General features: G+C 38.1%; 1 protein-coding gene across 3 annotated transcripts; it reads left to right on the top strand.

Annotated features, from left to right (window-relative positions):
- Positions 1–32,745: 32,745 nt before the first annotated feature.
- Positions 32,746–129,304, top strand: KHDRBS3 (KH RNA binding domain containing, signal transduction associated 3). Of its 3 annotated transcripts, XR_004359435.1 has the most exons (12): positions 32,746–33,243; positions 60,264–60,382; positions 70,929–71,045; positions 74,422–74,568; positions 80,804–80,943; positions 92,530–92,640; positions 93,955–94,147; positions 105,388–105,470; positions 121,627–121,685; positions 124,960–125,109; positions 126,481–126,537; positions 128,554–129,304. XR_004359435.1 is itself a non-coding variant. In XM_032701015.1 (10 exons), exons 1-10 carry the CDS (start codon positions 33,156–33,158, stop codon positions 125,049–125,051), a joined length of 1,149 nt encoding a protein of 382 aa, XP_032556906.1. In that variant the 5' UTR covers positions 32,746–33,155; the 3' UTR covers positions 125,052–125,571. The 3 variants fall into 3 exon arrangements, 2 of the variants coding, with proteins under 2 accessions (XP_032556906.1, XP_032556917.1); XM_032701015.1 differs by lacking the exons at positions 126,481–126,537; positions 128,554–129,304 and having other exon boundaries at positions 124,960–125,571; XM_032701026.1 differs by lacking the exons at positions 92,530–92,640; positions 126,481–126,537; positions 128,554–129,304 and having other exon boundaries at positions 32,748–33,243; positions 124,960–125,571.
- The last annotated feature ends 14,875 nt before the right edge of the window (positions 129,305–144,179 follow it).

Here is a 144,179-nt window from a genome sequence, read left to right as displayed (position 1 = left end):
TTCTGATGAAGAAAAAATAAGTTTAATTTCTTCTGTTTTAAGAGAAGAAAGATGAGGAAAGATGAAGGAAAATGTCCTTCCTGCTGGACTGTTTGGAACAGAATTGATTGTCTTACTGTGACTGCATAAGGCTTAGGCAGCAGAGAGTTTGACTCATGGAAATACTTTTCTCCTGTATATGCTCCTATACTGTAGTTTGCAGGAAAGTGGGAAAGAGACTGGTGAACAGGTGAGTTAAGTGAGTGGAACAAAGACTTAAAAACATCTTTGCCACTTTTTCCTTGTACTGATAGAACATCAAACCATAGTACTGACTAACTCAGTTGGAATGTGACTTTTTCCGTTGAAGGCAGAATGTGTTACACTACAAAAGGTAATGAATTGTCCAGCTTTTGCATGGAATAGGAAAAGCATAGGGAGTAAAAAATGCCAAAACTTCTTTGTCATGAATTGACAAGTATGATATTAAAGCTATTTATTCTCCAAATATGCCTCCAGAAGTAAGCTGTCATCCTGTCATCTGAAAGGACTGCAGAGGCCAAGAAGTAGGGACACCTGACCACTAGAAAAAGGGCTGAGATCACTGCACTCACTTTCAACCACAGGTCACAGGATAAAAGGTCTCACATCCCATAATTCATCAGGCTTATAAAGTCAGAAATATGGTACATCTGTGGTCCTATTTACTGAATATACTTGAGTGTTTAAGTACCAATAAATCAACTTTGAGGTAAAATCTGCAAGGGAAATATTTCAGATTTGTCCTTAATATTTCAGAGCTTGAAGAGGGTAATTGGCCCCTTACCTCTCACTTCTCAGAGGGCTGAGAGTTTGAAAGACATGTCTAAATCCCCTCCTTCTCATATGAACTGTACCACATTATTGTCTCTAAATAACCTGTATTTTGGACCAGGTATATCAAATGATTTTTGATAATTAAGTAGAAAGATTTTGACTTTGGACAATGGAGCAAATGAGGGTACCAGGGAGAGCAACAGCTTGTTAAATGACAGGTGTCGGAGAAATTCAAGCCAGATCAGAGTGGAGAGGGGGAAAGGTGTTGCCAAGTGAAACAGAAGTGGAAGGAGTAAATGGTGCTCAGCTCAGCTGGTACTTATCACTGAGGCACCTAAAGTAAAGCAGGTTTCTCCTCCTGGCTCTGAACTCACTGTGCACGCCCAGAGTTGCCCTGGTTAATCAGACAGGTTCCTAACACTTGCTTTCCACCTGGGCCATGACAGGGTAAAAAGAGTAAATAAAGCAGGTCCACAGTGTCTTGATGAGCCCATCTGGTCTGTTCAGAGTCACATGAATCAGCATACCAACCACTGTCTGGAAGCTGCAGATTATGTTTATGTTTTCAGAGATATCTGATGGCACTACCACCATCTTTATACAGCATATCACTTGGTAAATTCCTCTTAGGCAGCAGACTGCACTAGCTGGGTTAGAGGATTTCTGTCCCTATTGATGGCAGGGATGGTGTTTGAACAGAGAAGAGCAGCTTCTTTGAAACCATCATGGCCGAGAAAGACCTTGGAGCAGGGTCTCATTTTGTGGGTAAGAGCTTCTAACCACTTCTCTTGAAGGCAAAGCAGTGACACTGCCACTACTTTTCTTGCCTCTTTAAAAAGACAAGAGTGAATCATCATCACATGAGTTCTTTGAGAGAACGATTGTGGGGGCTTTCCCTAAAGAGAGGACTTTGGGCTCTGGCTTCCAAACAGCTATTTGAAACCCTCTGAAAGACCTTTGTTGAGACTTCTCATCTCTGGAAGATAGCCAAAGTTGAAAATGCCTAGCAGATTCAACAGACTGCACAGACAGAGACCAACCCGAGCTCTGAAATGATCGAGCTACTAAGAGCTCATGGCCATTAGGAGGGACCTACCTATGGCTATATACTCCCATTGCATCTTACATCCATGGGAGACCTTGCACCTCACTAATTCAGGAGAAAACTGTTCAGTTGTCCTTCTTAGAGCAGTTTTCTTTTAGCATAAGAGAGGGAACAAAGAGAGAGGAGGAGGAGGAGGAGGAGGAAGAAAAGTGTACCTCTGGCCCAGTTCAGTTTTTTCATGAAATCTCATTCTCTGAGTGCACAATCTTAACTTGCTTTCTCTGCCTAAACCTTTCTTTACATCACAAGAAGAGTCAAACCTCTGAGATCTGGATGCAACCCCAGGCATCAGGAAACTCCACTTGTAAGTACTTAAGTTGTACACTGAACTAATTCAGCAAGAGTCAAAAGGCTACTGTGCAAAAAGTCTCAATGCCCAATAACCACAGGTCAAGCCACAGTGAACAGATCTGAGCTCTGCTGCGCTTTCCTAATGACCCTATGGCTGAGTTAAATTTTCTTCTTCAGTGCTCGGAGATGGTGAGTAACACAGGGAAAGTGATATAACTTGGCATGGGGAAAACACTTTGGGAATGCCCCAAGAAATGGGTATTTTGTTGCATAAGTGAAAATTGTTCCCATCATCATTTTAAAAATAGGCCTTTGTGTAAATCTGCAAAAAACAAATTGGTGACTGACCTCACGAAAATAGATGTTATAAATAGATAATTTAACACTTTAGTAACTTATTTATAATTTTTTGTCATGTTATTAATAATGTTTCAACCACTGTTAATTCATCATCTTACCTTTTTTGTGCCATTAGGATTAAGTCAGACTGGAATTCCATTTTTAAAAAATATATTAAATGGTTGTTGCTGGTCTCAGGCAATTCCTAATGGAAAAGAAGTGATTGTCTGTGCCCTCACAAGTACCCAAGCTAATGGAATGATTGGAGAGCTGAATGGGAAAAAGAAGTAGTAAGTGAAAATGGAAGAGAGGATTTTGAAAACAACATATTATTTCAGCATTAGTCATAAATATGCATAATTTAGAGCTAATCAATAGCGGTAATTACAACCCCTTACTGATCTATCCATTATCAGATAGCAAGATTATATAAATATCCATATTATTGGAATGGATTACCATTATTATTCACAGCCATAATAGTTTCTATAGTGACATAGCAGTCAAAATCCTTTTCATCCATGTGTGGCATATTAAAATTTTAGTTTTGGTACAACGAGATCCATCCATCTTAGCATAATTCAGATCCTGCTGAATTTTTTGATTGCTTACTCCTTAAGAATTATTGCTGCTAAACTGCCATTTTCTCTCCTCTAGTCACAATCTACATTCAGAATAGCAGGACAAGCACTGGGAGGTACCAAGCATTTATAATTTGCCTTCAGTGAAAGTTACAGATGCTTGATACTTTTCAGGTCATGAACCACCGCCTGTTTCTTCAGCTCCTGAAACACTGATGCTGTCCATTGTAATTTGAGCTCACTTTTAAATCATGGACTTGATTGTCAATTGCTGGAGTTAATGGCTGTCTTGCCATTCATCCCACATGGGCAAGAGAGAGCTACATGCAAAGAATAACAGAGACTTATTTCTCATGATTGCATAGAATATTCTGTGAGGGAACTAAGCTGGGTTTATAGAACAGATTTTATGCCCAAGTCATAAAAGTAATATGCAAGTAGCATGGGGCTATGCTTCATGTCCAGCTCCTAGTGCCTCAGAGAAACTCTTGTGGTAAGATTTATTAGATTTTGCTCCAAGTTCAAGGCTTCAGGTAATCAATAAAGTATTTTTATCAATAAAAAAGAAGAAAACAATTCTGTAAATAATTGTCACAGCACCAAGCCTGAGAGAGTTCAAGAAGCATTTGGAGGATACTCTCAGGCACATGGTGTGACACTTGAGGATGATCCTGTGCAGGTCCAGGAGTTTAACTCAATGATCCTTGTGGATCATATTCTGTGATTCTGTGATTTAGTTTAATTTTTCAGTAAATCTGGCCATAAAAAATATCAAATTTGGCATTTATAATTGATACTTAAGTGATAAAGTTTTAGTAAGAACTGGCATACAAATCAGATTAAAATCTGAAAAGAGATAAATACATAAAGAAATTTTTCCAATGTTCACATATAGCAATGCGTTTCTGTACCTAGAGATTAAATGTGTTTTGGAGAGGGTCGCATGAATTTCATATATTCGCCTCTGGGATCTATAGTATTTCCGAGAAGTATTTTCTAGGCATAAATGCAGAGTTGCACTGACATTTCAGCAAGTGTAAGACCTGCTGCACCAATGTTTTCCAGCTAATCTATGTTTGCACAATAATTCTGAAATTTCCCAAACGGGCTAACCATCCAAAGAGTGGAGACTGTGAGTCCTCTTCTGACTGAAGGGGCACTGAAGGCATTGCAGTTGCATAGAATTGCACAAAATCTTCTAACTCCACTTAAACTGAAGTTGCAGGCAGAAAAAAGATGTAACTGAGAAAACATTGACATATGGCAGCCATAAACCACTGGTCTCTGCAAAGCAGAGATACAAAGCAGAAGAAAGCTAAATTAAATGTCTTGCAAGATGTTACAAATGAAAAATAGTTCCATTAAAAGTTGAACATTAAAGAAATCTCAGCACTGGGGTGACAATGACAGTGTACCACTGTCAAGACCACTACAAGTTCACAGCTCTCTATTTATTGTATTTTTGGAAGGATTTTGATCTTGAGAGATCTTCATCACTTATAAATGAACCAGTCATTAGTAGTCTTTTATGTATCTCCAGAGAGCTATCACAGCTCTCATTAACTGCTATATCTAAACAACTGAAATCTCCTGTTGCAGTGGCATGTGTTTTCAAGTTTGAATCCTTACCCATGTCCTATCTCACAGAAGCAGAAAAAATTAGGGTAAACCAAAAATCTTTCAGCACTGCCTCAGTTAGTATACAAGATATATTGAACTTAAGCATTCAGTTTCAAAGATGTCTTCAAGAAAATAAGGCAAAAGTAAAGGACTGCCAGAAAATTTTTCTTATGAACTGACAGAACAAGGATGTTTTCTACCAGTTGCTAGTGAGTTAATTTATATCAGTCATTTGCTAGCTAGGAATGTGATCATTTAGGTCAGAAAAGAAACCAGTAATAAGAAGGTTTTTATGCAAAATCAGGTTGGACAACTATGGAATGCTATCAAGAAAAGCAGCTCTGTTGCTTGTTCACTTTTTGCCATGGTTTTCCAGAGGAAAAAAGAGAAAAAAATCCAGAAATGAGTTGTCACCTAATTCTCAGCTTCCACACTGCCCTTTGTATGGTTCTTTGTCTTTGTAAAAACACTTCAGGTACTTAATAAATGAAATTATTTTGCTTCTCTCAGTCTTACAATTACCCTTTATTTTAGTTAGAAATTTAAAACATATCCATACTGAATTAGAGAGCAGGTCCAGCTTACTGAGTCCTGTCTGCAGTAGAGGCCAATAGCTGCTGTTTACAGAAAGGTGTAAAATCAGACTAGAGTGTTTTCCCTCATCCACCTTCCCAGTTTCCAGCAAAAATGCCATGGGTTGCTTTGTACTCATCTTTTCACCCAGTTTCTTCCCTTCCTGCTAACTTGAAGGATTTTATGAAGCACTAAAACTACACAATCACTGTCCTCTTTTATGGGCACAGACAACATTTCCCCCCAACCCCCCTCTTTTATTACATTTATAGCCTTTGCCTGCCAAGATACTTTTATGGCGGTGGGAATGATTCTCTCACTCTTGATAAAGTCTGGAGTATCCCTTGGTGCTCCATATAACTTGTCACAATACTCCTAACAACAGCTTGTCGTGTGCTCCTGAGCGACTGATGCTTGTACCAGCTCCCCTGATGGGCTCCCTGATATTGGTAAAGAATATTCTCCTTTACAGCCCCTCCCACACAGGGCTGTACACCAGTTCTTTTCAACTGCTGCTCTTGGGTTTCTTCACTTGTCTTAACTCCCAGGATTTTGCCTTTGGAGACAATGAAAATTTATACCTTTGCTTTGCACAGTAACTACACAAACAACTTAAAGAAAAGTATTTCATTTGCTGCCTCACATTTCTGTTGAGAGTATTTCGTGCGTTCTTGTGCCGGGTATATCCCCAGCACTTTTTTTTTTAATGTAACTGGAAACAAGGCATGTTTACCTCAAAATACCTTGTACAGAGCAGCCTGCATTGTTACAAACTCTTGGCTTTCCATTCAGCTTAGCCTTGTTGCTGGGTTCATCTGCATTTCCAGCTCACAGAAGATTACGAGCCTACCTTCTGTACTGAAATGTGTGACTTAAAGGCAATAAAAGACCAAGCAACAGTATAAAATTGGTTCTTAAGAGATCTAAACGGGAAAGAATTATTGAAGATACTGTTAGGGTCCCTTGCTGAATCATCAAACTATTTTGCAGTGGTAATTGAGACAGCATATAAATACTGCATAGATATCTCTTCAGGCCCTCTTCAAAGAGCAATTGTATTCCATTAAAGTGCTTTTCTTGTACAGGTTAATCTCTCAGAATAAAAGTGGAAAATACAGCAACAAAACAAGATGATATTTTCACTACTCAATAAACTTCTCTTCCCTTTTCTGTAAATAAATAATTCCCAGAGGCACCCTCTCCAGGGCTTCTGAAAACTCAAAAGGGCAAGGGAAGGAATTAAAAAATATCACAGCCTGCTCCTACACATTCACAGTGTTTATTAAAACAAACAAACAAAACAGCAAGTCAAAGTCTGCATTTACATGGTATGCAAGTTAAATCAGATTTGGACCCAGTCTGCCTGTAGAAGCACATGTCTTTTGCCCCCATGGATTGACATAAAGGTGAGAACAACCTCCCCATTGATATGAAGTAGGGAAGCTGGGTTTTTTTGAAAACAAGAATGGCAAATCAGGCTTGACGATCAAGACAAATCCTAAGTGTGAAGAAGGAGAAAAACATTATCACCTCTTGTAATTTCTTGTATATCCCTCACTTTCTTTTTTTCTTGTCCTGTAATTTTTTTTCAGCACCAGAACTATATCTACAGCAGCTGAACAGCACCTGATTTATTTTGGATACTAAGACAGTGTAACTACCAGTGACAAAAATACATTCTCATTGCAGCTGCACACATAGGAAAGTATTTCAACACTCAGAGTTGGATTGATTTCACATTATATGTTAAGAAATAAAAACTTCTCTCTGAAGGAAAGTGAAATCCTGCAGTATAATGGCTGGATTCCAGTACCAGGGTACTTGGATAAATTGATTTTATTTTTAATTTATCTAATTATACTATCTGTCATTCTGTTTTGACACCTTTGTCTTCCTCTTCTAAACTGGTGTATGATGGTATTGCATATTTTGCCAAACAATATGCATCCTGCTCAAAAATTTCTTCATAGGCCTTGCATTTCCTCTCAAAAAGGGTGTTCAAAGGAGTGCATAAAATGCTTTGGAATCTTTGAGGGATGAGATAAACTATATAAATCTTAGTTATTACTATTAAAAGAGCACTGAGTGAGTTGTCTAGAGGCAACTCCAATATGTGATTTGGATCTTTATTGATAAATCACAGAAACCTGCATTACTGATCTTCTTTACTGTATGTGAAACAACTGTTGGATGACACCTTGTATTTCACCAGTTGCCTTCCTGCAATTTCTCAAAGAAAGTAACACAATATATGGTCCACCTGCTGTGAGAACATCTGAAATACCACAGACAGTAAAAAGCCTTTGAGTAAAGTTCTTCCAGAGAATCTTTTGTTGATATGCTTTATAGCATATACATATACCTTACATATATACTCCCTTACATATATATTCCCTATAACATATACCTAACATATACCATACTCAGTTTTCAGACAGTATCTCTAGCTTTCCATGGAAAAGAGCTATGCTTGTATCACTATTCATTTTTATTAAGTGCATGAGAATTTGATGAGAATATTATTTTTGAATATTCTTTTTCCTTTTGTTTAGGCTTTGTTTAGTACTTTTTAAAATTTTTGTTTAGGTCTCCACAAAGGATCAAACAGCCCATTGTTAGCTCATAGCTATCAAGAAAAAATTTATCTCCTGCAAGATTCCTAACAAAGGACTTATCTTGTATTCTTCACCTATGTAAATAAATTGTCAGATGTTAGTGGAACTAATTACAAGAGTATTGCTTTCTGCTTTCATCAGGACTTCAAGGCCTGATTGAAGTATGGTCGATATACATCACTGTCTTCCAATAACATTTTTATTCCAGATGTTGATTTAAAAAGTAGTGTGCTCTTTGAAGAGTGTGAAAGAACTTTATAAGAATTCATTCCTGTTGTGACCTGGAAGAGGGCTACAGCCATCCTACAGGTAGGTCAGCTGGGTTGCAGCAAGGCTTGGTGGTTCATCTGATACATCTTCATCATCCACATTTTCCATAACCCACATAATTCTCATCATTAAATTCTGCTCGACTCCCTACAAGCACTCTGTGCCTTTGATTTATACTCAATTCCTTTAGACCCACAAAGCAGACAGTAATTGTACTGTATGTACACAGTGGAATGGGACCTTAAGGGATAGGTTTTTAGTAACTCTGATGACACCTTTCTAGTTAGTGCAGTGTAGCAGGATCCTATTTAAGATTGCTTTGTTTAATTATTTAAGAGCCATTATGATAACTGGATATACTCTAAGTGTAATTTATTAATTCATACACTTGAATTATCCAAGTCTCTACATCCACTGAACAGAATTACAGAGGAACTAGAATAAGATAATGGTATCAAAATGCTATGGAATATTCCCTCTGCTGAGAAGTAGAGAAGCTCTCTTATCTCTCATACCAAAGGGGTTCATAAGCTTTTTCAAACTATGCACTACAAGAATAATTTTATACTAGCAGCAGATGTTTATATAGACAGTATTAAGAAAATGTGTGCATTTTTTATACAAGTATATGTCTGCATATGTGTAAGTAAATACCTACACATATAATACATACATAGATAAGTCTTCAATGTAGTATTGAATTTGCTTCCCTCTTTTTGTGTAAGAAATGATACTGCATCTGTTTTCCCTCTCTCTTTGCTCTTTTGAAGATGCTTCTTTACGCTCTGATCCCTGTCTTTTTCTATTGCTGTGTTTTCTTGTTGTCTCTAAGCTGGGTTGCCTTGTAAATGTTTCCTTTCTCACTGCAAGTACTGCCCATTCCCCTGGATCCCTCTCCACCATTATCTTCTGTGCACAATGCCTGTCTGCCTCATGCCTGTCTGCACGGGACATTTTTTCCTCCAGAAAATGACAGCTCTGGGATCAGCACCTTGAGAGTGCTCTGATATAGTGTCTGCTCTTGCCATCAGCAGCTGGATTCTCTTCTTGCCATGTGGGCACTTTTGCACAGAGCTGTCATTTGCAAAAAGAATACAGGCACATGGAGCAGCAGATAAAGAAAATAACATCCAGAGTAAATCATGTGAGCAAACAGCCCCCTGAAAGCCATAGCAAGCACTCACACACCATCTCAGTGTCATAAATTAATTTGGAACTGTTTAGAAAGAAAAACTTTCAGCACTCAAGATTCTTACTTAGAGCAGTCTCTTCAACAGAATATTGCTTCAGTTACAGCATGTATCTTTCTTACAGCATGTATCTTTCTTAACCCAAGATGCTTCCCATAGTTCTGCTGTGCTCCAGACAACATGTCATAAACACCAGGAACGTGCAGCAGAGCCATTATCAGCCCTGGATTCTGGGCTGCAGCATCCCTGCTGTTCAAATATACTGGCACAGGACAGAAAACTGATAACAGTAATTCTACAGAGCTTTTGAGCCAGGAGAAGAGGGTTGCAGACAATTACTGCCTTGGAGGCTCAGATGTTCTAAAGTAAAAAGGGGGAAAACTCATAATTTACCTGTACTGACCACTTCTGCAATAAAAAAGTAATTTGCTCTAAATTAAGAGCTTGCCAAAACTGAAAAGTTAGACAGGCATGCCTGAGAAAGATTATTAGCAGATACAGAATGCTTTCCTGTGTAATCACAAATGCACAACATCCTTCTTACACTTAACCTTGATGTGCAACCATAGACCAGTATCAAGATTGTCCTTCCAGCGCACATCTGTAACTGGAAGCTTTTAATATCCTCCTTCCATCTTGCTCAAAGCCAAGATATCAGGAACATAGAAAGATTTAACCACTTATTAAACAGCGCTATTATGTCAAGCAATATGTTCTTTTCTGCAGGGCACTAGTGAATTGAATGTGCAAGAGAGACAAAGTGTCTAACAAAGAAAAAGCTGCTGCATGACAAGGATTGCCTCTGCTCTCACAAGGAACTCGACTAGCAAGGAAATCTGCTTGTGGAGTACAAATGCGAGCAAACCTATGGCAGTAAATGAGGCAATGGGAAACCACAGAAATAAAGATGTAGGAAGAGACTGGTGGACATGAAAGTTGGGTTTTTTGGGGGTAAATATTGCTTCAATAGTGCATAAAAACTTCATAGAATCATAGAATTATTGAATGGTTTGGGTTAGAAGGGACCTTAAAGATCATCTAATTCCAACCCCTCTGTCATAGGCCGGGATGCCACCCACTATATCAGATTGCTTAGAGCCCCATCCAAGCTGGCTTGTTGGATTCAGTTTGGGGTCTAATTGCTTGGATTACCTGTCTTAAGACGAACTTGACTCTCTCTTCCTCTTTTTTGACAATGTGGACTTGGAAAAACCAGGTTTAATTGTCATATTTCACACAACCATTGCCCAAACACGGCGCACACCGAGTACAGAACACAGGTGAAAATCAGACCCTGAGGCAGGAACTCATATCAGAGAATTATAGAATATCTTGAGTTGGAAGGGACCCACAAGGATCATTGATTCCAACTCCTGGGCCTGCACAGGACCACCCCAATAGTCTCACCATGTGCCTGCGAGTATTGTCCAAACGCTTCTTGAACTCTGTCAGGCTTGGTGCTGTGACCACTTCCCTTGGGAGCCTGTTCCATTGCTCAACAACCTTCTGGGGGAAAAACCTTTTCCTAATATCCAGCCTAAATCTTCCCTGACACAACTTCAGGACATTCCTGGGTCCTATCACTGGTCACCTGCCCCTCCACTGGTCCTCACAAGGAAGTTGTAGACTGAGGTCTCCCCTCAGCCTCCTCCAGGCTGAACAGACCAAGTGACTTCAGTCACTGCTTGTATGGCTTCCCCTTAAGGCCCTGCACTGTCTTTGTACACCTCCTTTGGACACTCTCTGATAGCTTTATGTCCTTAATCCATTTAAGAACACAAAATAAATATCATTATATAACAATAGGTATTTAACACCATGGTAAAGCTGCCACTGGGGACTGTTCCAGTGAAAGAAAATGCAACAAATAGTTCTCCCATGGCAGTATTAACACACCTTTATTGCACAGTATAGATGCATGCACACCTATTGACACAGAGAGGTCAGAATGACCCTGTATCCAGCTGAACTACCCCACAGTTTCAGCAAATTGACATCTGCACTCTCTGTGAGGCCAAAACACCGCAAACGGTTCAGGATTCCTACATTCCTATGTCAGTGATTCTCATCTGCCTCTGAAACTGCTGCTGATACTGAGATTCACACTACCTCACATTTGTTTCCTGTCTTTAAAGCTAAGTCTAAATCCATAATTACCAGTTGATGTCATGAGTCAAAGGGACAAAAGCCACCAGCAGTTTGGGGCTCTTCAGTTTCTGAAACCCAACCTGAGACATGCTGACCAACCTACATCTCTACTCACCTCTGCAATTCTCTGCTAAATAGAGGACAAGGAGGCTCGGTTATATTCACCTTTTTTTTTATTTTTCTGGACAGAATTCCACTTGGAAAAAGAAGATGCAGTCAAAAATGTATGGATGCATGACAGCCATGTATTTTAGACTTAAAATGGTTACCTAAAATCAGTAACTATTTAAAAAGAAAATGTTGCCTGTAACTTTTGCAGGGCCTAGAGTATCCAAGCAGTTACTTTCCCATGGTCATATAAGATCCTAAGAACAGTACTAAGGTGAGGAAAAAAAATCCCAAACCCCACAAAGCAACCTCAAAACTGAATACACTGTCATTTCAACAGAAAACTAAAATATTAACATAAAAATGTATTATTATAAAAATTAAGAAATAAGTCTCATTTTATTTCACCTTCAAAAAAAGGGAATTGTTGTACAGTCAGTAAAACAGACATTTAATTAGGCTTTGTAATTCACATATAATTGAATAAAATATAAGGAAAAAAAAGCATATCTACCTCAACTCATTATACACCATTGTTTGAATGTATACAGCTTGCCTCCATAGCTTTTCTTTTCACAGCAACTTTCTGTGAGTCATCTCTCCCAGGGCTGAGGCATTCAGTAGGCTTTGTGCAGACAGGTCAAGTGGATCTGTCTGTTCTTGGAAAGCCATAAACAACACAAAAACTGAATGCATATAATTAAGTTGAAGGATACAGGCTCATTATATCATTTCTGCAAAATGGTGAGAAGTTGCCAGCAATCAGATTGCTCAGGATGCTGCAAAAGGAATTGCTCTGGACCCAAATTTGACTTAAGGATCTTCCTAAAAAATCTTTCCATGGAAGAATAAGAATAAAAGTGTGTTGGGGTTTTCAGTCAGAGTCTCAATTACTGCAGTTGTAGCAGAATAATCATATAAAAAAGTCAGAAAAAAAATCCTGCACATGCAGATATGGATGTGGCTACATCTTATTGTATACAAAAAAAGGAGTGGGCTTGTGTACATTTAACATTCAAAATACAAAAGAAACAAGATGATTTATTTCAGCCAAAAAACAGTTGTAAAATTTAAAGGCATCAGGAATGAATGAGAGAGGAAGCCACCGGGAGGCACTATTGCCACTTAGCAAGTGCACGATCAAAGCCTCTCCTGCTGCAGCAGGTCTTTGACCATCAGCAAAACAACCTTGTGTGCAGGTCAACTTATGAGCAAGATACAGAAAATACAGGTATTTAGAGGCTGGTGCGTTTTTACCTACTTTGAATAGTGCTGAAAAGTGTTTGCAGTAAGAGTGATGTGCGAGTTTTCCTAGTTACCAGAGACTAAAGTGGTTGTGGTTTGATTTTTTTGTTTTGCTTTGTTTTATTATAAGGCATCATCTAACTCTATCCTGAGCAATCGTGGTGTAATAAACAAGAGGGCTATAACGAACAAACCAAAATTTTAATGGATTATGAAAGACCTTCTTCGTAAATTAAAAATTAAGGAATGTCTACATAATGAATACTGATATTTTGAAACTGCAAATTGTTATGAAAAAGAGAAAACTGAAAGTGATGATAATATTAATTTCATTGCAGTTAAAAAAACCCTTAATATTTTGTTTTATTAATCATCTACTCTATCAACCCTTTTGATTATAATCTCACAAGAAAAAAACAAAGCTATGTGCAGCAGAGATGAAAAATGAGAAACCACAGAAGCCTGAGGTATCCTGTTCTTATACTGCCTCCATCAGAATAAAAGTCCACAAAATGCAACTTCTTTTTTCTTCCAGGTGCAACTAAGTAAAACCTTATTTTTCATGTAATTAATAATTCTTTGGCAATTTAAAGAATATGGTATGTCTTTTTCAATTCTGCATTCCAGGATTCTGAAGGAACTTCATAAAAACCTTTGACTTTCACTTATATGTATCACAGTCAGTGAAGGGTTTACTTAGTATTCTGGTCTTATGCATTTACCATATTTTTAAAAGTTGCCATAATCTGGAAAAATAAAACATTATTTAGGACTTTTCTTATTTTATAAAGAAAATAGCATAGGGAAAATGCCTTTTAAAATGCTTTATGATCTCTCTTGATCCATATGGACAAGAGTTTAATTCCTGAAGCTGATTCAGCTGATTCATTTTCCTTTTCTGCTGTTACACATAATATTTCATATGCAAGATATTTGCCCTTTTTCACCTGAAGATAGAAACACACACACCTTTAATTATTGACAAATGTGATATCATCTCCCTTGACTGCCCAACACTTAACCTGAAAGATCTGCTTATATCATAAAGTATAGAAATACTCACACGCAAAAACCCAAAGTGAACAATTTTAAGGCACATTATACCTTGAATTATTGATTTCACCACACACAATACATTGACACAAACACAATAGAGATCTCCCTTGAAACTCCTCCTTAGTGTAGAGGTTTAATGTTAAAGTGAGTCTAGCAGGTTAATCCACGGGAATATCAGATGTCGACTGGCTTAAGTTTGCTTCTACTCAAAGCTACGGAAAAGCAAATCAACTCCAGGCTTGATAGCTGTGCTCCTGTGAGAGTGTGTCATCTGAGATGATGGTTATGAGCAGTAAACAGGGTCAATGACACAAAATAGTTTTGGTTTCACACCTGGCTTGCCCTCTGCTGTGCACCAACATTGCAGAGTTAGCCCAGGTCAGATCACGAAGGACACCAGAAGAAGGTGGTTTGCTGTGTGGGGTGCAGGCTGAAATCTAATTGCTACTCTGTCATAGCTTATCTCTGGACAATTTTCTGTGCTTTGGATCTTCATCTCCAAAAGATTAATTCTCTAATTATCACAGTATTGTACAGATAATTCAATTTATGACTGCCATGGACTTCAATACTGTTGTAATGAGGTTCATATAAAACACTTTACAGAGGTCCTTAGAGCTATCCTCTACAAAAATGCAGCAAGCTGGACAAGCAGAGATTACATGCCTCAGGCAAAAGACACCCAGAAGCTTCAGGAAGTATTTATTTACTTCTTACTGCTGGACAAAGGAAACAAACAGCAAACATTTAGTTCTCCTCTCTTCCTAGAGAGAGAGGAAAAAATGAAAAGTACAAAAATTTATTCACTGAAAGAGTGGTCAGGCATGGGAACAGGCTTCCAAGGAAATGGTGGAATAATCATCCCAGGAGGTCTTAAAAAAAAACATGTAGACGTGGCACCTGGGGACATGGTTTAGTAGTGGACCTGACAGTGCTGGGTTAATGGTTGGACTCAATGATCTCAGGGGTCTTTTCCAACCTTCATAATTCTCTGATTCTATTATAAAAAGAACTTGTGAAATTATAAAGTCAAGTTATTCAGACCCACTTGTCTTTATGGGAGATTTCAACTTCCCAGACATAACCAGGAATATCACACTGCTGTGAAAAACAGGTCTTGAAAATTCTTCAAGTTTGTAGGAGATAACTTCTTGTCACAGGTACTCAGTGAGCCAACTAGGAAAGATGCCTCCTAGACTTACTGTTTGTGAATAGAGGAGGATTCGTGGGGGATGTGATGGGAGGTAGTTGTCTTGGCCACAGAGATCATAACATGGTTGTGTTTAAAATTTTCAGTGCAATGAGGAAAAAAAGACAGCAAGCAGAGTTCCTACTCTGGACTACAGGAGAGCAAACTTTAAGCTATTTAGGGAGCTATTTAGCAGACTACGCTGGGAATCTGCTTTTGAGGCTTAGGAGTCCTCAAGTGCTAATCAGTTTTGTTATTCCAATGTACAAAAACGGTGTGAGGGAAGATCCAGGCAACTACAGACCTGTTTGTCTAACCTTAGTTCCTAGAAAAATTGTGGAGATTATACTGGGTTCTGCTGAAAGGCATTTAACAGATAACTCAGTCCTCAGGTACTGTCAATGTGGGTTCACAGAAGGAAAGTTGTGTTTAACTCATTTGATACTCTTCTATTTTAGAGTCACCCTTCAAGTGGGTGAGGTGAAGGTGGTGGATGCAGTTTTTCTGGGTGTTAGTTCCTCACAGCATCTTCTGGACAAGTGGTCCAACTGTGGGATGTGTGGGTACATGGCGCACTGGGTGAAGAACTGGCTGAAGGGTAGAGTTCAAAGGGTTGTAGTGAATCTGGTTGGTGATCAGTCACCAGCTGTGTTCCTCTGGGTTCAATCCTAGGGTCAATCCTGCTCAATATATTTATCAACAATCTGGATGCAGGAGTTGGGTGCACCATTAGACAGTTTGTTTATGGTACTGTCATGGTTTGAGACAAAATGGGAAGTGTGGGTTTTTTGAGAGACAGCAGGCCTTTTCAGAGGGATCTAGACAGATTGGGGAATTGGGCTATGATTAATGGGATGAAATTTAAAAAAGCTCAAATGATGGATTCTGCACCGAGGACAGAGTAATGCCTGGCACAAGTCTAAACTGTGAAAGGAGGGGCTAGAGATCTGTCCTGCAGATGGGGAATTGGGGGTGCTCGTTGGGCAGCAGCTCACCAAGAGCTCTGGCAGCCCCGAGAAAGAACACCATCCTGGGGTGCATCAAACACAGCACCATCATCCAGGAAAAAGAGGTGATTATCCCACTGTGTTCACTGTTGGTGTGGCCTCACCTGGATCCCTCTGTGCAGTGCTGGGACCCACAAGCTAAGAGGGATGTGAAGGCCCTTGAACGCATCCCAAGGAGGGAAACAAAGCTGGTGGCAGGGCTGGAAGGCATGTGTTGTGAGGAACAGCTGAGGGATCTGGGTTTGCCTAATTTGAGAAAGGGTGGCTGAGTGGTGACCTCGTTGCCCTCTACAGCTTCCTGAGGAAGGGAAGGGGAGAAAGAGGTGCTGAGCTCTTCTCCCTGGAAACCAGTGATAGGACATGTGGGAATGGTTCAAAATTATGCCTGGGAGGTTTAGACCGGACATTAGGAAGCATTTCTTTACCAAAAGGATGGTCAAACACTGAAACAGGCTTCCTAGTTGATGCCCCAAGCCTGTCAGCCTTTAAGAGGTATTTGGAAAATGGCTTTAACAACACACTTTAACTCCTGGTCAGCCCTGAATTGGTCAGGCAGTTGGATTGGATGGTTGTTGTAGGTCCCTCCCAGTTGAAATATTCTATTCAGTTTAGTTCTATTCCTGTGACTCACAGACAGTGATTACAAAGCAGCTCTGGCCCCACACTGCTGACTGTGCTTAGAGTCCCCAAGTCCACTTAGGGAATCTGTGTGTGTTTTTTCATCACTGTGTTAATGAGAGTTAACAATATTACAGACAAAGTTCATTTTAAAAGTTGCCATTTCCAGCCTTGATGTCAGAAGTCACCTGTACGTAGGAAATAGTTTCACTGGTTTTATTAAGCAACTTAGTTGTTCATTTAGCCTCAGCCTTCTGGGGTTACAGGCAACCAGAACAGGTTTCTTGAACCACTTGCACCCAGTACCTCATCAGAGAGCATTTAGTAGATTATATTTCCAGTGTTGTTACTACAAATTAAGACATGCAGGACAGACAGTTCCAGAAAATCTGAAATTCGACCAAATGAAACTCACTACCTTAATCATTTGGAAGATTAATTTGTACAGGACTGAAGTTTCTTTGTTCTGTGTTCTTTCTCTTTTTCCCTAAAGGGTAGTATTGTTTCTACAAGTTGGTAGGAGTGGAAACCTATAAATGAATCTTGGTGGGTTGCGAACTGCAATCCTCTTGCGGCTGAACAGAACAGTCATCCTAATTAAAAACTTAGTAACATTCTGTACAATGTCATGACCTGGCAGAATTTTTCATCTATAATTAATTATACTCCTCATTTTTTATAGGCTTTTCTTTTTTTTCTTTTTTTTTTTTCAGAAAAAGGAATGACAGTATTTGCCCCGATCTATTTAACTGCCAGTGAGTGAAATTTTGGGTTTGATTCACAACAATGAAAACTAAATCAAATGCATAAGTCTTGAAAATTACCTTAAAACTAACTCAAGCTTTGTTTGCTTTTACCAAGGTAGAGAAATAGATTTTTTTTTTAATATAAAAATAAATTAAGAAAATATGCACTTACTTACCTTTATTATCTGGAAATTGCTGTCCATTTTTTCCACTTTGATAATGTAGGAGCTGTAGAGCGAAAAGATAGGTTTGGAAGGCATTTGTTTTAAAATTTACTCTTTGGAGAGTTACTGGATTTATACACTTTTTTATGGAAAAGGGTAAAACAAAAACAAAAAGCTATAATATATAAATAGACCGTGCACCTAGTTATGTACTATAAATCATGCAGATGAGTATTTGTAACTGAGGAAGGAAGATACAATATAGCTGTTTCTAAGCCCTAAGGTGATGATATTCTGTTGTTCTGGAGACACTAGAAATGTACATAGACGTTGAGCTTGCTTCTCAAAGGGAACTGATAAATGAGAGAAGGCATCCCAAGGGGTTCCCTTAGTTTAACTACAAAACCAAAAGTACTCTTCAATACATTTCTTTTTCCTCACGTCTTTCCTCAAATAAAATGAATTATGCACACAGATTGTTTCTCGTCAGTTTGGATGCTGTGGAATTTCTGTTGTAACAAACAGGGCTCTGAGGACTTCTCTGTAAATGCTTTTCCTGTTTACTTATGTGGGTTTTATCAATACACATGCTTATCTCAACCCCAACATCTTATCTCCCCCTCAAAAAAACCCGAAACCCAAACATTATTAAGTTGGAGATGCTGAGATATATTATAAGTTGCTGCGTCTCTGCATCTTTCCATCTGCAGAGCAAATGGAATAGGAAAGTTTACATTCCTGTAGGATTGATTGTGAGGTTTTTTTACACCCCTTATATACTTTGAAAATGGATTCTCTGGCTGTTCAAGTTAATTTTATAACTAAATTAGCTGTAGGATTTAGGAATAGTCATGCACAATTAAAATGAAAAGTGCATACAAAAAAACAACCTGAGGATGGTTTTGTGGTAACTCCATTCTGTACACGGATATGGCAATTTTTTTTTCAAACAGACATAATTCTGCCTTTTTCCCCTGATAGCCCAAAGAATGAGCTGTGTCAGGATCCAGAAAATATGTAGAGCAATGGCTGACACTCAGACACCCAGTCTGGAAGATGTTTTCTGACAGCAGTTGGGACATATATTCAAAAGAACATATGATACTAAAATACACTTGCAGCTTTTTTCTTTACAAAAACCAAGCTGCAGCAGTATCTGGCATCATATTATCCCAGTAGCTGCAGTATTTACCCAGAAACTGTTGAGAACTAACTTGTATGCTTTGAGAAGATTTTCCTCTGTAGTCAGCAATTCGCTCTTTCACGTCCATTCTCTTCTTGCCATATGAAGCTTTCCTCCTTTTTAACATAGGCAAATGCTTTGAATGTATCTACATGTTTTGCATTCAATAGAGAATGGATTTAAACAAGAAATAATCTTGAGGGTAAGTCAAGACTCCAGGACTCCACGCTCCTAAGTCAAGCCATTAGACACCAGTGGCAAAGCATTTCTGATTAAGAGTTAAACTCAGTAGGCTATTTTGCACAAAGAGGGCATCACAATGCTTTTAGCACAAGATTTTTTTCCATTTTTCAGGTTAGTCATCTTCCCTCATAAGTGGTTTTGACTCTGGACTCTGGGGAGTCCATGTAGCATCTCCTTCGCAGAACTGACTGTGGAGACTAAATTGCAGAGAGCGCATAAAAAATGGACTTCTCCCATGCTCAGAGTTTTCCACTGGAAACTGCTGAGGTTCTAGCAGTGCCCTAGTGAATCTGAGGGTCTTTGGATTGTCTACCCAGGGGAACTTGTTCTCCCCACAGCATTGCAGGAAAGCATATGGTAGGCTTTGGCTTCCATTTCTTGGGACTAAACACTTAAAAAACAACCATTGTGAAAAATCACTGCAGTCCTTTATTCATCTGTCTTCAGTGCTGGTGTGAGACAATTTTACTCCAAGTTGTTTGTACTGAAGGAGTCCTACTTAACTGAAGTACTGCCATAGAAAATACCTGAGCAGATAAGCTCTTCTTGGAGTTCTTCTTGGAGGATATCTTTGCTCACTGAAGCAGATGATAGCACTCCACAGACTTACACAATCCTGAAAAAGCAGGAAGATGCAGAAGGTTCATTTCAGCTAAGGGTTCTGTGGCCCTCTGTTCCCATTATAAATGTGCTCATTAAAGTCCATCATAAGAGGTCTCTAGGTATGTTCGAAGTTAAACACCTGCACAACCTTTGGCTCAATGAAGTCATAGCTATTACCAGTTATATTGGTACTCATTTTCATCTGCTCTCATCCTAGTTTGTATTAAAGAGGTTACTTAAGCACTATAAAGTTATTAAATATTGTTAAGACATGAAAAGCTTGGTGAGGAGCTTCAATTCCTACTGAAAAAAAATATAGTTAAGCCACAGAGGAGCACGTATTTACATTTTTACAATGTATTTATAATCGCTATCCTTACAAAGTAAATTTAGTCTGTGAAAACAAATCAGCTTATGATAGATATCTTTGGGGTTAACATCAAGGAAACAGCATGTTGCCATTGGATACAACTCAATCATTTACAAAGAATAAATTTGGTCTGAAGTCAATATATTTGAATCCTTAACCAGGATGAGAAATACCAGTCATTCCAAGCATTTTTGTCTGTAAAAGTAGATGGTATCTTTCAGGAACTTTCCACAAGTTAGAAAGAAATCCTCCATGGATGGGGAAGGTATAATTCAGTTGCCTAAGCACAAGCATCTAGTGCTACTAAGTTCTAAGGTATATATACATATATCTTAGGGAGTATATACATATGAAATAAACAGGAAGAGATGTTATAGCACAAGATCTGTAGGTAGCCCACATCCATCTGCAGCAGTAGCTGGAGGCCAAGTGTGCTATTCCAGGTTTGTCACGTCACATTAGACATGTTTGGTACCCGCCTCCCTCCCAGGTGAATACTGTATCACCTTTATAATGAACGAGAGCTCAATCCTGAATCACTGCCCACCATTACTGACAGACAATAATTTAAAAATTTAAACAAAGAAGCCAGAACCTCAGTTATTATTTTCAGCAACTCTAACTCACTCTCTATTCTCCCTCCTTCACCTTAAAGCTGTGTTAAGATCTTAGCAAGAGGTAATTGTTTTTCATATGCGAAATTTAAGCTATACATTTTTGTTGCTCAGACACAGTTCATGCAAAGTCAAGTTTAGAAATCAGTGTTTTGATTTAAGTCAACATCCACTGGCGGGTTCAGAATGACAGCAGAAAAAATTCCCTGAGAATTTCTAAAAAAAGTGTCACGCAGTTCTGGTGACCCCATTTAAAACTACATCCTGCAGGCAACAGAAAACAAAAGTTGTGTCACCCCACTGAATATTGAAATAATGTAATAAAAGTACTACTACTAAAAAAAAAACCAAAGGAAAAAGAAAAAACAAGAAAACACAAACAAACAAACAAAAAAAAGCAAAAAACCAAACCCCACTGTCTTAACAGAGTTCAACAGCTGATTTATTGCATGTTGCTTTCAGACCCATAATAGGAAATAATGAAACTCAAACCAAACTGTCCTACATTATGTTAATAAAAAACACGTCTTCTTTGCAGAAAGAAACCAAAACACAGCCCCTAAACCCACCAGATAACTCAGACCAAATGTAGCCCAAACAAGGTTTTGGACCCTTATTCCACTCTATCACTCTCTTGCTAGTGCCATGGTCTCTTTAACTATAAGATGCGGTTTTATCAAACACTACCAGCTCTTTATCCCCTTTTACTCAGTGTATTAATAAAGTTTAGTCAGCAAAATAACAATTTGCAGTAGAACTACATTTCCCAGAGTGTTTTGCAAAGCAGTTATTTTTCAATATCTCTCAAGATCCATATAAGAGGGAAAACTTTCTCCCTGAACATTTGTCAGAGAATGGACTTCAAGACCCAATTGAATCAGCCACTACAGCTGGTATTGTAGCGTTGTTCTCAGTTCAGGATTTGCAGGTGTTTGTAAACAAAGACAAAAGATTAGGTTTTTAAAGGGACCTTATCTTGTCTCAACTTACTCTACTGTTGTATCTGTATAATGTTTTATAGTATAACTAATTTCTTCATAACAAAATTTAAAAAATGAAAACAAAATTCTTAAGAATTTTCTTAGCCCAGGAAGTGTTAAATGACATGTGGCACAGGAAACATCTAGGGCCATATAGTGAGTTTCGATTTAAGGAGCCTTAAAAATGTTTAAAACTCACAAAGGATTTGTTAATATGAGATAATATGGTCTTTCATACTTTTAATGCATGTTAACCTCTATTTGTTTCAAAATTTCTAATATTGGAGCCAATCCCCTTTTTGGTGGGTTGGTTCTAAGACTGGAGGATCAGAAATGGATTCAGAATTTCAGGGCTGCTTTTTTCTCAACTTGGATAAAGAAACATGTTACAAATAGCACGAGCTGTGTGTGAGGTTTCAGGGTTTTGTGGTTTTTAAAGGTGGATGTTGATGGCTCTTTTTTAAATCAGGTTGGAAATTATTCTAGTAAAGACTCTCATTGTGTCAGCAGATCTGGATAAAAGCTATCAGTACAAAATGATGCGTGGGTTTCTTTTCTTATATAAAAAAACTCAAAACAAACCAAACAAAACCTCGAAAGAAAATGGAAGAGCTCAATGTAAATAAGGAAAAGCATTCATGCTGCTGCCACGAATGAGTGGTTTAGGTTGCTTAAGGAATCACCAGCAAAAGCAGGTTTAATATAAATTTGCTACAGCACAACCAAGTTGGATGGTAAGGTTCACTCTACTACTTACTACATAGATAAAGCACACAAAGGAAAAATGATTAAAAAGTAACCTACAATGATTTTTGCTGAGACCAGGAACACAAAAGGGTAAGTAGGGAAAAAAGTAAGGGATGCAAAGGGATAACAGAGACACTCCCGTTGATTCACAAAGTTCAGAGTGGACCCCCTTGCCAAACTTAGCCTCAGACTGGATCAGTGGTTTAGGTCTAAAGGATTTAGCAGACTTTAATCATAATACTACACAGAAAATATTTCCCATATATAATGAGGGGTAATATGGGGAGGGGGGTAAAATTAGGCTTTTATCATTTGTTTAACATAAGAAAGGGCTACCAGGCACTTCTATAGAGACTTAGATTTGAAAAACATCACATAGCTATTCACATCCTATAGGCAGGGTGACTATTAACAAATAAGATGCAGGATGCTTAAGATCAACCTCTATAACCTGAACAAGAGGGATAAACTTTATATATGTTGTCTTAAGGCTTCAGGGAAAAAGCTCAAGTCCTACAGTGAGCTCTCTCCTGGTGCACTTGCATCCCATAATGCTTTACATCAAAGGAGATGTCTAAAGGTATAAGAAAAGGCCATTACTGGGGGCATTGTATCCAATTTTTGGCAAGACAGTTCAGTAGATATAAGTGTTCCCTGGATTCTTTCCTTAGGCAAACTGTTGGATTAGATGACCTTGTGGGGTCTGTTCCATTCTCCTTTTCTTTGGTTATGTATCATGCAGCTCACTGTAAGACTGTGCTGTCCAGAAAAGAAAATCATGTTGATATTTTCCCTGCATGTAGAGGACAGCAGCATCTGCCAAAGCAATCTTTTATCAAGCTGCAGTTGACCACTGGTCTGTTGTGTTAAGGAAATTTGAATATTTGTATTTTCTTCCATATGAAAAAACCAGCAAGACTTTAACGCTGCTGTAGCTAAGTACCATAAATCTTGAAATGAAAGCAAATGTTTCTTTCACACATTCCCACTTTTATACTTTAATTTGTCCCAGCCTACCTGAAGTGTTTTTACTCAAATTAGATCTGTTTCTAGTAAAAAATTATAGCTGTTCTATTTATGTGCTATAAAAAAGAAACAGAAATGTATATGGTTATACTTAGGATTGGATATTTTTAGGATTGCTTCCTAATCTTGCTATGGAAATCTAATGCAATATAGAATAGGAGATCATGTTATTATCCTTATAGCTATAATATAGGCAATCGGGAATTAAAAAAACCCAACACAATAATGGATATTAAAAATCTAATTATTTGTGTCATTTAGAACATTGTATTTGTTTTATAATACAACCAAGAATATGGCACATTTGTGTAACACATTCTGTTTATTGAAAAACAAATCCGAAATGAGATCATTTTAACTGCATATTGTATCATGGGAACAAAAGATCTGTGGCAAAATACCAACAAGAAAAAATCACGGTAATGAATGAAAAAATCAGTAGCTGAGAAACTTGCAGTGCAGGATCCATTTGTTCTTTAGGATTGTTATGCTAATTTTTGGGACTTGCTGCAGCAGCAAAGTTGAGATTTTAGGATGAAGGCATCAATTACTAACTACTAATGCTATAAAGATATCATTAGCTTCTCAAGGTAATTTAAAACACCCATTCATATCCTACTTTTCAAGCACTGCACTTTTACTTGAACTCTATAAGACGTAAAACTCTTCAAAAGTCAATAAAACTTAACAGTTTCCTTAACAAAACAAAAGTGGTTTCCTTGGGAAGTATTATGTTCTAATCCTCCACTACTTTAAAAAAAGATAATAAACTATCTAGAGGCCTTTGAATAAGTCCCAGAATTGAGATATTAGACTATTGATGTATTATTTTTAAGGAAGTATGTGCTTGGATACATTTTAAGCCTTACTAAGCACTTCTTACCTGAACTTCCATTTGTGGCTTTCACTGCCAAAGTAAGGTACTGCATGAATAAAATTCAAACTATTGATTTTTAGTAACTTATTTTTGACAAAAATATATCTTTCAATTTAAGTCACAGAACTATATTAAGTCAGTATCCCAAGTTATTAAGCAAAATAATTGGGTGAAGGAGGGACATTATATTTAATGAAAATCTTCTAACAGTAAAGAAATATTTTTGCCATAACATTTCACATTATACACTGATCTAAAATGAAACAGTCCTGCTATAATGAGACAATCCTGTTTCTTACTTTCCCTCATTTTGCTAAAACTTAATACATGGAACAAAGTGCTGTAATACTTGTGAATGTATGGCCAGGAGTATTGGTCCCCAGTTGAGTTCTAAATTAAAAATCTGAAATCAGATCAGTATCACCGACTGAATTCTCAGGCATACGTTATAGAAACAGGTGTTTTTTTGATTTAGTTTTGGGGTTTTTTTCCCAGTGACTCATTTTTCTCTTCTCACAGCCACATTTCCTTTAACATCCCCCAAAGCAACAGTTCTCCCAACTCTTCTTACAGTGCTCTATTCTGCTGATCCCACATTTAGATTCTCATAAATCTGAGACGACCTCCAGAATTGCTCTTTAAGCCTCAAAAACCAACCTCCTAATATAAGATGTCCATAACGTATTCCACTTTCCCTTAGGATTTATTAGTGCTCCATATTTAATATTTTCGTAGATTTTTTTTCTTGTTACACATACTCTTTGCAATTATAACCTGTCCTTCCGTGTTTGTTAGTTTGCTTGCTTTTTTAACAGGGCAGGCAAAAACTGATTTTCATCTCTTAAGGTGAAATTTTGAAATTATCTAACTTCTTTAAACACTCTTAACACAGTGGAGGATGCTGCAAGACAACTGACAAGACACCACCTTATAACTGCAAAACTAACGTGAGGGGTTGTGACAACTGTTGTGATAACTCTTTCTCCCCTTATCTCCACATAATGCTCCCTGATGCTGTGAGCACTCAGCATATAAACAATGCATGACAGTGAAGCAATTAATGGGAGCATGAATCCTGAGCAACAATTTTAATTGATACTTCCATCCAGACTAGTTTATCAGAATAAAGAAATAAATACATGGTTATATATTTCATATAATTTTTATAAAATATATAATTATTATGATTAACTCCAGATTACTGTTCTAATGCAATGCCACATTGTAGAGCAGGTACTTTAAATATCAACTCACGTGTGATATAAAAGAAAACCTAAAAATAATATAAGGTGTTACTGACATGAAATTACCTCAATTTCTCATCGTGTTCATCAGGCACAATGATGAACACAAGGAGGTGATTGTCCTGCTCTGCTCTGCGCTGGTGCAGCCTCACCTTGAGTCCTGTGGGCAGTTTTCGAAGCCACAACATAAGAAAAATATTCCTGGAAGAGCTGGGAGCAAGTATAAAATCCATGTTTCATATACTGATTTGCCTTTGTGCTTAGAGCAGGAGCTGAGTCTTGCTGTCTTACATGGCAAGTTCCTCTTTCACAGAAGGAGGATGGTCCCATTCCTAAATAGAAGACTAACTCTTGAAGGTCATTTAAGATCATCATTACTTTTGTGTGCACTTTGGTGTCACCACAGTCTGCAAAGTTCTCATAAAGTGTGTTCTGGCTTATCCTCCAGCATTTTAAACACGATATTTTTTTCCGAAAGAAAAATGGACATTTCACTGTTATCCTTCCTTCCTCTTAAGAGAAGCTTAAAAAATGCTTTTTATAAGACTGCTTCATTATTATTGTGTCTGAGTTAGCTCTGTTTAAAAGCAAATGCAATAAGCCACCATCACCAAATGGCCTCTATTATATAATAACTTTAGTTTACTCTGACTCTCTGAGGACCTGAGCAGTCTGAACAATATTATTTTCTGATGTATTATCAAAGAAAAGAAACTAGAGTTTTCATGCAGAATAATGAAAGAAATGGGCCATGGGTAGATCAGAAAAGAAATACTGCAGAAAATAGTGGTATACAGAAGATATTAATGCACCATATTTCTTTCAGGGTTGGAATAGATAATATTCCTCACCCTACACAGCCACTGGTTCCACTAGGTAACAAAGAAAAAGGTACATGTATTTTCAAAGCTCAGGTATCCAGTAAATTTATACAAGCAGTTAGGAAAACACAGATTATCATTTTGAATTGAGTTCTGTTTCTTTTTAAAGAAAACATCACCATACAAAGATAAATGTTGTGAGACATATCAAGGTCTTACTAAGACAACTGATAAGTTATGCCTGATGAAGCCTTGGTAGTTAGGAAAGACAGTCTGTGAAAGACAAGCTTTTAATGGATTGAATATAAGAGAAAAAAATTAGTAACAAACAATTTCACACTGTAAAAAGCTGTCCTAAGAACAAAAGAGAACATTCATTAGCACACAACACAATGTGCTAAAAGAGGTGAAAGCAGGAAGAAGACAGGTATAACAAAGATAAGGACAAACTGGATTGGGTATCACCCACGTTCAGAGCAATAAAAGAAGTATGTGGGAGGACCAGATGCATCAAGGTTTGTAATACATGTTGATTGTCCCAGCACTATGGAAGACAGTCACAAAGTGCACAAAGCAAACCACTTTTATAAGCATACTACACAGGAAAATAGGAAATTAAAGAGCATACCATTTTGCAAAAGCTCCTAGCAGAGGAATTTAGCAATAGTACAACAATCTTTTATAGCTACAGTATAAGATCAAGAAAGCAGTAATAAAGAAGTATTTATATTCAAATATGGCACAAGAGAAAAAGAATATCCAGAAAAAGCCTTTTTGTCATGATAATGTCAGTAACTTTTGCATCATTACAACTATAGGAAGTGAGCATTAGCAAGTATATAACAGAAAATGACAAAATCTAGATTTTTAACAAATACTTGTACAAAGCCAATACTGGGACAGGAAGCTGTAAAATCATTGAACCTTATTTAAAACAAAATTAGAAAATACCCTTTTAATCTCATTAAATACTTCAGAGCAGAGAATATAAAGTTCATCAAGATGCCTACAGGCACATATACCAAGGTATATGTGTATGCAGCCCCAGTAGTACGTGCACTCCTACAACTGACATTAGCAAAATGCCTAGAGAAAAGAAAAAAGCCCTTTAGATCATGGCATACATGAAAATAATGATAAAGATGGTGAGCTCACTGCAATGTATTGCCTCAATCACTACACTAGAAACTGGAGAGACTGATCTGATACAGTGTGTTTGCTTTTAAGACCTAAAAAGAACAATAAGGTGGAAACATAAAATTTACCTGGTACAGATGATGTAATGGTTTTGCTCTATTCATACATTCTATGTACTGTGTTCTACCTGGATACCAGGAGCTCAGGCCAGGCACAGTGTTTCAGCTCTCTGAGAGATGGCAGTTCAGGAAACTGTTTTTTATCACAACTACTGAGATTTTAAAGGAAAGTACAATGATACACAAGAAAGACTTTTTAGAATTAGCCAATATTGATACTATACCGAAACAACAACAACAGATTATGGTAAAATACTAATGTCATAATCAAAAGGTACAAGGATGTGCAATCTAAATTCCACTTGATGGAAAACTGCTGTTAATCATATTTGGTTCTGTCTAGGAATAGAGATGTTTCTAACTCTCCAGAGTTAGAGCTTAAAGTAAGTAAAAATATTTTCTTGCTACGAGAGCTGAAGAACATAACTATGATGACTATGACTGGCAGAAATCTAGAGCAACTGGGGAGGGAAGGATGAAAATGGTATTGGGATCACAGTCTGAATGATTTCACAGATGACGTTTTCCATAACACAAAAGATTTAGTCATGTACTCGTTCTACTTTGGTATTTTAGCTCATTCAAGGAAACACACTGTAGACCCATACATAAGAAGGAGAAGTGAAGAGTGGCCCATCATTAATGTGAAATTATGGTTATCAGAATAGTACATGGTTGTGGATATCATACATCTTTTTTTTTTTCCATCACAGATATGGGGTCATCACAGGAACAACAGAAACTAAACTTAATCAGTTCAAATTCAACAAAAATCTTGATAAAATTTTGGCTCTTTCAGTGTAGACTCTATATTACAATATAAAAAATGCAAATGTACAACTTGAATTAGGCACATAATCCTTAAAATATATTTTTCTTCGTCTGTTTTATACCATACCAAATCTTTGAGGTTGGACAGAAAGTCTGAAGGTCATCTGGTCCAACCTCCCTGCTCCAGTAGGACCACCTGTTATGGAGGATCATGTCCAGATGGTTTTTGAATATCTCCAGGGATTAGAGGCTACACAAACTCCCTGAGCAACCTGTGCCAGTGCTTAGTCATCCTTACAGCAAAAAAGTGGTTCCTGGTGTTCAGGGGGAGCCCTCTGTATTTCAGTGTGTGCTCCATTGACTCTTGTCCTGTCACTGGGCACCATTAAAAAGAGCCTGGTTCCATCTTCCTTGCACCCTCCTTTTAGGTATTTATAGACATTAATAAGAGCTCCCTGAGCTTTCTCTTCTGGTTGAAAAGTCTCCTCCCTTTCTGCTTTCCTCTTCCTAACACAATATACTTGCGTCCTGCAATCTTTTTTTCTCTTAGAAAAAAATATAGAGAAAGAATGAACAAAATATTAAAACAATAAAACAAGCCTTTTAAAAGAAGCAACCTTAACTTGGCTGATAATAAGTTTGGTTACTTATGAAAAGAGCCTAAACTTTGAACTATGGGGCAAAAGGTATAAAAAGGAAAGCTGTAAATTTTTGGAAAACAGCTTCTGAAAACAGTTTATGATGGATGTCTTGATATGACAGTTTTACTCATCTATTTTTTCATACTTTAACACACATGCAAGTTAAAAAAAAAAAGAAAAGGCCACAGGAATATTGCAGAAGGGAGTGCAATGGTAATTTCATTGTGCCTAACAGAAATTGGCAAGTGACACACTGGAATATTAAGGAAGCCAGCACCTACTTAGCAACATGCTAATCAGAACTGTGGTGAGTCACATCAAGGACATATTCACTGGATGTGGTATTTGTGACAAACTATTTCCCAAAATAGTCCCTGCTTCTATAGGTCTTCAGTTGGCTGCATTTTAATGAGTTGAAGTCTCAAATAAATAATGATTCTGTAACAGTCCGTTGTGGTCTAAGATTTAAATCAGGAACCCAGGGGTTAATCAGAGGCAAGAACTACATTAGAGCCATGCAAAATCTACCACAGAATCATATAAGAAAGATGGGAACAAACTTTCTAGCAAGACCTGTTGTAATAGGACAAGGAGTAATGGTTTTTAAGTAAAGGAGAGTAGACTCAGACTAGATATAAAGAATACATTCTTTATAATAAGGATAGTGAAACACTGGCACAGGTTGCCCAGAGAGGTTGTAGATGCCCCATCCCTGAAAACATTCAAGGTCAGGTTTGAAGGGGCTCTGAACAACCTGATCTGGTTGAAGATGTCCCTGCTCATTGCATGGAGACAGTTGGACTAGACCTTTAAAGGTCCCTTGCAACCTAAACCTTTCATTGATTCCATGGAAATGACAAATATTTAGCAAATACTAGGAACAAAGACTTAATGGTGAAATTACTTCTTGTTATGTTGATCTAGCAAATAAAGAAAATGTAACTTCAGTAACTTGTGCAGAACACACACACCCGAGAGAGGGGATGCAGCTCAGTTTCAGCCTCTTTACACACGGTCCCCTGATGTCCTATTGGTATAAGAAGTAAGAAAGTGAATCTCGCTCCTGAGAGTGAAGGTACCAATACATCCTAATGCTTCTATTACCTAGGAGTATTAATTTTGGCATCTACAATTTTTGCTCATAGACAGGCAGGCACACTGTCAGGTCAGACAACTGCTTCTTTATGAGAAGCAATGGATATTAGTCTCACATAGCTCCTGACTGATGTACACCTACCAAACTAACTTCCTGAGACTACCACATGCATTAAACAGCACAGGGGATGTGTAAGAATCCCTGTTTACTTTACTGTTGCAGAGTAAACAGATTTACATCACGAGTTTTAGAAGTTTGGACTCATGGCTTTTCAATATTCATGAATACTAAAGCTAACATGTACGGGGCAGCTCCTTGAGCAAATTGCTTTTCAAGCTTTGTATAGATTTCAGTAGCAAGAAAGCAATCAATCCTTAAGAAGACAGTGTTTCCTGCCTTTCCTATACAGTAAGAGCCATGCTCAGCAAGCTTTTCCCAGCCAACCACATCCTGGGCTTCTTTCTATGGCCCAAGGCTCATAACTTCCCATCCTTTCTGCCCTCCCCTTGTTTTATTGCATCCGAGTGAATTTCACTGGAGGAAACAATATCCTACACTTGTTATGTGCAGGTTTGAGTTTGAACAATAGGGTGCAATGTGGATAATTTTATAATTCCTATATTATTACAGACCCGGAGAGAAACAAGTCCTCAGACTTCCAGTAAGTCTTTCTCTATTGAAAGCCAGAGGGAACTGGTATAATTTGGGAAGAAATACTGTTGTTTCTTGAAACACCAAATGTTATTTAATCAGTTACCAGGGAGAACATGACTCTTTCCAAGAAAAGTACATTGTGTTTTACACAATTTCTAATAATATAGCTACCTTTCCATCTGAGGTCTTGCATGCTTTAGTGGGACTTTAAATACATTTAGGCTTTATTGGTAAAGATAGGGATTATTTTGCTCCAGGTCATTCAATAAGGACTACACTCCTACATATTTTTCTGTGTCAGAGTTGTATGTGCCTGCCTGTTTCACAACAGATGGCTGTACTTCAGTACTTTTATATAGAGGATGTATACGGAAGGTTGAAAAAAAAAAATCACATTCATTTTAATTCAGTTTTTTCCAGCTGCTTGTATGCTTTAGTTGCATCCGTCAAGCTTGATGCAAGAGGATTTTTTTAAATAGAACTTTGCAAATTTGTTTCTGCTCATCCTGGGTCAAGATTTATTTGGAATGGTGGTAGAGAGAATGTAAATGAAAGTACATTTCATGTTGTAACATATCAGACATTGTTTTATGACGTATTCCAGTCTGTGAAATACAGCAAGGAATAAGACACCTTAAAATATGGTCCCTTTTTTTTGTTTGTTTTCAGGGTGAAAGAACACATGTAATCCTGAGCAGGGAGCCTTACTCTGCTTCAAAGCTTTGAGTGAGCATTTCTCATGATTTCTTACTTTTTCAGGGCTTTTTTCCCTCCCCATCTTGCAAGGATATCACTAAGATACACTGCAGATCTCTTTCTTGGATGAAACACAAAACTAAACGTGTGGTTATTTGATTCACAGATATAAGACCATTTTCGGTGGTCTTTTAACTCTAGCTCATCACTTCAAGTTTCTTATCAGCTTTTCCAGTAAACGTTGATTTAAAATGCTACTTTCACATTATGGGTTTGGCTCCAGTGATTTAGTAATTTTCCTCTGCTCTGCCCTTGTGCTCTGTGACAAGAGAGGAGCTGGTCTGGCTTCCTCCGGGCTTTTGTCACCCGAAATTCATTGATGAAACACCTAAGGACTAATAAGGAAGCCAAGTAAAGCCTCAAAGCTAAAGATCAAAGTGAATAATGATCTAATACACCAAGTGTATCCACTGAAAAGAACCCAGGAAAATAGGCTTTAGCAAGTTCTTTTAAACTTTGCTTCTTTTTCCTGCTTTAAAACAGGCTGAATCACAAACCCCGTTCCAGAGGCACGTCGGTGAAATTCATCGGGAATGAGATTTTCTGGCTGGTGTTTGTGAAGTGTTTTGCGTTACTAGAGGCATAAATACAACACGCCGCATAAAGAGAGAATACCGCTCTTTAGGGGAGGAAAAAAAAACCCCAAACAAGTTAAAACTGCCTTTTCGCTCCTCCTTTCAACACAAATTTGTCTTTCTCCGTGACATCTGACATGGACCGGGGGGAACGCCGCCCCAACCCTCCGACCGCTCTCAGAGACCCTGCGGCCCCCGGAGAGTGGTCACGGCGGGGGCTCGTGGGGTCGGAGCAGATGGCGTGGGCTGTCCCCTCAGGAGAGGGGCCGCTGTGGGGCCGAGGGGCCTCTCTAGAGTTCGCGCCCCGCGCCATCTCCAGACCGCAGCCCCCACCACCACCAGTACCAGCGCGGAGCCGCTCTGGGGGCGCTCCCTCAGCGCCGGCCCCACACCGACAGTGAGGGGGCGGGAACAGCAGCACCCACCAATCCGAAGCCGAGGCCCGTCTTGACTGACAGCATACGTTATCCAATACGAGTCGCCACTTGAGCGAGAGGGGCGGTGGGTGGTGCTCAATTGTCACCGCCCATTGGGCGGAGCCGGAAGGCGGGGCGTGGATGGGGCAGGGCTTCGGGACGGCAGGGGCGCGGCCTCACCGGGGGTATATAAGCCTGAGGCGCAACATTTCGCCCGCTTAGTCGGCGCAGCGCCGCCGTAGGTCTGTGTTTGTGGTGCGGGTCTGTGCACCGCGCCCGCCGCTTTTTGTTGTGTTATTGTGAGCGGGGAGGGCCGTCCCGCCGGGGTCAGCGGCTCCCGGGTGCGTCTCTTTCCCCGTCCCTCCCTGTGCGCCTCTGCAGAGGGATTTGTCACTTGCCCGCTGAGGGAGGGCGTCCCCCGGCCCGCGCCCCTTCCCTCCCCGCTCCCGGCCGGCGGCTCGCGGCGCTTCCTTCTGGATGCGTCCCCGCAGCCCCGGGCGGGAGGCGGCCAGGGGGAAGCGCTGCCTCCGAGGATTTACCGCCGCCTGGGACTCGGACCTGCGCCTTCCCCGCGGGAGCTCCCGGCGCCCCGGCTCCGCTGCCGCTCCGGGCCGCCGCTGCCATGGACGAGAAGTACCTGCCCGAGCTGATGGCGGAGAAGGACTCGCTGGACCCGTCCTTCACCCACGCCCTACGGCTCGTCAACCAAGGTGAGGGGCGGCGGGGCACGACGGGGTCCCGCGGTGGGGACGGGCCGGACCGAGCGGCGGCCGCCGGGGCTGCTCAGCTGGGAGTTCGCCCTTCCCTCTGCACCGCCTGGAGCGGTTTGTTGTGCTCGAGCTCCCGGTAGGATGCTCAGTGAAGGGCTCACCCTTCCCTTGCACCGCTTGGTGGGGTTTGTTTGTGTTCAGGCTGTCGGCGTTCCCCGCCCTCCGTCGGGCAACGCATCCCTCCGAAGGCAGTGCACGCTGGATCCCTTCCCGCATTTTCCCCTCTTCCGCGCGGATTTTATTCTGCGATCGCTCTCACTTCTCGAGTTATAGGTTTTATTCCGACTTGAATGGTCGCGTTAGAACAGCTGGGTCTGCTGTGCTCTGCTCGGGCTGCGCGTCAGTTTAAAACCCCAAAAGGTTTTCTTCTTTTACCCTGTTTCTGAACAATAAATAGATTATTGCTTATATATGCGCGAACCTTCTCAAAAACGAGCCTACAACCGATGTGCTTTCCTAGGAACTTTTGACTGCGTAGCTAAAATATTAAGCAACCAGCAGTACATTTTAGTAAATCTTAAAAAAAACCCCACAAAGCATATTTTCTTGTGCGATTATATAACTCCAGATAATAAACGATCCACACCTCTTTTGCATCTGACATGTCAGATGTGCTTTAAACTGCTAGCTCTTTGTTTCGGTGATGCTACTCTGACTAGAAAAGTCGTTCTTTGTGAATTAGAATATGATTTAATATACATTTGGAGATACTCTGTAATTGGCGGGTGACTTTCAAGTACAACTCTGGGCAGACAAGCGCTTGATACAGCACTTTGGGATGTTTGTGTGAAATAAGTTGTGAACTGATCTTCTCATATACCTTAGTGACAGCCAAAATGATTCTGGCTTCAATTGCAGCGATTACAAAGCTGTGCTGGTGTACTTTACATCCTTTAATATGAAGAGGTTTAAATATATGGGGCTACTTTCAATGCCTTATTGGTTTTGATGGACAACAAATGCAAATGCCTGTCTCTGAATCAGAAGAATCAACTATTGCCTGCAATACTCTGGAGTTAGGGGTAGCTGTCAGCAGTTTCAGCCGTGGAATGTATATACCCTGTGAGTTGTATCTGCATGTCCTTGAGTGGTTGGTATTTTGCATATTTTTCCTAGCTTTCAATTTGTAAAAATGCCGCTGTTGATAGTGGGGGAAAACGAGAATTATGTTAATAAACTGATATCTGTTGTACTAGGTGTAAATAAAAACTTGTTAAAATTTAGTTTGATGGCTGTGAATTAGTGAAGTTCCTCTCCAGATAGGGAAGAAAGAATCCTTTTTGCATATGTAAATTATTCTAAGGAGGTACAAAAGTATGTGATTTACTACTTTGCAAATGATGTTTAAGAAAGTATTATCTGACTTTATGGCTACTATCAAAATAGTGACTTTTTGGGTTTATGATACTTTTTGAGGTTCTCACTGAAATGAGAAATTAGAGGACTGAAACTTTTTGCCTTTCATTATGGTATCTACATGTGAACATTCAGCTTCAAAAATAAATATTATAAGTGGAAAAAATGAATCTAGACAGACAGAAATCCGACCTCTTGTAATCTAGTGTGTCTCTTGATTTTTTGCTTACTTTTAAAGTAAAATCTTGGATTAAATCTGAAGTATTTCATATTTTAAAGACAGCCAAAAAAAGATAAGGAGGATGACTGTTAACTGGTTAACTGCACTTTAAAATGGAAATCTGTATAAATTCAGTGTAAAATATATAGTTGTAGAATTGCCAAAGAACTAAATAAAATGAAATGACTGTGTAATACAGGTGAGAAATATGATTGCGGGAGAGGATGTTTTACAAACCCACCCTGCCATAACACTATCAGGGACTATTTTTTCTCAGTTGTAATAACTATGCACTTAAATTAATGAAAAGTATTAGTGGAAATGTATATGTAATAGTTCTGGCATGGACTTTGCATGTCAGGTCCACTGAATATTTTGCTGTGATAGTTCAGTGTGCAGGCAAATGAAATGGCTGATCTAATTTTTTAAACTAGGCGTGTTTAGGTTTTACATTTCAAATGAAACAGGTTTCCAAGTTTGACTTCTTTTGGGTATCTGGGAGAATGTCTTAGCAAAGGTTTTAAGTTCTTTAAATAACCAGCTTAATTATGTAATAGCATTTTGATGTCTTAATGCTATTAAATTTGCTATCTGTATTTACTTAAACTGAAATACTGTACGTCAGCCAGCTTTCTTCAGAAAGTTGAGATTGATTTGTAAGAATTGTATGGTTGGATTAGTAAATCTGTCCAGGATGCTAAAGGAACTGAGGTGTATGTACTGCTTAGACAAAAGAACCAAATTGCTAACAAATTTCTAATCATGTTGAAATTTGGTTTCTAGGGAAAAGTCCTGTGTCTGGACTTCTGAAATCTGATAACTGTAGTTTTCAGATGGAAGTCAACATATTTGCATATTATGCTTATAATTACAAATTATAATTGAGTATACACAAATTACATAATTCTACATGACATAGGAAAAAATTGGAGCTAGAGTTGCTTCAAACTCCAGGGTAGCATTTCAGTTGAAAAAGAACAAAGTGGAGGTTAATAATACTGTCCACAAAAGCATTCTTGCAGTGTCTTAGTTATCTGTCTTTCCGAATTAGCACAACAGCAATTTCTCTGCCTTAAAACCTGGTTCTAAGTGTTGTGAAAGCACTAAAATAAAATATCAGTATCCCTCAATGTTCCCGCATGGTACATGGAAGTGCTGATTTTTCTTGTTGAAAACTCTTGCTCGAGGATTTGATGCCTTGTCTCCTTGGGAGACCTATTGCTTAAATTTTGATTTAAACAGTCATTGAAACATTCACCTACTGCTTAAATTTTAGAACAGTAGGAATCTTTTGCAGGAGACTAGACTTTATCCCTTGCTCTAATTAAGAAGATTTTTTTGTATGCTTGAACATTAAGCCATCCTAAAAAGGGGATTTTTTTGCCTGTAAGCCATTAAACATGTTACAGATTGGAAGTAGACTTACTTTGCATGTGTAGCAAAGTGACCGTGCTAATAGGATTAATTTGCAGCTGGTCCCAGACAATGGGAATTGGAACATTATGTCCAGTTATTAGCTTATAATAAGTTCTGTAATTGAAGGACCTTGGGAAAGATGAGGTTCTATGAAGAAGCAAGAGCTTAGTGCACTTGTATTTGTATTTTTCCTATTTGCAACTCTCAGGTACTCATCTTTATGCAAAATCTGAAAAATATTTCTTTGTGTGGAAGTGATGCTAGTTATACAGTCAGACCTTATTTTGAAGGCTGACTTTGCACTTGGGGTTGTATGTAAACATTGGTAAATGTGCAAGTGTAATGTTGATTGTCATAACTTGGATCAAGACTAATGCTCTAAAAATATTGAAAGATCTGTAAGAGAAAAGTTTCTTTATCATCTTTCACATCTACGTATAGTATTGATTCATGACAAATATTTTGTGAATGTTGGATGGAGTTTCTGAAACTGCAGATGGAAGAAACTAACTGTAAACAAAACATGTTGATACCAGACACATTTTGTAACAGGGGAGACATTAAGATGAGTGCCTGGCAGTTGTTTGTAAAGTTAGATAGGTAGGTGAGGAGAATCCTGTCATCAAAGTTAGGGCTGCTGAAATCCTTATGTCAGAAGACAATGAGTCCTGGTGCCATTGCTGAAAGACAGCTCTGTGTAGACTGGACCTGTGGAATTCTTCCTTACAAACTCATTTTAGCTGCTTCGAGACTTGAGATAATATCTGAAGTTGGCAAGGCTTCCTTCAAACTGTCAGTGAGATGATGCACAGGAATACCAAGCCTTCCTATCAGTAGATGGCTGTATGTGCCAGCTGTGTGCTGAATGGCTTCCCTGAGCCTCATGTCTGGTAGTGATCAGCAGAGGCTTGCTGTGTCTTGTGTCAAATTTTGAGCAGGAACTCAAATAGAGCAGTACCTCCCTAAATATCAGGGAGAATAGAGTGTGAGGAAGTGTACTCACCTTCTGCTTTCTGGGGGATATTAATGGTCTGATTTCTTATTTTTTTTTTTTTTAGCAGATAAGGGATGGCTTTGTGAAAATGAGTGAAATAGGAGCTTAATAAATTAAGGTTCTGTGTATGTTACTGATTTCTGTTGTGGTTTAGCCCCATCTGGTAACTAGGTACTGTGCAGCCACTTGTTCCCTGTCCCCTCATGGGATGTAGGCAGAATTGAGAATGGGTAAAACTTGTGAATTCAGTAACTGAAATAGAGTAAAATATAATAATTGCAATGAAAAGGGAAAAAAGAGAAATAAAACCCAAGAGAAGCAAGTGATAGACAATACGGTTGCTCCCCACCTGTGGACTGATGCTCAGCCTGTCCCTGAGCAGTGATCGGTGTCTCACAGCCAAATCCCCCTGGTTTGTATACTGGGCATAATGTTCTGTGCTGTGGAATATCCCTTTGGCCAGTTCAGGTCAGCTGTCCTGGCTGTGCTCCCTCTGGGCTTCTTGAGCACCTGCTCCCTGGCAGAGTGTGAGACGCTGCAAAGTCCTTGATTTAGAGTAAGCACTACTTAGCAACAGCAAAAACATCAGTGTGTTATCCACATTATTGTCATACTGACTCCAAAGCACAGGTCTATACCAGCTACTAGGAAGAAAATTATCCTAGCTGAAGCCAGGACAACTTTGAATAAATCAAAGTATGCAAGGGTGTCTAGCTTTTTCTTATAAAAAATAGTTGATTATGAGTAGTGACATACATATATTGTGATAAAAGTAATCAGTTTGCTACTGAAGCATCCACTTTTCTGTGTGGACAGGTGTTTTGTGGCATGTCACAGACACACATGGTGCTGCTCGTTCCCTGTTCCTAATGGGTTACATGATTGATGTAACCTCACACTCTGCTTTATTTCTCATTTCAGTATCAATCACAGGAACCATACTTGTTTCAAGTGTCCTACTCTTTGAGGATTTCAAAACACTTCATAAAGGTCATAGTAGTTTTGAAAATGAGATATAGCTGTAGAAAGCTGAGGGGGTTTCAAAATTATGTGGAGCATCCTATTCGTTTCAATGATATAGTAAATTTTGTACCCTTCAGATTTTTTTTCAGACAATGGGTCACTTTAAGTTGTCTTTCTTAGAGGTTAACTAGAAATAAACTTTTCTGGTCTGGTTACTAGAAGACAATCTAAAAAAGTGTTGGTGGAATTGGGTATTTGCCAGGCAAAGTGTGATGAAAAATTTGAGTGACAGAAATGGGAATGGATGTGGTGTGATGTTGGCACTGTCAAACCAGGGAAGACTGACTTGGGTTCTATTTCTGTTTTCTTAAAGCAGCATGAAAAGTAGTCAGTCTTGGAGGGGAGAAGAGATATTTCAGAGACTGTCCCTCATCTCAGCCATCCATATTTGGTAACACTTCAGAAGTTCACATTTTTGTCATGGTTGCTCTTTGCTTTTACTGTGGTGAAACTGTACTGGGACAGTCCTAGGGCCTATTAAAAATAAGATTTCAATCTTAGTCTCCTACAAGGCTGAGGAAGTGATTTATCAGATATTCCAGTCATGTTAACAGGGCTTCTGTGAAATGCAGCTGAAGATAATCATACTTTCTTCAGCCCTGGGCTCATCTACTCTGGAGCATGACTGAGCCTGCAGCTGCTCACCCGCGATCACAGTTAGTCCAAAGCTGACTTCTAATTCACTTGCACACTCACTTTGGCAGTCAATGAGAGAGATCGAATTTAAAGGTTTCAAATGCAGGCTGACATGGTTTGTCACTTTCAATCCTTTTTGACACCAGCCATGCAAATTAAAACTGTAACCTTCTGAGTGCTTATTTACTGGAGGAATCAGAAAGAAGGTCACAGCACTGAGTGGCTGCTCTTCTGGCCTGTGGCTTGTTTGACTTTACTTGCAAGTACTTAAAATTATCTATGTGACCTTTCTAGCCCCTGAGTTTTTTTTCCCCCTCTCTGACTTAAAGTATAATTAAGAAAGAAAAGAATTTAGGATGTGCTTTGATTTGATAGAATCAGGTATCAGAGTTCAGAGTTGAGTAGCCTCTGTAAAGTATTGTGTGATACTGCATGACTTTTTAATTAGTATTTAGCAGGTTCAGTAAAAAGCATGTTTAAATGGATTAAGTGGTGACTGACGCACCTAATATTTTATGATGAATTAACTGACTGTTCTTAGCTGAACTGTGCAGGAATCTTGCAAGCTTAATGTTTACATTATTAATACTGTTTTTCAAATAGGAAATTATGAAGGACAGGACTCTTTTACTGGGCAAGTGGAATATCTTGATAAAGTGGGGTTGTCTACCCCTGAATCCTGGGAAGGCAAGTCTCACCCATGCAATGGGAGCTGTTGGCAGGGGTTGTAGTACTGGGAATTACTTGAGTCATGTGCTTCTAGCTGAGAGTGATTTTTCAAGTATAACACTAGCTAGAAAATTAATGTCTTTATGGCCCTAAGCTAAGGCCATAAGGGCACATGGACTCGGGAATTTCATTTTCCTGTGACATTCTAGGTACTTAAGTCCATATGTCTTAATCTTTGAGGAAATAATGGTAAAAATACAATGCTCTGCAAGCTTGAGAAGGTCTGTAGGCCTCTTGCTGCTCTGATTCGTGTGTGGGAGTGGTCTTTGGCTTGTGGTTTGTGTGCCTGACTGCCTTCAGAAGTAAATAAAGATGCTAAGAGGCACTTTAAAATGATGGTGAAATGTCTGGCCAAAAAAATACAGATGAAAACACACAGTGCTTCAGTAATGGATGATTAATTCTTGAGCCAGATACAAGGGCTGGTGGATTTTGCACGTCTTGACATCTTTGATTCTGAGTGAGGTGCATTTGTGGACATTTGATCTCAGCTAGACTGTGAAGCTCTTTGAACTGTCAGTGTTGGGCTGTATGGTAGATATGGGCTGGTTGTTCATGACAAGGAGCAAATTAAAGAGCAACAACTGGAGAGATGGCATGAAGAAACATTGTTAGGCAGAGTGATCTATTTTTGCGTCTCAGTAGCTGAGCAGTGCATGTTTTATTCTTTGCATGCTTATCTTAAAATATTCCTTTCCTTGAACTCAATTTTGTCATATTTATCACTTATTGTTCTTTTATGTTGTCTTGTTGTTTTTCATTGTTTTACCTTATTGTCAAGGTAAAATTAATAAGAAACTAGGAAGTTAAATGGATTTCCTTCCTATTCTCCATCTCCAGTTGCTATTTGCTGGCTGCCTTTCATTTCTTATTGTGATGTGTTTATCAGACTTTTGGCTTAAGGTAGCAGCTCAACATCAACAAAGTTGCAAGGCAGAAAACAAATGTCAGTTTAATTCTTGTAGATGGTAAATCTTTTGCTTTTTTGGCTTATATAGGTGTTCTTTTATAGGTCTTTATTTTCTAGGAAGAATTTCTTGACAAAGTAATTGGAAACCTAAAAGATTAGAAATCATTTCAGTAAACCTATTGTACTCGATCCAAAAGAAAATGTTATAACAACTGCTGCTGTGCTGATCTTAGTATAATATAGTGACAGTGAAAACCTGAAGTTGCAAATCCTTTGAGGATTTACTGATTTTCTTCAACTTTAATAATCCCTCTGGATCATTCAAAGGAAATAGTCAGAGAAAGATGCCTTTTTGTACACAAGACAAAGAATATTGGAAGAAGTCTGGAGTACTGTGTGTAGTTTTGAACACCACAATATAAGAAAGATATAAAGCTATTAGAGAATGCCCAAAGGGGGGCAGCAAAGATGGTGAAGGGTCTAGTGGGGAAGCTGTATGAGGAGCAGCTGAGGTCACTTAGTCTCTTCAGCCTGGAGAAGAGGAGACTGAGGGGAGACCTCATTGCAGTTAAAACTTCCTTGTGAGGGGAAGAGGAGGGGCAGGCACTGATCTCTTCTCTGTGGTGACCAGTGACAGAACTCAAGGGAATGGCCTGAAGTTGTGTCAGGGGAGGTTTAGGTTGGATATTTAGAAAAAGATTTTTCACCCAGAGGGTGACTGGGCTCTGAAACAGGCTCCCCAGGGCAGTGGTCACAGCATCAAGCCTGACAGAGTTCTGAAGTGTTTGGATGATACTCTCAGGTTCATGGTGTGACTCATGGGCTAGTCTTGTGCAGGATCAGGAATTGGTTTCTATGATCCTTGTGGGTAATATTCTCTGATCCTGTAAGTCAAAGCAGAAGCAGTTTTGACACTGCAGCTGCATTTGCTGAATGCTTGGAGTGTAAATGTGTCTGTAGCCTTTTAGTGCCTCAGATCATTTGGTAGCAGTACTTTGAGAAGTAGATGTGTCTGAAAGCAAAAAGTTTTAAATTTTTTCAGCCAATTTTCCTGCTGCTTTGGGATAATAATGTTTTTAAAAGATGTAGAAATGGAAGGACTGCTTTTAATGTGGTCATTTTTCCTTTCATGTTTTTCCTTTTCTGATTGCTGATAATGGACAAAGGTTACTGGTTCCTTTTGATCTGTGTCCTAATTAACTAGAGGTGGTCAACTACCAATCCTGATGTGTTTCTGGTCAGCAGCCCTGTTTCTGCTCCCTGAGATCAGATTCACAGTATAAGAGGGCTGAGGAGCTTTTTGTTGTCTTTTTTCTGCTACCAGGCAGAAATGACATGCTGCCCTGGATGCAGACTTCAGTGATACAGCTCCATGGGGTAAACTAGTGAAGTAAAAAAATCAAAATCACCCTTTTCTCTTCCACCCACCTTCAGACTAATGCAAAATGATAAATTTCCCTTTTGTGAAAGTTAAAGACACTAAGATCCATTGCGTTAGTTTGGTTCTTTGGCTTTGTTATGCTTAACCATACTGCATATCCATTCCTGAATTTGAAGGAAAACAGATTTTTCTCTGCTAGGATTGTCTTCACAAAGTTGGACTATGATGTTCTTGATCCATTCGTTGAGTCATGGAAGTTCAGATACCATTTTTTTACTTTACTAAATATCTGACTGCTTTGTGACTACTTCCAGCCTGCTTTTTTAGGATCAAGAAGTCCTAATTTTGAGGAAACATGGTCACAGATGACTCTTCTTCTGCCTCCCTTAAAGGGATTCCCCGAGACTTCTGCAATAGTTGGAGGTGTTTCTCAAAGCAAAACAGTTTGATCCTAATGATTTGACTCAGTTTCTCCATTTAAAGCCTAATGTCTGGAGAAGCTAAGCTGCTTCACTGTGCTTCACAGCAGATAGGCTGCAGTGATACCTTTAGCTCTAGTTAACACTTGCTGCTTGTCTAGAGTTATCCTGGTAATATCTTACTCTGGTCTGCAAGGTGAAATGCAGCACCTTAGTACTAGATCTCAAAGACTGGAAAGGACTATTGTGGTCCAATTTGTCTTGTGTAACACAAATTGGTCTTAAAGATTCTTTTCACTTATCATATGCCCTTGACCTTTTTATTACACCATGCATCCATGGTCTGGAAAAATGATTAGGTTTTTATTGGCCTCCTGTATGAAAGCATACACCAGAAGATTTATCATGTTGTTAAGGTTTACTCTATCTGTTCTTTAGACTTTTTTTTTCCTGCGGGCACCTGCATCTTCACAGAAACCTGTTTCTACCGTGTGAAACAAATGTGTGGAATAAGTGTAGTCCTTTAAAGTGCTTGTGAGGGATGTGCTTGTTTTGGCTGGAGTGGAGTTAATTTTCTTTCCAGTAGCTGATATGTGACTATGTTTTAGATTTGTGATGAAAACAAGGATGATAACACAGGGATATTTTCATTACTGCGGGGCAGTGCTTACACAGTGTAAAGGTCTTTTCTGCTCCTCACCCCATCCTGCCAATGAGGGGGCTGGGGATGCACAAGGAGTTTAGGAGGGGACACAGCTGGGACAGCTGATGATGACTGAACCAGAGAATATTCCAGACCACATGGTGTCACTCAGTATGTAAAGCTGGGGGGAAAAAAGAAGAGAGGAAGTTCAGAGTGATGCTGTTTATCTTCCCATGTCACCGTTACATGTGATGTAGCCTGGCTTTCCCGGGAATGGCTGAACACCTGCCTGCCCATGGGAAGTGGTGAATGAATTCTTTGTGTTGCTTTGCTTGCCTGCATGGCTTTTGCTTTACCTATTAAACTGTCTTTGTCTCCATGCGTGAGTTTTCTCACTTTTCCCCTTTGAGTTCTCTCCACCTTCCTGGGGGGAAGTCAGCACCTTGTGTAGGGCTCAGCTGCCAGCTGGGGTTAATCCATGACAGGGAGTTAATGACCTCTGAGGATTTTTTTCAACCTTGTTTCTTCTGTGAATTTGGGGATCTCGGGCAATTATGAACTATGATTCTGGGTGCACTTTGGAAAGAGCACAAGCCTTCCGCAGTGGGTTTTCCAGTAGGATACTGATAGGGCATCTTATATGTAGTGATGCAGAAATCCTGACGATGTAGCTTGCACGGGAAGGTTTTTGGATGCATCTCTGTCAGAGAACTCTGTATTATCAGTAGGGCCCTAGGTGTTAGAAAAGTCATTATGCATGTTCCATTTTGCGTGGAGCTGTTTCTGAAGACTTTGGAAAGGCTTTGGCGTCACTTCGGGAGCGGTGCCGGGAGGGGGCGGCAGCGGCCCGGCCCTGCGGGGCTCCGGTAATCGGTGTGAGCCCCTCTGGAGAGCCGGGATCGAGGCGATGGGACCGGGTGTGAGCCCTCTGGAGAGCCGGGATCGAGGCGGTGGGACCGGGTGTGAGCCCTCTGGAGAGCCGGGATCGAGGCGGTGGGACCGGGTGTGAGCCCTCTGGAGAGCCGGGATCGAGGCGGTGGGATCGGGTGTGAGCCCTCTGGAGAGCCGGGATCGAGGCGGTGGGACCGGGTGTGAGCCCTCTGGAGAGCCGGGATCGGGGTTCCCAGGAGCAGATGTGAGCCTCTCTGGAGAGCCAGGATCGGGGCAGTGGGATCGAGTGTGAGCCCCTCTGGAGAGCGGAGATCGGAGCAGTGGGGGATGCATGTGGATGCTGGGTGCCATCGGTGTCTGGGTGTCACATCAGCTCTCGCAGCCAGATGTGTTCTGTCTGTTCCACATCCTGAAGCGCAGGTGTGTCCCTGTCCTGACTTAACCCCAACCGGCAGCTCAGCCACTCGCTTGTTCCGCCGCGGTGGGATGGGGGAGAGAATCGGGAGGGTAAAAGGTGGAAGACCCTGGGTTAAGAGTTAGCTCTGGGTTAAGATAGGGCGGTTTGATAAGCAAGGCAAAAACTTCGTGCAGAAGCAAAGGGAAACACGGAATCCATTCACCCTTTCCCATGAGCAGGCAGATGTTCAGCCATCTCCAGGAAAGCTGGACTCCACCATGCTCAGGAAGACAAATGCCACCACTTTGAACACGCTTCCCTTCCTTCTTGCCCCTACTTTACATGTAAAAGATGACACCAGATTGCACAGGGGGGATGGTTTTGAGCTAAAAGAAGAGTGATTTAGATTAGGTGTTAGGAAGAAATTCTTCACTATGAGGGTGGTGACACAGGTTGCCCAGAAAAGTTGTGGATGCCCTATCCCTGGGAATGTTCAAGGCCAGGTTGGATGATACTTCAAGAATAACCTGGTCTAGTGGAAGATGTCCCTACCCATGGCAGGGGTGTTGGAACTAGATGACCTTCAAGGTCCCTTCCAACCCAAACCCTTCTACGACTCTATGAATGGCAACTGAAATAGCCGGGGCCTGTGGTGTTTTCTTCATGTGTACTTGAACTAGTTAGACTGCTGTCAGTCCAGTTTCATAAGTGGTGAATGAAGTTTTAAAAGAAACTTTTCTAAACTTTTAAACTTCAAGCTCTTAGAATATCACTCTACCAACTGATTAAATAGACAGTGCAGGGAAACTATCATAATGTTATTTATAAATGATTTGCTTATAGATGCACTTATACAACTTGAGGACCTGAAATAATAGGGCTTGTTTGGAACACTAAATAATAGTTCACATAGTTCAATGTAAGGTTAATTAAAAATGCTGATGTACATTTCATTACCTCATAAGTGGCAAGTGGCTGGCTGTGGGATCAGTTCTATGAAGAATTCTAGGCAAATTATCCTTTAAATTAATGCCTTGACAGTGGAAAATGGATGTAATTTGCTGTCTTGACCAGTAGATCATAGTTTCTTTAGACTGAAGTGGTATGCTGTGCAGTGTGCTAACATAATGTGTTTTCTGCCTCTGAGTAGATTGTAGGTTCTGAATGCACCAATCCCTTATCTATGTCCATGTGCTCAAAGCAATGACCAAAGCTTCAAATGACTGGTTGCCTAGGATAGAAGGCTGCCTGCTGTGATGGCTTACATGAAGTTGATGCTGAGTAGCTACTCTAGGCACTAACTCAGGTTGGTGGATGGCCTCCTGCTTGGTCTTTCTACTGGGGAAAGCAGCAAGATGGGTAGGAAAAATTGAATCAAAAGTACTTTTCTTTCCTACTTGGTTGAAGTATAGTGTAAAGCTGTAGGTTTAATTCTGTACAATCCTTTCAGAATATTTTGTTAACTTAATATTGTTCCACTGGAGCAATATCTGGCTAGAGCGCAAAACCTGTAGGTTGCATTTGAGTAAATTTTTCAGCAGTAACTATTCCTTATTTCCAAGTCTGTGTGAATGGTGCTAATCACGTAGGTATGTCTTGTCAGCATTTGTATGAAGTGTTTTGGGGCACCTCATTTGGAATGTTTCTTTGCTGTTATCAAAGCTGAGATTTGAAGCTTTTCTGCGGAGTCATCTGAAAAGGGCTGAGTGCAGAGAATGCAGAAAGCAAACATAGTTGCTTTATTCAGGTTTGGTACCTTAAACATGCCTGTGCATCCTGTCAGTAATGGATGTCAAGCTGTACTGTAAAAAACCAAATGCTAGCATTATTTTTCTTTCATTGTATTTGACTGATTAGCTGTTTGAGCTGTATCAACTATAGTCAGCTTTTGGTAATAACCCTTTTCCCCTTTTCACCTTGCAGTATTTTATCCTCAAGACAGCCATCCTTACATGGGAGCCATTTTTGCATGTGCCTCACTGAAATCCTATCAGAATAGTGAATGCAATTTCAACTTAAGCCACAAAATGAAGAAATAAGAGCAGATGGCCCCTTCAGAAAAATAGATTAAAGATAATAGATGCTTCTGGACAGCTACATAGTTAATCTCTTGCTTCTTGTCAAGAGGTACTGCCAGTAGATAGCTATTATGCAAGGGTAAAGTAATAGCTGTATGAATTTAGTGGAAAAAGCTTTTCCCCATTCCCAGCTCTTTCTGATAATTTAACGTTATGTTCATAATTTTAAGGTAGTTATAGCAAATTTAAATAGTAACTTGTCAAGTTAGTTTTATGTTGCTTTAGAAAAGGATACTACAAAAAGAGCAATCCTGGGAATGTAGTTCCATTTATAGTCAACAAAGACTATAAATGCATTTCTGGCATTTTCTGGCTCTGTGATACACTGAAGATTGTGTGTCTTCAAACCCACATGTCAAATTTGGTAGAGGTATCTGTAATGCATCCCTGTGTTTCTCTGGATGGCGTGAGGAATAGCTTATCTTCCCTGTGGTTAAACGTTCTTTTCAGTTTTATTAGTACACAGTCAGGTGTTTTTCAGTTCAGTTAAGCACTTTTATTTCTTTGGTGTTTGTAAAATAGCACATTCTAACCTTTTAGGTGGTTATTCTGTATGTTACTGGATATGTCATTCCTGCACTTGCTCTAAAATAAATGAATTGGTAAGGGGAAGTGAGATATAAAATTTAGTAACATGAGCCATTCTTTAGTGGGACTTCATTGGTCCACAGGTATCCACTGTGACCGTTTGGGGTTCTTGTTCTTACCAAAGGCACCTTTTGCATTGTTTCTCTCTAGTAGCAAGGAGTAGTAGAACAATCTACCCCATTAAGTGGTTATTATTGCTCAGCTGTCCTTCATCCTTTGGGCATCCAGACTCTGAATTTCTTAAGCAGCTGTATTTTTTAAAATGCATCCCCTTTGTCCTCTGCCACTTCTAGAAGTTAACTTCATTCTATAGTTTTGGAAAATGGAGCTTCAAAATTTTCTTTTCTGTATAAAAGCAATTTGAGCATCACTGAACCAAGAAGTAATGGCACCTCAGGTACTTGGCGTTGGCACTTTTCTTATTGTTTCTTGGCAGACAGAAGTGATGAAGGAACAGAAACTTGGATATATGGGGTTATGAAGGCAGGTGGGGGACAGGCGGGGAAGGTGTCTGCTTAGTAGCAGCTTCTGCAGCTTCCCAGTGCTACTGTTACAGTTTTAGTTTAGGTTTTGCTGTCTCACCATAAATGTAGTTGAATTTCCCTGACTGTGAGTTGTTCCACTGCACTTCAAGGTGTCAGTTGCCTTGTGCATGTGACATTTTGTAGTAGTTGATTTTCTGTGTATAATATGTAGAAATATGCTGAAATACACTATTTAAACTATTTAATATAGGAATTACATCCCTAAGGAAGTTCATAATACACACCCTTACTCATCATAGGGAAAAAGATGTATTTGGTGAAAGTTGGGATTTTGAAATTAGCTGGATTAAAACTAAACCAATAACATGTCTAAAGGTAATTAATGATAATATTGCTATGTGACATAATGTGGTTGCAGTAAAACTTGGGCATCACATTTTCCACTTCCATATTAGTGCTTGATTTTAAACTGTCTTCAAAACTGTAAGACCAATGAATTGTCAATATCCTGACTGCTGAGTAGTTGCACAGAACATGCAAATATCCTGCTCCTTACAGGTATACCATAACCATGTTTGTTGGAAAGAAACTTGACCTTGGGCTTTTAAAAATGCCTTTTACCAAAGAAAGATACTTTTTTATAAACAAATTTACTGACCTGAAATATAACTTACTCAGAAGGAACTGCTTAGTTTTATTTAGGGTAAACATGACGATGCTTTCTTTAGAGAAAGGCTTCAGGTAAGAGCTGTTTCCTGTGGCAAGTAAAACCATAAAATAAATGCTACTAAAACTGTATTGTATTTCAACTGTACAACGTGTGTTTCAGCCAAAGCTTACTGGCATAAGTTGGTAGTTACTTCAGATACTTATACAGGTATAAAACTGTCTATTTAATTTTTTTCTTAGAAGTTGAGTAATTTTCTATTAGGTGAGTGCTAGGAATACTGGTTTAAGAAAAAACTTTCTTTGACAGATACCATGACAGTTGGAAGAGTACTTTCCTCAGTGAAGGTGCTACATGGACAAGCACATGCTCCTACAGAGACCAGGCTTATTGCAGTGGATGTGGCTGCTTTCCTGCAGAAACTGTTGAAAGATGTTTGTTCCTTCTCTTTTTTCAGCTGGAATGAGTCCACAAGCTGGACTTTCCAGGTTTATTATGCTTATAGGGCAGCATGAGCTTTTTTAAAAATTCCATTCAACTAATTTTGAGATTAAGTTTGATAGAATAATAATTGTAAAAATAAAATGTGGTAGCAATATGCTGAATTCTCTGTAATATGTATCTTCATGCCGGACAATATGTTTGGATTCACCTGCTATTGAGCATGGAAATGATAGTAATTAATGTTATTCCTCTGCTAGTTAAAAACTAACTTGGATGCTAAGTTTTTAACATGCAATTTATATTAAAGCTAATACATAAAATTTCCACACAGATTTCTTTAAGCTGCATTTTTCCATAGGACAGTAGATGTATGAGCTGCCTTTGTATGTTTGTCCTGCCAAGCTGTGTTACTGCAGCCAAGGACTGTAACGGGTGACAAATAATGAAAGTACTGCCTACAGTAATTTTGACAAAAGTAGTGTTTTGCCTCTTTTATTTGCTGGCAGTGGGAGTAATGGCCTTCTGAAGGAATCATAAAATGGTTTGGGTTGGAAGACTCTTAAAGGTCATAGAGTTCCAAGCCCCCTGCCATGGGTAGGAACACAGCCCACCCTATCCAGCTTGCTCAGAGCCCATCCAACCTGGCTTGGAGGTTAGAGGATTAGGGGTATGTTAATGTAATCCAGGATGGTGTGTTGGAATTAGTCCTCTTTCTTTTACGTGTGCCAACTAACCTCCATAGGTTTGTTTCATACACCTGTGGATCAGAATACACAAATGCTTTAGGGTATACTTTTCCATAAGTATTCTGTCAAAGCATTTTTCAAATTAGTGATTTTTTTGTTTGTTTTACAGATTAATATACAACTCATCTACAGTATGTCCCATGACATCCATCTGTGGTTGAGTTCTTTCTATACAAGCTTATCTTTGCACAGCTTACTTGCATATCAATAGTTTGTGCTTTAGTAAATAAAGTTGCAGACACTGTGTTTCAGGAATCTGAGCAATTTACACTGGAAGACCAGGAAACTTGTGTTCAAATCAGCAAGCTGAGAAAATTATGAACTGTAGATTGAATCAGCAGATATACATAAAGGTTACTCCAGCATATACTGTTTTCAGTGGTTAATCTTTCCCAGGCTCCAAAGCAGCGGCTACATTCACTTGTAGTTCACTTGGCCAGTGCAGTGTCACAGGACATATGGATGTTTTTATCAATTATGTAGTAAGATTGAGGTTATGCTTGTTGGTAAGGGTTAGTGCTGGATCACTGGGTATGAGTTTTCTGTGTCCTAACAGTGTCTGCTTAGTCTGAGCTTCACTGAATTCAGTATAAGAATTTAGAAACTTTATAGATACTTGTGATAGCCTCATCTCTGTTCATTTTCCTAACTCTGTGTGAAATATGAACGGTGACAAGTGTTTATTGGATAGAGAATATACTTTAGACAATGTGATGTTCTAGGAAGCAGTGAGAAGAGGTGTGTAACTTTGGAAGAATATGTGCATTTTTAGCCATACAGAGTAGATTGATGGTGGAACTCTGGATAGGGTAAACAATAGACTGCTGTACCCTGGGTCTGTCCATATATTTCTCTTGACAGTTTGAGCATATATAATCCTATGATGCATGAATAACATCAATTTCTAACATGCTTTCAGGTAAGAAATCATGGCTTTCTGGGCTACAGTATTTCATGAGAAATCTTGGAGTGGAGGCAGAATTTTTACTAGAACTAGTATTTTTTAAAAGTACCAATGATGGAACAAATCTTTCCATCAAAAAATCATTTCAAAACTCTCCAGTAAAACAGCAGAAATCAAACAAGCAGCTTGCTTAAATGTGCTGAGTAGAGAAGAAGGATCACTGCTTCGAGTGCTGGCAGTGCTGTTCTGGTGCAGCCCAGGTGCTGGTGGCCTTTGCACGTGCACCTTCCTGGCTGGTGTTCAGCTTGTTTGAACTTCAGGTCCTCTTCTGCCAAGCTGCCTTCTGGTTGTTGGGTTTCCAAGCTGTTCTCATGCACGGGATGGTCTTCCACAGGCACAAGACTTTGCACTTCCCTTTGAACTTCATGAGACTGCTGTCAGCCCGTTCCTCCAGCCCTTCAAGGTACTTCTGTCATCATAGTACTGTTTTAATCAGTCCCATTTTTCTATCTGTAAACTTCATGAAACTGCATTCTGTGCCAACAGATGTTAAACAGCATTGACCCACTAGTGTCCAGCCCTCATTTGGGCTGGCTGTGATGCCTCTAACACAACCCTTTGAGCCAGGCAGGTCAGTTTTTGGTACGTGTCTCTAGCCCATACCCACCAGTTCACATGAGGATGAGCCTGTACCCCATCAGTTCACATGAGGATGGTGTGGGAGACGATATCAAAAGCCCTACTACAGATGGGATGGAGAAATGGCTGCTTTTGTCTCATCTGTGGAGTGCTCAGGATGTGGATTGCTCTACTGGGTTAGGAGTGACTTCCCTGTCATGAATTTGTGCAAACTACTCACACTCACCTCGTCCATCTATGCTTCAAAATGGTTTTCCAGGGTTGTTTATGTATCACCTTCTAAGGGATCCAAGGTGAGTTTTACCATTCGGTTGTGCCCAAGACCCTCATCCCTGCTTTTGAAGATGGGACTGATATTTGCTTTGCTTCAGTCATCAACAGCATTCCCTGATGGCCATCATGGCCAGGCTTCGTGAACGAAGACTTGGGAAGGGCTCTTACCCCCGTTTGTTGCAGGTGTGTTGGTGGCTAAAAAGGCCAATATGAGATAGGCATGTCTGGTTGCAAAAGGCACAGCAGAAAGACTCCTTAGGTGGTGTATTCTGCAAGGCACGATTCTTTCTGCGTTCTTTTCTCCTCAAGGGTGATCCTGCGTGCTTTCTCAAAAGCATCAGCAGCGTTATAGATGGTGTGTCTCCAGGCCTCCCGATTGGAGGCCAGAGTAGTTCAGTTATGGTGATCAATATGGCCAAGGCTGAAATGTTGTTTCAGGGAGTCCTTGTATCTTCTCTTTGGGGCTCCTGTCTTCCTGATGGCCATAACCTTATGAAAACAGTGGCCTGTTGATGACATCAGCCAGCTCCCTCAGCATTTGTGGATGTTTCCTGAAAATTCTGGTTTAGTGATGATTTCAAGTAAACTGTGACTTAGAGAAGGTGTAAATTGTGTTTTATTGGGATTTATCAGTGGGATATGACATGTTACTGAACTGAGGATTGCCAGAGTGTGAAGCTGTACCTTGGCCTTCTGTCAGTTGGGATGGAGGGGGCTGTCAAGACTCTAGTTGCTCAAAATGATTTTTAGGGAAGTAGAGGAAAATAACACTATGTCTTGCTGATGGCTGCATAAATCTTGCAAAATGCTGGGTAAACATCCGTACACTTATTTGTGTAGCTATCAATTATACAAAATGTAGTGATGGAAAATCCCTGGTGAGGATATGTTTTGGTAGCATAGCTGTCTTGCAGTATTAAATGTGGTTTGTTTGAGTCTGTTATCAGATTTTTAGACTACACTGTCTTTGCCAGTGCCGTAGAGCTTAAAGTGTGTTCTTTAATAGTGCTCAAGTCTTTTTTAAGGTTCAATAACTGGATGTGCTATAGCTACTGTTTCAACTTGGCAGTAGTTTAAAATGTGATATTTGCATATAAAGAGCTGCAGGTTGTACCCATTTTTCAAATGAGATCTGACTTAGGCTTTTTCTTGTGAAAGTTGACAAAGGAGTCACAGAAAGTTTGAGCAGTGCTATGCACATAATAAGGAAAAAAGATTATAGACCCTTCTTGATGACTCACCAAAATGACAAGTTAAATCTCTGTAAGGGCTACCTGGCTGTGTTCACACATATAAATGGAAGAGATGGAACAGTTGCTTTTAAGGGCTCTTGATGCAAAATTTTAACTTCACTTTACCTAAGCCCTATGCCCCAAGTATGTGTTCTGTATGTTGGATCCCCTTCTGAAATAAGTCATGGCTTGACATTTAAAATCTGCATCCACAATAGCTTTGTATCTTTACTGCCTATTGTTGTGTTTGCGCATGCTGCTTTTTTGAGGGAACCAGTTTAAACTCGTACTTAAAACTTGATAAGAAATGTCTTCTAAACCAAAGGATCACTTAATGCTAACCCCATTTTGTTCCTGCCATACCTTCTATACAGTTCAGAGGGCTTCCAGAGCCTTTTCTTTGGGGTTTTGTGTGCTACTACATAGAGTAACTTGTAATCATTGCAAAAATCTCAAAGGTTAACCCAGCACCACCATGTCCCTCATTAAACTATGTCCCCAAGTGCCACATCCATATGCCTTTTGAACACTTCCAGGAATGGTGTTTCCATCATTTCGCTGAGTAATGTTACTGTTACAGTGCCTGGCCATGCCTTCAGTCAAGAAATTTTTCCTAATATGCAGTCTAAACTTTTCCTGGTGCAACTTGAGACCATTTCCTCTTGTACTATCCCTTGTTACCTGGGAGAAGAGACTGACCCCGACCTGGCTACAACCTCCACTTTTGTGCTGTAATGTGGAAGCATGAAAATGTCCTTGCAGAAAGGGAATGGTTCTCCTACAGGCTCTTGTGCAGTAGATATGGTAGGTAAAACCAAGACAGGGTCGCTTTTCTGGCACTTCCTACCTACAGGAATGATCATGAGGTGCCAAAGGCTCTAAGAAACCTCTGAAGGTCCAGTGTCCTGCTCCAAGCAGGACAAAAGCCAATATTCTTGCCAATATTTAGGCAGTAAGATTAGATGTTCCTGAGGCAGGAAGGGACATGGTAGTCAAGTTCCTGTTCTTGACTTGTTCTGGATGTGGATGTAGGACATTGGGTACTGTGTTTCCACCCGTATGTTTGAGATTTTTTTTTTATTTTTAAGTTACAGAACAAATGAGTTGACTTTTTGTAGGTAGTGGATTCCTACCCTTGCTAATTTAAGAACATTCATGTTTAAAGAAAGCTGTAGGTAGTAGGCAAATCATACAGGTGATTTTAGAATTTTGTTTTAAGTTATCTTCAGAATGAGAAATAATCTTCAGTGGAGTAGGGTGGGTATATGAGACTGATGCCTACGTCTGCATCTTGTTTTCTTCCTGAGCAAGACTGATTAAACATCTATTAATATCTTATATTTGATTTTGCCAGTTCCTACTGTGGTACTTCTACCTTATTGCTAATATTAATCAGTCTAAATATATTTCAGTGGAGTCATTTTTGATGTGAAGGTAATAGGTGTTCAATTAGTTTTGAATTGCTGAAATAAAGAGGCCCATTCAAAATATTTGTCATATTGGTGACCGAAATATATTTTCAGATCAGTGCAGACAGGAGTACTTAGACTGTAAAATAGAACCTAAAATGCCTGTGAATGCAATTTAAATAAAGATTGGTTTGAGTCCTTCAACAGGGTTATTATTATTAACTTGAGGATTCTGAATGCTGTAGACATCATTCTAGCATGAACTGCTTATTTTATTGTAAATTCAAATTGGATTCATTGTCGGTTGTTTTACAAAATTAAGGTGGCATATAAAAGACAATTATTCTGAATTCAGCCATTGTAATAATGTGCATTAGTTGAAACAAATTCCTATGTTTTTTATGCACAGTTCATGTTCTTAATGTATTAGTTTCTATGTCAGTTCAGAATTAGGACCTATTACAGAGGCAGAATTTTGTGATTTTAAAAAGACTTTTTAAGCATCAAAATGTTGGCAGAGGAGGGTTCATAAAGGAATGGGTGTTGGTGCAATAATAGAGCAACAGTATTAAAAATTAAAAATGTTATTGCATTTTTTATGTCCTTTAGACTCATTCAGGATGGGTTTATATGTTGTCATTTCACATATATTTAGCTTCCTTATTTTAAAATTTTTGGGGCTATTTTTGTTTGCTTGATTACTTTAGTTCTCTAATTTGCCTTTTTTATGAAGATACACTAATTAGTATTTACTTTGGAAATGTCTTGGGGTGGAAAAAGGGATATTTTTTCTAAGCATTTACTTACATCAGGAAATGTTTAGTTTGTGCTCTTAATTGTGTGTTTTTCTGGAGGATTGGGATGCTGCATACACTTGAAATTGGGGAATTCAATCTTCTGTGAATATCTACACAAAGAAACTGCTTTGAAGCAAACTAGACCATACTAGATGTGTTTTAAGATGCTCAAAAGCAGGAGGCTAAGCTTGTCTCTGCTATTTAGTGCAAAAATTGGGAGGGTGGTCCAGCTTCATGATGATCTAGGGAGAGTGAGTAGCAGGTCTCTTAGAGGCTATTGTAAGGAAATCTGTGAGGTTTTTTTCAGCCAGCCTTTTGAAATGTATTAAAGCCTTAGTGTGGTGATTCTAGTTCAAGTTCATGCTGTGCATGTTTTCAGCTTCAAAGACAAGAAATGTTTGTTGGAGAGGTGTTTGTTTGAGGACTTTTAATCATCCCCTAGTGGGACAGGGAGTAAAGGAGTCCAGTGTGAGAGATGTATTATCAGAAGCACAGTCAAGACCATTTTATTGTGACAATGAGATTAAGCTCTCATCAATATTGTCAAAATTAGAACTATAGTCGAGTTCACCATCCTGTGCTAATGAACTTTGGATTTACCAGAAGTCTTGGAAGGACTTTGGCCATTAAGTCAGCATCCAGCACAGCAGACCTCCTATGACTTGGATTCATTGTGGAAATACAGATTTTGATTTTTATTTTTAAATATACCTTCTGAAATAAAGTACGAGGTTTGCCACAGTAGAAATTTTCAAATAAACAGTATAAAATGCTGGTGAATTTAAGCCATGGTATAAAAGTAGTGCTTTTATTGCAAAGTCTGTTTCAGAAGTGCTTACTGGTACTCTGAACTGGAAAGATTGTAGGAAATTTGGGGAAACTGGACTGGAATTGTCAGTTTTTCCTCCATTAAAAAAAAACTGATTTTTGTTATGAAATTCTGCTACAACTGGCATAGCCTCCCTCTTTATCTCTGGGAGCTTGTCTCTTACCAAAGCTTGTGTGTTCCTTAAAGGGATTCTTCATAAAATGCAAATTAGTAAATAAATCAGTCTGGTTTTTGTAGTAACATCATTTTTGATTTTTATTTCTGATGTGAAACCTTAAGGAATCATGCTGTCAGAAGAGATGGCCATCTCACTCAGTGTTGTATCTCCAACAATGGTCAACACTAGTGACTTTTCAAGAACTAAAATGACAGGGAAAGTATAGAAAGATACTTACGCAGCCTTCAGTTTGACTTAAGAACTTTGTGAATTGAGGGTGGTGTGGTTTTTCTAAGTCAATTGTGAAGTTTTGATTTTAATGAGAAAGTCATGCTTCAATAGTTGTATAACATGCTTGGTTGACTCATCTAAATTTTGTTTCTTTTTCATAGATGCAAGGTAATAAAATGACCAAAATAAAGCAATATATATTGCTGCTATTGTATAATGTTAGTAATTCTCAAACCCACTTTTTTTAGGAGGGTTTTTTAAAGGATAATGAGATTCTTAAAATATTCCCACTGTCAAAAGGAATGTGGAAACTACTCCTAGTGCAATTGAACTGCAGTTCCATCAACGTCCTGTTCTCTGAAACCATGATCACTTGAATGTCCTAGAATGAACCTTGGATTTTTCCCTTCTTCCATCTGAAGTAGGAAAAAATTAGTATGAAATTATTTGGATTTAATGGGGTGTTTGATAAGGCTTCTGAATCTAAGGAAAAATAGTAGAAATTTTCTTAAGGATTTGCAGGCAAATTTACCTGGTTTCTGTTTCTCCTGATCTTGTGTTAAGGAAATACTGTCTTAAGGACAAATTCAATATATATTTCTGCTTACTTTGACATTTGATCATATATTTATTATATTGATTTACTACAGTCAAACAGGGCATCACTTTACTCTTTATTAAACAGAAGTATTTATATTGGCTTAGCAGAGGGAGCTGGAATTCTGGCTTGTAGTTCTGCCCCAGGAAGATTAATTCTAACTGAAGATTAATGTGAAACAATTCTACTTTGTCATTATCTGATATATCTAGCAATGTTATTTGTTGAATTAAATGAGGACTAATCATTGCTTAGATCTCTCTGTGATGATTAAATGTAAAGAAAAAAATCCATGCAGTTATTACTGCATCCAGTTAAATTCCTGTTGCATTAGCTGCATCCTTGGCCTGAGAATATGGGATTTTAATCTCTAGCATTATGGGAAACTTTAATCACATGTTTATTTACTGTTTGTGATCTAGGAAATGTCATTGCTTCATATAGCTAAGCAGTACAGAATGTAATCTAAGGATTAAGAAAAGGCAAATCTTCCTATCCATTTGACCTTGAAAATCTGATTGGATTTCCTGTGTGATCTGGCATGATTTTTCCCTAATTATCTAAAGCTTGATGTATGTGAATGATATTCCATGAGCTGTGCAGATATGAGTAAAATTCTAATAGTTAACTATATTTCATATTCATCTAAGATTTGAGTGCAAATAAATAAGAATTTGTATAGCTATGGCAATGGGATGTGGCTGTTGTTAGAAGAGTCATTTGACTTTAAAATCAATGGGGAAAATTGTGATCCATTTTGCTGAGAGTTGATTTTTAGCCTCTTAGGTATTTCAGTAGCTTCTCCCAGCAAATGGATAGTTGTTTAAACAGTGCAAGGAAAAGAATAAAGGAGTGTTTTTTCTTAAAATGGTCAATAAAAAGTGTGTAGATATTTGGGGTAGGATTTTTAGAGTAATTAATGGATTTTTTGACTAATGAATGGATTTCTTTTCATATTTATTTCAGCTACTTCAAGCTCAGTGTTTACCAGAGCAAGAAGGGAATGGTCTTTTATGACTTTAATTTTTTATTAACTAAATCAAAAAATTAACAAATTATGAGTGTATTTAGCATTAATCACATCGTTACAATCAAGTCCTTCAAATGCTGAATTCAAATAACTTACATAAGCTAAAATATTTTAGAAATACAAATAGAAGTGTGTTGTTCTCTTAAGGAATTTATGCACCTGGTTTGACTGAAGAATGTTACTGAGATGGAACTCTGTACTTAACTCTCAAAATACATTTTAACCTTAATTCCATCTGAGATGTCTTAATGTTCCTGAAACAACTCACTTCTAGATGTAATATTGGCAATTTCTAAGAAGGTCCTTGTGACTTTCATTTTTGGGTGGGAAGGGGGGTTGCAGTGTATGCCATGCTGTGCATTTGGGGACAGCATCTTATGGCTCACCAAGAGAAAACAAATTTTTAGCTTTACCAGTTCATAAAATCAAGGTTGGCTTTAATGTTAAAGGTACTTTTATTTTGTAAGTTTAGATTCTTCAGGAAAAAGTCCTTCACTGTAACAGTTGTTATAACGACTGACAACTTGTAAAGGTCTTGTATCAGATCAGCCTGGTATCAACTGAGCTACCAGGAGGTTTCGATGCACTGATCTGTCACAAGAAAATACAGCACAGTGCATTAATTGAATTTTTAATATTAAATTGAGTTGAATTGTGCTTTTCTGCTGTTGAACAAATTCTGGTCCTAATATCAAAAGTCAATACTAAATGAAGTCATCAAAATTTCTCTAACTTCATTTGCTTCAGTCATAACAAATGGATGTAGCTTTATTACAGTTTTAATATTCGGTATATCCCGGTGTAAAACATTGGTAAAGAAACACCATACTTTGGTCAGCTTTGACTGTTTATACTAATAGTGTATACCAACAGCAGCCTTAAAAATTAGTATTGTTTTTACTTGTGAAACATAACCTTTTGGAAAAACAAGACTAGATACTTAAGAGAAATCAAAGAGCTTTATCACTACTACCCTTGTTATATCAGGAAAGAGGGATGTTAGATGTAGTTTATTAATATTTGAAGACTGTGATAGTACTATGGTTTTATGTCTCAATGTGATACTTGGAAATTTTGATTTCTAAATAAAACCAGTCACCACTTTCTGAGTGGGAACATCACACCCTATAAAATTTTAGTCTTAATTTCACCTGGAAATGAGTTCCAAATTAAACAGATGTAACTTTACATCTGCTTAATTGCCTATAATTCTCTAGGATATAAAGTGGCATCTCCAAAGGACATGTGAATTCCATTTTTGGCTGGTTTTGGCTGTTAAAATGTTCTTCATTTATTGTTGTTAGCCTGTGGGGGAAGGGTGTTGGAGGTTTTTTTTACTGAACATGCTGAAACAAAGGACATTCTGGAGCAAGGTTGCTTTGACAGGGCTCCTCCAGAATGTTTACATTACTGGAATCCATATGAATCAAAAATTTCCTAGGGACTTGACAAGAAGATTTGAAAGTATAACTGGGGAAGGCTTTTCCTTCAAAAAACCTTCAGATAGTCTGAGGCTAGTTTGGTTCCTTAGTTCTTAAGTCACTGAGCACTAACTTGGATAAATTGTATTTATTTCCTGTTCTGTGTTAGCGAGGTGGAAACTTGCATGGAAGACTGGAGTTTATTGGGAAAAATGTTGGCGTCTTCATTTCTGTAGTAGTAAATGGGAAAGGACTGATTTTCGTTAAATAAATCTAATGATGCATGGATTTCTTCCGTAGTAAGAAATGTGTTGGTTTATTCTGTTTTTCCTTGGATGTAATTTCAAATTAGATTGTATTTTAAAGTGTACTAAAGGATGCTTTCTCCTGTGTTTTTAATCAGTTTCTTTGCGTTCAAGTTTTTATTAGTCTCCCCTTGGCATAAGATCACATTTTCACTAAAGAAGCTTCAAGGTCTTGATAAATGTCCTTAAATTCTGCTGGTCAAGTAGAGTAGAAGAGTGCTTCTTGTGAAAAATTAACAAGATACATGAAGATGAATGTGGAGGACAAATGTTAGATTCCAATAGAAGAAATTTTATGGCACTTTTGAGATTGATTGGATTTTGGAATGTGTTATCATGTTTAACTCTGCAACCCCAATGTGTTGGACCCAATCCAGCCAATACCTCAAGCAGTGCTTCACTTTCAGTCTCCTTGCGTGCTGCTTGTGATTCCTCACTAATGAAATGAAATCTGGGATTTTTTTCATTAGCATGCTAGAGAGTCAATATTTGGAGAGAATTATAATCAAGAGTCAGTTTTTTATGCGTGTCTGGAATGAACAGAGTTATGCAGCCTCGTTTGAACTTCTAAATCCCATTCCTAATAATGTCGTTGTTGGTATAACACTAATCTCAGATTTTTGGGTATGATCTACATGCCTCAATTACATTCCTGAAATTCTGAAAGATTAACTTGACATTTGCTCCTAAGTGAACTATAGGCAGTCATCATTAAACCTGCATACTTTGTTTACAGAAGAGGAATACAATTGTTGAGTATTAAACTGTGTTGTATGTTTTGGAATTTAAACATGCACAAAGGTATCTGAGAACAGTTTTTACAACTTGAACTGTATGAAAAAATATAGCCCAAGTGCTAAGTTAAAAGCTAGCACAATGTTTGCAATGCTATTCAGGGTGCTGATATAAACATGAATATAAAAAAAGCCTGAAAAGACAAAACATGCTTTTACCCTATTGACTTTGTATAGCCAATTATATGTATTAATTACACAATATGCCATATGTATTATGCCATACAGTATTAGCTTTGAAATTTATTTATACTGACTGAAGATTCTCAGCTTTTAGATTGTTGTATTAAACTGATAAAATAACTTTTTTTTAAACAGAAATTGAAAAATTCCAAAAAGGAGAAGGAAAGGAGGAAGAAAAGTATATTGATGTAGTCATCAATAAGAATATGAAGCTGGGACAGAAAGTTCTGATTCCAGTAAAACAATTCCCTAAGGTAAGCCCAATTTTCATGCTCGATAAATTTAGATGCTTGTAAAAGATATTTTACTGGTATCTTATCTGTTTTTTTTTTTTTTTTTTAACTCTTACATTTAAAATTATTAACAATCACTACTCTTGCTGTTCTGCAGTCTTTTCTGTAGGAGCTCTAAGGTAGAAATGGTTCTTCTTGGAATAAATGTGAAGGAAAATGGTGCTGGTCACACAAACTAGTATATTGAGAGCAAATAAATGAATCATATTTTTGGGATAGCAGGATCTTCCTATTCAGATTATCAACAGGAAAAAGAATATTGAAATTGACTGTGATCCCAGGCTTCAAAACTTTTTTATTGTAGCTAGAAGTGAGCTTAAAATGCACCATTAAGGAAGTAATTGTGTAAATTTTCTTCTCATCCTCTTAAGTTTCAGCCGTGGTTGATCAAGAATGAGTTATAGCTACACTACTAAATTATACAGTCTGCTCTGGAGGGGTAGGGACTGTTCTGTTAATATCTTTGACCACCATGAATTCTTAATACTACTTTACTGCCAAGTATTATCCTGCACTAAAATATTGCTGCCTGGAAGCATTTATTCAACATGCACTAGGCTGTGGAACTTTATTATTTTGGTCCCATTTAAAATTCCAAGGTTAATGTTATGACAATCAGATTAGCATTTTTTCATTTGTTTGAAATTGCTTTTTTCTTCCTATTAGAAGTTTCAAGACTTTCTGCTCATGGAGGAAAAATTCCTTCATTGCTCCTTCCGTATGTTTAGGAAGACTTTTTCTAATTGTTTTTTTCCCCACAACATTAGGTTTCGTTTTTTTTTCTCACAGGCCTATGCTAAGTAACTTGCAGGGATTGCTTTGCTGCTGTTGAAAGGTTCATGAAATACTGCTGTAGTGAGTGCAAGAGTGCACATCATGTGGGCACCTCTTTGGAACCCTGATTTAAGTCACCTCTGGCTAGGTAGAACTATATACAAACATAAAGAAACGTAGAGATGGCAAGATAAAAGATAGGGACAGCTCACTTACCTGGTTGGTGTTTGTAAACAGGACATTTTTGTCATAAATGTTGAGATGTAGATACTTGAGCTCGAGGGGAAGAAAGGCAAAATGGCTATTAGAAAGGGAAACACTGCCTTCTGAAACATACTTCTGCTTCTTTAGTCCTGTAAGGAAGGTTGACACTAAACATGGAAATCATTCAGGATAGCTGGTAGGAAAGCCCTTGCCATCTCTCAAGTGGGTAGATATTCTCTGCTGTGTGATCAGTAGTTCTGGCCCATAGAGACTGTCTTTGACTGTCTGAGCTGGAATGAAGCCTGATGGTGCCATGGCAAGAAACCTGAATTTATATCCAGACAGAGCTTTGTAATCCTGTATGTCTGTTTAGACCACCAGCATCTGGGGACACACAGAACAGTACAACTGCTGTGCAGAGTAGACATGCTATGTGAGTTCCTTTGTCTCCACTGGGACTTGCTCCACAGAAAGCCAAATACTGGTATCTCTACTTAAACAAATCTCCCTTCTACCATAGTGAATAAAATCCTAGGTATCTTATATTTAAGAATATTTTTACCCCAATATAAAGGGGCTCAACTTTTCTTAATTTCCATTTTTTTACATAAAAATGGATATTTATATTAAAGATTATTCATTAAACATTCTGTATAGTCAAAATGAACTAAAATTCCTCTTTGTATAGAAGTAGTCTGAGGGGTATCAATTCAGAATTATGACGGTACTCTTGATGTTCTCTGGAAAGTACCCACCCTAAACCACAAACAGTGACTGCAGTTTGCTGTCACTTGTTTACTAGAACCAGGCTTGTTGTTTTATTTGAGATCTAATAATTTATGATGCATAGTATGAAGTTCAATAGCTTCAATATGGCAAACTAAGAACCTTATCCTGGCATACTGTAGTCTGCATTGAGTGACATGAGTTTTTAATGCTTGTACACAGGGGAACAAAGTCTCTTTGTGTCCTAACTTTTTCTCTAAATGCTAATCCTATTCATATTTCTTGTTGAGAGGAAGGCTCAAAAGTTAAGGATGCTTTTTCAAGACTTGTGGGGTAGATGTCAGTTTGCTCCAGTCATCTCCACTGAGCTCTCTGTAGAGGGCATGTGTTGTATATTTGACCATGTCTGATTGGTGACAGCCAGCACAACTCCACTAAGGGCAAGTTATGCTTTACAGAACTGGTGGCCCCCTAGGATGAGATTAAAGTGTTGGTGGATAAGGGAAGAGCAACTGATGTTGTCTACCTGGACTTGTGCCAAGCATTTGACATCATCCCATGTGACACTCTTGTCTCTGAAGTGGAGAGGCATGGACTTGATGGGTGGACCACTTGGTGCACAAGGAATTGACTGGAGGGTCACATTCAGAGCTGTGGTCAAAAGCTCCCTGTCCTAGTGGAGAGCAATGATGAGGGGTGTTCCTTGGGGGTGGGTACTGGGACCACTGCTGTTTAACACCTTTGTTGGTGACAGTGGGATTGAGTGCACCCTTGGTAGGGTCACTGATGACACCAAGATGTGTGGTGCAGTCACACACTGGAGGGAAGGGATGGCATCCTGTGGGAAGTGGACAGGTTTGAGAGGTGAGCCTGTGAGAACCTTGTGAACTTAAGCAAGGCCAAGTGCAAGGTCCTCCACATGGGTTGGGGCAATGCTAAGCACAAATACAGACTTGGGCAGAGAATGGATCAAGAGTAGCCCTGAGGCTTGCTTAGGTTGTTGGTTAAAAGGAAGCTCAGCATAAACTGACAGTGATTGGAGAAGTGGGGATGGCTTTAATTTGAAAGAGGAGAAGTTTGGATCAGACAGTAGGAAGAAATTCTTCATTATGAGAGCAGAGAGGCGTCTGGCACAGGTTACCCAGAGAAGTTAGGGCTGTTCCATCCCTGCAAGTGTTCAAGTCCAGGTTGGGTGGCACTTGAGCAACCTGATCTGGTGGAAGGTGTCCCTGCCCATGGCAAGGAGGTTGGTACTGGATGATCCTTAAGGTCCCTTCCATCCTATACCTTTCTGTCATTCTCTTCTGTGGAACTTATCAGAAAGTATTGGGGTGCTCATGAAAACCTGAAATGGTCTTTGACATAAATGTTTTATGCCTCTGTGCTGCTGTTCTCTGTGCATGTGTGCCATTTTCTAGACCATTTTGCATATGATAGGTGTTGGTATTGGTATGAATGTGTTGTTGGTAGAAGGTACCAAGGGATAGTTCCTCAGAAAAATAGTTACAAGATGTTTCTCATTTTTGAGCAGTTTTCTTTCCTAGTGGTCAGTATTGTTGACAAATGCTTCAGAAGAATGAAATTAAGACTTAAATATGGATGAAACTTGTGTGAAAAGATGTTTTGCATGTCGATATAGAATTTAGAGTTCTAGCAAACTGGTGTTTGCCTGCAGTCCACACTAATGCTGTTACCTATTGTGCAAGATCCTGACCAAAGATACTTCCATTTTTTCAGAAGTACTCTTTATGGTGTTAGTGACCTGAGAATCTACTGGTCAAAGCTGACCAAATCATTATAATAATTGATTAATCTGTCAAACAAGCATTTGGTTACCAGTTTGGGTTTAATCTGACTAATTTAGGTATCCAGAAAGTGGTGAGAAAAACTAAGTTTGTTTTGACTCCATTAATAGAACAGTCCTTCCCTAACTAAATGATACTGCTTTTAAACTGCATCAAAAGCCCCCCAAATTATTAAAATTGTTCCGTCCTTAACAGGGTTAAATATCTGAAAACGAAACTAAAAACAAATAAGTGATTGTCATGGGTTGAGATTGGCCCCCCGAGAGCAGGATATATTACTTCCCCTTTCCCCCTATAGAAGCCTCTTGCCTGAAAGTTTTCTCTTTGGTGTTGAGATAAATTATGGAAAGGGGCGGGGGAAACCTGAAAATTGGATTTTGGATTTCTGATGTGGCTCAAACTGCCACAGTGATTTTGCCAGCAGAAACTATTCCTTTATTTATATTTCCTAATGATGGCTCTGGGAAGGAAAGATGCCTCTGATGTTTAGGTATATTGACATTTCATTAATCCTGTCTTAATTTCTTATTATAAATGAGGTCTGTGGACCAAAACAACCCATCAGTGCCCTGCCCCCATTAAGACAGTATGCTAGACCTGACATGTATTTCATTGCCCTTTCCATCTTTAAAACTTTTCCCTAACTCTGACTCCTTGAATAAATCTTAACGACCTCAACATAGGTCAGGCAGCTGAGGCTCTAATTTGATCAGCCTGGCATGGTAATGCTTGCTCACATTACCTGTCCTGTCAGATACATTCTCATGAGATCATGGCTGGGTCCTGTGCAATTACGTCTGACAGCCCTGGGAGATGACAGGTTAACTGCAGCAGAAAGTTATTCAACTGAAGTGTAGAGCAGCAGGGTTTCTGTTGAGGAATCTGGTAGACCTCACATTCAAAAGTGTGCATTGCACTTTTTTGGGCATCTTTGCTCACCCTGAAAAAAACCTGATGAGTTTCTGGTCTTCTGCTTAGTGCACAAATAGTTGAATGTCTTTGTGCTTAACTGGCCTCCTACCTACAGCTCTTGGTTCCTTCTCAGATACTATATAATTATATCCTTTAGCTGGGAACTTAGTCTTACTCAACCCTTTGCAGTGTTAACAGGCCTAATATCTTGTTATAGAGCTAGTTGGTTTAATTTTTATTTTTTTTTATTTCTGGACCTTGATAGAAGGTGATAGAATAACCGAGATAAATTATTTCATAGCACAGACAACATTCAGGTTAAGATGGTTAGTCCCAAGAGTTATGTTCACTTTCTCCTTGTGGCTGGTTGTGCATTTGAACAAATTTCTTTGTGTTCTTTAGATTCCTGTGCACATTAAAAAAATGGCCCTGAATTAATGTCTTCATATGGTGACAAAATAGTCTTGGTAAGACAATGTTGTAGAAATTCCTATATAGATTGCAGGTCCAGTCACATCTTTTCAAAATCTGATTATACACAGTCTTATGATTTTTCAGTTTGGTCCAGCTCTACAGATTTCTCTAAGAGGTCTGAATTGCTGTGATGGGGAAATTAATCTCAGGTATTTAGGTGAGGCTTGAATAAGCTTTGGTAATGCTGTCTGCAGTCCTGTTGTAACTGGGACATGTACTACAAGCAAGGATTAGAGAGGTAAGGGCCTTTATGCAACCTTATAGGAAAAGAGCCAACTTCTTGAGGTATGATTCAGCTCTAAATCTAGTTACTTATAGATAGGGGTCCATGTGGATGCTGAATGTCTAAACTACAGTTAGTGGAATGAGATCATGTCAGTTTAGGACACTGAGGTCAGGGTGACTTACCTTGCTGTTTGATCAGCTGAATACCTCAAATGACTTTAGGTCTTGTGTAAAAATGTGACTTTTAAACGTGTATTTCTGTTGCATTTCATGCTTGAAAATAATCTTTAAACTCACACAGACTTTAAGGTAGAAGAGGTGAGCTGACCACTCAAGGAAGGTCATGATGTGGTTGTCTTAGTGAAGGGACTCTCTGGATCTATCCTAGCACTGCTGTGAAATACCAGAATGTGTGAAAGATGTTTCAAAGCTTCAGTATGTACAAGTGAGGCAAGAGGGTGTTACCGCCTTACCACACATTTAATGAATACTTATTATGAAGTAGTTTAGTGTCAGAAATCTGACTTTGCTTTGACGGTTTTCTGAACTTGGGTGTTCTGAATTAGGAGGAAAAAATAGCTTCCGTGGATGATAAATGGAATGATGGTGGTTTTCCATGAGATGGATCAAAACTATGGGAACAATTACTTCCATTTTGACAGGTTACCATTTTAAAAATTGCTCTCAGATCTACACTTAAATACTGGGTAAATCTCAGAAGTCAGGAAGAAATGGTCCGTGTTGTTCCCTGAAGTGATACTTTAAATATATTTTCTCAAAAGTTACTGAGTTGTGGAACTGGTATCTATTTAAACCTTTTAGCTCAAGTTTTAAAATGAAAATATCTGTTTTAAAATGTCATTGTCATATACAATATATGTGTAGTTGTTGCATAAAGTCATGGAGAGATTTATATTTTAATCACATGACTAGTTAGGAAGCAATTTTTTGCAATAGATTAGTTCTAGGGATTTCTTAGTAGGGATGAGAAAATGTGGTTGCATAACCAGAAGTGATGTGGAGGGACAAGCATCAATTGTAATACCAGGGATAGCTTTTGAGCAACTTTATAGTAAGTCATCAAGCTTTCTGTTGTGAATAAATGTTTAAAGACCTATTGCTATGTTATGTGAAGGAGAGGAGCTTGTGATATGATGTAGACGCTGGGAATATGTACCCTTCTACAGAAACCTTATCTTTTTTACATGAATAGGAAAAACCTTGAAGTTTTCCTTGGTTCAAATCATTTTAAGGGAAAACCCTCTGAATCTTAAATTAACTTCTTATTTTTTCTAGTGACCTTGTCACAGAGAAACCATTGCAGAAAACTAATATGTCAAGAAAGCTTTCTATGGCTTTAATGACAATGGAGTGCTTAGAGCTTTACAGGGAAGCATTTGGTCAAGCATTTATACTTTCACTAAGTATTTTAAGCTGGATGAACCATTCTTAGCAGACTTGCCTTGGTGGGGATAAACAAGGATTACTTTTTCCATTATATCCCCTTTTCTGTAATATATACGTTTTAAAATGCTGTAGCACTGGTATTAATTCTTTTTTTTTTTTTTTCTGAAATAGTAGATCAAGTGTTTGTGAAGAGAATGTCTCCCTTGTATGTGAGATATCACTTATTACTCCAGAAGTGTTTTCAGGGAATAGTTTCAAGCAGTGATGTAACAAGGAAACAAATCTCTATATAACTGTTCAAGTCATGTTTTGATTTGGTGATTCTGAAGAATTGTGTACTAAGCAGTGATGTCCATAATCTTCACTGTACAATATCTGCAAAAATGCCTATTAAAATGAGGATTTACAAATAGCTAAGAAAGGACATAATTTTCAAGCAAAAACCTTATTATCAGTTTTTTTCTTGTTTCTATTGGAAAAGGTCTTTTCTGTTAAAAATGTATTCTAAATTGGAGATTTTTTTTTTTTAGTTATACAACACTTTAAGGTAATCTGTAAAAGGGAAATAAATGCATGCTTTTGCTACAAGTACTTGTGGGCTAATGGGCACCATGGTCAAGAGATGTCAAACCCCATGTCTGAGGAGTTTGAGAAGGAGCTGTTGACTGCATGGTGTATCTTTTTCATGGCTGGGCTTCGCAAACAAAGGTTTGGGAAGGACTCTACCCACGTTTGGTGCAAGTGCGTTGGTGGCTGAAAAGGCCAATACGAGATAGACGTGACCGGTTGCAAAAGGCACAGCAGAAAGACTCCTTAGATGGTAATGGTGTCTCTTTACCCACAAAGTAAACCAGAGGTGTAGAGACAGGTGGATGTGCTTGCAGTGATCACAGATTTTAGGAATAGGAACACCCCTTAAATCTTGCATCGTTTTGCTCAAACTAATGTATATCTGGTGATATTTTGTAATGATGTAATGGTACAGAGGGTACCATTTACCAATAGTGGAGTAGTGTTTGGCTTGAAGTTTAGCTGGGGTGGTAATTTTCCTCATTTTATCCAATTGTCTCCTTCCAGGTCTGTTAATCTGTTTTTGCAATACTGTTTTTGCAAAGATGCCTGAAGCTTTGCTGTAATTTTGCTTGATAGTATTTTTGCCATATCCTTTAGAACTGGTCTAGAAACAACCTTAAGTTGGGGACTTTATCTCCTGTTTTATATGCCATCATCCATAATATCCTGATACCTAATACATTAGAAGCCGTGTTAATGCAGAGACAATCCTTGATTTAACACAGGTGATCCAGTGTAGAGTAACATTCATGGTTGGACTGCTTCAATACACTGTTAAGCTGATGCTAGTGAACTCAAGGGCAATTTGGGGTATTTACAGCAGTCTGAAGGTGATTGTGCTGGACTTGAGAAGGGTGAGTAAAGAAGGGAGTCTGTCATGTCTGATTCTGAGCCAGAGTTAGTGATTGTGACTGATCTGACTTGAACAGAGCTGCTCAGATATCTTGTTACTATCCAGTGCATCTAATTCAGAGAGTGTATAAGGCAGAGTTGAATACTAGACCTGAATTTGTTCTTTTTTTCTTATGCTCTTGGGGCAAATAAACTCTAAATGGGGAGCATGGGAAGCACCCATGAAACTTGTACATGAGCTCGCCTGGATCTGCCAGGTTTATTTGCTTCCATTTCACCAGCAGACAGGCTGGATTTGCTAGTTTTGAAATTAAAATTTGTCTTACTGAGTGGTGGTTTTGTACCTTTAGGTTTGAGTCCTTCTACTCCTTGATTGCTGGGGATAAAGCAGTGTTTAAATAATGCTAGTAACTTAGTGACTGATGTTTTTGTTTCTATATCTATGAAATATTTCAAAGTAAATCTTTGATGTTTCCAATTTGATGTAAAAGAGAAATAAACCAATAGTTTTAACAAAATGCAGTACCTGTCCAAAGTAAATAATCTGTTTGCTTCTGAAAGGATTCTTTCAATATCATAAATGAGTTTTATTTACAGAATAATCAACTGAAATGTTCCAAAGCTTTTTAGCTTTGTGGGAATAAAAATGCTTTGACTGCATTGTAAGCCATTTTTTACTAACCTTTAATGTTTGTGTTTTTAAGCTGCACCTGGAGGTACTGTGCTTTCAAATCAGCAGAATTTCAGACTTGCAACACAAGTTTCTTATGCTTCAGACTTGTCAAATCTAATATTTGAAGCCCTGGTGCACAGGAAAGAATAGTTCTGTGGATCTCAGAATGCACTTTTATGTTCATTAAATGTCTAGGACATGTCATCTGTGCAGCTCTTTGTATAGCTGCTGTTATGTCTGGCCTTGGCTCTAGAGATTTCATGGTTTTGATAAGATGACAACTTTTGGAGGTACTGAAGTTTTTTAGATTTCCATGGGTCAGGTTTTAGATTTCTGCAACGTTAAACAATTTGGCTTTAAAAGAACTAATACAGCTGGAATAAAAAGTGTTTATTTTTCTTCTCAATAACTTATAAGGATATTTTAAAGTAAACATAAGTAATCCTAAGTAATGCTTGAAAAAACTGAGGTGATGTTCCACTACACAAAAGCTTTCATTTGAGCTTAACTGAGGTTCCTTTAATTTGAGAAATTGCCAAGGACTTATTGACTTCTGGAAGTTCAAACTTGTTACAAATAGTTTAAATTCATTTGCTTTCCTTAGTTTTAGACCTTCAGAAATAATAAAATCAGAAGTCCAAGTTGGAAGGGATGTCTAGAAAACATCTGGGCCAACCTTCTGTTGAAATAATGATTGTAAATTAGATTACACAGCACCTCATCACTGGCCCTGAGTCCTCAATATCCTCAGCAGTGGAGATTTCTAGTTTTTTCCTGGGCAGTCTTTCTGATGAATATTTTCCTTGACTGTATCTTAAGAACTATATGGAAAAAGAAAGGGAATTTATCTAATAAAAAAGGAAATTAAGGAAATTGCCTGAGAATTTCTCTGTGGCCTGATAATTTCAGAAGACTGATTCATGCAAAACCTTAAATTTAGTGGGTTCTGTGGACTATAATCATGCATAAGCCATTTGCTCAATTGTATCTTGTTCCTACCTCACCCCATCCCTACAAAACTAGACTTTTCTACACTCTTCCCAGGTACCCTGTTCTGGTTTCCACTGTCTATGCATTTGCTTCTTGGCCTTTAGTTTGACCAGCAGGTCCCTACTGAGCTGTGATGGTCTCTTGCCTTCCATGCCCAATTTCTTGCTCCTGGGAATTGCTGGCTCTTGCATTCTCCGCAAGTCTTTCTTAACAATCTGCCAGCTCTGTTCCACTCTCTTATCCTCAAGGGCAATCTCCAGGGGATCCCAGTGACTAGCTCCCTGAAGAGCTGGAAGTATGCTTTCCTAAAGTTCAGGGGCCCATCTTTATTTCTTACATGATCCATGTCCTACAGGACTGCAAATGCCACCAGTGCATGATCCCTGCAGCCTGGGCTGCCTCCAGTCTTGGTGTCCCCAATTATCTCACTCACATTGCTGACCATCAGATCTAGTATCACATCTCCTCTGGTAGGGTTGTCTACTTACCTGAGTTAGGAGGTTATCCTCCATCCATTCCGGGAGTGTCCTGGATTGCCTACAGGTCATCATGCTGCTTTCCCAGCAGATGTCAGGGTGGTTGAAGTCTCCCAGCAGGACAAGAGCCTGTAGGTGCAATGCCTCCTCTACCTGGAGGAGAAGAGCTTTGCCAGCAGGTTCCCCTGGATCTGGCAGTCTGTAGCAGACACCAGGTTATCTTTGAGTTCAGGTACTTCTGCGTTTCTCTGATGGAGCCACTGACATTCCTTTAACTGTACTACATGATTGTACTTTATTGTCTTGATTTATCATCTAATTGTTGCTTGCACCTGTTGTTTTAGCACAGTATTCCATTTTGCATATTAATTTATGATTAAAAATCTAATGAGCTTAATGTTTTTACTTTCTTACAGTTCAACTTTGTGGGAAAACTTTTGGGCCCCCGTGGTAATTCTCTAAAGCGTTTACAGGAAGAAACACTGACAAAAATGTCTATTTTGGGAAAAGGTTCTATGAGGGACAAGACAAAGGTAAGACCTCAGTATATCAGTGGAATTTTGTAGCTTAAATTTTTGAGGAGGGGAACAAACCCTGTAACAGAAATTGGAACAAATGAAATAGGAGATCCTAGTATTGTTTACATGTAGGTGGGACCTGTTTTCTGAGGAGTCTGTTCTCACTGAGTATTTTAAAGCTACCATGAGTTGTATTTAGGCCCCCCCAAACTTTGGGCTTTGAGGATGTAAGTGGGTCTTTACCAGTGGCACGTTCTCCATTGGTCTCGTACAACTGATAATGAGCAATGCCCAAGTGAACATGGCAATGTTCTCACTTTGGAGGGAACCTGGCTTCTAAATAGATTTTTAACAAACATTTTCACATAAAATGACACTTAACCTTTAAATTTAGTAACATTTAATAGCATTTCTAAACAAAAATAAAATAACTGATGAAAACAGCTAAAATACAACTGGAAAAATTCACAGCTCTGGAGATGGCATGCATTTTAAGCAGTTGACAACTTGCAACTGTTTCTATGGGAATATTCTATTTGGTTATGGTGGAGCCAAAGTAAACAGCAGAACAGAAATCTTTAGCTTATAGGTGTTTGTAGTAATAGCTTTCACTCTTTACTTAAATCTCTGGCTAAATTACTTAAGGGGTTTTAGCTGGCATCACAATCATGAGACAGTCAAAAATTTGGACAATTTCTTCATTACCAAAGGAAACAAGAGAAGCTCAAATGATACAAACATTTAAGACTCTTCTCCAGGATTCTGAGGCCCAAGTTAGGATCTGAACTTGTCAATTCAAGCTTCTGCTTTTATTCAAAAGAAACTTTTTTATGCTGCAGAACCATTAAAAAACACTCAGAGGCTTTTCTACTCTACATGACATCGCATTTTGGTATGGAAACACGTAATGCAGCAACAGAACATCAGTTTGACACAGTCCACAGGGAGTGATAAAGCTTACAAAGTCTCACTTAAACCAGAATCTGAATACTTAGTTTGTCATCCTTAGAGCAAGTTTAGTTTACATCTTTTTCTGGTTGAACTGAAAGGGTGAAAAGCAAGAGAGTCTATAGGTACAGTAAAACAGTGCTAGTACTCTGCTTTGTTCTGGACCATGAAGATATACCAAGAAATACAGGAGCACAAGGTGCAAAGCAAATAGGGTAAGATTGCTGTGGGGTAAGCTTTCTCATAGGGCTCCCAGAGTGCAATACTGCGGAGATGTGTCTATACTAAAACTTGAAGTTAAATCAGGTTGAGCTCTTTGGTGTGATAAATTTGGTGCAAGAAAATGGAGATTTAAAGGACAGATTTTAAAAAGGGAAGTGGTGATCTTGTTGTCTTTTATCTCCCTTGTTCCATATCTGGTTCTTTCATCCTTTCAGCAGCTCTCAAATCCCCATGGCAGTAGAATTAAAATAATGCCTGTCTTGGCCAACCAAGCAGCATCCACAGGCAGTGGGCAAACCAAGCCAATGCAGGTACTGCCAAGTGATGGGAGGCAGAGGATTTTGTGGGAGCTAAAAATGCTGTCATAGGGGGATACTGGAGTGGGAACAAGTTGTGGCTTTTTTGTTGGTCGTCATGGGAAATAAAAGAAAACCTGAAATACTTAATGTATTATTAATGTCCCCAAGGTAGGAAATATAAGCCAGTGAGTGAGCTCACTCTCATTTGTGTGCTGTTAAGAGCTGTGGAGAGTAGTGTGCTCATAGAATCAGAGGATATCCTGAGTTAGAAGAAACAAGGATCATCAAAGTCCAACTTCTGGCCTTGCAAGTAATTGAGGAAGTAGTGGAAGTGTTACCAAGTTATGCTACAGAACTAAAAAAAAAAATATATTAATCAAAGTGAACTTTGCAAAAAAAGGATAAAATTACTTTAAAAGTTCACTTATGGTCATGATTTCAGAAAAACCTGCATTGAAATTTCTTATGTTTTATTAAAGTTGCTGACTTAAATGTTTTTGTTACCACAGAAAATTGTAACTTTTCTATTGCTTATTACTGTTATTGGGCAAGTTGATTGATAAGCACAGAAGGGAAGTTTCTTAGCACTGTTTTCTGCACAAACTGCACAGTAATTTTTTGGGAGGTTTTTTTTGCCTTTAGGAAAAAGGAACAGGGAAGGCTTGATGCAGGTGTATGCCAAAGAATAAGTATGTGGGGAACTCAGCTGATAAAAAGAACTAGCTTCCAGTGCTAGTAATGCCTCATGTTTTGAGTAACTGTGCTTAAATTATTTGAGAAACACTTCCCATTGAAACTAAATATGTGAGCTGTGACGTTTATATTAGGTTATTTCCTGTTTTTAAGATTTGTTACTTGTATTGACAAAATAATGGTTTTGCTGATAGTCTAATCCTGCAGAGTGACCTCTTAATATTCTTGCTGTAGGTGCTTTAACAGCAAACTATACTTTTTTAAAACATCCTCATAGTTAAAGATGAATCATGATAACAGGAACATTGTTTATGAGAAGCAGAAATGAAGTCACATGTAAACCTCAACCCATAATTAAGGGGTGTGCAGGGGAAGAGATTTCAACTATCGCTGCAGCTATAATTTTAGCAATCTAAAGGGTGAAGTGCTTACCTGGTGCTTGCTAAAGACAGTGAGCTGCAGGGGAGCTTCAGGTTTTTAGACAGTGGAATTGGTGAGCATTTGATGTATTGCTATCTGGTAAAGCAATAAAATTATTTCTAATGGTGGTTTTATCTCTTGGACCTGTCAGATACACAGGGGCAGCCCATCAGAGACTAGGAAATTATGTCCTTTCGGTCTGTGAACATTTTACATGTGAATGTAGTTGAGAACTGAGCTCTGCTCCCTACATTGAACTCAGAGCTTCTCAGTCATGAAGTGGGTTGGGTGAAACAGGATAAAAGAAATAGCTCTCTTCAGAAATAGCCAGTGACGGTTCTTGCTAATGTCCTCTTCCTTATCTCATATACTGTTAGTTTTATATCCAAGTAGCACAGGTTCTGTGCTCTCATGGATAGAAATTTCAGTGAGAACAGAAATAAGTATCAGAGCCATGTAGAATACCAAGACTGAAATAATTTTGGTAAAAGAATCTTGCTCTTACGGAATATCAGATCAAACCTTTTTCTGGAGACTCTACTTTTAAGAAAAGAGGCTTCAAGTTGACTTATGTTTTTCAGTGTCTTCTATGTGAAACTAGTGCACTTGAGAAAACACCTGAGAGCATTCTCCCTTTTGATACAGTTTCTGTATGTGAACAGAAGTTGAGTCTTATTTCATGTTACTTTATTTGTAGACATCTGAACATGGTAATAGTGTCTGCAAATTCCTCTGGAACAGCTTTAATACTTGCATTACTATTTTTAAAACAAGAAGATATAAAACCAACCCTTTTTCTTATTTTCTAGGAGGAAGAGTTGAGAAAAAGTGGAGAGGCCAAGTATTTCCACCTAAATGATGACCTGCATGTTTTAATTGAAGTATTTGCTCCACCTGCAGAAGCATATGCCAGAATGGGACATGCACTGGAAGAAATCAAGAAGTTCCTCATTCCTGTTAGTATTTTATTTTTTTAATGAGAACTCTGGTAGGCTTGAGTGAGAAATGTTATCTCTAAAACTGAGCAAGCTGGTCTAGTGGGGTGAGGTGGCAGGGGGGTTGGAACTAGTTAATCTTCAAGGTCCCTTCCAATCCAAACCATTCTATGAACAGTGCACAATATTGGTCGGGTCATGTTACTTAATTTCCTTCATTTGTGAAAGAAATGGTGATGTTTACAAATAGTTTTCATTTTGATTTAGACAGTTAAAGGGTGAATCTGTAACACGAGTGTCCACACACTCATCTCATGATATGACCTGTAGTAAGAAAGCAACTCATTCTTGCTTAACTGGTCATGTGCAAAATATCTAAATCTAAAAATACTTGTGAGAACGTGTAAAATGTGGGGCTTTTCTATGTTCTTGGCACATGGGAAGCATCAGCGTAGGGTTCTGTTACACTGAGAGTGAATAAATTTGAAGTTGTAGTACTTCTCACTCGTGATCTTGGTGTACAGTGATGAGAATCAATACAATTTTATCTCGTATCTTTAGTTTTATTACAAAACTAGTGATATTGGAGTTATACTTGTCTTCTGGTGTATACTTCAACTTGCTATGTATGGATGTACAAAATGAGATCCAATTTCCAGTACAAGTTTGTACTCCAGGTTTGGGATATATCTAAATAATGGGTTTCTAGCATCTTTCTGCAGAAGACAACCTTACTTGCGTCTCATGTAAGGATCAGCTTCACTGCTTTGCAGTATTAAACTGCTTGGATCAATCCAACCTGTCTTAGGAAGCTGGGACACTTGAGGTGATGTTACTCTGTGAAGTTCCTAACTATTAGCTCTTCAGTGCACATTCTTCGGTCTTTATTGGTGATGAAAGGAATGAATATAGAAAGCAAAGCTTTCTCAAGGTACATCAGCTTTTGTTTACTTTTACTGCTGGAAATGTTATCCAAGTGTCTTGATTTGTGTCACATCTTGGAAGTGTGGGAGACTTGGCTAAGGAAACTTTACTAAGGCATATGTCAGTATTTAAATGTTTGAGTGGAATCAGTGCAGGTGTATTGGGGACCAGTTGGGGATGTCTATTGTACAACCACTGCAGCCTGTTGGATAGAAGTGATAGCTGTATTCTAGGGTGGAGCAGTTGGTGATGACCCAGCAGTGCTCCTGTGTGCATTTTGAGGATGGTAGTTTGTACCTAACCTAGTTTAGATTCATGTAACCACACAGAGTGTTTAGGCACTGGAATAGCCTTCCCAGAGAAGTGGTCACAGCACCAAGCCTGACAGAGTTCAAGGAGCATTTGGACAATTGCTCTCAGGCACATGGTGTGATTCTTGGGTTGTCCTGTGCAAGGCCAGGAGTTGAACTGAGAGATCCCTGTGGGTACCTTCCAACTCAAGATATTCTATGAAACAAAGTCCCCAGGTGACTGGATTTGTGTGCTCCTGGAGTGTTTCTTCTGGCCTGTTTTTGTCTGTATGAAAGATAGTTCATATGCCCCAATGCTATGCCAGGGCATGATCCAAAGAAGTGATGATCATGAGGAGGTTCATTAGGAATACATCCTGGTTAGAAATAACAGTAATGTAGATGCACCTTGAGACAATCCAAAACCAAAGAGATGTCCTGGCCATCATGTTCTCATGTTATAAAGAATCAAACACCACATTGTAACTTTGTCTGCAGGTTCCAAATGCCTTTTTTTGTGATGTATATGAAAAGAGGTAAATAAGCACACTATTATTCAAACATCCTAACTGATTAGATAGGGGATACTCAACAGAGTATTTCTAGGAATACTGGGCTGTCAAAGGTTACTGTATTTACATGATTCGTGGTTTAATGGTGTGAAGAGATAAGGGAGAATTAAGTTCTTGGTTATTCTGGTGAGCAAACAGCTGCTTTCTTTTTAGGTGGAAATATTCTCAGTTCGATAAGTGCTTTTGCATGTGCTGGAAATAAGGATATGTCTGATCCCCCTGCCCCCTTTTGTCAGAGATCTTATTTTTCTTCATTGGGCTTGACTTCCCTAATGTTGTCATAAATGAAGTAAACTTATCAAAACCTGGTTGTTACTGTGCTAAGCCAGGAGAATTACAGACTGATAATGAGCAATTCCATTCACTGGGTGTACACTTTTCCATCTCCATTTTTGATCATTGCCACTTTATTGTACTGAGCTGAACTGATGCTATGTAATCTTTTCTGAACTATGGGATCAAGCCAACACTGTCTTAATTTCCCTTTGGCTTTTCAAATGTAATCTTATCAGAATGGCTCTAAATGCCTTAATCTCTTCTGCCTGGCCTCCCCTGCAGCAGCCACTGAAGGAAGCAATAAAAGGAGCAGCTTTTTCCTCTCTAGAACTACTGTTTGATATAGTGGTGAATGCAACTTGATTTTATTTTCTATGAGGTCTGTAGTGGTTTTCTTAAGAAATTATTTGGATTAGTTCAGACAAGTCCTGCTATGAGTACATATGATTATGATCATAATTGGTGTTCTCCTTACAATGTAAGCTAACTATGCCTTCCTACAATTTTAAGTGCTGGCCATACTTCATGAATATGGTTATTGTTCTGTTTTCAGATCAGTCCTTAAGGTAAAATCACATTTGGTGCTAGCATGCAGGACACAGAATATCCTTGTGGTAAATGACTATAGCAAAAATGCTGCAGCCTCACTTACTGGATCTTTGGATGCATAGTTAAGCACCTTTGCATTGAAGTTCAGCCTCACCATCTGCAGTGGTTTAATTTCCTTTAAACTATTGGCATAACTCAAACCTAAACACTGGAGTTTTTTGGCTGTACTTATGTCACCTTAACTCTCATCAGTCTTCTGCAGGTAGAATTGTGGCTTCTGACTTCAAGTATATTATTTGTCTTCCTTTAAATTAGCCAATCCCTTTGTTATGACCACACCCTCTGGTCAGCACCCTGTTTGACTATTATATTGGTGAGTCTTGTGCTTGATATTAATTATCTCAGAATTACTTCTGTCAGGACAAAAAGCCAGGTGCTTTCAACCTCACATCCCCCTGGTTCTTGAATAATACTGTGATTTCAAGGCCAGGTTGAATGGGGCTCTCCATTGGGTTGGTCTAATGGAAGATGTCCCTGTCCATGTCAGGGAGGTTGGAACTAGATGACCTTTAAGGTCCTTTCCTTCCCAAACCATTTTGTGATTCTATGATTACTGCAGTTTTCTGCATTAGAACTTGCCTTAGTCTATTTTGTGGGGGGGTTTATTATTTTAGAGTATTGCTTGATTTTTGAGTAGTGGCTGCCATTTCTTTTGACAGCTGCAGCACTAATTTTCCTTTACCGTTAGCTGCCAGAGGTTATTTTCCTTGTCTTTAAAGCAAAGTATAGAAGATATGTCTTTGAGAGAACAATATTTAGCAGTTACAATGACAAATCACAAATTTTTCCAGTAGTCTGTTTACCTTGTGCACATTGGGTTTGTCTGATGTGGTGATGAAATATCATTTAATGGCATTTGGATGAGCTTGGTGACCTTCGGAAACTCTCAGACTTTTCCTTAAGCAACCTGGCAAATAACTGTAAGGTGTAAAGAAAAAAAAAAGTAGCTGGAAACTTGGTAACAGTTGATTGCTCACTGCCAGGATAAAGATCTACTTGAGGGTTTTACAAAGCTGCAAAGGGTTTTGTAGGGATCTGTCCTAACATTATATAAAAACAATGTCTTTGCTAATAGTTTGAGTGATAGATCAAAATAAGATCTTAATTTAGTGATCCCAAGGAAAGCAGCTACCAGTTTGTTGATCTGTCTGGTTAAAAATTGTAGATAAAACTTAAAAGAATGTTGTTTAGTTGGATCATGTAAGTAATTCTGTCTGGGATGCAAATCTCTTACATGTGTCTTGATGTAGCCATTCATACACCCTCTACATTTGTGGAAGACTGTATTTAGTCAGAATGGCAATGTATTCATACAATGAGAATACATCTGTTCAGTTGAAATTCAGCAGCAGCATTAGATTGAAATTCTCAAGTGCTGCCACTGCTGAAGCTGTACAGAGGAGGAGTGCAGTCTGAAGAGTTTCCATGTCCTCCTTCTAGGTGAGAAAAAGATTGTCTCCTTAATTTGACTTGAATTGTACTGTTTTCCAGCAGAGAGTATTCATAAATTGACCATCTGTTACTTTTAATTGAAGAATCCATTTCAGAGTCTAATGGTTTAACATTGCTGCTTATCGTGGCTTCCTTGTACTGCCCCTTCACTCCATATCCTCCTGCTGCCTCTGGCATGTGTGATAAGGACCATATTTTCTGTTCTGTGCTTTGCACAGTGGAGCCCTTGTCTGTGACCTAAGGCTGCTGCTGTGCTAGTAATGTGCTGCAGGAAAATGAGAACATCAGGGAGAAAAGTAGAAAAAGGACCCAACATGCACAGTGGCAACCCAGGCACATCTTTGCTAAGGAATTAAATGAAATTAATATAAAACGATCAAAGGTATTTTTCCGGGAGTCCGATTCTGAAGAGGACATTTTGTGGAGAAGTTATAAAGAGCATCTCTGATACAGACTGCCAGAACTTGGGTACCTGTAGTTGTGGTACAGTTCCTTGGCATTTTTTTTTCAAGATCAAAGTTTTGTTCCATACATTACATAGAATTTTTCATTTGTAGACAGTTCTGATCCAGCAACAAATGTAAAATGGGTTTCTGCACACTAGTTGGCCAGAAGAGTGTTCAGCTTCCTGTTTCTAATCTATTCCCTGCAATGGATTGGTTGGGTATTGGGTCCCAGCTGTTTAATAATGGAATTGGTTTCTCAAAAGCTTCAATTATGCCATTTGAAACAGTTAATTCGGTCTTTGAGACCTTTTTCTTCATATTTGCTAGTTGATTTCTGCTGCTAAATAGGATATAATCTCAGATGGGCAATTGAAGTTAAATTTCAGAACCTGTTCAAGACAGCTTGGACAAAATGCTATTAAAGTGCCACTTTTAACACTAGTAACTACCTTCAACAATGGCATTGGAAGGAGAACTTTCTTATTTTTGTTAGTAGAAATCTAGGAGAAGCAGAATGTTTCAAGGATAACTGAGATATTTGAATTCATGGAAGTTTTAATCTCCTTTCAATTCAGGATTATGTTTCTGAGTTGTCTGTAAGACTTCCTGACAGTCTTGTGGTACCTGTATAGTGAATAAATGTAACAAACTCAGATTTGTATTTAGATGCAGATTCTTTGTTTTGCAGTTGAATCGAAAAATGGGTAGTATTAGAACAAACTTTCTTTCTTGAGATGGGAGGATTTCCAGAAGGTAAGGGCTATTGTATCAGAAGTATCACTCCATTCCTATGGGAAGACCTGTTAATATTTTGATAGTTTATATGTATGCACATTGAGTAAGATATTTCTTTGATTCACCTTTATGGGTATGTTCTTTTTGGCTCACTTGAAGCAGAGGATAAATGATAGAAAAATGTGTAGCTCAAGTGTTCAGCGCTGCATCTGTTTTATTCCTGTGGGATGTGCTTGTTTTGGAGGTTGGCTCAAGGTCCCTGAAAGTTGCGTGTTTGACAAGTACCATATTAATTCCATGTGTAAAAACTTGAGCTTTCTTTTTGCTAGACCTTTAGAATAGAGGTTTTGTGCAGACAGAAATATGTCCTCAGCTTCTTTACTACTGCATATTATAGAACTTAATTTTTGAGCTCTTTTGTAGATAATGTTGTGTGTGTGTATTGACTGAATGTCCTTGTTCATTCTTTAACTCCTGATTTTAAAGGTGTGGATATCTAATCTATTCCTTCATTTTCATAGGCTACTCTCAACAGTGTACTTTATTCTTTATTCCTTTGCATCACCAGGTACTGAGATTTTTCCTGCTCTTAACACACAGTCATTCTACAGCTGGAACTACAAATGAGATCTCAGTTCAGAATATCAGACCTTGATTTTTTTGTTGTTTCATCCTATCTCTGCAGCATTCTAACAGTAGCATTTTAATCGGTAAAGCTATATAGAAATAATATGCAAAAGGAAAGAAAAACATGCCTGAGCAAAAATTGCAATTAAAATGTAGAATTTTTAAATAATTTTGTGACTGAGTAATACTCCTATCTTATTGTGCACGTTAAACTTTTTCAGTGGGATGTTCAACTTTTTAAGAGGAAACTTTCAGGAGCAGTGTTTGCTCAGAGTGGTGGGTGAACAGTTTGGGTTTTTTCTCACTCTGTCCCCCCCTGTTTTAGGACTACAATGATGAAATCAGACAGGCACAGCTTCAAGAATTGACATATTTAAATGGTGGTTCAGAAACTGCAGAAGTTCCAGTCGTTCGTGGAAAAGCATCTATTCGAGCAAGAGGAGTGCCAGTTCCTGCTTTGTCCAGGTAAATGGAATTTCATTGGTATGTATGTATGCTAGGCTTCTCCCTTGAAACACAATTTCCCCCAGAGTACAACAGTAAAATACAGGAAAGACTCCCAAAAGAAGAGTTTAAAAAAATCAGGGAAACAACCTTCCTTTATTAGTAGTCTAATGAGTTTGGACTAAATTAACAATAGTGCTGGATTTTGTCTTGGCATTTGAATGCTGCCTTTGTTAAGTGATGTAGGTCATCAAAGGTGTTCAACCTTACTGTGAACATCTTCACTTGCAACCTTGAGTTACTCCTTAGGTGCATGTGGGGTCTGTCTTTGGGCCCTGTGGAGTTCACTGCTTTGAAAAACTGGTAAATCTCTCTTGATTGACAGATGAATTTCATACAGTATCTCTAACAGAATATATGTATTCCTTTTTTACTGTATTGCTAAGTTTTCATAGTCATGATGAAATGATAGAGAAGTGCTCTGGAGTCTGAGTGGCACTTACTTTTGTGAAAAGTGGTGCTGTTTGATTCAGGAATAGGCGAAGTCTGCTGCTTTTGCTTTGTTTTTCTTTGTCATAGGAAATGTTTTACTTTTACTCCAGCATTCCCTTTCTTCCTTGCAGTACTGAGATGACAGTTTCAACTCCTTGGAGTCCTGAAATGTGAAAACAAAAACTAAATAAAGTTCATAACTGTTTGTGTTACAGTACAGAGTTTGTGGTTGCAGCAGTGAAGTGTGATTGTTACCTATAGCAAACTGTTTTCTTCAGTTGTGGCTACAGTTTCTGTTACTGCAACTTGAAACTCGCATTTCAGCTTCTAAAATAATTAAAATATAATACTCTGAAGTGTTTTACCTCATGATAAAAGCATGTTAGAAGAACCAGCACTAAGGAAATACTCCATTTATACAGTTTTGCCTAGTTACGTGTATCCTGATAATGATTGCAAATGCAATGCCGAGTGAATCTTAATTTCAAGAATTTATACATACTGTAGGTCATGTCCTGTGAGAAAAAATTTCTCTCAATCAACAAACTTTTGTTCTTGTATTAAGTGATACTGTGTAATATATATATTCTGCTTTTCTTGATTTTGATGTTCTGAGTAGTGGTAATTATATACCAAGTTTCACCTCTTTATTTTTGTAATCAGCTAAATGTACAAAAGTACTTTCAAATTAGAGACCTCATTTGATTTTGGAGATTTTTTTTTTTACAAATTTTGTTTCAGCTCTTAACTGTTTGTAACTTGGCCGTAGATGCCTGTAATGGCTCTGCTACAGATACATTTGCAGTACTATTTCAAGTTTGTTTTATTTTTCATGTCCTTCAGCTATTTCTGCGATACTGAAATTGTTTGGTCTGATCTTATTGCTGAAGCTGGATAACTAATTTCCTGCTAGTACCTAGTATGTGCATATGTAAATAACTTTTTATAGTACTGCATTTCTAACATGGCTAGTTCTATCCTCTGGATATTGGGAAATTATCTTTCCAAATCTGCATTTTTAAGTAAGAGATACATGCTGTTGCATAGTTCACAGTATGCCTCGTAGTTGGCCTATGATAATTATCTTCAGGGTAAATTTAAGTGTTATTAGTCTTTGGTTTGGGTATGACAATAAAAGGTTGTGGTTTTGTCACTACCATTTCTCATTTATGTTCTAAAGAAAAGGGAAAGGATATAGGTTTGTTTGACTTGTCCTTGCTTCAAGGCTTGTCTTAAACTCCAAGACTTTTTGCCCTAAAATTGAAGCTGTTATCATATTCCTGAAATGAAATTCAGTACTGTTGCTACTTAGATTCTACAACCATTGAGCTGAAGATCTCAAACTCAGTTATAATGCTCTTCTTTTTTAACAGAAATGGATTTCAGTGAGTAATACTTTTGTTGAAGCAAAGCTTTAAAGGCTTTGTCTCAGTGTTCGATAGAACAGTTTCAATAGAAAGCATCTCTGAGATATACAGGAGAAGTTGAAGCAAAGCCCTCAGAAAACTAGTAAAATGAAGTCTAAAACCTTGATCCTAACCTTTCTTTGTAAACTAGGGAATGGTTTTAAGATACCAACCTTGATATGTGAAACATCCTGTTGAGGATGCAATATGAGTGTTTAAGTTCATGCATTTTAAGCTTTTATTACTCCTGAATAGTTTCATGTAAAAAAAATACTAAGCCATGCTTTTTTGCTCCTTGTCAGACATGTTGAAACTAGAGATAATGCATCTTATCAAATCTGTTTTTAGCTCCATGACAAAATTTTATTTTGTGGGAAACAATACGTTTTTGCTTGCATACAAAAATTTTAACTTATGCACAGGTATTCCTGTATGGGGAAAATAATTTATTTCCTAATGACTGTGGTTTGGTAAGTCTTTATACTTTCTCTGGCTCGTTCCAGTTTTTCTTGACTAAATTTTTATGACTCCAGAGCCAAGTAAGGTTTTGAGTGTGAGTCGATGGAATTTGTTCTTAGAAGGGCTGTGTGTGTGTTTATGAACTTTTCCTTTTAGCAATGTTCTTTTCTCATAATTGATCTTGGATCTTCTTCCTTCTCTGCCTTGCCCCACAGTTTTTTGTCCCTAATGCTGATAAAGATGACCTTCAGATGTAATCAAACACTTCTCTTTTCTGTAGTGTTTATGCTGAGCACTTAACCTACTTTAGCATACCTGTTTCTTCTGTACAACAAGAGGGGAAAGTGGTGAAAGTCTGGGTTTCATTCCTTTGTGTTTATTATAGACTGACGATGTTCTTAAATTTTTGTTGCTTTTTGGGGCAACTATTTTACATGATCATACTGGCTGCTTTTTAATTTATTATGGTAGCAAACTTAGAGGATCCATGGTGTTAAATGTGGTGCTGTTATGGTGAGTAGCTAGAAAATGTAACTCTGTCAGAATCAGTGTTTCTTTAATGCATTTTTATTCTCATCCTGAATCAGTGCAAAATAAATAACACAACCAAAATGTAATTTGAGACTTCTGATTAAGTAAAGACTCAAAATAGACATATGTTATCGTAGAAGATGTCTCTGCCCATGGCAGTTGGATTGGAACTAAATGCTCTTTAAGGTCCTTTCCAACACAAACCCTTGTCTGATTCTATACATGATAATGTACACCTCTAAGGATGTTTTGCAACAAAAGTAGCATTTCCTTTCAGAAAAGTCGCATTTGTATTTTAAGAAAAAAATAAGATTTAAGGATCCCTCAATTGTGACTCCGACCAAGATGTCTTAGAAAAGTGAAATTCTAGAGGATGATGATAGTAAGTCTAAGAATGTGGCTAAAGGTTCCTTGATACATTGGGGTGGCATATGGGGAACCAATTCATGTCACTCTGTCACTCTACACCTAGAAATCACTGCTAGAATCACAGAATGGTTTAGATTAGAAGAGACCTTAAAGATCATCTAATTTTAGCCTCCCAGTCATGGGCAGGGACACTTTCCACTAGACCAGGTTGCTCAAAGCCCCTTCCAGCCTGGCCTTGGACACTTGCAGGGATGGGGCATCCAAAACTTCTGTGGGCAGCCTGTGCCAGTGCCTCACCATCCTCATCATAAATTTGTCTAATCTAAACCTACCCTCTTTAAATTTAAAGCTGTTGTCCCTTGTCCTATCACTACGGACCCTGATAAAACATCTCAATCTTTCTTATAAGCAGCCCCCCCTTTGGTGTTGAAAGACCACAATGAGGGAGAGCTGCCTGAGTTCACTCCACAGATTGAGAGGAATTGTATTTGAAAACAGGTATTTTGATTTCACTGAGGTGAGGGGAGAAAAAAGTAATTTGTCTTAAAGCAAACATCTAGGAATAGTTTCGTTAAAGAAATGGTGAATTTCTGGTTTATGCTTTCATGAGAGTGTGGAGTTCTTTTACTTTTCCCATTTATTCTTAATCATATCTCAGTATATGCATGGCTGGGATCCTGATGGTTGAATGACTGTCACTTGGTCTGGGGAAAAATAACTTACAGGAGGTGTAAGTTAGGACTTGTCTTACACGTTAGAAGTAAGATGAGCTGACGTGGATCACTGCTGCGGTGTGTTCACAAATTCCAGCTGTTCCCCTGCCATATGTCTGGAATCAACTAGTTTCTTTTTTTGAACAAAACCTTTTTGCGTATAATATGTAAGTAGTGAAATGCAAAAGGTCTGTAGCACAAAAGAAATATTTGACAAAGCCAGTTCAGGATCTAGGCCAAAGGCAGGTATTAATGTTCACTGTGTTTTGTTTTAATTTTGTGATCTCCCATCTTCCACAAAATTGAAACATAAACAAATATATGTTTTCAAATAGAAGTATGAAATAAAGCTTCCATGGTGACTCATTTAAAAAAAAAGTAAGGCAGAAATACAAGCTCTGAGTTGTATCCAGGTATCAGTGTTTAATATTTTGTCATCACCAAAATAACAGGTCTGTTACTTTTCAGATGTCTAATATAAAACCTAAACAAAAATATTTGCTGTTTAGGGAACATCGAATGTAGCTGGCTGTGCTCAAAGGAAGAAAATGTATCAACATCTGGTAACCAAATTTGTTAGATCTGTTTATTGAACACTCTAAATCCCTGCAGATGTTATAGAACTGTGAATGCTAAAATTAAAGAATTCCAAGTGTTTCCTCATTGAATAATATAGTGTTAGGGAACTTGTTCTAAATTTTACAAGTATTTTTATTTTAAAGCTGTTTTTCCATTTACTACTTTTGGGGGGAGATATTGAAAAGCATCTTCATAAATTTTTGTTTGACTGAAACAAAGCGAAGGAAAGCTGCGAACTGACTCCAACTGTGATTTTATGATCGGAGTAATTTTACTAACTTAAATATCCAGTGAAAGGTGAAACTTGAAATAAAAATCAGTGCGATTTTAGAGCAAAGAAAGTGATACGTGAAAAGATAAAGCAGTTGTTGCTGAGGGCAGCTGGAGAGGAGTATCAGTGAGATGCTTTACCTGATACTGTGGTCAAGGGCAGTAACTTAGTTTGCTGGAAACAAATCCTAGAAACTTTGTGCAGCAGGAAAGCTGTGACATAGTCACCATCGTGGAAACGTGATGGAATGACTCTCACGACTGGAGCATTGCCACGGGTGGCTATAAGCTCTTCAGAAGGGACAGGCAAGGTAGGAGAGGTGGAGGGGTGGCTCTGTATGTTAGAGAGTCTCTTGACTGTAGAACTCGGTCAGTAACGATAAGGTTGAGTGCCTGTGGACCAGAATCAGGGGGAAGGCCAACAAGGCTGACATCCTCGTGGGAGTCTGTTACAGACCACCCAACCAGGATGATGAGGGTGATGAATTATTCTACAAGCCCTGGTGGATGTCTCAATCACCAGCCCTTGTTCTCATGGGTGACTTCAACCTGCCAGATGTCTGCTGGGAACTCCACACAGCGGAGAAGAGGCTGTCTAGGAGAGCCCTAGAGTGTATAGAGGATAATTTCCTGCTCCAGCTGATAAATGAGCCTACCAGGGGTGGGGCCCCGCTAGACCTGCTGTTCACAGAAAGGGGCTGGTGGGAGATGTGGTGGTCGGAGGCCGTCTGGGGCACAGTGGCCATGAAGTAATAGAGTTTTCAATACTCAGTGATGCAAGGAGGGCTACCAATAACACCTCTACGCTGGACTTCTGCAGGGCAGATTTCGGCCTATTCAGAAGACTAGTTCAGAGTGTACCCTGGGAAACAACCCTTGAAAACAAAGGGGTCCAGGAGGGATGGACATGCTTCAAGAAGGAAGTCTTGAAAGCACAGGCGCAGGCTGTCCCAGTGTGCTGAAAGCCAAGCTGACGGGGAAGACGACCGGTCTGGCTGAACAGGGAGATTTTGAAAGGAAATTAGGGTAAAACAGAGAGCTTACCAATTATGGAAAAAAGAGTTCAGGAATGTAATTAGGTCATGTAGAAAGAAAATTAGAGAGACAAAGGCACAATTCGAACTCAATCTTGCCACTTCTGTTAAGGATACAAAAGTTTTTCTACAGATCACAATAGCAAAAGGAGGGACAAGGAAACCTCCATTCTTTATTGGATATAGGAAAGAACATAGTTATCAAGATGAGGAAAAGGCTGAGGTATTTAACACCTTCTTTACCTCAGTTTTCAAGAGTAAGACAGGTTGTCCTGAGGACAACTGGCTTCTGGAGCTTGTAGACAGATATAAGAAGCTGGATAGCCCCCCCTGTAATCCAGGAGGAAAAAGTTAATGACCTGCTGAGCCACTTGGATCCTCACAAGTCTATGGGACCAGATGGGATCCATGCAAGGGAGATGAGGGAGCTGGCGGAAGAGTTCATGAAGCTGCTCTCCATCATTTACCAACAGTCCTGGCTCATTGGGGAGGTCTCAGATGATTGGAAGTTGGCAAATGTCACGCCAATCCACAAAAAGGGCTGCAAGGAGGACCCAGGAAACTACAGGCCCGTCAGCCTGACCTCAGTGCCTGGCAAGGTTATGGAGCAGATCATCCTGAGTGCAATCACACAGCACCTACAGGATGGACAAGGGATCAGACTCAGCCAGCACAGGTTTCGGAAGGGCAGGTCCTGTCTGACCAACCTGATCTCCTTTTAAGACCAGGTGACCCGCCTGGTGGATGAGGGGAAGGCTGTGGATGTGTCTACCTGGACTTCAGCAAAACCTTTGACACTGTCTCCCACAGCATACTCCTAAAAAAGCTGCAACCCAGGGCTTGGACAGGGGCACTCTGTGCTGGGTTAGGAACTGGCTGGAGGGCCGGGCCCAGAGAGTGGTGGTGAACGGAGCTGCATCCAGTTGGCGGCCGGTCACTAGTGGTGTCCCCCAGGGATCAGTGTTGGGCCCAGTTCTGTTTAATATCTTTGTTGATGATGAGGGGATTGAGTCCACCATTAGCTAATTTGCAGATGACACTAAGCTGAGGGGGAGTGTCGATCAGCTGGAAGGCAAGAGGGCTTTGCAGAGGGACCTGGACAGACTGGAGAGTTGGGCTGATTCCAACGGGATGAGGTTCAACAAGGCCAAGTGCCGAGTCCTGCACTTTGTCCACAACAACCCCCTGCAGCGCTACAGGCACAGAGTGGCTGGAGAGCAGCCAGGCAGAAAGGGAGCTGGGAGTTTGACAGGAAGCTGAACATGAGCCAGAGTGTGCCCAGGTGGCCAAGAAGGCCAGTGGCATCCTGGCCTGAATCAGGAACAGTGTGGCCAGGGAAGTGATTTAGTGATTTTTCCCCTGTACTCAGCACTAGTGAGGCCACACCTGGAGTACTGTGTCCAGTTCTGGGCCCCTCAGTTCAGGAAGGATATTGAGGTGCTGGGGCAGGTCCGGAGAAGAGCAACAAGGCTGGTGAAGGGACTGGAGCACAAGTCCTATGAGGAGAGGCTGAGGGAGCTGGGGTTGTTCAACCTGGAAAAGAGGAGGCTCAGGGGAGACCTCATCACTCTCTACAGCTACCAGGAGGTTGTAGCCAGGTGGGGGTTGGTTTCTTCTCCCAGGCAACTATCAGTAAGAAAAGAGGATGTGGTCTTAAGCTCTACTGGGGAAGTTTAGGTTAGATATTAGGAAGAAATTCTTTGCAGAGAGGGTAATCAGGCATTGGAATGGGCTGCCCAGGGAAGTGGTAGATTCTCTGTCCCTGGAGATTTTGAAGATGAGACTGGGTGTGACACTCTAGTGCCATGGTCTGATAACTACGGCTGTGTTGGATCAGGGGTTGATGATCTCAGAGGTCTTTTCCAACCCAGCTGATTCTATGATTCTATGAAACACTATGGGACTACTATAAAGTAGAAATGTCAATTATTATTGCTAATAAAGGCCAAATAGGAAGTATTTAAATTGTATGAATTGGTAAAATGCCACTTTAATGGGAATCAACAATTAGATTAGTACATGTGAATTACTTCTAGACACTCATGAATCTTTTGAGTCTAACAAAGTATAAAGTAATTCTAAATGGTATTAGATTTTCTTGAGAATATTTTTCCACACATTAAACTCTTGATTCAAACAACATGTTAATCACAAAATACAAGACTTAACTAATACTTTAACCGGGCACAGTAAAGGTATGCTTTCCACGTTTATAGACACGTACCATTTTCTATCATTACTAGTGTTTACAAATCACTTTAGCACAACCTGAGACTTTTGTATAGGCTTTTTCTCACTTCCTCTGATGTATGTTTGATAGCTTTATAGATATTGTGCTTCACTTATTCTTTTTATTTTCCTCGTATACTAAAGTACAAGTATAAGTAATGAAATAACATAATGGGAGAAGTCAGGTTCAAACAAAAATAGTTTTCATGATATCTTCAAGGGATGATGTGACATGTGGGAGTTAAATTAGACTGTTCCCCCCATTTTGTAGTGAATTATTGAATAAGTTATTTAATATTAAATAGTAAATGAGTTACTGGGATTTACTTTATTTAGTCTAGTCCATGGTACCCAGACATAAGAAATAACTTCTTTAATGCAGAGTCTACAAGTTAGTTACCCAGCACTGGGAGTAAAATTATTCAGAATTAAGCTATCTAAATTTTCTGTATGTTTAACGGGGAAGGGTTGACTTCCTTCACTGGATTCATCACTGCCGGATGAATAAATTCAGGAAAATCAAAGCCAAAGTGTTGATAAAGATGAAACAAATATTTCAAATTCTCTCAAAGCCATAGTAATCAAGCAGTAAAATGTTTCTTTGAGGGTAAGGCGCAATGGTCTCAAGTGCATAGATGGTCATTTTGTTGCTAAAGCGTGTCTGGAAGTGAAAATAACAGCACCTGGTTAGAAGGTAGGATTTGCTGAGTGTTTAATGTCTATTTAACTATTAGTGTGTGTTTAATAGAAATTACAGTTAACAGGTACTTAAAAATGTAGCAAAAAGACAATCAAACAGTGTCCCCTGTGATGCTTCAGTACTTGTGTATTTGCAGTATCATACATCTGAGGGATTACTGTCAAGGACCTTATTTTCAGGGCACATGAAATAAAAAAACACTTTGACTCTGTTTCAAAGCTGAAAATAAAGTTTGGAGACAGATGTGGGAGGTTCAGTGCTCATTTGTGCACACCATTATCCTGGGTATATTGGCAGTCTCAACACCAAAAGATGTTCTTATGGGTACTGGGTTATAGAGGACGTTCAAAAGACTTCTGAAAGGTACAGAGGTGACAGCATGGTAGTGAGGATGTAAAATAAAGACAGAAAGACCTTTCTTGTATTTCAGAATATGAGCAGGTAGTCAAGGCTGACATCGGCTGACAGATGACTGTTTTGATAACTTGCAACTTGTTGTAAAGTTTTTATAAAGAACATAAAACCAGTTAGTAGGCTCTTAGCAAAGACCAAGAGTTGGTGATGGCAGCTGAACTCTGGGTTGCAGAATGATGTCCTTGGGCAAAGAAGCAAGCAGTAAAAGGGGTCTAGGAGCCATGATGTTTGATTTGATGGTAAGGTATCTTGGTGAATGTGATAAAACAGAGCTGTCTTAATTTGGCTGAAATATGTTGAAGAATTAATTAAATTTTAGTAGTTGCACCAAGGTTTTTTAATTCATAGGTGAGACAGTTGTAGAAGAGAAACCATAGAAAACAGACCCTCTGTGCAGTTTCTTCAGAGGCCTAAGAAGCAAATGATTACTCCTCAAAAATAATTGATTAGGTGATGGAAAGGCCAAGAAAGTGAAAGAACAAAATTTCAAAATAAGCTTTATGCAATTTTGTTCTGTCCTGTCACTAGTCACCAGAGAGGAGATCAGCAACTCCTGCTCCACTGCTGCTCTTGAGGAAGACAAGGGCACCCCTCAGCCTTCTCCATTCCTTTGTTTCTATTGGATCCATCAGATAAGCCTCAGCTGTCATTTCTAGTATGAAGTACCTTATCTACTTAATTGTTCCTGATCTGTAAGCTGTTCTACACTGCGGCATCTTTGACATAATTTCTGTACTTCCACTTATTTTAGTTTTCTTCAAAATGAGGAAACAAGACTGCGAATATACACAGTTGACTAACGAAGTTGTATGCACTCTTCCTTTTTCTAATCTTCTTATATTTTCTAATATTTTCTATATTTTACATATTTCAATATTTCTAATTTTTTTTTAATATTCTGATATGTATAATTTAACATCCTGACCTCTGGGCCAATCTTATGTCTAGATGTTCTATATATAGGCATACAGCAGAACCTATTACTTCATATAATGTTGGGATGTTTAAATTTATATATACATATGTATTAACTCCCAAGTGTCCCCTTTTATAATCTGGGGTTTTTTTGCTATTTTCCTTTCTGAACATTCAGACTTGGAATCATCTACAGATTAAGGAGTAGGCATCTGAACCCTGTTGCAGTTTATAGAAGAACAGTGCACTTTTATTTGTTCCTTTTGTTCTGTAATTTGTCTCTAGAACATTGGCAGCACTATCCAATGGATTACTGTAAGAACAGCTCTTCCATGAGAACATTGTCTAGTCTTTTTTACTGTGCAGCAAAATCTTCATGTATTCGTACATGTATACATTCGTAGATACACACTGTTCTGCACTGGTGATCTAGGCTCACTCTGGCAGGTTTCCTGATTCTGGAAGGTTTGAAGGACTTTAGTTTTCTCTGACCAGCTTTTATCAGGATTTTTTTTTTAATTCGCATTTTTCCTTTCCGGTTAGAGTTGGGTTCAGCCCTTCAAGTGATACCTCTTTTAAAACCTGTTCTAGCCTTACTGAGCCCCTTTTGCCCTTTCTCGAGCTTTTCTTTTTTGACAATTTTGTGTTTGCTCTGACTTTCCATAGAATTTGTCTTCCCATATGATGTATATACATCTTACTCATTTAAACAGTTTTAAACATAATTCATGTAGCTGCCCTTTTCAATTTAAGCAACACCTGAGTTGATCTGTTGTTTTTGCAAAGGTATGCAAAGGTTCCTGTTCAAGTGGTTCCTCAGTATTTTGAGTTTCTCTTCACTGTTAATGTCAATCAAGCTTTAGTTCCCTGATAACTTCCTAAAGGAACAACAATTTACAGTTTCTAAAAATTTGCTCTTAGCATCGTTCCCTGACATGACTCCAGTCTCTGTGGTGATGATTGAACTCTCCTGTCACTGGGTTACCTTTCTTGATGCCTTTCTAGTGTCTTCCAGCCTAGTGCAGTAAGCAAGCCTAGCCATGATGGTGTAATACAGAACTGTACATCTCAGATTATTCATTCCTCCTGCAGTAACTCCTAAAGTTATAAGTTAAAATCATAAATGATCTCATAAGAGAAATATTATTTCCCACCTATCACCATTCTAATCCTATTAACTGTTTTTAGAAATGCAGGAAAGACCTCATCACATGGATCTGGTGTTCTAATTACTCCAAGAATAAATCTATGCTAGCTTGAAAAACTGTACTTTTTTTCTTCCCTCAAATGCTTTTCCATGTTTTTCAGCATGTCCCATTTCCTGCTTTCTCTTGCACCCTGTCTGAAGGATGCCACGATTATGCCTAGTGATTCTTGAATCTTTAATGCCTTTTTTTGACTTGGTATTGACTATTGTCTATGCCAGTAGGTTCATTTCCCTTTCTTCAGCTTCACTTGGAAAGTATCACATTTGCTATTTCTTTATATTACTTCAGCAGGCTGTGTCTGGGAACTTCACTGCTCACCCCTGCCCCCACTACAATGAAGTCAAATAAGCAGCTGGTACCCTGTCCTGAGGAGGCATTCTACAGATTAGCCAAAACCAAGTAATAAGCACAGTTTTAAATCACTTACTCTCTAGGCTTGTTTAAATACTTGTGACTGTGTTTTGATCAGTAATTAGAATTAATAAAATCAATCCTGATGGTGTCTTTATATTTTTGCATTCCTCATTCAGTGATGCAGTTTTGAAATACTGATTATTGTGATAAAACGATTGCCTTGTTTTCTGATTACTTCATCAATGTGAAGTTATATGAAATGGGATAGGAAATCTTAAGGCCTAATCTGGACCTTTGTAATATTGTTTGAGTTGGAAATTTCTACGGAAATTAGGACAGTATTATCACTCAATTACTACTCTTGAGATAAATTAGATAATGGTTTGATAGATAGAAAGGTAGTGTAGAGCTTGTGCTTTGTTTCCTTCTATGTATCTGTTAGAGTATACAATGAGGGTCTGACTTCCTTGGAACAAGTCTATATGCCCACAGCGGTCATTTAGACTCAATTATAGTCCATGAGGTGAAATTATCTCCTTTAAAAAGGAGATGTCTATTAGCAATGTTTAAAGAGAATAATTATGCCCATTTCTCACAGATTGTACCTCTGAGTCTCTCCCTTTACTACAGGGAGGCAGGAGGAGAGGCCATATCTAAAAAAGATCAACTGTTTTTTGAAAACTAATTTAACCGAAGTCTCATATTTTTCATCCATATGTTAAGTGACCAAAGTAATGGAATGCAAGTTAATGCTTATCACACTTTCAGAATTTTTAAACCAAACATACTCTTATTTCCTGTTTTATATACATGTAGAACATCAGGTTATATCCTATAATCACCCTGCACATTTATTACATGTTTGGATGTTTACTGCAACATCTAGAAATCTCTTCAGAACCAGAAAAAGGGTAATTTTTGTGACCCACTCAGTATCTCATATGCAGTGTGGTTTTTGGGTTTAGGAGCTTGCATGGGATCAAAAAGGAGTTGCAACTGATTCCTGTGTGCAGGGTTTGAGTATGATATAGCCTGACACCTTCAAATTAATCTTCACGTGCTAGAAGTCAAAGTCTAGTGAAGTTGACTGATTCCAGCAGATTGTTTTGAGTGTGTCTGTGTATGTGAGAATGGCTCAAGCCAATGCAAATTTCATCACTGAATCCAGTGTCTAGTGTGTATTCTTTGCATAATGTGCATAGTTGGATTTAAACATACAGAAAAATGACAAACTCTAAATCTCTTTTAGACTTTTTTCTGGCTGTAGCAAAGCAAAATTGCCATGGTGTGCAGGAGGGAGGTGTTGGAAGGGAGGCCCAGGGTTTGGTGTTTAATGGTAAGTGATCCATGTGTTCACAGGGGCCGTGGAGGGGTGCCTCCACCACCAGCAGGAGTACCCAGAGGGGCACCAGCACCCAGGGGAGTGCCTCCCAGCAGAGGACCAGTCAGTCGTAGCCGGGGACTTCTGGCACCCAGGGCAAGAGGAGTCCCCCCTCCTGCAGGATACCGGCCCCTCCCGCCGCCCCCGGCACAGGAGACCTACGGGGAATATGTAAGTGGAGCAGTGCCATACTGTGCATAGTGTGGAACTGTGGAGAGATGAGCCTATACCTTCAGAACTCTGTAGAACCTCTTTAATTAGTACCTAATTAAGTCTTGCATCTGTAGCAGATGTGGTCATCTCTCTTCACCTTTTCAGACTTGAGCTGTTTCGTGTTAAAAAAAATGCTTCAGGTTATGTATATACACTACCATAAAGACATTGTGCATTTGGCAAAATAGTTATGTACCTCTTAAATGTATTATATTAGGTTTTTGCTTTACAAAAATCTGAAAAATCACGATGCTGTAGACTTTTAATTCTCAGCTAAAACAAAATAATATTCTTCTTAAACCTATCTTTGGGATCATAAAGCTGTTCAATGATTAAACAAATAAAATATTTTTATGAAAGCTTCAGAACTAATCCTAAAATTTTTACAAGGTACAGTGTATCTCAATAAGGCATACATATTTATCTTTATTTTATTTTATTAAACGTTAAAATCATATCAAAATGTTTTTTATATTGTACATGACAAAATGATGTGGTTATGAATTGTTATGGTAAACTTAAACTGGACTTACAGAGCAGTAAGATAAAGAAAAAAGATCATTAAATCAAAATTATAGTCATGAAAATGGACTTACAGAAAAATGGTATCTTCAAGGACAATGCTTTTAATGTTTTTTATTTATTGAAGCTTTGTGTGCCCTCTTTACAGCCAAGTGTAAGGAGGAGTTTGTTATTTAGACTAGATAAAAAGGAGTTCCTGAGTTCCAGAAAATGGTTTTACTATTTAGACATTTTTTGTTTCTCTCAACCTCTCTTTCACCTGCTTACTCCCTCTCTTTGGCCCCTGCCAAAACCCTCTAAATAAATCTCAGCCTTTGTCCTTTCAAACAGAAACCCAATTTTCTATATAACACTTATAGCTTTATGCAGAAAAGTTGAATGTCATTGATATAAACATTTATGCATATAACTGAACAATTCAGAAGAAGTTAATGTAGTTCATTAATTTTGAGGAAGAATACTTGAACAACATGTCTAAATTTCCCCTGGCTATACTTGACTAGTCAAAGTGGGTGCTGCAAATGAGTGATTCTGTCACAATGCTTTTAAAGGAATCAGTCCTCATTAAACAGCCTGTTTCCAGGACACACACTCTACAACATATGGAGATATGATAGAATATAAACCTATTTGAGTAAATTCATATTTATATATAATCTGCTATTTATAGCAGGTATTTATAGAAGTGGCATGGAAATAACAGCTTTTTGAGTCATTCTCTGAGAAGTAAAGCATAGATCAGGATACTAAATAGAAAATAGCACTGTAAAGAAAAACAGTACTACGCTAAAAGATTTCTAAAAGGAATGTTCTCTAGAACTGGATCACTTATCTTCCAAACAAGATACCTTAAATAGGATAGATATACTTAAAGCTGTAATTGATAAAGCAGTGCTAGATGGTCCACTTTAAAATTACTCTATTTCTTGTCTCCTTTGATAAAATGAGGTTTCTTCAGAAGGAAGTTTAGCTAGGACACAAACCATTGGTGTACTGCGTATTCAGTGTTAAATTTAACACATGGCATTTTACCTGTCCCTTCACAGTACATTATCAAAGTGCTTTAACTGTATCTTCTACAGGTTAAGGTAACATGGTAGGAGTCATTAGTAGTATTTCTACCCTTTCCTTATTAATTCCTCTTTAGCTATATCTAATATTAAAGCACTACTTTGCCAAGCTGAGCAGAATAAGGTCTCACTGGTTGAGAAGTGTCTGTAAGATAAGAACATCAGTAAGACCAGGGGTATCATAAGAAGATATTTTAAGCAGCATCAAAGCTTTGGAGACTAGAATATCCAGAGATTACAGAGAAGCCTTTACAAAAGTATAGGGTTTGAATGGCCAGGTTTTGATAGCTGGGTGGGGTACAGAGGTGGCTTCTGTGAGAAGCTTCTGGAAACTTTCCCTGTGTCCAACAGAGGCAATGCCAGCCAGCTCCAAGGTGGACCTCCTGCTGGCCAAGCCCATCAGCAATGGTGGTAGTGCCTCTGGGATAATGTATTTAAGAAAGAGGAAAAAACCTAAGCTAGAGAAGTCTATTCCTAAAGGACTTCACCCAATGGAAGGGTCCCACGCTGGAGCAGTTCACGAAGAACTGCTGTCCAAGGGAAGGGCTCACACTGGAGAAGTTTGTGTTGGACTGTCTCCCATGGGAGGGAACCCACACTGGAATAGGGGAAGAGTGTGAGGAGTCCTGTCCCTGAGGAGGAAGGAACATCAGGGACAACATGTGATGAACTGACTACAGCCCCCATTCCCTGTTCTCCTGCATTGCTGAAGGGGAGGAGGTAGAGAATTTGAGTGAAGTTGAGTCTGGGAAAAAGGGAGGAGTGGGGGGAAGGTGTTGTAAGGTTTAGTTTGTACTTCTCTTTTTCCTCCTCTGATTTCATTGGTAAGAAACTTATTTCCCCCAGTTGGGTCTGTTTTACCTGTGACAGTAACTGGTGAGTGATCTCTCCCTGCCTTTATCTCAAGCCATGAGCTTTTTGTTAAATTTTCTCTTTACAGCTGAGGAGGGGACTGACAGAGTGGCTTTGGTGTGGGCACATGGTGTCCAGTCAGGGTCAACCCACCACAAGGAGGCTTTCCATTGAGGATTGGACAGTCTGTAAGGATTGATGAAGCTTTTCGTTCCCTTAGGTTTATAAACCCCTGCTTTGTACTCATTAAAATAATGTGAAAGTGTGCAAGTTCAGGAGAAAACAAACTGCTGATGGAAGCCTTGAACCACTCACTTCTGTAACTCTGCAAATATCTCAAAAGGTGATTCAGGGCTTTCAGTGTGTAAAGTCCTTGCTCGTTTCTTTTGTAGAGTGCTATTAAATGTATCTTGTGACAGACAATGAATCACAAGGAGCCTCCCTTTTCCTTCACTCGCTCCCTTTGCTAACTTTTTCTGTAGTCCTTGAAACCAATGAATTTATAACATCTATGAGTAATTTACTCAGTTCTGTTTCTTGCCTATTGTGATCTCTCTTTCCTCTTCTTGATTAAGTAGTTTTCTAAAAAATAATAACAAAGTGGGAAGGGTATTACTTATTTCATTCTGAAAAGTTAATTTTGGAGGCAGTATCTCACATGGGAAAAATTATGTCACAGGCAAAAAGTCATTAATTTGAGTGTAGGTGTGTTTTAATGTGAGCTCAAGATCAAGAAAATTGGGTGACCGTTCCTGTCCTGTGTTTAGAGCTCATAGGTGAGTTTTCCAGATGTTATCCATTATAGAAAGTTCTGCTCAGGTATAGGCTGCCTCTATCATCTGTCAGCTTTCTGGGGTCTCTGTAATGCTGGCTCTTGAATGCTTTGGCTTTCTCTGCAGAATTCACATAACCTTATCAGACCAGCAGCAATACTTGCACATTTTTCCAGCTCAATGTAACTAGTTTTCCCATTCCACTGTTGCCAGTCTTACTTATGTATGTCTCTCAGCCCCAGTACCCATTCCTCCTGGGACGTCACCATATTGTTAGTACCATGATGAAGGTTTTGAAGCCACTAAATGACAGTTCCTTATCGTTTTCTGTGAAAATGTCTCTCTAATAGCTGTAACATCAGCTTAGATAGCAAATATTCAGGCCTCTACAGCCAGCCAGCTTTATAATAGCTCTGTTTGCTGTGATAAACTTTCTCTGAAAACTAACATGTCTCCCATTTTTATTTCCTCAACTGCTTAGGTCAGGAGAAAACCTAATATGACATGAGATGCATGGCCAGAATTATTTTTATAGTACTTGGATAAGGGAAGCCATACTAGGTGGATGCTTCATTTATTGAAGCACAGATGGTTTCAGGGACATTTTTCCTCTTAATTTTATTCAAATTGTTCTCATTGAACTATACTGTATAATAGATAAAAATATTTTTATGTATTGTCAAGTTGACAGTTTATTCCGTTAAGATATGAAATAGAAACTGTATTTAACTACTAGCTGAAAATGTTAAGCTTTTCCATAGTTTTTCAATAAGCAGAAAATCAGTAACAGTGTGCTAGCAATTCACTGCTCTTTAATAAGGTCAATTCCTTAGTGAATGTTCAGTCAAACATGGGTTAGAACAGAACTGCTCAGTCTGTTACTGTCTCGTAACAGTTGCTGCTCTTTTCCTCTTCCTGTTGTCCTCTTCTTAACAGCTTCAGTCCTCTCAGACTTTTTTTCCGAATTAGTAACACAGCAGTGGGACTGACGCTTTTTAAGAGTATGCTTTTATTTGCTGCTCATTTTATTTTACAAAGGTAAATGTTTTGTAAATATTCTGTCAGTATTTCACTTCTGTACTTTGCATGAATATATTTGTGATGCTGTGTCAAGTCCTGCTTTGCCTGCTTAAATGTGTTAAATGAAAAGTGAGTTTTATCAGAGTTCCTAATCAGCTTTTTAGGCATTAAAAATTAGACTTTAAGTGGCAGTGTGGAATGTCTGTACTGAAAAGCAAAACTCATCAGTCTAGTGTGCTATGGGCAAGATTTGCTTCAACACTATGTTAGAAAACAGTCAGATCTAAATATTCCTCCCACTTCTAGGGTAAGTTTGTGGCAGAGCTTTAGTTCTGTTTGTGGCAATTTTATTACTGTTTTCTTGTGTTCAGACAAGGGCTACCTCAGTGGCAGATCTTTCTAATGCACTGACCACATGTGTAATTTCTAGCAGTTAATGCTTCAATTAGAATGCTCTAATGACATTACTTTGTGTAATAAGAATTGAAATTAAGATGAAATGTCCACCAGTAAGAGACCGAGGGAACCTAATGAATGTTAAGTAACTTGAAAAAGAACTTTATGAACTATCTCCAGTTACATGCCAAGATTATTTTAGCTTAAAGACACAGACTGCTCAGAAGGATGTATAGAACAGTTGGATGCAAAAAAGTTACATGATAAACTTCTAAAACTACTCTTTAAAATCTATGTTTAGATATTTGCTGATTCTGCAAGACCCTAAAGCTTAGGGATTGTTTTTAAAGCTTTATAGTTCCTGAAGTAAGTAGGACTTAGGGGAAGTTGGTTCACAAATAACATTTGGCTGGATGGCTAAGAAATTAATTTCATGATCCAGTGATTATTATAAAATATGAATGTAAGTATCCATTAGTGAAAAGAATGATTGCAAAGTCTAACTATTTACAGGGGAGTGCCCATTCAGCTGAAAAACCTATAGCCTATTATTTAGTTCACTTTCTTTAAAAAACTACTGCAAATTCTGTTTTAATCTACAACCTTGAGCTTGAATTCCCTGTCTCCTTTTTGAGATCATAATTACTTGAGACTTTGAAAAACTGAAAATTAGGATTAATGTGGAAGCTATTAATACACTGCTGAATTTGCATGGTGAACTGTTTTTAACGTAAATTTTTCTCATTAACATTCACTTGATGTTTGTGGTCGAAGAAGGAAAGATTGATAGGAAAAAAGAGCAAAAATTCTGTATACCATATTAAAAAAAACCCACTTTTTTAATTTAGAGATAAATGCTTCTTGAAGTTGAGGTGGCACAATATTACCCAAAGTTAAGGGCTAGTCTAGATGACATAAGACTTTGAAAAGAATATAGATTCTTGAATGGAGTTCAAGTATAACTTCAATGTTGCTTTGCAACAGTTACACCATGTTTTAATTTACCTTTGTCTTCTGAATGTTGTTAACTTCCTAATGACAGTCAGCATTTTAAATCAGTGGTTTTATTTGCTTGGTTGTTTTGAATGTGAAGCTTTTTGTTTGGGTTCCTGGAAGCTACTGAAGTAGCTTCAGTTTCTAAGAACTGGAGACATCCTTTGTCCATGGTGTTTCTGTTCCTCTCTGTGGATAATGTTGTGGTTTGCACTTAGGTATTACACACTTTTTAAGCAGTGTGTTTGCTGAGTTCTGGCTTTTCAGAGGTGCTAAGACTATTCCTAAAGTCAGGGTGAATTTGAGTAAGACTTTTGGAAAGAAAGTGCATAACACGAAAACATTATTTCTTGGCTTTTCCCCCCCTCATTATAATGTTCTTTTTTATGCTAAATAGGACAAGCAAGAAGAGATAAATGTACATGTTTCAGATTTTAAGCCCTTCAGTTGTTTTGTTTTGCTTTACATCTTTGACCTCTGGGATTTTTGGGATGAGATGGAGTAAGAGAGAATGGAAAATATTTCCATTTTCCCAGGAACTCAGGTGACATAGGCTGTGGAAAGAGAAGAATATTCTGGAGAAAAAGTTGAAAAGCTTTTCCACTTGCCTATCTCAAAGTTCACCTATCAAGTTCATATAAAAATCTTTTCGAAGTATTTTAGTTTAAGCTGCTCATCTAAAACTTGGTGTTACTGAATGAGTTGTCCTTCTGATTCCAACATTGCTCCCTGCTGTTGTGCATAGAAAACAGATTTGTTTTGGTCTGGCAGTAATTTGCTTTAAATGTTACTGTCTAAAGTCATTACCAACTCCTCGGGGGTTTTTTGAGGTGCATGAAAAACAATCCACTAGTACATCTCTCATTCCAGGAATACCTTATTTGTTCTGGTTGAATATGTACTAGGCTTCTTCTAGATGAAAACAGATGAAAATTTCCAAAATAAGAGCTTACAGTCTGTGCATGTTTGCTGCTAATGTCCTTAATGAGAGCACTCAGACTTTAGATGGTAGTAGCTACCCATATTTGTTTTGATTGCGCCATATTCCCTGTTGATTAAATGATGGGGGTGATGTTACTTCCACATAACAAAATGGCTGTTCTTTCCCTTTGCAATTCTAATTTAAAAAAAAAAAAAATTCTTCATTGCACTGCACTGATGTTGTTTTGTGTTTTCTCCTTCAAGTTAATCTCTGCACATTTTTTTTTTAAATTTGATCATTTTTATCTGAAAGGAATACATTCCTCCAGTATTCTGAGATAAAGTACTGGGGTAAGTATTAGTTTTAGAGAATGATGAGGGAAAGAAACAACCACCTTTATCACCTAGTGATAAAGGCCCTAATTTTTTCCCTTGGATGGATTTCCTTAGATGGGAACAGCTGGAAAATTGATTTCTTATTGAATTCACAATTTTTTTTTCCAGCACTGAAAATGCCTTTTTTGTTAAAAGCTGTTTTTACCCTCTTCTTTCTTCCACTGTTGTTCTTTGAAATATTGTTCATTTTCCCTAAAAAGGGTCCAAACACTAGTCTGTTATTGTCACTGCCATCAGATTTTAACTTAAAGCCGCCATTTCCTATTCCCCACCAACATGGATGTGTTTAGAGTACTGTTATAATTAGAAAGAAGCACTGATGAGCAAGACTTAACATGATTTATAATGTTTTGAGTAGTACAAAAGCTTTGGCAAGGATTACTTTTATCATTTTTTGACCTGTGATAGTAACTTAATGTATTTGAAGGGTGCTTATTTACCCATTGCCTTTGCTTCTGTTCATGAAAAATGTCTGCAGTTCACAGTGAGCAATTCCAGTTACCAGTGCTGCTCTTTGGATTTATGTCAGCTGTGGGCACTGTCATTGAGACCACTGCAGACAGAACCTCTCTTTAAGAAGAAATGCTTGTAGGTTACCTTAATAAGGGAGCTTATTACTAAGATTTGAGATTTTACAGAATAGTTTCATACTGTTTTCAAATGATCTGTCTTGATTCTGTTCATGAAGATACGATCTTGTTTGGCCTTTTGGTTTTTGGACTGGAATAGGAAATATGGCTTTGCCACTAGGCTTTCTAATATCTGAGTGTCTTTAGGAGTAGCTCTTTGTGGATTTGTGTAGTATGAGTAGAGAGGGAAGGCCATTGTATTGCATTTGGTAGGTAGTAGAAATACAGACACTGTCATCCATGCGAAGAATAATGGCTTTAGATATAAACATGAGTGCTTTCGTAAGTACCTGAAAGATGCCGAAAAATCAGCAGGAAAAATGCAGTGAAAAGATTCTTATGGAGGTGTAGTTCTTCCTGTATTATAGAAATCTATACAGCAATACTTGTACTCAGTGGAATGTACTTAGTACAGCGGTGTACTTTAGTACAGGATATCTGTGCATATAAGTTCTGTCCTGTCCATTTTCATTATATATATGTAAAAATGAGTTATTTTCATTTAAGTTAGTGTGTTATTTTATAGTAATGAAACATGCCAGATGGCCAAGGATATTTCACCTAAATACTAAATAAAGTTAAAGAAAACATTTACTGAAACCACAAGAGGTCTGATTCAGAAAGAAAGTACTCAAGTAGTGTGGATCTAATTTAAAATATAAAACATTCTGCATTGGCTGACCCTATTTGTAACCTCCTGAAAGAGAAAGTTTAGAAATACTGTATGACTAAGAGCAAATACTGTCAGACCTAATTCAGGGAAAGCTCTAAAACATACTTCAGCTGCCCCTGCTTAATTGCTACTTCAAGGGAACTGTGCACAGTAAACACATTTTGGAATTCGAATATCTTATCTCTTAAGAGAACAAGCCATTGAAAGCAAAACCATTCTATTTTTGGAACATGTTGCACACGTTTATCTCTGTTTCGGTGTAAACTTTGGGGTTTATAACTGTAAATATTAGGGAAAAAGTCGTTACTGTGAGGGTGGCGAGGCACTGGAACAGGTTTCCCGGAGAGATTGTGCATGGCCCATCCCCGGAAGCATTTAAGGCCAGGTTGGATGGGGCTCTGAGCAGCCTAGTCTAAAGGAAGGTGTCCCTGCCCATGTCACACAACTGGATCTTTAAGGTCTCTTCCAACCCAAACCGTTCTCTGATTCCGTGAAATATGGCAATAAAAAGGAATTGATCTATTAAAGCGGATTGTAGTAATCACAACAGCACATTTTGATAGCTTTAATTCTGAGTGACTGGAGTCCCACGTATAAACTACAAACCAGACATCTTTCCATTCAAGGCTTACAAGAACCACCTTAAACAATATTATAATGCAGGGTCTAATTTCAGCAGTGCTGAACTTAAGTAGCTCACGAAGTGGTGAACAGTAGTGAGTCCTGGGGAAAAGTTCTCTGGAAGAGGAATGCGAATACTAGAAACACTTCAGTCTCATATAGCATGGACCTCCTCAAATTTTCCTTTTGTTATGCTGGACATATTGGGAAGGATCTCCTTATTTCAAAACTACTTTGTTCTTTTGTCTTCAAGAAGTCATAGTTACACCATAATTTCAAAGTAGTCTGTTATCCCCTTTCCTTCATGATCAAAATAGTTAACATAGATGTGAATAATAGGAATGATTGCTTAAGAATTCTCCAATGATTCCTTAGTGGCAAAGCTTTCCTGACATGTAAGAAGATTAATTTCAGTCCTCTGCTTTCATTTGTTGCCACTGCTGGATATGCACAGCTTGAAGTTTGGAAACTTGTCTTAGGGATGGCTCATTCACAGTCGGGAGAGTCTATGAGAGGAGACCAAATGTCATGTAATGTTCTGGAAAAGAGCAAAGAAGTTGGCTCAGGCAGATTCAGCTGTTGATCAAGGTCTGTATTGTTAACAGATGTCTGTATATTGCATCAATAAGTAATAAGGTGCTTGTTTGGAGTAACTGCCAGGAGGCAGTGGTCTGGGGGGTTGGTCTGTGGCTTATCAAGAGAAACCAGTATCTGATAAGCAAGAAAACACTAAGACTTCTAATGTTTAATTTCAGGGTAGTGAATTACTGAAAGAGAAAATGCATTTCCTTTTCAAGTGGGACACTACTTATCCATGGATCTCTGCTCAGCAGACAATTGGAAGAATTCTAGTTTCTTCTTCCCAGCCAATGAATAGAGTCACTCATTTGTGCTGGCCAGTGTTCACAGACAGCCTTCTCCTAATCACTGCTGGGACACAATCGTTTGCACTGATCTAGCAGTGGTGAAGCTGCATTGATGGGCAGATTGCCTGTTTTCCATATAAACTTGCTAAAAGCTCTCAGGAATTTCATTTTCCCATCAGTTGTTTTGAGGATGTCACTGGCTTCTGCTATGGATAGCTTTTCTTACCATGCCTAGAAAGCTGTCAGATACCCATCACTGGAGATGTTTTCCACTAGAGTTGGACAATCCATCATTTATCATTCCTATCTAATTGATACTACTGGCCAATTTTGTTTTCTGTCATTGCTGAAAGATTCTTAAAGGTTCCCTTTCCTGGAAATGTTGGTTTTTTATGAAACTTGATCCTTACGTTGCCAGGGTTTGATACATACTTATTCAGAAAATACTGTATATATATATAATATTTATATGATGAGGATGCCTGATTTTAATTTCTCTGGGTCCCCCAGTCCTCAAAATGTCTTCTCATTAGGTCAGACTCATCTTGCACAAGCTGGACAAGATACCCCTAAATATCTATTAAGGTCTTTGGATATTTGGATAGGATTTGAATATTAGGATTTACTATGAATCAATACAAAGGATATGCCATTTCTACTTTTCCTTTGTTTAACTCAGGTATATTATTGGACAGAATAGTAAATTGATGACAGTTCCTTGAATTTCTATAGTTCATCCTTCTCTGGGAAAACACAGCATAATTGTCACTTGTTTTTATCTTCAGCTACAAGCCATACAGAAGTTTGAGTTAGTGCTTTGTTCAGATGGGTGTTTAAATCCAGTGCTGTTTTGGGAAGAGTGTTACAGTGTATACTTACATAGTGTGAATAATGTGGAGAGGAGTAAGAAATCCTTAACTTCTAGTTTCTTAATGGATGCTAAACTCCCACAAGTTGAAGAGCATACATAGGGCATGCAAAGTAGCAAACCCATCCTTCTTTCTAGTCTTATTTCTGGGAAACTTCTTTCCTATCTATAGTCTACATAGAATATTGAATTTGTTATCCAGAAATAAGTCAGCTACCTAAGTCAGGTACATAATATTTTTTCAGATGTTTTGATTCCTGAGATACTTCCCAGAGCTTTCCTGAAGATTGGTAGTTCACTCAAATGCAAGACCATGAGGGTATGAAATGTTTGTACTGCCTCTGCACAAGCCAGGTTAACTGAAGAAAAGTCTTTTAAAGCACATTGCCAATAGTTCAAAATACCCTTTAAGAAATTATGTTCTTAGATTTGTATATGGAAGTAGTCTCTATTAGTATTAAGATTTTACCACTTCATGGTGTACATATGCCATACATACGTATCAGGAGAAATTGTCTTTCATAGGTAGAACTCGGTTACTACTTTGTTTCTGGAGTGTGCTTGTGGTTAATATTACATTTCTTTTATATCATTTCAGGAGTATGATGATGGCTATGGAGCTGCTTATGATGAACAAAGCTATGATTCTTATGATAACAGCTATAGCACTCAAGCACAAAGGTAAGCTTCCAAATCAGCTGTAACTACATTTGAAAAATTCTGTGGTTAGCCAGTTAGTTTTACTTAAAGGTTTTCAAAACAACAAAAATTTTGAGAGGCTTTTTAGAAATAACTACCTGTGTTAGTTGTTTTTAGTATCACATAAGTATAAAAGTTAAGTTTCTGAGTGTCTGAAAAAAAACCAGAACTGATAACTTGAAACAGTTTTAGTGATGCCAAATCATAAATCAGAAAGTTTTCAAAAGTTCAGGAAATTCAGGAAAACTTAATTCAGATTCATTTTGGGAGGGAGGAGTAAGCAAGGAGGGGAGAGGAGAAAAAGAAACTTAAAAAAGGTATTAAATCTTCTGAAACATGAAACTGATTGCATTTCCTTACTACTTTTAACAAGGTTATATTCCAGTATTTTACCTTTATTTGACTGTAATAACAGTACACCTTGTGTTTTACTTCTCTGTGGAATTCCTTGTGACAAATTTGAATCGCTTGTCACTTGTTTCCTTCCCCCACTTCATTCTCAGCAGTATTTTTAAGCGCTTCTAATTTATTTTCTTAAAATTTTACTTTCTTAAAGGAGTCACTATTTGGCAATTCCATGAATTACAAAGAATACTAATGTGTCCCAGTGTTGGGAAAAATGCTATGAAGTAAAAACTTCTTCCTATAGGTAGAGCTTAATGGCAAAAATCACATGACAGATATAGCAACTTGGTTGATCATTCCTGTTATTGGGTATTTTCAATGTGCCTGTCTCAAAAAGGAACTTCTGTGCACCTTTTACTGAATTGTAATTTATTTTCACTATTTTCTCTTGGACGAAGCTTTTGTAATTTGCTCAATAGTAGATTTTGTAATGTCTTAGAGAATGTTTTGAAACTTTTATGGCAATGTTATGACATGTCTCTGAGGCAGGGTAACTGAGGTTCCTGTTCATAAATACTTTGGGGTGAATTAGAGTAAAATGACACTGAATGACAGGTGTATATGAGGCCAGATGTATTTTAAAACAATTTAATTGCAGCAGAATTAGGTAAGCATTTTGGTTTTTTTCTATAAGAGTATCAGGAAATAATACATAAGGAAAAGAGAGAGAAGGAAAGGATAACAGTAGATTGTGGAGAGGAAAGATATCACCTGTGGATCCAGTGATGAGACTTAATTGTTGTGATTTTGATTGTCTGTGATCTGTGATGGTCTCAGTCCTGATCTGTTGGGAATGGGGTCCAGCCAAGCAAAAGGTTCCTCGTTATATACATTAAAATTAGCCTGGGAACACCTGGGTCCCTCCCCAGGGAGGGAGTTCTTTGCTGTAACACTGAGGCACATGCAGTCTTCAGATGGAGGGTTTTCAAAAGAGTTGGGGGTTTGCTTTGTAGTCCTTGTTGGTTTCAGTCCCCCTCTACTGGTCTTGCCTGTTCCTTGACCCCACTTCTGTGCTTGCATTGTATATTGTGTGGTCACCATGGACCTGAGCAGGAAAATTGGCTCCAGTCAGGTGCTGCCCTACCTTTGCATGGTCCCCCTTTCCAGGCACATCCTGTTCTAACTTGCTCACTTGAATGGTCATCAGTGTTTGAGGCACAGCAATGCGTTAACTCCTTACTGTCCAGGCTTCTACAGGCAAAAAAACCCCTTAAAATTGTTAAAACAATAATGTTCAGAAAATTATTTAAAAAAAATACTATAGGTTTACATTACTGCTTTAGTCATTTTGGCTGATTAAAGCATCAAACTTTGCCCACTGCAAAGATGGCAATAGGAGAGGAAGATGAGATATTGATAAATAGATGGTTCTTGGCCTGTTTCACGTTCTGCTAAATATGTAAGGTTTACAATGGAGCTTTATCTGAAATAGTACAGAACTGTTCACAGCAAAGTTGAGAATAAAGCTCTTTACACCTGGCATCTGCTCTTCTGTAGTGTTGTCACAACCAACTTCAATTTTGTTGTGTAAATGAATATTTTTCTGTGCTCAACAACTTAGTCAATGTGAAAAAACATAGTGGAAAGTACCAGTGTAGTTATTGTTGAGAACTAAAATAATGAAATTACTTTTGTCCGATACTTGGCTGCTACAGCTTCTAAGCTACTGAAAATTGATAAAAATAATGACTTAAGAAACCAGCAGTGTAGTCTCAAAAATATGAGACTCTGTAGTGTTACATTTCGAGAGCAGCTGTTGGTAATGGATTTTTTTTTTTCCACAAAAGAAAATTGCCAAAGTAGTCCTCAACTTTATGTTGGTAATTCTGTTCTGGTTTACTGCTCCTAGTATTGGTAAATGGGTTTATTGCAACCAAACATTTGGACTTCATTACAGAGTCATTTGCCTGAGCCAAAACTAAACATTACTTGGATTTGATTTTTTTTTTTTTTTTTCATGGTAAGAAGGTTTTCACTGGCATTTTCTTCCTTTGAACTAAAATTAGGAAACAAACAAATTTCCCAAGGAATGAAATTGCTGTTGTAAAGGATTAATACATAAGAATGTATAATACTCTTAGATATATGTGCACATGCTTAACTGTCTAAAGGAGATACTTCATAAAATGATTGCTGTATTTTGTATTTTACCTGTAGTTTCACAATAACATATATTGTTGGATTTTAATGAAATTGTTATCTTTGGAATGATTACTTGACTTTTTTTCCCCCTAATTTTATTAAGTGTTCTGTGGTAAAAGAAAACATGAAATTATTCACTGGCATATTTCTCACAGGATATCAACTCTCATTTTCTTGCATATTTTCTGGCTTGGCCAAAAGATTTTTGGGATAGTATTGGCAGGCAAAAAAGTAATAACTATAAACAGCCATCTGAGCTACCTAGACCTGCATTCCTGTCTTTAATTGGAATATCAAGTAGTAGCCCATATTGCAAAATGTCATTGTGTAACCATTATGAGATACTTATCATATTTAGGTTCATTACATTGCCCTTACTATGAAGGAAATTAAGGGAAAGTGGATTGTTTTCGTAGCTTAGCCTTATATCATTCTTGATATTTTGCCCTCATAAAACATGGAAGGAAACTGCATTTACACATGGAGGGCATTCACGTGTTTAAAATGCATCGTTTAGTGACCAGCATGTGGAAACAACTTACTCTCTTTCCATTTCTAAGTTGAAAATACTGATCTTGAAGTATTTCTAGTATGCCTTCTGCTATTGATTTCTCTAGAAATATTGTAATATTAATGATATTGTGTATTAAAGGGGAAATTTGGGAAACAGCTATTAAACTGAAAATGAGTTGGCTCATTAAAGTACTTGGAGTAGTTTTTAGTATATAACCAAGTTTGAGTGCAGGAACAGGATTTAATGTTCACAAATATACACATTGTGTGATATGTTGGAGGCAGTGGAAATACTCATTTCTCTTTTAAAGCTTTTGCTTATGTAGTGATTCCCCTGTTAAAGATGGACACTTGCAATAGAATCTGAAATATCTCTAGCAATTTTGGAGATCTGTAAGATGTTGCACAACAGCACATCTTTTGCTATAGGTGAGCAGGAGTACCTTCTCCAAATCTGACCATTCAGTACAACAGTGTGACTCTCCTTGATTGCTTTTATTTTGATGTTTCGAGTGTGTTTGCCAGAAATGACCAAATCTGAGATGGACTGGGATGAGTGATATGTTCAGATATGAAGAATTGGATACTGTGTATTTCTGTGTGCATTGAGGTGGATGAGACTTTGCTTGCTCTGCAAATAAATTCTTCCCATTTTTATACTAAGTGCTCACTGATAACAAACTGCAAGAGCTTAGAAGTTTAGTGGCATTTTATTTGACATTGTGTGAGACTGTATCCTTGCTTGTGCGTGGCATCCTGAACATTCAGTTAAAACCTGCCACAGCACTAATAGGGAGAGAAGCATTAGAGTTTTCTGAGTTCTTATCTATCTTAATGCCCTGTAATCCTATAAAAAAAGTTGTTTTCCTTTAGAACAGTTTATTATCCACAGTTGTTTGTTCATGCAACAAAGCCCCAAATAGTGCTTCAGGATGTCCTTTAATGGAATTGTTTTTATGGTCAAAAAGACATATCCCTTGGAGCTGTACTGAGCTTGACTAGTTATCTGAACTGATTTCTAGAAGAGATGTGACTAAATTATATTTATAGTTTTTTGCAGACAGATTGTTTAATGCTATTTTCATCGGTATAATCTGGACTGTTCTTCTTAGTCTTGTTATAAAAAAAACAAAACAACCTCAGAATAGCTTAAAATATTTCTCAATTTCTGAAAATCAAAAGCTACTAAATATAGAATCATACAATGGTTTGGGCTGGAAGGGACCTTAAAGACCATCTAGTTCCAACCTTCCTGCCACAGGCAGGGACACCTTCCACTAGACCAGGTTGCTCCAAACACCATCCAACCTGGCCTTGAGCATCCAGGGATGGGGCATCCACAGCTTCTCTGGCCAATGTATTCCAGTGCCTCCTCACCCTCACAGTCAAGAGTCTCTTCCTAATATCTAACCTAAATATCTTCTCCTTCAGTTTAAAACCATCCCCTCATCCAATCACTACATGCTCCTGATACGCAGTCAAACTTTAAGGTTGTATGTTATGCAGTCAGGAGTTCCTTCATAACATTTCTTTTCTATATACACATGGAGTAATTTAACATGTGCAGTTGTATGCCAAAAACCTTTCCATGATCTCAAGGAAAAATGAATTGTGAGTGTGAAAGCCAAACTCGTGACTCCTGGTACTGATATTTTCCTGTGTCAGATGCATGTACACCTGTCAGTGTCCCTCCCCAGCACATGTGCATTCTTCCATAACTTATCTCACTCTTAAAAGACTTCCCAAACCTGTCTAGAATTTTAATTTTTGTCTTGAATTTATTGCAAAAAGTAGTGGGTATTTTAATGGTCTGATGTTAATGCTAGACCAATTTTATTATGAAAATTCACATAATAGTGTTATGGAGGGAGCAGGAGCATTTAATTGTGTCTTCATTTAAAATTGTAACTCAGTTTAAACATTTGCAGCATGAGGAAAAAAATCTAGTTATTTTAAATCTCAGAAATACGTTTTGAATTGAGCCAAAGTGCTTTTGTCCCTTAGTGACTCCATACATGAGCCACACAAGTGTTTGCGAAGACAATAATATGGCAAAGGGAAATGGATGCTAATAAATCAACTGTCACTGTCAGCTCACTGTTTAATGTTCTCTAGAATACATAAGATTTATCACTGAGGAATTGTAGAATAATGGTAGTGTATGGAAACAAAGTCCACCAGGGAGATGTACTACATCATTTGGATTTAGCGCTGCCATCTGCTTAATAGCACTGAGATGACTACAGAGGTACTTATGATCAACCATTCATAGCAGTGACAGATGCTGTAGAGAGTTAACATGCCAGGGAATGAGGTTTGTTACTGAAATTCAGATTATGTGACAAGGTTGCTGAGAAAGGGGGCTGGGTTTGTTACCTCTCCAACAGCATTAGAGGTTTACTATGTGCTTTTAACTTTACTATTGAGAGAGAATGGCTAACACAGTTACTGTAGTGCAAGAAGAAGTATGGAGAAACCCCATCTGTCTGGTTCATGCACTCAGAAGTTTCAAAGAACTTCCTTAGGCTTGTGTGCTAACATTTAAAACACAATACTTTTCCTAGGTAAAAAAAAAAAAGCTTTTGATTAGCTTCATTTTTTTTAATCTGCAACAGACATCAGCAGCCTCAACTACAATAGGAATAGTTTGTTTAACTGTATGCCTGTGTCTGCTGAGGGACAAGAATGGGTCATTCATGTAGTAACGCCATTTTGTGTTTATAATTTATAATTTTAAAACTGTTTCAGATCTTCAGTCAGGGTGATCTCACCTTCACTCTGTTGCAGAATTTAATCTAAACAGAGTTATAAAATGGGAAATATTAGGACTTGGGGAAATGACTGGCTTTGTTTACAGTTTTCTGGAATGCTTTTGGGTTTCCACATTTATCTATTAGTGCTATAGATTTCTCTTGGCAACAAGCATTGTGCCACTGACTTAAATAGTGTTTCTCAGTTGCTCTTTGTGTATATCTAACAACAATTGCTATCACTTCAAATGAAACCAAAATGTGATAAATTCAAATCACTGCAAGTTGCCTGTGAGCCTTGGAGCCACCCAGTTAACCTAATCTTAGCTGAGGGAATTGGCAAATTCTCTTTAGTGTACCTATGTTTATTCAGTGCCTCTAAATCATCCTGTGTTTATTGTTAATGTGTTGGGAAATGAGAAATACATGCTGCAACTTTATGTTAAATCGTTTACTTCAATGCATAAAAAGATAACTGCCCATATGGTAATTCCTAGGCATGTTAAAAACATGGTATTCTGAATCGTATAATTGTTCAGGTTGGAAAAGATCTCTAAGATCAAATCCAACTACTAATTCAGCACCACCAGGTTCACTGCTAAACCATGTCCCCAAGTGCCACATCCACACAGTTTTTTTTTTTGAAGACTTTCAGGATGGTGGTTCCTGGGCAGCCTGTTCCGGTGCCTGACCACACCTTCAGTGAAGAAATTTTTTCCCAACATCCCCTGTTTCTCACATGGGAGAAGAGACCAACACCCACCTTGCCACACCCTCCTTTCAGGTATTTGTAAGCAGCGATAAGGCCCCACCAGAGCCTCCTTTTCTCCAGGCTGAACCCCCCCCGACCCCAACCCCCTCAGAGGGGAGACCATGTTCTTTACTGTTCATTTCAACAGTGACTGATTCAAGATAGAAAATTTCTATGTCAGGGAGACTGTATACAAAGACCCAGTGGTTTGAAAGGTTTGAGGAATTTTATGTTTGTTAGCTTGCAGTAGTTACTTAGGAACTAAGTAGTCAGATTTTGGGTTGAAAAGGATTTAAACTCACCTTGAAATCTGGCAGTGGCCATTGTTCAGTTGATGCCTGAAGAATACAACTGAATTGGTTTGCCGAAATCCTTCAAATCTCTCTAAATACCTGATTTTATGTCATTCCAGAGGCACTTTAGTTACAAGAGAAGCTGATTCCTAGTATGTGGTTCTTGGCAATACCCTCATTTTCCACTAAGCTCAAATTTTCAGGTGATTTTTGGAACTCTGCTTAGTAGTCATACAAAAGACAATGGCATTCCCGTTTTTAAAAGAAGGATTTTCATAAAAAGCTGAGCGTAGGGATTTGAAACTGGCTTATGGAGATGTTGCTATTGGTATTTGAAAGTTAATTGCTAACAGTTTGTTTGTGATGCTCAGTGTTTTAAATTTACATTGTTGAGTTTGTCAGCAATCATGCATTTGCAGGATGTATAAATATGCATTACATGCAAAACGGTGTCTGTTACTGTAGTTTTTCAAGATGTAATTCTCTCCATTTTAATGCTTGTAGGTGTTTGTATTTCATTCTCTGACTTATAAATCAAATCAATCCACAGGAGTTTGATTTCTGGGGGTAGTGCAAATGGCTTGCATTTTGTATTGCTGTTGCTTGTGAACACCTGGTATGTATGACTTTATTGGAGGTTATAATTCTGTAAAATAAAGTCTCAAAAGCATTAGCATAAACAAGCTAATGTAGCTTTTAACTGAAAACCCCTGCCATGTGGTTTCTTGCTCAATTTTTGTGCTCACATTATTGGAGGAGATTATTTTCTGCAGTTTCTCAAATCTCATTTTTATGTTTAGATACGTGTTTTCTTTTTCAATTACCTGTTAAAATGTGACAAGCTAGAATATTCAGAAGTGCCTCTAGCACAGGTAGTTTTAATTGTGGGTCTAGCATACATTTGAATTTTTTAAAACTGGTTTACAGAAATCTGACCTGAAATGACAGTAAACAGAAATAAGACTAAGGCAATTAGAGTGTAATTATGGGAAAAAAACTTGGGCAACTTAGCACAAGCATATCTCGTGGTGCACTCACTGCAAAATATTTTTAGCATCATATTGATGTTAGTAGGTTGCTGCGCTATTTAAGAAATTGATTACTTTTCATTCATACTAATTAGACTTGTTTTTAGATACAAAAAATTATTTTGGTTCGCTTCATGACTTTGATATTAAACTTAATTATGACGGTGCCTCAATGTTTAGAATACAAATAAAAATGCATTTAAAAATAAATGGAGATCTGTTGAAAAAAAGTAACAGAGGTGTGTTAGTAGTATAAAAATTAGTAACATGAAATTATAAATATTTGAGGAATGCAAATAATTATTTCATAAAAATAGTGTTTATTTTGCACAATTGGTTTAATTTTACCACACAGTTGGTTGAATTACCACAGTGTATTTAAAGAGGATTAGTATTTGGTAGTATTTTGGATTTTTTTTCTTCCTTGACTGATTGCACGAGTGAAAACACAAGAAAAGGGTGGGTTAAAAAAGGATCTTCTAGGAAGTACTAAATAGGAGGAAAAATTCATTAAAAGTTAATTTTTTTTTTTTTTTAAATATTGAAATGCTATTTTGCAGTTACTAATGGTAACTTGTGGAATTAATCATAGTTTAGAAATAATTATATGAGGGTTTCAAATTAATTGTGGTATGTTTTAAAAAATAAGATACTTCAAGGTTGGATGATGAGGGTAACAGTGGAAGGAGAATATCCAGATGCTTGGCCTCACCAGATGCTGTATATATAGGCTTTGGGACAAAACATGGGTAGTCAGGCTTCCAAATTAAAGTTATCAATTTAGAAATAACTTCTAAAATGTGTTGCATAATAATTAACTTTCTACCAGTTTGACTGAGATACCATGATAGGGAAGAGGCTAAATAGACTCTCCAGACTAGAGAAAGGACATCATAAATTCACACTTACCAGTAGATAGTGAAGAGTATATATAGGGAAGGCTTATTTCCCCTGTTGTGGAGTAGAGGAGGAACTTCTCTGGAAACTCACACTTTGAAGCCAGTGTCTGTTAGTTGAATCAGGCTGCATCAGTTCGGAACAGATTTTTGTCAGACAACATGTTTTTGTAGATGAAGATTTGACACTCTTGCTGGTTGACAGTCAATATAGTGTGTCTGCTTACTGGCAGTAACTGAAAGTTGCAGTTTTCTCTCTGATTACTCTGTTGTATTCAGTTTTCTTTCAAGGGAAGAAAAGTCTTGCTTTCTGTTGGTAAGGAAATACCTGTTTAATTGGGCAGCTTTAGAAATGGGAGATGGATGCAGGGACCCTTTATAATGGTCTTAATTGTTTGTCCTTGTGTTTTATTTTAGTAGAAATATTGAAAGTTGTAAATTGTACTTTTAAGCAGAATTTTCATATAATTCAGATGACAGACAATGAAAAGCAGGATATTAGTAACCTCAGAAGTCAGTAACCTTCATAACCAGGTTCATCTTGGTATAATTGCGTTATGAGAGCTGTGCATAAAGCACCTGAAATGTACATATTGATAGAAGTAGTGGAGCTCACGTGAGTTCCAGGAAACATTTGCAATTAAATGGATTGAATTGTCCTGAAGAGGAAGAGATCTGCCTTCCTGTACTTGGAGAGGCAAGGTTTGTTCCTTGCTGTGTAAGGGAAGCAGTGGCAAGATCTTGAACATGGCAGTGCATTGCTGTTAAGATCTGTCAGATGCTTATGATTATGCAGCCCTGAAAACAGTTGAATCCAATCTGTTTTTAATCAAATGTATTCCTTGATGATGCTTTTATTATTTTTGAATTATAATTGTATAAATTGATGATGGAATGATAGCTTTTCTCTCAAATGTTCTTCAATTCCAACTAATGAGTAAGGCCCCAGATTTATAGAAAGCTGTTGAAAGTTGTACTGTTCCTTCAGTACATTAAAAAGATAAGTTTTGATGTGCATCCTCTGGAGCAGTATTTTTAATAGTGGAGTGGTGACATAACATCTGTGCAGTTTTTGGGGATGACTGTGTATTAGAAGCAGTGAGGTCTTGTACTCCAGTCTGTGACAACTAACCTGATTTTGGATCTCTAAAAACATTTATGCAAGACTTGAGGGATAACCAAGAATTAGATGGAATAACACCCACAATTCTTTCCAGTATTGTGATGAATAGTTTAAAGATTCTTTGACTGATACCTCTCAGATTTTCACTGTTCTCTGCTGCTTCCACTGTCCTAAATAATCTTGTCTGTTGAGAAAGGGAAGAGAACACATCTTTTTCTGATGTTAACATTGATGTTGGTTCATGTCTTTATTCTCCATTTAGGAGTTGGAACATGTTTGTTACATACCTGGATAGTTTAAGTCTTCCAGTTTAGTTTTGTCTGACACCAGTTCACAACCTGCTTTGCAAACCAGACAGACATGGTGTGGAGTGGCTGGGACTTGGTTCTAATTCACAGGCAAAACCAAAATGCTGGCTCTGTGCAATCTAAATTTTTAGTTTTTCTGCTGATGCTTTCTTATTTATGTAGAGAATATTTGACATTAACATGTTTAGCATTTCTCATGTTCTGGAATATATTGTTGCTTCATTCTATTCAGAGTTTCAAGGTAAAGCTGTAGCTCCTGCTGCTGTTCTTAAGAAGCCTTATTTGTACCATATGTGTCACTTACTAATTCTACTTACCATTTTCCTTTCCTCTTTGGAGAGAGGGACTTGAGAATGTAGTGGGGATGAGGTGGGAAAACTAATTGAGTTCAGACAGTGACAAGTGGACACTTCAGATGGTAAAACTGCTTTAGGCAACTGTGTAGACTTTACTAGAAATATGCAGATAGACATAATTATGTGCCTGGTAGATAGCACCAGAATGCAGATGCCTCTGAGGGCATTTCACTGATCAGAAGTCAAATTTCTTGCAATTTCTATCATAAAAAGTAATTTCTAAATAGTGATAGCTAAGGGAATCCTTGAGAGGGCACTCTGGTCATCTTTTATGATTAAAGGTAATAGATTTGCTGTTTGTATTACCTGTATGAGAGTACAAGGAGATATAATTTAAGGAAGATTACATATTTTTTCAGTATTTTAAAAAGCTCTCACATACAGGTCTCAGTTGCTTTCTGAGATGATTATCTGTTATACAGACTGAGATGCAGGGATGAGAGTATGTTCCAAAGAAACTTCTAAGAAGTAGCAGAACTGGGCATTAAATAAAAATGTATATACAAAATGCAAGATAAGATGTGGATCTCCTCTTGACATCCTGGATTTCAGCTGTCCTGTAAGCTGAGTTATAGAATATGGTGAATCCACAGAAGCATTGAGAGCAGATGCTCAGTGTTCAAGACAGTTATGGAGTTGGGAGCTTCACTGCAGTTATTTTTGCCTGGACGCTCTTCCTGTTTACTGTTGACAGAATGCTTTTTGTTATCAGGAGCAGCTGAGCATGATGATCTGATAGGAATGACAGAAAGAGGCTTGTCCTTGTGGACGAGTTCTCTTCAGATGTGATCATATCGGTCAGGGTCTATCATATAAGAACTCTTGTTAGAGGAGAGATCCTCATTTGTTCTTTCTGCTTTGCTGCTGTTCTGTGCAACACTGTGTAGAAGGACAAAGCTGATTTTGGGGAGCTGCTCATGGCACAAAAGGAAACCTTGGTGTTTGTAAGGTTTCACTTTCTGAAACTGCCCTGGCTTATGCCTGAAGGGATCAGTCCCAAAATTACTTGATCCTAATGTGCAAAGGAATAAACAAATTTTGGTCGTTTTTTCCTTAATGAACATTACATGAAGTTGAACTGGTTGCTAAAGCTGGGGTTTTTTTATCACTGAAGTCAGAGAAAGTTTCTGATCACTCAGTGTTTAAACCTGAGAGCCAGGCTTGTCAGTGCTTAAGTCTGGGATTTTCCAGTAAGCTAAAAGCTTTCAATCAAAGACCTTTTAATCTCCCCTTAGCAATCAGGCTCCATGCCACACTGCTTCTGTTTCAAACACAGAAATGGCATAATGACCACTCTATATTTGTTACAGACATCTTTTAAAGAGCTGTGGCAATCACATGAATTAATCACAATGTGTTTTTACTTCCTTTGTGCAAGTACACTTGCACTGTGTGGTTGACCTGCCTGTTTTGGGTTTATCCCAAAAATAGCCTAGTGACCTCTTCAGATATGGAATCATAGAATCATTAAGGTTGGAGAAGACCTCTGAGACAAGTCCAACGTTTCCCTGAACAGCAGCATGTTAACTAAACCATAACACTAAGTGTCACATCCAGACGTTTCTTGAACACTTACAGGGATGGTGACTCCACCCCCTTCCTGGCAGCCCATTCTGATGCCTTCAATCTTTCAGTGAAGAAATTCTTCCTGATGTCTGACCTGCCTCACCCCTGGCACAGCTTGAGACCATTTCCTCTCATCCTGTCGTTTGTTACCTGAGAGAGGAGACTGACACCCACCTCACTACATGCGACCTCTGTTCACATGGTTGTAGGGAGCAGTAAGTTCCCCTCTGAGCCTGCTTTTCTCCGGACTAAACACCTTCATCTCTCTCAGCCACTCCTCATGATTTACTCTCCAGACCCTCCTCCAGCTCTATTGCCCTTCTCTGGATTCACTCCAGCACCTCAGTATCTGTCGTGTATTGAGGGACCCATGAGAGTTAGACTGAAACTACCATTCTGTTGATATCTGTCCCAAGAGAATATTCTCTACAAAGAATAAGCTAATTGTTTATATAGTATAAAAGGTAGAAGTTCCTTGAGGCTTAACCATCATGTCAAGAGCAGTTACTCCTATTTGTTGATTTTTTTCATAAATATTTGTTCTATTATGGTTCATCAATACATTTTCGGAAACAAATCAGCTTTGCAGAAAGGCCTGAGAAATTCAGGTCATATTCCGCAGGACCTTTGAAGGCTTATGTTGAATACTTCTAAATTGAAGTATTTCAAGGCACTTGATTCTAGAAAAATGGCAGAAAGCTTCCCAGTCCTCTGTTTCACTGGGTAAAGCCCTTGAGAAGCATTTCTCCTTCACCGGTGATGCAGGGCTAAAATCTGAGCTTGCTCCTCTCTGTCTCGGGCTGTTTCTCTAACAGAGAAAACAGGCACTTCCCCCTGGCCATACTTAAACTACTGAAACCTCACTTCATACTTTCTCTAAGCATTGTAGGATTACTGCCCAGCACTCAGCAATTAGAAACAACATACTTAAGTTTATTGTTACTTGCTAATCCTACCATAGCATTAAGTGATTCTGAGTTTTTATGGTGATGAAGAAAATCAAAGCATTTTTTCTTTGCCACCTCTGTCTTCTCTCTTGACAGTCCAAAGCCATTGTGCTGGAATGAGAATACAAAAGAAGTTAAATATGAAGGGTTATAAGCAAAAGCTCTTTATGTACAAAAGATCTGAGTCACAGCTGATATTCCAGTGTTGGTTGCACTTCTGCCTTTTTCCTTCATGATTACAAAGATGTCTGAAAACTCAGCTGGCTATGTCATGTAATCCAATTATTCATCTAAAAGAGTAGATGCTTAGAGAAGTAAAGAAAAGTTAAGAAAATGGCCTCAAAGAGACATTTTACATCTGAAAAAAAAAACCTTCAAACACAAATGTTCCATGTTTAGTCTTGCTGGGTTAAAAAGGAAAGGATCCATGTCATTTTTTTTCCTTTTTCTGAAAGGAGGGAGTCACACAAGGTTAAAGAAAATATACTGATTTTGTGGATTTGTTCTCCTTTCTGTGAGACAAAATGAAAGGAAGAGGAGCAACCTGAACTGCCTAATCTAGTCTTCATGTCTGTGACAGGGGGTTGGAATTAGGTGAACTTTAAGGTCCCTTCCAACCCACGCCTTCTTATGATTCTATGAAAAGGGCTTTCCTTGCAGAATTTCAAGGGAAATAGTTTAAATTATCTTCAATCAGAATGCTAAGATGTCAGAGAACATATATAAAAAAAGATATAAAAAAAGAATCTAAATGTCAAGGATGCTTTTAAAACAAAAGTTGGTAACATACCTACTGTCCACAGGAAGAATTGTTTAATATAGCTGCTTAAATCTTCACAGCAGAGTTGACCTCAACTATCTCAGTTATCTCAGTTAATGAGTTAGAATTTACAATTTGGAAGTCTGGTATTGCAGGTTGCTTTGACTGGGTTTCGTTTTAGCAGGTGATTTGCTTTAAAAAAGAAAAATATATAAGCTGTAACTTCATATACAGCACTAAAAAAAACCAACAAACCCACCCCCAGTTACCTTTGGTCTTGGTTGTGAACTCCATAGGCTATTCAGACTCTTGCAGATTAAACAAAAAAGGCTCTTTTAATTTCCTTTTTTTTTTTTTTTTGCACACAGAATTTCTTGCAGCATCTGTATGTACTCTTTTCTTTGGGTCTTAGTCTTTAAGTTGTCTCATGTGAAGCTTTGGGTGTGTTTAACATGCAGTTGAATGGAGGGGCTTGTCATTGCTCATAGAGCACAAATGAAGTAGAGCAGAGAACACTGAATTGCACTGGGCAGCTTTACTTCCCGTTATAACTTGTACCTTTTGGACAGATTATTAATTTTGAGGGACTTCTCTGTTAATAAAGATGGGTTATGATGTGCTTTCAGTATAAGTAAAAGGTTTCTTCCTTTCTGATGCTTATTTGTTTTGCAGTTTATGTGCGGTAAAGTGAGTCTTTTGTTTAATAGATATATCAGATCTATGAAATGAGACACTGCAAAGTCATTCTGACAGGATTGACAGACACAGGAAGAGGGCTCAGCTGCTGTTGACTTCTAAACTCAATGACAGCCTTAAAATAAATAATCAAGTACTACGTGGAAAGACAGTGAATGTCACTTTTAAGTTGGTTGTCAGAATAAATACTGTTTGATCACTGTCTGCTGCAGGACCCTTGTTATTCTGGGGTCCTCATCACACGGACTGAGAAACTATAGATAACATTTAGGTTGTATAGAGATATTTTTATGGGTCTTCATAGTGCATTCTGTTAAAGGTTTTGTTTAGGAAGTGTTATACCAGCAATAAAAAATACTCACCCAGACTTTTTTTATATATGTGTTTGCACACACCACAACTGTATTTTTTCTGTCCTGGTTGCTTTGCGGGATGTAAAACTTTTAAGTTAAAAAAAAAAAAAAAAAAAACAAAACAAAACCACCAAACTAAACAACAAACAACCCAAAACCAACAAATTGTCTTTTGTCAGTTTAAAAGTGATTGTGATGTTTGTTTTATATAAATGCTTTACCTGCTAATTCACGTTAAGGCTATAAAATTGGGGGGGGGTGTCTCTCTGGTGTTTACTTTGTTAGCAATCAATCTCTTGTTAGAAGCATTTTGTCAATATTAGTAAATACTTGCTAGTGATCATATATTAGTGATTTCCTTCTCACTCAAGAGGTAATGACTTGGTAGCTAAAGTTTATAGAGTATTTTCCAAATGCCATCAGCCCTGAGTCTGGCTGTGGTTAGAAAGAAAAGCAAAGAAACAATTAAGGCACTTGCTGTTGATGTCCTGTGAACTGTGTAAAACACTACCCCTAGCCAGACTTACATGAAATATGAAAGCATAATGGAATAGTGTATAACCAGGATTGTTCTTCAGTTTCCATTTAGAGATCTTATTAAAAATGTAAATGCCATTATGAAATGTAAGACTGGTTTAGGCCGTGGTTATGGTATTCATACATACTTTTGAATCTTAAAAACTACATATTTCTGCTTGTAATGTAGTTCCTATTTTCACTTTCTGCCTGAGAGTTAAAATTATAGCATTTATATTTGTGCACCTCTGTTGTTTTGAAGACATTGGAACTTGTACAGGTATGGCAGCTATATAACCCTCCAGTCAGCAAGTTGCTTGTCCTTTATTACATTTCTATCAGTGAATTCAAAGATCCAGAGGCAAAATATTAGGCAACAGAAGATAATGAAGAGGAGTTTATATGACAAATTGGTTCAGTACCTACACCTCTGATTCTTTCATTGATGCTTATAAGGTCTTCAGCCTTCCAAACTATAGATATAATTTTAAATACAAAATTCCCACATCCACATTTACAAACTGAATGAGGGGCTCAGTGATGAAAAAAATCCTAAATGAAAGTCAGTATGGTTTCTAAGTAATGAACAAGTAGAACCTCAGTTGTCACTGTCACATGGATGTTTGTCTATATCCTTCAAGATTTCTTCTTTTCAAAGGTGGAATGTGTAATAAGCATTGCTGCTCATAACTGGTTTATTTCTTGTTTTTTTCTGCTTTCCTCTTCCCCCCACAGTGGAGCAGATTACTATGACTATGGTCACGGCCTCAGTGAAGAAACATATGACTCTTATGGTGAGTGACTTTATGAGCTGAATGACTACAGTAGTAGACTCTTGAAAAAAATATAATCAAAGAACAATTTCCATAAGGAAAGTCTCAGTTCTGCAGTGGATAACAGCTGCTCAGGGATTCCTGTGCTGTCACAGAGCTCCTTGTGTGCTTATTGAGAAAAATACTGAAAGGGGTCTCTGAGGTCTCTTAGATAATGTAGTTGTGTGAAACTAAAATCAAAGAAATAGAAAAAAAATCAAATCTAAATCGTGCTGCAAGCACCCATTTCATGTCACATTTAATGAGATTTAAAGAGAAAAATGGGAGTGTAGGACATTTTTCCAGAACTTTTGGCTGCCAAAAGCAAATGCCTCTAGTGTGATGTAGCTGGCATTGAGACTTGGTACAAGGTAAGAATATGCTGAAGCTCCCAGCTGAATCAGAGTCTAATTGAGTGTGTTTTAGTCTTGTATGGTCTTTTTGTATTTGTTCATTTTCATGCATCAGTCTTGGGAAATCAAGCAGGGAGTCATTATGTAAAGGTTAGAGAAGTACTTTAGGTAGCTAATAGTCATGAGGGCAATGGGTTACTTTATATTATATAGAGACAAAACAATGCATAATGAAGCAAAAAATATATGCTGGTGGTAAAGATCACATTTTTTTTTAATACAGAAGTGGGGTAGTGACAGGTTTAATTAAAGAAATCTGTTATAAAGAAGCATAAAGCATGTTAAAAGGCACCTTTGCTTAAGAGATAAATGTTAAATCTCTGGCTGGAGATTAGAGAAATATAATCTAGGCTTCTCAAATCCCAAACATTTGAGGGTTGTTAGTAACTAGTGTAAAAATTGTGATTCTGGGTAATGAATGCTTCAGTGATTTTAGAGCTCTACTAAGTTTTCCATGGTCTATTTCTCTAACTCCATTTGGGTACTTCCTGCTGAAAACTAAAATGACCTCAACGAAGTTGTGATAAATGCACCTAATCCAGTAGTTTACCCAACATCATCTGCTTAAACTAATTATTTTGCTTAAGGGGAAAGTCAGTTTATCAAAAGAAGGTCATTTGGAATTCCTCAGTCCCCCAGCACTTTCAGTTGGTGTTGATAGATATATAGCTTAAATCTTTATTTCAGCATTAAAATAAACTGTTTGCCATTATAAGCCTGATATTTATAAGACTAGTTCATTAATGCAAAATTGATGGGGGTGAAAATGTATGAAACTGCTTTATGTAGATAGACTGATGGGGAAAAATATGGATTGTGGTATTCAAGGTTGAAAATATGGATTTTTCATTGCTTTTGCATTTAAAGTTGGTTTTCTATTTATCAAAGCACAACCACTCAGAATATTAAGTGATGTATTTACTCAAGTTGAGAGGAAGACTATAAATACCTTGAAGAATGATTATGGGTTGCAGCCACTGAAGTTTTTGCACATATAAACACTTATACATTTTATTTCTTAACTAGCTGATGTTCAAGTATATCCTTTAAATGCAGAGTTAGAGACTAATAATCTCTATATAAAGAACATTAGGTACCTCAAACTAAAATTCCTGAGACTGCATAATGAACAGATGATTGGCTCGTGCTGGCCAGGAGGGAACTCAGATTCCCAGGAGGTACTTGAACTTCCTCCTCTGAGAAACTCAGGTGACAATCCAGGGAATACAGGACGAATATCAATCTTTTTAGGATTTGGAGCGCTGAACAGCACCAAAATGAAAACTGATAAACAGTAAGGTAACTCGTTACCCTACTGATTTGACCAGTTACTCTAAGAGGAGCCAAATATACCCCTTAAACTGTTACCAAGACGGCTTTTTACATTTGAACAGTTCCTTGCAGTGGTGTGTAAGAGCTAGGATATTAATTCTTCCCCTCAGTCAGCTGCCCTTACTATTAGGCTCAGGTTCTTTCTCCTTTTGAATATAAACCTTGCAGTCTGTGCAATGAGGAAGCACAAGAGGTTGATTCTCGTGTGTGTTATTTTGTTATCAGATTCCCATGGAACTTGCCTGAGGTGCAAGTTTAATTCTTTCAGCCTTACACCAGATTTGAACTTGTTCCTTTTACCTCCTAGGCAAATGTCCTGACCACCTAGGTATGATTTATAACCTGGACTCTGCAGGCAACCACCTACATTATTAAAAAGTAGCTAGGATGAGGCTTCTGTGAGGAGATGGTGAAATTTAACCCTTGATGTATGGGATTCTTGTCACCTAATTTCAGATACTTCCTGTTGGAGCAAATTTCCTTAGCATTCAAGGAGTTCTTTGATTTTATTCTTTTTGACTACAAAGCAAAGTGAGGCCTCCATTTTAGTCTACCATAGGTTTGGATTCCACCCTTAGTTTCTGAATTGCATTTTAGGGCAGGGCAATTCTAGTAGCTATGGAAACACATACACTATTTTAAGGTCTTATTTGCTTTTGGGGTTGGTTTTTTTTTGTCTTTTTTTTTTTTTTGACGGTGATATAAACAGATATACATTTTATTTTTTAACTACCTGACTAGTCTGATTTGTTTACTTGCTTAAATGTGCCTACATACTGTTTCATTATACTCTGTGTTTGGTCCTGTGTTTTCCCTCTTGTAAATGCTTGGCACAGTAGGTCTGACTCTCATTTAAGATAATAATTTTGCTACCTTTTTTAATATTTATTACCATTAAAAGGTGGTAGGATTATAAAGCATTAAATATAGCACGTTTTTTACAAACTTATTTTATAGTCAAAATACTCCTTGTCCTTTTAATTTCTTTTATAATCTGCCTTCCTGTTTCTTGCATTTTAGACGAGATGTATGTTTACAGTGAAATGGAATATTGACCTTAGGATGTTAGAAGCCACAGGTGTTTGTAGTGATACTTGAGGCTTGGGTTGCATATTTTAAATTAGGTCTAAGCTGGTACTGATGCAAAGAAACTTATTTCTGAGGGCATCTTATTTGCTTATACATAATTCATACCCTCCATTCATTTAATCCCAGTGTAATTATTGATAGGTCTGCTACTGGAGCCGACACTTCTGTGCATTTGCAACAAGCAGGTCCAGCTGAATGCCAGAGCCCTAAATATCTTTGCCATTAGCTTATCACATTCTCTGGGGTGGCTCTTATAGATGTGTTATACCCAGATTTTTTGGTTCAAGTGTTAGATGTCACTTTGTACACTCTGGTTTTGGTAAACAGAATGTAGTTATCTAATTAACAGTTAAATAAGGGAAAAATAAGTACAGCATCTGAGAACACTGGAAGGGGTCTAACCATGTTTTCCTTTCTCGTAGGGCAAGAAGAATGGACCAACTCACGACACAAGACACCTTCTGCACGGACAACAAAAGGAGTCTACAGAGACCAGCCATATGCCAGATACTGATTGTACTGTCTGATGTTGTGAAATATCCAATCTCCACCAGTCCTGTATACTGTTCAAAGTAATTTTTTCTATGAACAATCCCTTTTTATTAACTCAAAGTGCATAAAAAATCTGAATGGATGGACTGAACTTTAAAATATTTTGTTGAAAGAACAACCTGGACAGAAAGATATGTAAAACAAGGAACTTTGTTATTTCCAAACTGTATTTGAAAAAATAGGTGATCAAACAAATAACCTTTGATTAACTAGCATTAAACAAAAAATAGGTTTACTAAATACGTTAGTCCATTCTTTATAACATAAGCGTAGCCTTTTATTTTAAAGGTTTTCAACAATTTAGTTTTTAGTTTTTATTTTCAGCCATTTGCTAGATTTTCTCTTTGCAAACATGAATAAAAAGGAAAGCAAACTACAAATGCGAATAATGTGGTATTTTGTAACTCAAGTCTTGAAATGTTCTGTAGTGTTAAGCAAAGTTTTACCCTTGCTTGATACTAAATAAACTTTTGAAAGAAAAATCAGTGTGTGTGAGATTAATTTTATGCTTTATCTTATAATAAAACTTCATAAATAGTAGTAAACAGGGAGAAATGTTTAACAGTGATCAGCATAAAAGGCTCATATTAAACACTGCGCAACTTCTTTTAAAACAAAATGGTTTAAACCTAAATGTATCTCTCTATATACTCACAGTAGATATAAATGCTGTTTAAAGTATCCAAATGGTATGGATCTGCTTGAGTGCCACATTAAATCAAAATACTTTTGTTAAAAAAATGGTTTAAAATAGCTAATGAATTTTCTGGAAAAGATGTGACTAGTTTTCATCTTGTTGAGCATTTTTTCACTAGTGCAACTTTGGAATTTTTATGAGAATTTTGATACGTTAATGACCACCTCGCTCCGTGCTGGAAGCAATAAACACAAAGCTTTTAAAGACTTTCTGACTTGACTAATTGAGGTCGCTTTCGTCAGAGGCAGAGGATGTGTAACCCTTAAAACGGTCTTCATTTGCCAAGGTAAATAAATCAAATTAGATTTTAATCTCACTTAAGTTATCTCAGTATAACCAATAAAAACAGGGAGGCTACAACTTAGAAAGTTTCCTTTTAGAATGTAGGAAAAGCTTTGAGGACACCTAAATTCTCATTTTAAAACGTTTAATTTGTATCAGTAATCTAAAAAGCCTTAGCTTAGCTAGTTAAATTTGGACAAACTATTCCCTATTAAACAACTGTAAAACCTCATAACCAGTAGTTTGTAATATATTATTTTTCCATAAATTCTAGTAACTTAAACATTACAAATGCTTTTTGTTAAGCATTAAGTTTCTATTAATTATAGTTTGATTTACATTGTTTTCTTTAGTTTTTGTTTGAAATTCTTTGAACTTTAGTAAAATTACCTCTTTTTTCCTCTCTTGTCAGGAAACCCACCTCTTTGGACAGCCAAGAGAACAAAAACCTTAATCTTCTGATGCTTTGGTAGGTATCTTTACTCATCTGGGAAATTATTAAATAAATAATGAAGCTTTTGATCAGGTCCTTAATTCTTAATTCTGCACAGGACTTTAAGTATCATTGGCTCTGTTCAATTCTGGTGGGAAAAGTAATAGTTTTAAGCTACCCTTAATGAGGACATTAGGCTCTCACAGTGTGTGGACACTCTTCTGGCTGTGTATTGAAAGGTATACATAGTTATGACAACACTTCAAACAATTAAATATTTCATTGCACAGAGGAAGCTGAAGAAATATGTAATTTGATGCTAGTACTCTTAAAATGGGAATTTAAAACTCTAATCTGGTCAATAAACATGCCTAAAACTTGAAAAACACATTTTGTAGACTTATTTTCCAAGTCAAGCATTTCTGCACAAGTTAGCAAGCTGATTTTTGGCATAAATTGAAGGAGAACAAATCCATTGAGAAACAATAGCTGAAGAATAGCTGGCTCCACTGTTTAACTGTATTTATGCTCAGGTGGTGTATATTTTAAATAGAAATAGGGGTTTTTTTTCTATTTGGAATGGTAATTCTCCCTGCTAACGTCATGATCTCAGTGCCTTTAGTTGACAAGGCTCAGATAAATAGAGCTCTGTACTGTGAAATACTGCATACATTGCACTGCCTCTGTATACCACAGTAAATTTAAGAGGCTGCTGTCACATCCTGAAGGAACCTTTTGTGCATACAAATGGCTTTAGAACAATTTTGAGTGTTTTAAGGGTTTAAATCAAAGGACTCTTTAAGGGTAGGAGAGCTTGGAGATTTCTGCCCTTTGGGGCTCAAGGGGCAAAGATTTAATAACAGCTGCTAGAACTGCTATGGCAAAACTGAATATATAAATATCTTTTAAAAATATTTATAGTAGAATTGGCGAAATCTCTGTTCACATCTTAAATCACATAGTATGATGAGTTACATAGGAAGCATTCATCTGCAAATATCAAGTGTTATATTAAACATATACAGTGAAACTTGAAGGGTTGAAACTAAAGTATCTAGTGGCAGGGATGACTAGTAGATAAATAAGTGAATTCAGAAGTGAGTTCAGTGTTCTATACTGTCAACTCAACTCTTTTTTTTTTTTTTTTTTTTTTTTTTTTTAGTGCCAACTTTTCTTGGCTCCTCCAGTAGGGAGGATGAATGTATCAGCAAGCATGTGTGCCACTTCTCTGCTACTATGCCTTGAAGTCCAGAAACTTAAATTGGTTTAAGTTCCTTTTGGCAGGGGAAAAGTGTGTTTCCCTGATAGCAGAGGCTGTTTGGGTGCATCATTGAATGATTACCATATGGTTTCACAATATAAACTAAGTCGTCCTGCTTCCAAAGCTCCATGTTGATAACTCTTAAAATCTTTCTTTCTCCTAAGAAAATCTGTTTTCATGCCTCTTAAAAAACAAAAGGTATCAATTATCATGTCCTGTAGAGGTGTGCACTCTATAAACTGCATCAGTTCAAACAGTTGATATTAGATGCTCTTCGAAACTATGTATTTGCAGTGCAAAACTTCTCTTGACAGTTCCTAAAATAGCATACACTAGCAGTGTTCTGCTATTGCATTTTTCCTGTGAGTTTTTGTTTCTATAATCTCTAAAGTGAAATCCATTAGATTTTGAACAGAGAGGAAAAATCATCTGAGAAGGTCTCTAAATTAAAAAAATAAATCAATATAGGGGGCAAATTAACCTAGAAGTGTGTTTTCATTCTAGTAGAGTTTTGTACTTTGACACTAGTCTGTTATTGTATGTTACCAGTCAAGCAAGTAATGTCAATGGTTATAATTAATCATATCATTAATTTACCTTTATTGAACCTTTTTATAACATTTGCACTGAATTTCAATTATAGTTTCTGCAGTGATTTCCATAAATCTACATACGTTAATTATATGCATAATTGCCTGATTCCACTGCTTATAATCTTAACAGTCTTCAGAGAATTCATGGTCACCAGTCTTAGGATATATACAAATAAATTGTATTTTGCTCTCTTTCAGGAACTTCTGCCATGTTAATTATGGACTGCTTAGAGCATTGTACTTATCCGTGTGCCCAGACATCAGCGAGAGGCTACGGAGTATGAAAATCCTGTCCAGTATTTCTTGTATTAAAGCCTTAAAGTGTATAACAGTATACACTTTTTAAAATAATTGTATATTTAAACTCTTAATTGTGTAGTGATGCAACAATGTTTTATTTGGAGCTCAATAAAAAATTTCCATCTAAGTTCCTATTACAAGCAATAACGTGACCTCCCGTTCCTTCTGCTCCTTTAGTGACTGTTTTTAGCCTTATGCAGCAAGTGTAAGAGAGTGTGTGAAGTCTCATGACTAGAATTTAAATGCTTTTGGAAATAGCTTGTCTAACGTATGAACAACAGGGATAAGTTAAAATGAAGATTGGTGGTTATGCTGAGGCTTTTCGTAATAGCTGATTGTAAACAAGTCTGCTTAAAACAAGACTCTTGGGTAGAAATGATGCTCCAACTTCCATCACCTTCAAAAGCATGAAGGTGTTTAATCCCTGTCAATTATACTATGCTGCTTATTCTCTTTCACTTGGTGTTTGATGCATAGAAATGTTTTCTCTAATACACAGTCACAGATTTTCTACAGTAGTAGAGTCTTGGATGTGGTTTTTACACCTTGATGAATCTTGTATCCAACAGTCATGTTTCCTCAGTGCTTTCTGTTTTATATTAATTGTGATTGTGATAATTTTTAACAGAAATAAAACTCTGATAATTTAGTTTGTGTTCTTTTTCCTAAATACTGCTTGCAAAGCATGTATGTTTCCATTCCTCTGTTATGGTTCCACCTGATGCGTTTTTCTTCACTGAATCTCAAATTCATCCTAACAAAAGTATGATTTGGTTCTTTGTTCTGTTTTGAAAATAAACAATATAAGATGATAATTTCACACCAAAATGCCACCTCTTTAGCAGGTTTTCATAACTTATAATTCCACATACTGACCATTGAAAAATGGCTTTGACATTATGGGGATATGGCTAAAACTAGGATTTCCTATTAACCTTGTCATCAATCAAAGAGTCTTGAGTAAGAGATAATTTTTAATACCTGGAATAAACTGACCATAAAAAAAAAAAATCCGTATTTTTTAACTTCAAATATTTAAGGTGATTTTATTAGCTGATCTCTCAATCTGGAGAAGTTTTCCCTGCTGTCATCTTTTACTGTGCTAAAACTGCATTTCTAAAGTGTTTTCCACAGCAAGCAATAGTAATTATTTAAATAAATGAAAAGCAGAATCAAAAAAACCCTTTGAAAAAGCGCAGGAGATATACAGTAATCATTCCCTTCAGACTGACAGGCATGAGCCTCTGGAGTGGAACAGCACCTACCATTTTAAATGCAGGCCAAATATAAAAGCTGTATATAGATACTGTGTGGGGAATTTAGATAAGCAGAATGCAATTTCACTTGCTGTAATTTGGACTGGACACCAGGATTACCAATACAAGCTCATTTGGGGAGTGCTATGAACAGTTCAAGGAGTGAAGTATCAAGCCTTCCACTCTGAAGTTGTGAACGACAGAGCTCCTTAATGGCAATACTGAAATACTTTGCTAGTATGACTTAGCTTTGATAGTCACATATTAAAATATTTCACAAATGTGATAGTTTTTCTGAAATCTTATTTCATTACTGAGTGGCCTAACACAGGAACCACTGGGTTCCAGTCGAGGTGGGCTGACTGCAGGCCATCCAGCTGTTTGTGTTACAAGTACTTTGCTTCATTTCACTGAAAACTTAAGCACTGATTGTCTCCAGCCTTTGCAGCCTGGACTTGAGGCCCTTTCAACTCAAGCCGTTCTCTGATTCTAGACTCCATTTCTGCTGGGTTTTATTATCACTAGGTAAAAAATTGTGTCCTGCGATTGTGTTTTGAGTGAAGTCTTGGTGTCATCGGAGTAGCTCTCTCATTTACTTCAAGAGCATACATAGACATTCATCCTACCTGTGCTGCAGTGACTTTACAGTGGGACAGTCCTGATGACAGTTCCATGATACCAGTTCTCCATGACGTCACCTTACTTAAAAGGTTTTGGGCAAGGACATAAACCTGCCTTCGAATTAGTTGTCCAGTCTGCATCACAGCATTTCCAGTAGTGCCTTTGCTGTCTTGGGCATGTCCCCACATTTAGATACGTAATAAATGGCATGAAATAATGTCCCCTGACTGTTTGAATTAGAACAACTTTGAGGTCGTATATCTTTCTAAGTGATGTTGCAGAACGTGCATTTCAAATTGGAACTTCATCCTTCTGGGCAAGGGAACTAAAAGTTTAAAGCTCAAAATGCAATAGAAATTTGAAATATCTATATTATGATTGGGGATAAATAGAATCAAGTCTGTTCTTAAGAGTGGTTCTGCTTCCATTTCCCCATCCAGAACTTTGCCATTTTTTTTAAACTGTTTTAGCATTATAATTGGATTTTTGTAGTAAGTTCACAAATGTGTCCTAAAAGACCAAAGTTGTAGCAGAGTTTCTAGGTTACCAATGTCCAAGAACACCAGTGCTGTTGCAGCTGAAGTAAATGAACAGCAAGAATCAAAATATCTTCGACTTTTTAATTTTATGAGAAAGACTAATTGGTTGAAGGGGCTGAGAACTATTTTTACAAGCTCAACAGTTTTGCCCAAGACAGCTGCATTTGTTTAATGGGGAGAAAAACCCCTTCGGTAATGGAAATTATTGAAGGTATTTAGTATTAAAGCAGATATTGCGAAGATAAATGTTTGTGCAGCCTCAGGTACTTCATTGTGCGTTGACCCTTGTCTTCAGGCAGGTTTTGTACATGATTGCAAGTCAAGAGAACGTCTCTGGCAAACTTTGATTTTGAATATGCTTAAGCTGTAGCCAAAGGCTGAAATAAAACTGCGTTGCTGTGTGGGCTTTTTTTTAGGTTCATCATTGGGAAAGTATTAAAAAAGTATGAAATGTTGACATTCCTAAAAATAGCAAATCAGGGAACAGGCTTAAAGGAAAATTTCACTTTTCAGTCAAGATGTACTTGAAATTGTGAAATGAAAATAATTTATGTTTAATAAAGGTTTATGACAAAATTTATTAGGAATCTATATATCCAGTAATCAAAATAGCTTATGCTTTTTCAAGATAGAAAGCCACTGAGCTAGAATTCCTGACTAAACAAGATTCTGATCTTACTACCCAGAGTAAAATTAAATATAAATCAATCCTTGCAGTTGAGTTCCTGCTTTTGTAAAGCTAAATACTAAACCAGTTTTTTATGCCTAGAACCATTTGGTGTAAAATAGCTTAAATGGTCTTATCTTTTACTGAAATTTAGAATCAAGAAAGAATTTTCACCTGAAGTGAAATTTCGGCACCTTTCTGAAGATAATGGGAAGTTGTAGGGGTTTTTTCTGACCTCCATAGACTGGGGTTTTTTTCTCCCTCTTACACAAAACATAGTGAACTGCTCCAAATGCTTACTCAAGCAGTAACCTGTGAACTCAATAGTTTGTTGGCTTCTATGGCAAAAGAGTAAGTGATAATTTGTGCTCTTGCTGTTGATCTGGTTGTGAAAGATCCTTATGCCCGAAACATCTCATGAAGATGAAACACTTTTTATTCATTTGATTATTTACTTTGTTTTTCCACTCTTTTTTTAAGAGTTGGGGTTTCTTAGTGTGGAGGTTTGTTGTCTTTCTTACTGAGAGAAAATGTGTAGACTCCATCTCACAGAATTATTAAGGCTATATTAAAAAAGAAAATAAATACATTTATCTCTTAAGTTCTTTCTTCTGATAATGCAATTACCAATTCAAAAATACACGGGTAAAGCGGTCTTACTTCAAACAGTGAGATTGCTACAGAATTACACTGCTAAACATGTATTCATGGCTTTGGGCTTTTGCTAAATCATTTTGGAATGTTTATATTACAATATAAATATTTACAGTTTAAAGAATTCAATTGCCCTTTCAGGGTAGTTAATTACAGCTTGAAATCAAATAAGATTACTAAATATCTAAAGTATGGTGAATGCTGTCTGCATGCATATTGGAAATCATCTGACTAATGTTGATTATCAGAATTACCCACCTGTGAAAATTGACCTTATTCTGTTTAGCAAAAGTTTCACTTTTTTATAGCATTTGAGGCTCTAAATTTAAATTATTTAAACAGAAAATTCCCTAAGATATTTAAAATATGCCAGGGATGATTTTCTAATACAGAATATTCATAAGAAAGTATGTGTGGTTTTTTCATTATTCACTTGAAGACTGTATTTTTTTTTACATCAGAAACAAGGTCCCTGTAAGACTGACAGAATTAAGGAAGCATAAATCAAGAAAGCAGAGATGATCCTCAGGCAGTTACCTCTCTTGAAAGAACTGTGGCATGAATGCATTAGGGATTGTGGAAAAACGTTGTGGTATGTTTTGAGGTGATGACCATGAATTGCATTTACTTTATTACACTAATTAGAGGTTTGAGGAAATGAACATTGAAAAAATAATGTAAGCAGATTGCACAACAGGAAACTGGGTGAGCAGTGGGGAAGATAGGTTTTTAAAAGCAGGCCAAATACTAAAAGGCATCTTAGATTTCAAATTCTGCAATAGAAGAGGAAGGCCTCCACATCCCGGAGCGTATCTCCCCTGAGCTTGCTTGGGAAGCCATGCAATAGCTGCTATTCATTAAGTTGTCTTTTTTTTTTTTTTTTGCTATTTTTTTTTAGAGTTTTCCAGTTTTTATTCCCTGGAATTAACTCTTGATTTAAACATATTTGATGTTAGGAAGTTGAAGTGATGCATCCTAGCTCCCTGCAGTAACTAACATTTTTTTTTTTCTACTTTTATGTGGTCTGGCATTGGAATTCCTCACATAGTAGGAATATCTTCATTAATTTTTGGTGATATACTTCAAAGATATAAGCACATAACTTGTAAATGCCACGATCAATACCCCTTTGAAAGGTCACTTTGTGTACTTCTGAATAATATTTATATGCGTGTGTACATAATTTAACATATTTGGTAAGGACTCTTCAGAAGAATAATTAAAAGGACAGAAGATGATATCTCGCTGTGAGAGACTTAAAAAGCTTGATTATGGTTTATAATCACTCACACTGGGAGAAAATAACAAGTACTAAATGACTCTAATCTAGTAGTAAAAAAAAATAAGAACTAACACTGAGTAAAAACTCTGCAGTCTTAAATGAGAAATTAGGCTCGAATGAGAGTGATTAACCACAGCAGCAGGCTACATGCAAAAGAATTGGCTTCTGTTGGTTTTCCTACATAGCAGTGAGATTGAATGATCTAATAACTGTGTCTGAACTTGAAAGTCAGGGATCAGTGATTGTTGTATAATAATTCTAATCATCACAAGAAAGCACTTTTTTTAAACTGATTTTCAGACTAGTGATCTGTGAGAGTTAAGATGATCAAAATTCCTTTTATCAGCAAGGATGAATACACCATTTTGTGTGTATGTTATTGTACATGTCTTACTGCCTTTACAAACTGAAAACAATGTAAGCCGGTATTCGCTGATGCTGACATGCCAACACAACTCTTGTTCTTCATGCAAGCTACATTTAAAAATTTTGGATATTGCTGTGGTTACCTTACAAATTATACTTTTTGAATAAACAGCATCCATTTATTAAGTTAATAGAAGGATCTAAATTTTGTTAAAGAAACAGTCTGGAATTATCCATTCTGACTTATATATCTACCTCAGATGACAAATTCTTGACTGTTTGCCCAGACTCTGCTTATCATCAACCAAGAGAAACAAGCTCAAAGGACAAATCAACTTTTTGAGAGAGAAATACATTGAGCTCAAGGGACTGACTCACCCTCTGAAAGTACCTGCTTCTTCCCCCTTGACTCATGTTGGTGATTAAACTTATTTGGATATTTAAACCTTAGATGTCTGAAGTGAAGAATGTTGAATCCCACTCATATTTCTGTTCCAAAACCAGCTTTGTTGATACCTTGAAAACAGCAGCAATTGATAATGTCTGGGAACAAATAGATACCCAGAGAAAATCACTGGAGACAATTCTCGTAGCGATGGATGTAGAAGACATGGTTTGCCCCACAATACGGAATCACGGAATCATTAAGGTTTGAAAAGACCTCTGAGATCATCAAGTCCAACTGTTAATCCAGCTCTGACAAGTCCACCACTAAACCTTGTTTCTAAGCAGCATACCTGCATGTTTATGAACACTTCAGTGATTGTTCCACTGCCCTGGGCAGCCTGTTCCAATGCTTCACCACCCTTTCAGTGAAGAAATACTTCTTAATATCTAATCTAAACCTCCCCTGATTCAACTTAAGGCTGTTGCCTTTTGTCCTATCATTTGTTAACAGGGAGAAAACTGACCCTCTCCTGACTACATCCTTTCAGGTAACTGTAGGGAGCACTGAGGTCCCCCACATAGAGGGGACTATTCCAAATAGGAGTATGTGAGAGGTGTACATAACCATGTTTCTTACCTGCTGTCTGTTTGTCCTTCTCTCCGTCCATCCTTCCTTAGGCACAAGCTTTATGCTCTGCTTGTAAGCAGAAAATACAGACTCTCTTTTGGTGGCTTCTGCTCCAAGCATTTCTCTGACAGCCTTCTTAGCATATGCATTTATTAGGACGTTTTCATGCTCAGTGTTTGTTTCCACAACCTTCTGTTAAACATGACCACATGTTTTTGGTTTTAGGCATCTTAAATCTCAAGATTTGCTAGAATATTGGCTGAGAGGACTTGTATAAGAAGGAATTTCCCTTCCAACTCAGGATATTCAGTGATTCTGTGGTTATGCTATAAATGTTAATTACTGCTTAAAGAAAAGTTTTAAATTATGAAGGAAAGTCTAAAGACTAGAAAAATCAGGTGAATTTCTGTGCATAAATACTCAGAATAACGGGAAGTAAAAGTTTTCCTCTTTTGGTCTATTTTCTGAAATGTTAGTATCCGCCCCCACTAATAACCACTAAAGGTTACACAGAAGGAAAATAAAAACCTCCCGTGTGCTTATCCAGTTATCCAGAGCTGTTTAAATAACCTTATCTATCCTTTGGAATACATGCAGGAAATCTTTTAACAAGGAAACAGAAAATATGCAGCACTTCTGCTAATGAAAATGTAAGGCTTTATACCTCTGTGGCTCATAACATTTAAGGAATTCAGTAAGTTTCAAATGCTGTTCTGTTAAGGAAGTAGTGATGCAGGTAGATAACTTTGCATGATCATTTTGCACTGTACAGAAGAACAGCCAAAACAAACCTGAAGTTTGTCATTGGTGCAATATGGGTGCAATATTCCTCAGAAACTGAAATTTTCCCAGGATAATTTGGTTTGTAGAAAAATGTGTATTGGGAATAAAATTACTATTTCATTTAAAAACAAATTCTTTTAAAACTTATTTTCAAAAAATATGCTTTTTTAAAGGATGACTTTCTTTCGGGGCAGTGTACTAGTCACCATTTAGCCAGCTCCCGATTGAAGGTAGTTGGGAGGAACCTAAGCCTCTACAGGTCCTTCCTCCTTTTCCTTCTTTAAAAAAAAGCGTAGAAAGCAGGTAAAAAATACTCTGCATGCTTTCTTCATGTTACTTTTTCTTCTCAAGTCCATCATGGTAAAAGAAAGATTGTACATATCTCTATTTCTCCCTCAGCCAACAGGCTTTAGGACCATTACAAGTTCTGTTCAACACAATCTTGAAACATCTGCAAGTGTCAGTGTGTATTGAGGCTTCTGTGTTTCAGGGGTTTTGGGTGCAGGTAAGGTGATCTTAAGTCTGGCCTGTAGTTGTTCTAGGTTCCTTTATAGGCAGCTGTGGTAGAAAGCCACTGAAGAGAGGGACAGAGCAGCGTGCAAAGTATGATTTGTCTCTCCTGAGAAACATCAGGGCACTCCCCTCCTGGGCTAGGAGCCTCACTTGGTTGCCTGTTTTTACCTCACACCTCCTTCCTGACCCACATGGATGACTTTTGAAATAATTGCAGTTGTTAATATAGTAATAGAATTAATTTAGTAATGGATAAACACACTAAAGATGAAGTCTGTGCTCCCTCCTCTGTCTTCTCTCCTGTGCAAACACAGACTGTAAGTGAGCTGATTAGAAGTAAATTCCCAATGATCAGCCTACGTCAGCAGGAAAGTGTTGACTTCCTTATGCTTCTCCAGCACCAGACCTATTATTGTCCTTCACTGCTGAAACCCTGTTCTGCTAATTCCAGTGAAGGACTCCTTAAGTGGAAATGCTGTTAATCAGACAGTGCTTGAGAAACAGTGCTACTGATTAATCATCCCTGCAGATCTTTTGTTCTACTACAGGTACATCTAGAGAGGAGGCAACAGTTTCAATTACATGCAGGCATTTATTTTTCAAGGAGTTTCTTAGTATTTAAAAAACGCACCAGAAAAAACAGCAAATTGCACATTAGTATCTATTTTCATTTGGCCACCCGCAGCATTTTAGGTCCAGTGGGCAGTCATCCATCTATATCTTTAAAAAACCCCAACAGTCAGAATTTTAAGTCCCTGGCCATAATATAGTTTGGTTAGAATGGAACAAGTCTTAAAAGATTTACAGCTTTGATTTAGACTACTCACCCAAGTAAAAGTCAGAATCATAGAGTCAGAGTCAACTGGGTTGGATGGGACCTCTGAGATCATCAAGTCCAACCCTTGATCCAACACTGCCGTGGTTACCAGACCATGGCACTAACTGCCGCATCCAGTCTCATCTTAAAAACCTCCAGGGATGGAGAATCCACCACTTCCCTGGGCAGCCCATTCCAATGCCTGATTACCCTTTCTGTGAAGAATTTCTTCCTAATATCCAACCTAAACCTCCTCCGGCACAGCTGAAGACCATGCCCTCTTGTCTTGCTGATAGCTGCCTGACAGAAGAGACCAACCCCCACCTGGCTACAACCTCCTGTCAGGGAGCTGTAGAGAGTGATGAGGTCTCCCCTGAGCCTCCTCTTCTCCAGGCTGAACAACTCCAGCTCCCTCAGCCTCTCCTCATAGGACTTGTGCTCAAGTCCCTTCACCAGCCTTGTTAACAGTTGAACTTGATGAACTTGGAGGTCTTTTCCAACCTTTATGATCCAAAGATTCTTACTTTACTGAAGAGGCCTGGAGGTTAGTGACAGGGTGAGACACCGTTGCCACCCAGGCAGGTCAGGCAAAACCTACCTGTGCAAAACAGGTATTTCTGAGGACTGAAAACCTAGGGAAAGTACTAACAGATCACCTGTTCTTCTCCTGGTTTGAGCAGCAATTTGGGAGCCTCACAGGGACTGCTTCAGTGTTCCTTCTTTGGATGCCTTTTACGTTTACCAATGCTTTAATTAGGTGTAGCAAAATTCCTTTATGGGCAAATCCATCCCCACCTCCTAAGCCTCTGGTGAAGCTCATTATCTGTCTCCTAGATTTCCAGCAACTGTGTTAATTTTCACCCTGCACTTCCTCCTTTAAGAAGCAAGTAAACCATATTGCTGAGCCTTCTAACGTTCATCCAGAGCCAGGTATTTATCATCTCATTTCCCATTGACTCTGTGGGTTGTGCAGCTTTTGATTCATATTTAGATTGCTGCCTTTCCTGTTTTCAGGAATTTTTCTTTTTTTTTCCCCCCCTTTTTTCTTTCCCCCTTTTTGTAAGCAGCCCAAGTTATTCACACCAGCAAACTCCGTCTGTAACCAGATATTGCTCATGAATGAACATGTATCCGCCGTTATGACACCAGAACAGCACCCGCAGCAGCAGCAGCGAAGCAAAGGGCCTTGTGAGCTGGTGGTTGCCAGGCTTCAAATAAGATATCAAGCTTCAGGCTTTGCCACAGAGGAGTATTTAAATGCCCTGTGGTACAGGAAGCCTAATTTCCATCTCTGTCCCGATAATCTGAAAGGGTAATGACTGCTCAGTTTGTCTAGCAAAGTTCCTGGTGCTGCTGTGCTTTCACGTGCAATTTTTCCTTTCCTGTCAAGTTCCTGTGTGGCATCACTATGTGTTATTACACAGCTGCTTCTCTTTACCCCAGAGAGAGCTGCATTTCAGCAGAAGACAAAGCAATTGCTGTTCTTCAAGCATGTGAAATTCCCTGGGAGTAAAGAACTCCTAATCTTCTGCCTTATTTGACTTTAAAATCTTTTTCAGACATCTGCAGATTTAAGATCCACGGTTTGGATATTGGTAGGGATGAATCCTTAAATTATTATATCCTTGCAGATGACTAGTTCTTTTCACCTCCCCCTACCCAGAAAAATATTTTACTGATCTCTTCTAGAAGAGACAGACCTTCAGGCTTACTGAATCAGACTAAATGTTTGCAATTAAATTTCAGTGTCCTAGAGGTCATTTGTGTTTGAAAATGAAAAAAAGATGGCCTTATGATCATACCAGATGTGCTCCTTCTGTCTGTTCTTGGGATGAGTTATATTTGATCTGAGTTTGTGTTTATTCCTAGTGTAGTTTTTCAGATTGCTTCCTCAATTTATACAAAAAAATCTGACCTAAGTGTTTTGGTAAAATTAGATAATAAGTAAACAATACAAATGAGATGTTAAAAAAGAAAAAAAACACCAAAAAACACAACAACAACAACAACAACAACAAAAAAAACCAAACAAACAAACAAAAAAAAAGCAAACCACCACAGAACACATCCATACACCAAATATCTATTTTTTCATGAAGGAAGATGTATCATCCTGGCAATTTCACATAACACAAAATGAGGACAATGAAGAAGTGACCCTGATGCAGATAGCTCTTTCAGATTAGCCACATGTGGTGTGCAAGTTTGCTCCTTCCTGTCGCAGAGAAAAGTCCAGTCATGAGCTATTTCTGGTTTTCAGTATTAGCCAAGCCAAGCTTCAAAAATGCTCTTGCAAATTTCAGGGATGATAATTTTCCAGACCCTCAGGATTGGTCTTTTTGTACCTTAAAAAAAAGAGTTTCAAGTTTCACACAAAGGTTCTCTGTGCACATATGAAATTCTCTTTCCTGCTGTGCAATCTCCATAACCCCCCCTCATTTCAGCAACCTTAGCTTTTTTAAAGTAGAGGGTTGACAGTATGTGTACAACGTAGAATAGGTATTTGACAGGATAGAAGGGTTGTGTCTTGTGAACAAGACAAGACATGGTCACCACTGACTTGGAGGATAAGTTGCAGTGCTTCCCTAAATGATGGACATCAAATGATGAATCCAAATGAAGCAAAGACATCAACTGAAATAGGTTAATTAAAAATCATATAAATATGAGATTCTCTGATTCATGGAATCATAGAATCATAGAATGGTATGAGTTGGAAGGTACCTTAAAATCATCTATTTACAACCTTCCTGCTATAGGCAGGGACACCTTCCACTAGACCAGATTGCTCCAAGCCTCATCCAGCCTGGCCTTGAACACTGCCAGGGATGGGGCAGCCACAAATTCTCTGGGCAAAAGAGCTGAACAGGCTGCAAGAACTGGTGAAAAGAGGCATGACTTTCTTGTGCAGATGTCCAACAAAGTTATTTTTAGTTCTGGTTTGCAATAGTTTATTCCACAAACCTCAGTTCCGTATCTGGAAATCAGCTAGTAAAACTCTATTATATAAATGGTGCCTAGTTTTGACACTAAGCTGGATTGGAGGTGAGAGTATTTTAGCTATGAATATTTCACCAAATATGACAACCAAAGGCAATTGCTTTTAACCCTCAGCACTACTATTTCCCACCTCTCATATTTGAGTATCTTGGTATGGGACATGCTAGTTAATGTATATTTCTGAAGTGCATTCACCTATGTGTAGTCATACCCTGAGTTTATTTTCATTTTCTTTGTTATAAAAGTTTAAAAGGTCATTCAAACTCTCATTGGAACCAACACTAATTGCAGTTTACTCATTACTAACTGTAACAGTCAAACTGGAAAGCAAGGGCCACAAAAGGTTCCATGGACACAAACCAGGGGAGCACAGTAGAAATGTTCTTCTTCTTCAAGTTTTATATATTAAATAAATAAGAATGGAATAAATAACTAACCAAATAATAGTGGAATCCTTCTGGATGTTATAGGTGTTAAACTGATAACATTAACTTGTAGTGCAAGAAATTATTAAGCCTTAGCTAAATTACTGTGTTATGAACACACTGAGTGTAAGAAATCCCATTGCTGCTACTATTGCTTGCAGACATTCACCAGAAGAGGCTCATATGTCCTTTCCCCCTCAAAAAATACAAATCCAGCAATTCTTTCCAAAGCTGGACAAAGGGATCTCAAACTTCGTTTAAAAGGCCACAGGAGACAGTGCCTGCCCTTCCTTTCCTTGTGTAAGCATTGTGCTTGTGCCAACCCTTAGCAGTACTATTTCTAGGAAATCCTCACTGATTTTAAGGCTGAATTTTGCAGTCTGCAGCTTCCAGCTCTTGTTACCAATGTCAAAATAAATTTTAGGGTGTTTGTGTGGAAGCCTATGGAGTGGATTAGCCCAGACATGTTACCAAGTATTTTTATTTTGTACTAGAAGAGCATAGGTGATGAGAATATTACATTCTGTTTGACTAGTAGATGTGAGTCTAGAAGGTGTCACAGTGATATCTTTCCTAAAATTCCAGGGCATGTCACTTCACAAGTACCAGAACTTACACAGCAGAGAAAGCTTTTCTGAGTAAGGCAAGTAGAATCTCCTCCTAACAACATGAATACCACAGGGAGAATAGCTGTTAGGAGAATATACTGTTGGGATAATACATAGGAAGGCTTCAGGGATTAAAAAAAAAAAAAAAAACCCACAGAAAACCAAAACTATCAAAAACCAAGGGGTGATATTCAGATTAAAAGATGTCTTGGAATGTAGAATTCCCTGCCTTGTTGATTAGCCAGAACAGTCACAGAGCTGCCTGTGCAGACAGATGCAAATACTGCGCTCCATCACGGAAAACAGTGCAGGGGAAGAGGGAGCAGCTTCACTGCTCTGGTGGGACTGAGAGCTGTGCTTAGCAAAACCAGAGCTTTTGGTCCTTTTAATGAAATGACAGTAATTTGACAGTAATAAACATTAGACTGTCACTGTAATGTAGCAGTTTGCAATAATGTTGACATTATCTTATGCTTCGTGTCAGAATGTAGGGCTGCTTTATCAGCTGATTAATGGGGGAATTGGATGAAATTCTTTAAATCTGACAAAAAGGAGCTTGGATTGCGCTGGGAAAAACTTTTGTTTTCACCTGTTCCTTTTAAGCCCTGATAATGCTTTTTCATCTCCTTTTTGTTGCTTTTTTTTCTCATTTTGTGCAAAGCTGTGACAAGTTCTGCATAAACAGTAACGTCTAAACTACTGAAAGTGCCATTAAAGAGGTCCTGATGTATTTTTCCTAGAAATACACAGTTCTGAAATAGTGAAGGTTTGTTTTTTGTAGTGAGGTGGTTTTGGAGGGTTTGTTTGTCTGTTTCTTTGTTTTGTTGGTGGTGGTGGTAGGGTATGTTTTTTGGGTTGGTTTGGGGTTTTTTGTGGTTGTTTTTTTTTTTAAGTGCCTTCATCATTAACTTCTGTCTCCCTGCTGTCACAGATTGTGGCTACATAGTAGTGACCTAATACAAATGATGATTAGCCTTCCAGAATTCATTTTAGAACTGAGGAAATTATGGACACAGAAATTTGCCAGTGCCTTGCCAGGGATTTCCTTTGTCATTGCAGCCCACTGTTGTGAACTAGGCAGTCTGTCACACCACAGCTCTCCCAACCACATCTTTCCAAATCTTGTACTTGTCTTTCTCTCAGCGTTTCTTAGAAATGCATCTGACTAGCAGGAACTGGGAAGATTTGAACTTTGCATGCATTTCGTAACTGTGTACAATTCAAATGCCACTGAAGAGGAGAGTCAGGAGCAGGATACTGGACATGTATGTAAATACCAGAAAAAATTATCAACTATCTTCTTTTCAGAAGGCAAAGTATCACCATCTAGTATTCAGAGGTGTTCGAGGAAGCTGCTGGAAGCACATCTGACTCATAGTGATTGCTGTGTGTGGAGAATAATGGATATTCCCATCTGTCCGTTCTCCCAGATGGCTCACACAAAGGGAGTATCCAGCACCAACGTACCCATTTCATGGGGTCAACATGCATTCAGGTTAAATGGGAACTCAGGAGATCTCTATTCCAATCTCATTCTCAAAACAAGGCCAGCTATGGGATCCTATAACATTGCTCAGTTTCATCCATTTGGGTCTTGAAAAACTCTAAAGATGAGAAGGCACAATGTATCTAGGCAACCTGCTCCACTGCCTGGATGTCCTCATAGGAATAAAAAACTCCTTCTATCCAGTCTGAGACTCCCTGACCTTGTTGTGTCTCATCCTTTCACCAGGTGCCTCTGTGAAAAGCCTGGCTCCATCTTCTTGATGACCTTTCCACAGGGGCTGCTGTAAGTTCCCCCAAAGCCCACCTCTTCTCCATGCTGAACGCTGCTCATCCCTCAGCCTCTCCTCCAGGTCATTCCAGCCCTGATCACCTCAGTGGCCTCCATGGAGCTTGTTCTAGTTCGTTGATGTATTTTCTGTTTTGATCTATTTAACTCTTATTTAAGTCAACTGAAATATGATATGAGTAAATCACTTAAACCCCTGTGCTCAGACCTCTTCTATGAAGGATAATAATCTTCCCTTTCCACCTCTGAATCCCATGGGCAAGAGGACAGGATTACCTTGCTTTTAGGATGAGAGATGCAAACCGATTACCCAACTTGGACAGAGGTGGCCTAGCCATTCAGTGGCAGAGTCAGGATTATTAACTAGATCCTTAATCCTTTTCCAACTTTGCTGGACTGGACCTCAAAAATCCATCTGATTTTGCTGTCATGGAGTGACAATGGTAATTGAATTGGGAATGAGTGTCCGTAAGTACTCCCGAGAGGCACTTGACCCTCTCTACAGGAAAATCAGCAGCCAGTATTAAAAATCAATTAGCATTTTCACAACACAACCTTTGCCATACAATGCACAGTGACCTTTACAGGCCTGAGAAGAGTCAGTTTAATGTACTATATAATGCCAGATGGTAATGTCTTTCCTCACTTAGGTGGCTCGTGATTAAACTCAATTAACTCAGCCACCAATTGACCTTTATCAATCTCCCACAATTCAGCGAATAGAAGTTGGTAAAAGCTAACAGGGTGGATGCATAATGACATGACAACTCCTTATAACAAGATACAAGTGGGAGTGAGGCACATCTGAGATGCAATTGTTTCAAGCAAATTTTGTATTCTTCCAGATAAAGGAGAACTTGTTGAGATGCAACCAAGTTACTTTTGTGTCCATCATGTCCTACGTGTACATTCTGCATTCCTCTTTTCGCTGCCATACTGTGTTGGAGGTGTTCAGTAGATAAATATTTTCCATTTAACAAGAGTTGGATGAAACATTTGACATACACAGCTGGTGGTCCAGTAAACAAGGAGAGAATTTACCCTCCTTGGTCACCTTTGGAGTGTTTATTCAAAGTACATCCAGTAGTTGATACTATGCAGAGCCATAGTGCAAGAAATGTCCTTTGCAGTAGTTGTTAACCCCTTTGCTCATGCAGTAGCTTCCCATGATCCAGACATTTTCTAG

Source organism: Chiroxiphia lanceolata, chromosome 1 (genome assembly GCF_009829145.1).
Source record: "Chiroxiphia lanceolata isolate bChiLan1 chromosome 1, bChiLan1.pri, whole genome shotgun sequence".
Lineage (NCBI taxonomy): Eukaryota > Metazoa > Chordata > Aves > Passeriformes > Pipridae > Chiroxiphia > Chiroxiphia lanceolata.
The sequence above is the reverse complement of the archived record's forward strand: the minus strand, read 5'-3'. Positions and strand labels throughout refer to the sequence as shown.

Bases quoted from the DNA above. Each gene is read 5' to 3' on its own strand.
- KHDRBS3 (XM_032701015.1), top strand. From the start codon at position 33,156: ATGGACGAGAAGTACCTGCCCGAGCTGATGGCGGAGAAGGACTCGCTG. The intron at 33,244-60,263 runs GTGAGGGGCGGC...TTTTTTAAACAG, and splicing joins CCTACGGCTCGTCAACCAAG to AAATTGAAAAATTCCAAAAA. The intron at 74,569-80,803 runs GTTAGTATTTTA...CCCCTGTTTTAG, and splicing joins TCAAGAAGTTCCTCATTCCT to GACTACAATGATGAAATCAG.